The 144,179-nt window shown below is 35.6% G+C and overlaps 3 protein-coding genes across 12 annotated transcripts; 1 reads left to right on the top strand and 2 right to left on the bottom strand.

The window, feature by feature from the left end:
- The first annotated feature begins 8,460 nt into the window (after positions 1-8,460).
- On the top strand, positions 8,461-33,853 carry LOC100258393 (uncharacterized). Of its 5 annotated transcripts, none has more exons than XM_002264889.4 (13): positions 8,461-8,659; positions 9,046-9,241; positions 9,349-9,400; positions 13,676-14,205; positions 14,415-14,448; positions 26,867-26,939; positions 27,060-27,573; positions 27,670-27,718; positions 27,800-27,925; positions 28,962-29,066; positions 29,207-29,298; positions 29,432-29,585; positions 33,389-33,853. In XM_002264889.4, exons 2-13 carry the CDS (start codon positions 9,087-9,089, stop codon positions 33,614-33,616), a joined length of 2,112 nt encoding a protein of 703 aa, XP_002264925.1. In that variant the 5' UTR covers positions 8,461-8,659; positions 9,046-9,086; the 3' UTR covers positions 33,617-33,853. The 5 variants fall into 5 exon arrangements, with proteins under 5 accessions (XP_002264925.1, XP_019080759.1, XP_019080758.1 ...); XM_019225214.2 differs by having other exon boundaries at positions 8,497-8,659; positions 8,862-9,241; XM_019225213.2 differs by having other exon boundaries at positions 8,497-8,659; positions 8,855-9,241.
- An 11,835-nt stretch (positions 33,854-45,688) lies between these two features.
- Positions 45,689-137,335, bottom strand: LOC100263535 (uncharacterized). Of its 6 annotated transcripts, XR_787529.2 has the most exons (19): positions 137,090-137,332; positions 136,301-136,411; positions 131,266-131,456; positions 131,045-131,149; positions 115,062-115,162; positions 94,826-94,904; positions 83,002-83,013; positions 82,646-82,711; positions 71,498-71,566; positions 71,336-71,392; positions 66,902-66,979; positions 64,449-64,546; positions 64,323-64,368; positions 62,941-63,068; positions 58,368-58,473; positions 53,633-53,695; positions 52,552-52,617; positions 46,149-46,455; positions 45,689-46,051 (listed from the first exon to the last, which is right to left on the bottom strand). XR_787529.2 is itself a non-coding variant. In XM_010661987.2 (18 exons), the coding sequence occupies exons 1-18, from the start codon at positions 137,202-137,204 to the stop codon at positions 46,246-46,248; spliced, it is 1,686 nt and encodes a 561-aa protein (XP_010660289.1). In that variant the 5' UTR covers positions 137,205-137,333; the 3' UTR covers positions 45,689-46,245. The 6 variants fall into 6 exon arrangements, 4 of the variants coding, with proteins under 4 accessions (XP_010660289.1, XP_002264885.2, XP_010660287.1 ...); XM_010661987.2 differs by having other exon boundaries at positions 45,689-46,455; positions 71,498-71,551; positions 137,090-137,333; XM_002264849.3 differs by having other exon boundaries at positions 45,689-46,455; positions 136,301-136,399; positions 137,090-137,333.
- On the bottom strand, positions 85,548-92,108 carry LOC109123935 (uncharacterized). Its single transcript, XM_019225153.2, has 4 exons — positions 88,784-92,108; positions 86,403-88,215; positions 85,970-86,297; positions 85,548-85,880 (listed from the first exon to the last, which is right to left on the bottom strand). The coding sequence occupies exons 2-4, from the start codon at positions 88,212-88,214 to the stop codon at positions 85,720-85,722; spliced, it is 2,301 nt and encodes a 766-aa protein (XP_019080698.2). The 5' UTR covers position 88,215; positions 88,784-92,108; the 3' UTR covers positions 85,548-85,719.
- Positions 137,336-144,179: the final 6,844 nt, after the last annotated feature.

Below are 144,179 nucleotides of genomic sequence, written 5' to 3'. Positions count from 1 at the left end.
TTGGATTCATAAATTGTTAGTATTTTTTATAAAGTGGCTACCATTGTTTGCTTAACTGATCTCCATGATATTACAACACTCCTTCAAGTAAATACATAGTTTGTCAAAGATTGAGTTTTATGAGGAGCAGAAAGAGATTATGTATTTGCATACTCAATTTATTGCGATTTTGTTTCTTTTTAAATAATATCAACCCATGTCACCTATTTCATGAAGGTATCATACTATATGTTTAATCTCATTCCAATGTCTTCTAGTTAGGGCAAAATATATCTTGCTAGTAAATTGTCAAATAAGGCTATGTCTGACCTAGTACAATTTGCAAGATACATTAGTGCATTGGTTGCACTAAGTTATGGTACTTCTGGACCAAGTAATTTTTCATTTTCTTCTTTAAGATGAAACAAGTCTTTATTCACTTCAAGTGAATAAACAACCATGGGGGAATTAAGATGCAATTTGTCCATATAAAAACATTTCAAGACTTTCTCTACATATATTGACTGATAGACTAACACATCATTTGAACAATACTTGATCTGCTAGTTGAGACATTATATAGTTTTTCTCATATCTTTCATTTCAAATTCCTTCTTTAAAATAATTGGTTGTTTTTTTTTTTTTATCTTTTCAAGAGTTTTTATAAGATTTAAATCATTCATATATAATAAAATCTCAATTTCTTATTTCTTAATGAAAATGCATGGACGTATATGTTATTCACATACTCTTTTTTAGAAGATTTTCACCATGGAGATTGTACCACATAAACTTGAATTGTTTCAATCTATATGAGGATTTTTGTAGCTTGATTGAGTACATGTTATGAGGTTTTAAATAAATTACTTCAAGAATTTAAATTTTTTTAGGAATTTCACACATTTGAGATTTTAATTTATTTCCTTCAGACATTCAAAATCCTTTAGGGATTTTCATGTATATTTCATTATCTATGGATCCATGTAAATAAGTTGTACCTACATTTAGAAAATATGTATGAAGTCTTTCTGGGACTACTACATAAATGAGTTATTACAAGAGTTAATACATAGTTTCTTCTACAAACTTCAAGTTATAAGTAATGTTTAATGTCTCATGATCTCATTTTTTGTAACATTTTAATAAAAATACTCATCCAACAAGATTTAGACTTCAGGTTCTCTTTTTTTTTTTTACACCTTTAGGCATTAAACTTCATGTCCTAATATTTCTCTTTTTTTAAATGAGTTTAGATCTGTTTGGATTACTTCTTTCCACTTTGGCTAATGGTTTTGTACCTTTTTTTCTAGTTGAGATCCTTATCATTCTTAATGATGTTAATTACTTTAGAAAGAAGACATTATTCTAATCCTATTTTATATGACCTATGGAGTCTCGCTATTTTTAGGTACTATGTCTCTTTAAGGGCTATTGCCTTTTTAGGAACCATCTTCTTCTTTGAGGGATGTTGTATAGCTTGTTGGTTTTTCAAGGGCCATTTTATTGTCCTTCTTATGATTGTACCCTCTTTAATAAGATTAATTGTAATCTCTTCAAGAATAACCAATATTTCAATGTGGTTTTACTAATGCTAATCTTTTCTAGGGAATTATAACCCTTTGAATATACAGATTTATCATGTTTCAGGACTTTGAACATACAAATCTATCATACTTCATGCATTTCTTAGATTCGTTTGCCACTATAATGGTTGAATGTCTTACTAGAATATCACAAGTCAATGAGTTTTAGATTTATTTGTTGCAGTATTAGTTAATTATCCTTCATGAACAATAACTCGTATTCAAAATTTCCTGTTATTCTTTTAGAATCAACTTGTCTCCTCCTAATGGCAAAAAAAAAATTGTCTTATTAAATTAGAAATGTGCATAACATGTAATAATACCCTTTAAAGGTTCAAATATATCAGTCACTAGTTGAAGAAACTTTTGGTTCTTTAATGGATATCCATATAACATTGCAAGGAGTTGATCCATCATTATTCACCTCGAGGAACCAAGTTAGTCATGTTTGATTATTTTTTATTTGATAGAATGCAAAATGTCTTTCATATGAATTCACACGACACTGGTGACATGGTATGAGCGCTTTTGGAGTTTTCAATCAGGTTTACATAACTTAATATATAGGATAATAACATCAATTATTATCAATGTCATATACAATTAATGAGACAAACATTTTATAATATATTTATTAAGCAACTAATATTATGTATAAATAAAACATAAGCATGTATTAGCTAATATAACATATTCCATATTAAATAAAAAGACACAACATAAGAAACTAAATAGCCTACGTGAGAATTTAAAAATAAACATTTTTTGTCACCAATCAATCAATCAGGTTTACCATTAGGATTTTTAAAGAAAGTTATAATAATCTAAGTTAGATATGTTAACCTTCTATCCACTGATATTTTTCTTTTAATTTTGGTAAAAGTCAATGAAATGTTTGATTGTACAATTGGTACACATCAAGTGTCATTACATGTCATACCTTTAATAATAATTTTCTTATCACCTATGATAGGTTTATTCTACAAACTTTGCTTTTTTTTTTTCTTTTCAAGTTTACTACTTCTGTTGATAAGGCATCGACTTCATCTTAGGAAAATAAACAACCATCATATATTAAAATGTTGTTATATGCTAGATTCAAATTACACCCTAGTCTATGATCACATATAAGTCAAACAAGTATTATATTTTGATTACATAAAATAATTGACTAAACAAAGAATTAAAAATATTTAAGTAAATATATAAATATGAAACCTTTACAACTATACATTTTCATGAAACATGAATACTATTTTAGAAATAAATATTGTTTACATAGTGTTCGTTAATGCTTCATTTTGCAAAGTAATTTAATTTCTTCAAAACATTAAATTTATAATACTAGATATTTCAACTTTTACACCTAGAAGGGGAAAAAAATACTATTAATATATACAAATCTAAATCATAGAAAATTAAGGATTTCAATAATTCAGTTCTTAAAAATGAGAAAAATCTATATTTCGTAACTTCAGGCTATGAAAATATATAAAATTCTTATAGCTTTAGAAAGTAAGTAAAATAGTAATTTTATATCATAATACTTACATATTTTTTGTTGTGCAATATATATATGTACATATATTAAATTTTCTATATGACTTATAGCTATGAGAGATTATAAATTAATGGTTCTACATAGCTCCAACCTATGATAAATTATATAATATTAACCTTTTTACATAGCTTTTAGGCATAATAATATATAAAATAATAATCTCTATTGTTTCTATTTATAGGAAATATATATTTTCTTTCACAAAACTTCAGGCTATGAAAGTATTTTACATAATTTTTTTTGTATATAGCTTTGAACTATAAGAATATACAAAAAAAAAAAAAAAATTATATATAGCTTCAAACTATAAGAATATGTAAATTAATTATTTTATATAGCTTTAGGCCATGATGTATACAATTTTTTTTTTTATGTAGCTTCAGGCTACCAAAATAATTATTATATAACTTTTAATTATAAGAATATATAAAAATAGATACATTTCTTTTCTATGTAGCTAGAAGCTATGTAGTGTAACAAAATAGATTTTTTTTTCTACATAAGTTGATCATGAGAAACAATATTTTCATGTTATCATAAAGTAAAATAATTATTATAAACTTAAGAAACTAACACAATAATTAGACAACATTAAATAAATAATAAAAATGAAAGAATAAATTTGTCATAGCTTCTTGTTATGAATAATTTTATTACAATAAAACAAATATTTTGCATAACATGCGGCTATGGAATTTTCTCTATATATTTTATGGTTATAAAATTCTATAAAATTGTTGATTGATAATTTAGTTTTCTATAACTTTTGGTTATACCATAGTCACAAATTCTCTATATAGCTTTTGGCTATAAAATTATTGATTAACAAATTTGATTTGTATAACTAATAGTTAAACAATAAAATTTTAGAAATCTACATAGGTTATATTATGAAATAATTATTAATAAAAATTGTTTTCATAACTCCTGCTTATGAGAAATTTTCTATATAGTTTATAACTATATAAAATTAAAATATCAACATTTTCAAGTTTTTGACTTAATCATACAAAATATGGCTTACATAGCTTCTCATTATGAAAAAAAATTGCATAGGTTTTGGCTATACATTTTGTTTTATATATTTTATCGTAACAAAAATGTACGAATTTGCATATAGCTTCAGACATATGAAATATTCATTGTTTAAGTATAGTTTTTGGTCGTTTTCTACAACTTCCACTTATACAATATGATTAAAAGGAATAAAAAACTACATGCATAACTTTTGATTATGTGATTATAATTTCCCATATAACTTCAAGTTATAAGGATTTTACTTATTTTCCGCAACTTCTAATTATGAGTTTTTTTTTTCATAATTTATGGCTAAAATATTTTCTATATAATATTTGTACATGTTTTTGAATTTAACTAATATATCTAAAATAGAAAATAAAAAGTGTGATTTTATTACATATCTTTTATGTAAGACAAAAGAGATTTTTTGGTAATGAGTTTGTCTTTTCATTGTTTCAATATTTTATAATGCTTTTTTGTGGGACACTCATCGGCGTCGTCTAGTATGTTGGGTTTAAGGGTATGGAAACAAAATACTAGCCCAAAAGATACAAACAAAGAACAAAATGAATAAGAAGAAAAACTTATCGGTTGAGGCGTGACAAACACTATCCTTGAAATAAATCCACCTTCCTCGAAGACGAACTTGGTGCACTAGGGTATTAGTGGTCTATCTCCAAGATTGAACAGCCAGATCTCGCCTTGGGTGCACTCTGTAAGCGAGATGTGTACAACTCAGTTTTGAATAAAGTCCTCCAAATAGATGTATGAAAAGACTCTCTAAAAAACTCTCTGAAAAAATTCTCTAAAAAATTGGTATTCATATAGAGAAGGGTGACTTGCTTTTATAGGCCACTAACATAGTCCCAATGGGAATCTACTTGTAATTAGAATATGACTCAAAGTGGAAGGGGATTCTACTTATAAAGGGAATGAGACTTCACTAGCACAATCCCAACAAGACTTTTCCCAAAAATATAACACTAATAGAATAAAATAAAATAAAATAAAATAAAATAAAAAATAATTCTCAATAGAACTCTTCCCAAAAATATAACACTAATAGAATAAAATAAAATAAATTAAAAATAATTCCCAAAAATAAAAATAAAATTTATTTACACTTTTCCTACAATCCCCCACAAAGTGTAAACGTAATTTTTTTTTTTTTGGAAGAAAAAAGAATCCAATGCATGAGTATTGGTGCCCAAAGGCTATGAACCAATCTTATGACAAATAAGTATTGAATCACAAAACAGGGTGAAAATAAATTTCTATGAACCAATGTTTCTTTATGTAACTCAAGAGACTTTTATCCACATTGGTTTTCTCAACTACACTACGAGTTGTACAAAATGGGTTGGCACAAATAAACCATGTGCCCTACTTGGATATTCATGAGAGCTTTAGAGAACCTGCCTAAGTTCTCATAGGAAACAACCCCACCTCCACTCTCATATAGGTGAATCCATCAAGTATGTTTTGCATTATAACATACCAACCATAAGGAATATGGTATTCATTAAGAGTAAACACTCAACCTTATTCAATGCAGAATATGCTCTATCTACACCATAAGGATGGACTCTCATACAATTAGAGTTGATAGAACACCTCAAGTCAACAAGTAATCTGTTATTACCCATATGAACCTACTTCATGGATTTTACATTCTAATAGGTTGGGTTACTTCCACTCTTGACTTCTGTAATAGGCATAAGCCCCACCCCCCTCAATGTTTCTTATACCAGTTTCTTATTTAGTGGTTTGGTCAAAGGATCGGTCAAATTCAACTCTGACCTCACAAATTATAGGGATATAACCCCTGTTTCAAGTAGTTGCCACACAATATTGTGCCTTAGGCATATATGTCTGTTCTTCCCATTAAATATTTTACTTTTAGCCTTAGCAATTCCAGCTTGGCTATTGCAATGCATATACACAAACAGGGCTGGTCTCGTCCATAAAGGGATATCTGCTAAGAGGTTTCTAAGCCACTCGACTTCATAACTTGTCTTTTCTAAGGCAATAAACTCAGTCTCCATAGTAAACCGAGTAATGCAAGTTTGCTTGGCAAACTTCCAAGAAACTGCACTTCCACCAAGGATGAAAACATATCCACTAGTGGAATTCATCTCATCTGAATCTGAGATCCAATTTGCATAACTAAATCCTTCAAGGACACTTGGAAATCCATTAAAGCACAAACCATAGTTAATGGTGCCTCTCAAATACTTAAGAACTCTACAAACAATAGTTCAATGGTCCTAATTAGGACTTTGGGTGTACTGACTCAATCTACCTACTACATAAGCAATATCATGTCTGGTACAATTCATTAAGTACATTAGACTCCCTATGATTTGAGCATACTCTATTTGGGCAATACTATGTTCTCTATTTTTCTTCAGCTATGAGTTGGGATCATAAGGAGTTGACACTGGTTTACAATCAAAGTGTTCAAACTTTCTTAGGATCTTTTCAACATAGTGTTCTTGAGAAAGTTTAAGCTCATTAGGTGTTCTAGTTATTTTAATTCCTAGAATCACCTTTGTATTTCCTAGGTCTTTCATATCAAACTTAGAACCTAGGAATTTCTTGTAAGGTATTCTATTTTGCATATGACATGCGGATGGCATAACTCTTCCTCCCCCCCTCCCAAGTTCAAGGGTCCTCCTGAAAGGTTTTAGGTTAGTCAAAATGTGTCCCAAGTTCACTATATCAATTGCAGAGAAAACTCTTTCCTGACATCTCTTAAAGAATGTCCCGTTGAAGGGATCGATTTTAGAGGTGTCAGGACGGGTGTGAACTAGGGAAGCTTCCATTTGGATCTATTTCAAGATTGTTGGGTTTATGGGTATGGAAACAAAAGACTAGCCCAAAAGACACAAACAAATAACATAATGAATAAGAAGAAAAACTTATCGACCGAGGCATGACAAGCACTATCCTTGAAATAGATCCACCCTCCTCGAAGATGAACTCGGTGCACTAGGGTATCAGTGGTCTATCTCCAAGATTCAACAACCAGATCTCGCCTTGGGTGCACTCTGTAAACGAGATGTGTACAACTCGATTTTGAATAAATTCCTCCAAATAGATATATGAAAAGACTCTCTAAAAAAGTCTCTGAAAAATTTCTCTGAAAAATTTGTATTCATATAGAGAGGGGTGACCTGCTTTTATAAGCCACTAACACAGTTCCAATGGGAATATACTTGTAATTAGAATATGACTCAAAGTGGAAGAGGATTCTACTTATAAAAGGAATGAGACTCCACTAGCACAATCCCAATAGAACTTTTCCCAAAAATATAACACATATATAATAAAATAAAAAATAAATCTCAATAGGACTCTTCCCAAAAATATAACACTAATAGAATAAAATAAAATAAAAAATAATTCTCAATAGGATTTTTCCCAAAAATATAAGACTAATAGAATAAAAGAAAATAAATTAAGAATAATTCCCAAAAATAAAAATAAAAATTACTTACACTCTTCCTACATAGAATGATACCTACACACCATCCAAAGCAGCACATGTTAGCCATATAGCATTTTTGTCTACCCCAAGGCACCACACGAACATAAATCATTTGGGAACTTTGCAGACTCGCCTGCTAAGTATTAACTACAACATACATTAAGTGCATTGATTGACACAACCATTATGAGACTAAAATGCTAGACTTCAAAGCTCATCAAGGTACAATAATTGTTATAGGCTGACAATCATTGACATTAAAGACGATAACGCGCAATCAAAGATACAATTAAGACACCTAAGACGACATTATATTTGGGTAAGGAATAAATGGCCATGTTGGACCATAAGAAAGGTACATTGTCATTTTGTCCAAAAAAAACTTTTTCTTGCATAAGTCTTCCATCTCTTACTTAAGCTTTGGAGGGGTGTGTCCAAAAAACCCATTTGAACATTCCTTTGTACAAGTTTAATAGCCGTCCATATCACATGAAGGCTAACTGAATCCTTCTTTGTTGGTTGTGCACCAACATTTTCTATAAGAGTTTATATCTTTCAGAACACTTTTCTACAAAAGCTTATAAGAGTTTTCTTTTGTAAAGATTCTTCATACTAATAACATGTTAAAGAAATAGAGTTATGAAATACATCTAAGGTGTGGTTTTTTAACTTTTTATTGATTCGAGTCTCATATTCATAGGAGTTGAAAAAACTATAATTAAATATAATATTTAATTCTTTATCGAGAATAGCAAAAGTCTAGTTCACAGTTATCCTTAGATATTTATAGCAAAATGCAAATTATTTATGTAACCTCCTTTGATTCCATAACACATGTTACAAGTTTTATCTTTCCAAAATTTAAAAGATAGACCTCATTCTGTACGATCATAATGTTTTAAATAAGAATAAAGACCACCAAATATTAGCGCTTGAATCGTCCCCCTGGCGCCACACAGCGTGAGCTACAGAGAGCGGGAGTTCCAGTCCTTGAATTTGAGCAGAAAAACGTGATCGCTCCGACAGGTGCTCCCCGATTTCCCCGTTCAATAAGCTCGTCTTACATCTCTCATCCCACCTTCTTCCATTAATTTCTCTCTAATTTGCAAACAAACAACGAACCCTACCATTCTGTTTGTTTGCACGGAAAATATTTCCAGCAATTTTTTTTCCCGGAAATCAATATATTTTCTGCTGAAAAAGGAATCTTCTTCCCTTAAGTTAACAGACTGAGAAGACATGGCAGATTTCCCCCAGCTTCGTTTTGTAACACCCACTGACACCAACGGAGGCTTAGAAAGGAACTTTTTCTAGGAACCGCTTCTATCGAAACAACAGCCCTTGGTTTAGGAATTTTAAAATGTGCCTTTTAAGTGGTATGTTTATTTATTTATTTTAATGTATGTAGATAGAGAGGACTTTGTCATGGATAAGTGTAGATAGAGGCTTTGGAATGGCTCATATTTCTGGTAATGATGTAAAAAAGATTAAATCTGAGGGGGAAATTCATGAAAGTGGCTGGTCAAATGAGCATGACAGTGTTCCATTGCAAGTACGGATGAAAACGTTATTTGCAACTACGCTCCCTTTGCATTTGGGTGCATCAGTGTGAGTTTCAAATCCTACATTCTTGTTCTCTGTATGGTATTAAAATCGTAGGCTGTACTAGAAGTGCCCCCTTAATTTCACATATGTATATTTTGCATTATTTGCAGGTCCCACTCTGAGACAATTGTTAAAAAGAAAGATGATCACTGTGATTCTGAGGTAATTTAAGTATGGAATATTTTTTTATTTCCTTATTTCATTTCAATCTTTTGCACATTTGTTTGTGCTGAACAAACAAAATTTGTGACTTTGGGTGTAAACACAGGTGGCTTTTATTTTGATTCTTTGATTTATTATAACCTGTGGATATGTTCCATGTTGTTTAATTATTGGCCCTTATTTTTTGGAGAATTTCTTGTGTCTGATAAGTTGATGATGAATACATTTTTTTTATTAGGTGATTAGAACTTTGACTCAAAATTGAAGCTTAGAACATTTTATGGTTTGAGTTTATGTTTGATATTAAGGCATGCAAAGTTCCATCGGTTTGATTCCAATTTTGTACTGCTGACTTTAAATGCAGACTGAATTCTAGATTTTTATATTGATTTCTAAGTTTAGGATTAATTTCTTTTCTAATATTTCATTCTCTATTTTGGGTTACCTGATATTAGTGGCTTGTCGCTAGGCAATCATTTTTCTTATGAGGCTTAGAATTCTGACAACATTTTATGAAGCTTTTGTGCCTTGTTTTTGGAACCTTATTTAGTGAAGGATCTTCCTCTTATGTGCTTGATGTTTACAGTTAACACAAAATTTTTGTCTAACATGACTCTACTAGACTCTTACATTAAAGTGCCTATTAAGGTACAATTCCTAAAAAGGTTTCTTCAGAAAAAAAACAGCATTTCTTGCAGGAATGTTTTGACGGGGTTTGGGATAAGAATAGTGTCAACCATACAAATATAGGCACAAATTGATTTGAAATAGTTGCTTTAATATGTGAGATAATGATGGATGGGAGTTTTTCATTTTTCTAACATTGCTTCTCTCCCATGTTTGAGTTATGTTGGCATTGAACAAAAGGATGGGTCAAGATTAGTATCAGAATATGATTGAGATTTGCAAGGGAGATGATGATGGAATGAAGGTTTTTCCTTACCTTTCCTTTCCTTCTCTGTCCATGTATAATATGATGTTGGGGTTGGACAAAAGAATGCAGTTAGATTATAGTTATATGAAAGAATACAAATTAAGATGCCGATAAAAGTTGCATGTTCTTTTATGGTCTCTCTCTCTCTCTAGGTTATTTGCTTGAATAAAAAGATGTGGTTGGAATGTATTATATTAATGTATAGAGAACTAGAAAAGGAAGGTGGTTTTGCTAATGATGGAGCTGCTTATGTTGGTGGTGATGAGTTGTAGTTTTTTTTTTGGTTGCTTCTCTCTTCACAATATTTGAAGAAGAAGAAGATGGTGGCGGTGAATGGAAGTTGTCCTCTTGTAGTGTTGCTTCACTGTCCACATTCATGAGATGTTAGGGGTCAATAAAAGAATGGCTTATATATTGATATTGTATTATATATATAAAGCTATAATAAATCTAAGGGAAACAAAAACCTAGAGGAGGATGATGATGATGACATAAAGGATTGTAATATATTTGAAGAAGAAGATTGATGCTTTGTTAAATACGCTAATGATACAATGGAACAAAATTTGCTTGAGTTTGAGCCATGGGCTTGTGGAGGAGATGATTTTGGAAGCAAGTTCCTTGATGCTTTGCTACAATGTGTTTTGCAAAGATGAAAAGTCCATTGGAAGTTACAGATATCACTTTAAAAGGTTATTAGCCAAATGCCATATTATAAAGTTTCTCTGTTCATATTAAAATAAGTTATTTGACAAATGATTCTAATTTCTTAGGAGAACTTTTTGTTGGCATCTTAAATCTAAACAACGAAAGCGGTGCCGATTTGATAAAAAAAATGATCTTTTAGGTTTAAAGTGCTAACCTTAAGTTTGGATGTTCTCAAACCTTAAATTCCAAGTAATGAAAAATCAAATTAATGTCATCGGAAGTCTCGTAGACCCACAATCTTTCGCCCGATGGCTCTTCGTTGATCTTGGCACACTTTCGGTGAGGGGAAAGAGAGGGCGGAGGCTATGACTCTTTTTCTCTCTAGAGGTGGAAGACAACTCAATGGAAAAGTTATGAAAACCCTAATCCTAAGAGGGTATTTATGGGGTTTTCCAATGGGTTTAAGTGATTTAGTCCACTAAGGGCTTAATTCACTTAATCAACCCCAAAATGGGTCTTAATTGATTAATTAGCCCAATAGGGCCTACTAATTAATCAATTAACCAATCTAAAAACCTTGTTCACTTACCTTTATGTAACCTTGCGTAATTATCAAAACGCCTTTTTGCACAAAAGTGAACCTATAGCTAATCCAACCTTCACAAACTGTGCCAACAAGGTATATGAGCTTGAGTGGGGACCACTAGGACCCATAGGATAGTATTAGCTCCCTCAGAATCCAATTTTGAAGTTGATTTAACATCCCATTACAGAAAATCAAATGCATTATAGTACCCTATGTAAATAAAAACAAGACACCAAGTGCTCAAGTTTATGACTTGCTATCCATTGTGTTAAGCCTCCCCATGAATTGGTGTTTGTAGTCTAATAAGGTGAAAGCTATTAGTCTTTCAAGACTACCTTTACCATCTTTGAATTATAGATCCTCCTATTGTGTGTTCAATTGACATGCCTCAACTTTCAAAGAGCTTCTGTCAAGTTCCACTTAAGGAACTACTATAACCATAGTTTACATGAACACTTCTTTAGGATCACCCAATGGGACACTTTGTTTCAATCCTATGAGATATCATGATGCCTCTATTGATAATATCTATTGCTACTGACTTTCATTAACAGTGATCCAATCTATAAGAAATATATGATCAACTTACGATTTTACCGGTAGGTTAAAGCCACTGCTGACTTTAGCGCAAGTTCAGTATTCTCTCAAGTTGAGAGACAACACAATGAAACAATTTGGTGAAGTCATGACTACTTGATAACCTTAAGTCATGACTCACCGTAGGTCTTGTCCAATATGTAACCATGCATACTAGTGCACTCACCATAGGAAACCCATCCTTAGCCACTCTCCAATTAAGGGGTAGTGTACTACAATTTCAAATGGATTGCTTAAGTCCACAAACTAGCTGCGAACAACCAATCGAGTTTTTGGGCATTTTAGAAGGTCACTTGAAGTATTATTTTCCATCAAGGTTGATTAAATATGGTGAGTTGGAGGAGATGGTGTCCTTTATGGATTGGCTTTAAGTACGGAGTTTAAGGAAAGTATGCATCCAGTAGCGTGGAGCCTAGTGACTCATGAAAGTTTCTCCATTAAATCTTTGGTCATTGAACTATTTCAGAGAGAAAGGGAGAGATTTTCAGAAAAAGGACATATGTATGGGAGAGATTTCCTGGGAATAGCTTTCTTTGAGCTTGTTTTTAGTGTGTTTCCTTGCTTACAGAAGAAATCCTCTTATTAGTAATCATCTGTCTTTGTTACACTTGGCAAACCAGTGTAGGTGACTTTACCTCTTCTAGTACTGCATTAACCTATCTGGATGCATTCACTTCTTGATATGTCTTCTTGTATTTTAACTCGTCCATCACAATATCAATTTCTGCACTCATTTTAGTGACATGTCGGCTTTGCTTCCTAGCATTCTGTGTGATAAAAACATGGAAGGTCTTATTGCCATTGTGAAATTTTCACTCAGTAACATCACACAAGACTAAAATGCTTCTCCACTTGTATTAGCCATGGTCTCTTGAGTCTCCTTTCCCTTATGGATGATGTTTCCAAGTTGACCAAGATAATGGAAATAAGAGCCTTTTGTTATCCGTTTTTATTTATTTGTTTCTGATTACGCAAGCAAATTTACTGGAAAACACTGAAGTGACTTAGCCCAAATAGATGCCGGGCATAAAATTAAGAAAAGGTGCCTTGCGCTCAAGATCAAATCATATAACCTATAAAGTCTGAAAGTAGGTTGGATTTGATTGCCTAGAAACAAAGATAAAGGGAGATTGTTCTATGCCTTCATAAGTTCTTCTATTGCCCCCTTCTCATATGCACCATGCTAAAAGGGGGTTGTTCGTCTCACCTTTTTCTTGCTATCTCTTCCAAACTTTTTGTGTCAGCTTGATAGCACCTCAGGCACTGTGCTTGTAATAATCCACACTATCACAAGAGGCTCATCTAGTATTGACCATAAGGCCTTGGGCCAATGACCATTGTAGCAGAAGGTATATTTTATCCTTCCTGGTTGCACATGTATCATCAATTCTGCTCTTTTTTTTTTCTAAAAAAAACCACCCAATATTAGCTGAATTATTCCTATTAGATGTCATATGCATAGAATTCTTCACTCTCATTTTTTGGTAATGAAATTCCATGCTATATGCAGGGTGCCTTCTGTTTCCCTTCTGCTAGCTTTGGTGCAGAAAAGAAGGATGAGTGGTTGTCACAAGACCAAGGGCATGGCAGTCAAGTTCTTCAAGTAGTTACTTCTGAAATCCCAGAGTTCAAAATTTCAGTGGATTCTGGAGCAAGTGATTTGTGTTCACAAAATGTTACTTCAAACCAATGTGTGGGTATAGCTGAGGATTTCTACAATCAAGGGACTCAAATAAACACATCTTTTCACCCAAATCATATAATATCTACTGAAGTTAGTGCTAATATTCTTGGACCAGAGGAAGTTAATGCCAATGTTTGTACACTTTCTCAAGATCGAACACTCCCAAATCTTACTGTCAAGGTTAGGGTTGAGTATTCTGATGATGACCTAATGAGTCCATTGGGCTGTGATATAAATAGCTCTATTCAGACAGATATGCAAGGGGTCAAGGTAGAAGATGAGATCCCTCATGCCTTTGCAGCTGACGATCTTGATCACATTGTGCTGAAAGAGCGGCAGAAAATGCTGCTACCAAGGTGCCATTCTGATGATTATTAATTCTTTCATATTTTCTGGGCTTTTTGCTGAATTTTATGTGTTTATGTTCCTCATTTGTGTTAAAGCTGTTGCTATCAGTTCTCAGGTTAAGGAAATAATATTATTCGACATGTTATTTATTTATTTATTTTAAATATTACTAACTGATGGAAGTTAGTAAATCTTATTTCATTATGTTATTTTGCAGGGAATTAGTGGGATTGGCAAAACCAGTTCTGGAGGTAATTTATTGTCCTATTTGATTTAGGAGTATAATGTTAGTTATTGAGGCGTATAAGACATTGATGGGTAGAAATGAAGCATCATGTTATATTATGCATTCTTACTCTTCTATTTAGGAGTATGGTATTATGTTAGTTATTGAGGCATGTTGAACAACCAATAAATTGTGCATTCCTTGTACTTCTTTTAGAGAGTTCCTAGGTTGGGAGTTATATGAGGGGAGTCTAGCTGGACATTTTGGTAGTGATAAGACCATAGCTCTAGTTGAAGATAAGTTTTGTTACCCTTTATTGAAAAGGTATGTTGCTTGAATAGTGTCCTAGTTAGTTAGGTAAGCTTAAGAAACAAAACATAAGTTTGTACACTCCTACTTGTTCCACATAAACCTTGGTGGATCTTAGTGTGAAATTTGTCTTAGTATTGCCCAAGATTGCTAGAGATCATTCCATTTTGGTGGTTTTGGATGGATTCTCTAAGATGAACCATTTTATCCCATGTTCTAAGACCATCGATGCTTTTGATGTGGTGAAATTGTTTTTGAATTATAAGATTACATGGTTTACCTTCTACCCTAGTGTCAAATGTCAAGTTTGTTAACTATTTTTGGAAGACACTTTGGAAATTGCTTGGAATCACTTTGGAGTATTCCTTTACTTTCTATCCTCCTCAATTAGTCATACGTTATTAAGAATAGTTTAGGCAACTTGCTTAAGTGTCTGGTTGGTGAGAAACCTAGTAATTAGAGTCTTGTTTTATCTATGGTTGAGTTTGCTTGCAAATAAGTTGGCTAATCGGCCCATAGGGAAAAAAAATTGAAGTTGTTAATAGTCTTCAACCTTTGTTAGCCCATTAATCTTGTTTCTTTACCTACTAATTGTTGTCATTTTGGTTTTACCGAGGTCTTTGTTGACCACATTCATGACTTACATGCTGAGATACAATGGAAAATTGCTTTCAATAATGTGGATTATAATTTTTTTGCTAATGCACACTTTAGGTATAGATAGTTCAAGAAGATGATTATGTTGTGGTTCCAACTTGTCCCAAGCTTACCTTTAAAAATTCCATCAAGAAACTTCATGCATGCTTGATTGGCTCATTCTCTACCCAAGCTTACTTTGCCATTAGTGGTTTTTTTCCTTTTGTAAGTAAATTTTTATCCCCATTGGAATCAGAACCTAGAACTTCCCACAAATCCTCCCAACTCTACGATTTGAGCTAGGCCTCAAGGGCTACCATCTAGTGGTTAACACTTCTTTATTCAATGAATAGATCATCCATTTATTGATGACACTTGGATTACTAACAAGGCTTTTTGTTGACTTGACTATAATCTTTTGGAGCAATATCTACAACATAACTCATTAGAGTCAAGTTGTTTTTAGCTCAAGGAAAATGATGAAGATGTAGATGTTAAATTACACGCTTATATTAGGTGTAAATATAGGAAATGATAATGTTTTTTATTTTGTTATTTATTTTAGGCTTATTCTTTTAGAGTTTTCTTCGATTTAGGTTTGCCTATCTATAAATAGGCCTTTGATGTTAAATGCTTTGGACTTAATTAATAATATTCATAAGGGTTGATGACGGTTCTCTAGATAATCTGGGGCACTTACACATTGATGAAGTTTACCAAGATCATGAGGGAGGGACTGTTAGTGATTTTTCATGCCTTCTGGGTAGTTTTAAGTGGTAGACATTGTGGCACTAGCCTTGTTGGAAGGTTTGACCCAGATGCATAACTTGAGCTTCAGTCATTTGTTAGTGCAAGGTGACTTATCAGCATTCATTTCCTATGTTCAAGATAATGAGAGGCCCTTGGAAGTTGGATTCTTTGTTGCATGAGATTTTGGATTTGTTTGAAGCTGAGGTGTTTGTCTTAGTGGGTTTCTGGTCCCCCAACCATTGGGCTTAGGTGGTGCAATTAGCTTAGAGGTTTTTGTAGGGAATCACATCTTCTTGAGTCTTTTGTTTTTTTTCTTTGTTCTCTCTATGGTATGTGATATTTGACTTCATTTTGGCACTACACAGTTTTGCTTTAAAAAACATCTCATCTTTCTTGTACTTTTTTGATTCATGATTCAATGAACTTGTTTATGATAAATGATCTTTTAAATAATTCTGAAAAAATCTGAGGGAATATCAAAGTGATCTCTTCTAATGGATGATATGTTATACTATTTTACAAAGTTTATCATACTTGCAATCTTATGAAGGACATTACAATGTTGATGGTTTAGATCATCACAACAACATTTAGGAAGTAGTGGTCATGATTGATGTGGTACTCATTAAGGTCAAACAATAGGATGGACATGACACTAAACTGCCTCTTTTCTTTAGAGTTGTGGCAGAGACTTCTTTTCAGCAGCAGGCAATAGACTATAGCTCCTAGAGGTGTTTATAATATGATAATTTCTTTTGGAGGTTTTGGTAGGAGTCCCATAGGCAAGGCCCTATGGAGGAGGTCCATTGTGGCAACCTTGTGGGTTATTTGGTCAAAAAGAACTGGGAGGATCTTTGATGATAGGAAGACCAGTGTCTGAATTGTGAGAGAATATATGCCTTCTCACTTCCCTCTAATATCAGTTAAAAAGGAGTTATTGGGAGTTAATGTCGCTTGCCTCAAATTGGGGATTGTTGAAAGGTGCCTTCCCTCATACTCCTTATTGAATTTGGAAGAGAAACTGAATGATACTCTATTGAAAAAATTTGGTCTACATCGAAAACTTCAATAGACGAAGCAATCCCTTCCTGCAGAATATCATCCGATATTCTCTCTAATTCAAACTAGGGATAAAAGCAAATTTAAACACACTAGGACTTATCTAAACTAAACAGTCCAGAATAATAGGATTCAATCAAGTCTTATCTTCTGGTTTTATTTTAAATTCAAACTCCTAAAAATCTAGGACTTATCTAAACTAAACAATCCAAAATAATATGACTCAGTTAAGCCTTATCTTCTGGTTTTATTTTTAAATTCAAATTCCTAAAAATCAAACTTACAGTTTCAACAGTCCCCCTCAAACTGAGGAATAGATATTGACCATTCCCAGTTTGCTTATAAGAGAATCGAAATGCTGTCTTGGTGGAGCTTTTGTAAGAATGTCTGCAGTTTGAAGTTTGGTAGGCGTGTACTGCAGTAAAAACTCCCCATCCTCAACCTTCTCCTTGATAAAATGTCAGTCTATTTCCACATGTTTGGTTCTATCATGATGAATTGGATTATGGGAGATGTTGATGGCTGCTTGATTATCACAAAACATTTTCATTGGAAACTCACTTGAAATCTCAACTCCTCCATCACATGTTTTAGCCATAGTCCTTCACATGCACCAAGTGCAATAGCTTGAAACTCAGCTTCCGCACTACTCTGAGCCACTACGGACTGCTTCTTACAGAACCAAGTAACCAAATTACCCCATACGTAGGTACAGTAGCCTGAAGTGGGCCTTCTATCCTTCATGGAACCTGCCCAATCTGTGTCAGAATATATTTCGATTCCTCATTTGGTACTTTTACCAAAAAGTAACCCCTTTCCGAGTGTCATTTTCAAGTACTGGAGAATTCTGTGAACTGCACTGAGATGTTCTTCAGTGGGGGCTTGCATGAACTGACTAACCACACTAATAGGAAAGGCTATGTCTAGCCTAGTTTGGATAAATAGATCAACTTCCCAACAGGTCTTTGGTATTGACCTTTGTCAATTGGAGGGAACAATTGTGGTTTCAAGGCTTGACTTACTTGTTGTTACAGGGGCTGTTGAGGTGGCGGATTTGAAAATTGGGGCTGGAAGAGCAATATCAGCTAGAATAGCAATATCCCAAAATTGATATGAGCTGGAATTCCTTGAAATCTCCCCTTGAAGTTGCGTTTTAGGAAAATAGGCTTGATGCTCAAGGAATGTTACATCCATGGAAACATAGAACCTTTTTGTGATTGGAGAGTAACATTTATAACCTTTTTGGGTTGAAGAATATCTCAAGAAAAGACCCTAGGACGGAAAAGATGCAGGAGACGGAAAAGATGCAGGAGCTTCAATGGGCGCGAATCCTGATCAGAACAAACGGGGAAGACCTGCCAAGTAGGTTGGAGATCTCAGTGGAGGAGAAGGTGTACGCTCTTGCCCTCTGGTGGGAGCTGAAACCGTCTCTGAAAAAGGCTCAGGAGAATAGGAGCGAAGTGACCCAGAGTACCAGAGGAGAGGTTAGGGGTGATGGTGCCTCACGCGCTGTTACGCGAGTGGGGAAGGAGGTGGAAGGCACACAGCTCGAGGCGCTGCTGCTGCCAGAAAAAATGATGGGGATTCAGGAGGGAGAAGTGGGCCGGGTGATTGAAAAATGGGAACAAGGAGGATTGGGGGCCCGGTCAACCCAGGACGCTGTGGATTTTGGGCCTCAATCGGCAGGCCCAGATTTGGGACCAAAAGGAATGAAGAGGGTGGGTGGGCCTTACAATCAAGGGACAACGATGGGCTTAAACTTAAAGCTAAAAGGAGTGGTGGGAGTGCTAGCTGGGCAGGAGGCTGGGCCATCAAAAACATGGTGGACTACTGAGGAGGAAAGCCCATCGTGTGATGGAGGAATGGACCTGGAGGAAAGCCCAAGTAAGCCACTGCTTCAAGACACTAATAAAGATCAGCAACTGAAGGCGTGTTCGCCGGCCTCTCCATTGGTAAATAACGAGAGCAACATGGAGGAAGAAGTTCTAAAAAATTGGGAGACAGAGGATTTGAGAAAGAGAAATACGAAGTTCTTGCACTCGGCGACAGATTCGACGCTTATTGAGGAAGCTATGAGGTACGGGTCTGTCCTTTTGTTGAGGGGGGAAAGGGTGCCTGGGTCTTCTCATCTTATTTCTTTTTCTCTTGATCGGGCTCCGGAGGGGGGGCATTACGATCGTTCTGGAAATGCTGGGGTGGAGCCTCAGTTTGAGGTTCCCTTATGTGTAGTACCGAGTGAAGGGTCAGAGGAGAATGTAATTGGATGCTGGGCGTTGGTAGAGAATAATGGCGGCATCACTATGTATAGGGATGAGGAGTGGGGTCCAGGATTGAACGACCCTCAAGCTGAAAGGGGAGAGAAGGAGGAGAGATGGGAGGAAAGCAGCCTGGCAAAATTCAGTCACTTCTTGGGATTTTCGACTGAGGGTTTAGAAAAGGAAATCCTGGACTTTTTGATTAAAATCAGAAAAAGAAGGGAGAGAATACATGATAAGGTGCTGCTAGAAAAGTCCAAGTTTGAAAGGGAATTGAAGAGGTTGGAGTGCTCAGTGAATTATGAGAAGGGAAGGAAGCAGAAAGACCCACCAAAGGGTAAAGGGTGCCATCTTTCAGTGCTACAATGAAGCTAAAATTGCTGAGCTGGAATGTGAGGGGGGTGAATGAAAAGGAGAAAAGGAAAATCATTAAGACATTTATAAGGAATCAGAGGGTAGATCTAATGTGTATCCAGGAAACAAAAATCCAATCAATGTCGGAGGGGGTGGCAAGAAGTCTAGGGTCGGGAAGATTTTTGGATTGGAGGGCCTTGGATGCAAGCGGGACTGCGGGAGGAATTCTGATATGTTGGGACAAAAGGACATTGGAGATTATGGATTGGGAGGAGGGCCAATTCTCTTTATCCTGCAGATTCAAAAATGTGGATAATGGGATGGTTTGGGTGTTCACGGGAGTTTATGGACCTTTCACTAAAGAGGAAAGGGAGTGGCTGTGGGAAGAAATTGGGGCGATCAGAGGCCTCTGGGAAGACCCGTGGTGTGTAGGAGGTGACTTTAACATCACCTTGTTCCAAAGGGAAAGGAATAGACAGGGGAGAATATCTTCAGCTATGAGGAGATTTGCCCAGGTTGCTGATGAATTAGGGCTGAGGGATATTCCTATGCAAGGGGGAGTGTTTACTTGGAGTGGGGGACCTAACAATCAGTCTTGGGCTAGATTGGATAGGTTTTTGGTGAATACCAGCTGGCTGGATCAGTTTAGTAGCGTTTTACAGAGTAGACTGCCTCGGCCTTTATCTGATCACTTCCCGGTCTCACTAGAGGGAGGAGGTCTGAGAGGAGGCCCCTCTCCCTTTAGATTTGAGAATATGTGGCTTAAGGTGGAGGGATTCCAAGATATGATTCGAAGATGGTGGTGGGAGATTGAGGTGAGAGGCAGTGCTAGTTACAGATTGGCTACTAAGTTGAAGGAAATTAAACAGAAATTAAAAATTTGGAACAAGGAGGTGTTCGGGAATCTGGGATGTAATAAAGCGGCAGCCCTGCAACAAGTGGAATTTTGGGACCGTGTAGAAAGTGAAAGAATTCTGTCAATGGAGGAAACAGAATTAAAAAATGAAGCTAAGGTAAATTATCAAAAATGGGTGCTTTTGGAGGAAACACATTGGAGACAATTATCACGGGAGATCTGGCTAAGGGAAGGGGACAGAAATACGGGTTATTTTCACCGTATAGCAAATGCAAATCGTAGGAATAATTATCTGGACAGAATTAAAATTGATGGGGTGAGCCTTACGGAGGAGCAGGAAGTGAGGGATGGAGTGGCAAATGCATATCAGAAGCTGCTTTCAAAAGAAGCGGGGTGGCAGGCTGATATTGGGAGGCTGTGCTTAGACCAGATCAGTCAACAAGATGCAGAAAATTTGGAATCCCCTTTTTCTGAGGAGGAGGTTCATTCAGCATTGTTGGAGATGAATGGGGATAAAGCCCCGGGGCCGGATGGCTTTACAGTAGCTTTTTGGCAAAGTTGTTGGGGTTTTGTTAAAGAGGAGATCTTGGCAATGTTCAAGGAGTTCCATGAGCAGAAAACGTTTCTCAAGAGCCTAAATAATACATTCTTGGTCCTGATTCCTAAGAAAGGTGGGGCTGAAAATATTGGGGATTTTAGACCTATTAGTCTCTTGGGGGGGTTGTATAAATTGTTGGCTAAAGTACTGGCTAATAGGCTGAAAAAAGTGATTGGGAAATTGGTCTCCCCTGCTCAAAATGCCTTTGTGATGGGTAGACAGATTCTTGATGCCTCCCTAATTGCAAATGAGGTGATAGACTCGTGGCAAAAAAGAAAAGAGAAGGGGGTCATTTGCAAATTGGACATTGAGAAAGCCTATGACAGCTTGAATTGGCAGTTCTTAATGAAAGTTCTTCAAAAAATGGGCTTTGGGCAAAAATGGTTGGGTTGGATGTGGAGTTGTATATCTACAGCAAGATTCTCTGTCTTAGTGAATGGGGTTCCTGCTGGTTTCTTCCCGAGTACTAAGGGGCTCCGCCAAGGAGATCCTCTATCTCCTTACCTCTTCGTCATGGGCATGGAAGTGTTGGGTATCCTTCTGAGGAGAGCTGTGGAAGGGGGTTTCCTATCAGGGTGTAGCATTCGGGAAGGCGGAGAGAGTGCTTTGAACATTTCTCATTTATTTTTTGCTGATGATACAATTATTTTCTGTGAGGCCAACAAAGAGCACCTGAGTCACTTAAGTTGGGTTCTCTTCTGGTTTGAAGCTGCTTCGGGGTTAAAGATTAATTTGAGCAAAAGTGAAATCATCCCGGTGGGTGAGGTGGATGATATTGAGGAGCTGGCAGCGGAGGTAGGGTGTCGTGTGGGATCTTTGCCATCCCAGTACTTGGGCCTACCTTTAGGGGCTCCTAATAGGGCCTCTTCGATGTGGGACGGGGTGGAAGAAAGAGTGAGGAGAAGACTCGCGTTATGGAAAAGGCAATACATCTCCAAAGGTGGGAGAATCACTCTGATTAAAAGCACCATGGCCAGCATACCCATTTACCAAATGTCTCTATTCCGGATGCCCAATATAGTTGTTAGAAGGCTAGAAAAATTACAAAGAGACTTCCTATGGGGAGGGGGAAATATGGAGAGGAAAGCACACTTGGTGAAATGGGAGATAGTGTGTGGGGACAAAGGGAGGGGTGGGCTGGGTTTGAGAAGGCTGGGCCTTATGAACAAAGCTTTGCTTGGTAAATGGATATGGAGATACGCATGTGAAAGAGAGAACCTATGGAAGCAGGTGATTTGGGCAAAGTATGGGCAAGAAGAATACGGGTGGAGGTCTAAAAAACCTAATGGGGCGTTTGGAGTAGGGGTGTGGAAGGAGATTATGAAGGAAAATGAATGGTGCTGGGACAGCCTAGAGCTTAGGGTGGGGAAGGGCAATAAGATCAGATTCTGGACTGATGTGTGGTGTGCGGGTACAGCGTTGTCTCAATCTTTCCCGCACCTCTTTGCCTTGGCGGTTGACAGGAATGCTACGGTGGAGGAGATGTGGGACCAGAATTCTGATCAAGGAGGTTGGAATCTAAGATTCTTGAGGAATTTTAATGACTGGGAGGTGGGCATGGTAGGAGATCTGCTCCTTAAGTTGAGAGGGCTTAGGCCGGCTTTGGAGGAAGATTCAATCTCTTGGAAGGGAGGAAAAAGCGGTAGATATAAAGTCAAGATGGCGTACAGTGGTTTAGTCAATCCCAGTGACATTGTTTTCCCGGAAAAAAGCATTTGGGTGAATAGTGTTCCTACCAAAGTCGCTTTCTTTGCGTGGGAGGCATCGTGGGAGAAGGTGTTAACGCTTGATAGACTCCAAAGAAGAGGATGGCATCTCCCGAATTGCTGTTTTTTGTGTGGTTGTGCAGAAGAATCTGTAAATCATATCCTTATTCACTGTACAGTGGTTAGAGCCCTTTGGGAATTAGTCCTTGGGCTTGTAGGTGTAAAGTGGGTCTTTCCAGAAACTGTAAAGGAGGTCCTATTGAGCTGGAGAGGTTCTTTTGTGGGGAAAAAAAGGAAAAAAATTTGGAAATCCATCCCGTTATGTATTTTTTGGACGGTTTGGAAAGAAAGGAATAGATTAGCCTTTAAGGGGGGTGAGCTACATATTCAGAAGTTAAAGAATTTTTTTGTTTGTAACTTGTGGGGCTGGTCTAGATTGGATATTGGAGAGGATTCTATATCCCTTCTAGGTTTTTTAGAGTGGCTAGCATCCACCTAGGGGGGGTGAGGTCTTCTTGGTCTCTTTTGTTTTTTTGTTGAGAGGTTATAGTCGCCTTGTATATCTCCTGTATACTGTGTGGCTATTGGCCTTTTTTGCTTAATATATTTCGATTTACGTATCAAAAAAAAAAAAAAAATATCTCAAGAAAAGACATTTGAGGGCTCTTGGATCTAGTTTTGTTATGTTTTGAGCATGAGTGTTGACAAAAACGTTGCAACCAAAAATTTTTGGTGGAAGGGATGACACTAGTTGAGAAGGGATGACACTAGTTGAATGTTAGGGTAGCAATTTTTTAGGACTTCGATGGGAGTTTGGTACTATAATACTCTAGGGCATTCTGTTTATCAAGTATGATGCAGTGAGAACAGCTTCCCCTAAAAAATATTTAGGAACATTTGTCGTGAACATAAGGGATCAAGCACTTCCAATAGATGGCGGTTTTTTCTTTATGAAATTCCATTTTGTTGTGGTGTAGCAATGATGAATAATGCCATGTTCACGAAGATATGGTCCAAGAATTGAATTAAAGTATTTAGTACCACTGTTAGTGCGGAAAATTTGGATTTTGGTTTGGAATTGAGTGTTAATCATGACATTAAAATTTTTGAAAATCTCTTTTGCTTTAGATTTTTCTTTTAACAAATACACCCAACATATTCGTGTATGATCATCAATAAATGAAATGAACCACTTAGAGCATATTACGTAGCTAATATTGGAAGGTCCCCATAAATCACTATGTATGAGTGAAAAAAGATGAGATTTTTTATAAGGTCGTGAAACATAAGAATTTCGACAATGTTTAAATAATTGACAGAACTATGAAATGACTTAAGTTTTTATTTCCAAATAACGATGGAAGCAACTTTTTCAAATATGGAAAGCTTGGGTGGCCTAGCCTAAAGTGCTGAACCATTATTTCATGGTCACTGGAATTTGTAAAAGATGAAATAACATTGCAGCTTGCCTTTTGAGTGTGTCCTTTTGAAGCTTTATTGCCAAAGATATATAAACCCTCATGCTCCCAGGCACAACCAATCAACTTCCCCATCTCCATTTCTTGAAATTCACAATGATTAGGAAAAAATTTAGTAACAGTTCAAATCTTTAGTGACTTTGCTTATAGAGAGCAGGTTCCACGTAAGCTTGGGAACATGAAGAACAAAGAGCAATCTAAAGCTATTCGGAACAATGACACTCCCTTTACCGGCCATCGGTGAGTAAGAACCATCAACTATTTTAATTTTATAACTCTCAGAACAAGGTTGATAAGAGTGAAAAAGAGTTATATCACCGGTCATGTGATTGGATGACCCGGAGGCGATAATCCATGAGTTTGACTTTGAAAAAGCATTCAAGGCTTTGGAACATATACCTTTATGGGCAATGAAACCTGATCCTATAGTGGATGTACTCGAAGGATCACGTGTGAGGAGTTTCTGAAGTAGCTCCATCTGTTCTTGGCTGAAAGGTGTTTTGTTGGCTGAGTTATTGGATTGTGGTGGTTCATCATTGGTGGCATGATAATCTCGAGGTTCATTTTCCTGAGTTCTGTTACTTTTCCAATTGGAAGGCTTCCCATGAATTTTCCAACAAGTTTCTCAAGTGTGACCAACTCGATTACAATGATCACGCCATGACTTATTGGATCTCCTTCGTGAATCAAAGTGTTGAGAATTTAGTCCCTTGGTGGCCGAGGCTGATCCGTCGTTGCTTGAAAAGCGATGTGATGAGTTGTCATCATGACCTTCTTTCGGCTCTCTTCTTGTCGGACTTCAGAACACGCTTCTCGAAGTGATGGGAGTGGCTTAGTGCTAAGAATCCTTCCTAGGACTTCATCGAGATTTTTGTTGAGTTCCACCAAGAATGTGAAGATCCTTTCTTTTTCCACAATTTTCTGATATTTGATGATGTCACTAGCGCAATCCCATTCCAATTCTTCGTAAATGTCCAGTTTTTGCCAATATCGGGAGAGAATGCTGAAGTATTGGGTCACACTGAGGTCCCCTTGCTGTAACTAGAAGTTGACTTTTGATTTCAAACACCTCTACTGCATTTTCGTTGTCTGAAAACATCTCCTTGGCTGCATCCCAAATTTCTTTTGCTGTCTTATAGAATAGGAACGTCTGGCCTACGTCTGTCTCGATGGAATTAGTAAGCCAAGACATAATCATATTGTTCTTGGAAAACCAGGTTTTGTAAGATACATCATTCTTCGCAAGGGCTGTTTTCGATGTAGTTGTCTTTGCCTCTCCCACATATATACATCATTACCGATTGAGACTATTGGAGATAATTCTTGCCCTTTAATTTGTGGACAGTAATGTGGTGAATGGAATTTTCAGAACCACCATTACCATCGGAATCGTCAAGAGAAGAATTGGAGATGACATTTGAAGACCTTGCTGGAGACATTTGAAGACCTTGCTGGATGTTCGCCAGTCATTGCAGTTTTCACCATGTTTATGTTCGGATCTTGGTCTCTGATACCATATTGAATTTGGAAGAGAAACTGAATGATACTCTATTGAAAAAATTTGGTTTACATTGAGAACTTAAATAGACGAAGCAATCCCATTCTGCAGAATATCATCCGATATTCTCTCTAATTTAAACTAGAGATAAAAACAAATTTAAACACACTAGGACTTATCTAAACTGAACAGTCCATAATAATAGGATTCAATCAAACCTTATCTTCTGGTTTTATTTTAAATTCTAACTCCTAAAAATCTAGGACTTATCAAAACTAAACAACCCAAAATAATATGACTTAGTCAAGCCTTATCTTCTGGTTTTATTTTTAAATTCAAACTCCAAAAAATCAAACCTATGGTTTCAACACTCCTTTGGTTAAGTTATAATTTATTCGATTAACTTAAAATAAAGCTTTTTATTTTTATTTTTATTTTTTAATTTTTTTTTATAGAAGAGAACTTTTAAAGTTTTCTAGTAGTGATAGGATTCCCTATTGGAATGAACTCTTCAGATCTCTTCATAGTTGTTTGTGGAAGGTTTTAGAGAAAAAAATAAGATAGGAGTCAGTTCTGTAATTTTTCCATGTTGTTGATGGTGTATTTGTTTTCTCCTCTCCATGTTCTTGAGTTAGTTTTGCTTAAACATGTACCTCTTTTATGTGGTTTGTGGTTTATACTTTGCTGTGATTGGACAATAGACATTTCGTAGTTTTCATCAGCTACTGATTTTCTGTCATTTTTCTAATTCAATATAAGTTAGTATCTATCAATCATATTTTATAACTTGTGTACAATTATAATTGATTTCTTTTGCTTGATTTTCACAGGGTACTGCACAGCAGGGAAAGACAAACTTTATCTGTTAAATGTCCTAGTGTTATATTACATTATTATTTTTGATTTCTTTTGACTAGAGTGGCTGATTACTTTATTCTACACAGGGTGGGTCTAGAGGGTTGTCTAAACCAGTTATGGAAGACCTTATTCAAGACTCTGCTGGGAAGGGAAAGACAGGTAGTCATTCTGTTGATGAGTCTTCAGTGACTGGAAAGATGACTCACAATGTTCCTGAAAGAAATGCATTTAATGTTGGCCTGACTTCATTTTTTGGTTCATCAAATTATATTATATCAGGATTACCCCGACATTGTTTGCAATTAGCCAGTTCCTGGCAAGAGACTGAATCAACTAAGTCAAGTTGTTCTATGGAAATTCATGAAAATGACATGATATGCTCATCTGGGAAAATTTCCCCAGGGTGTAAATCATGTGGTATACTGGATGCTGTGCCTGCTAACTCTGATAGTATGACTAGTTCAACTTCATCAACCTTTCTCAAAGTTAAGGCTGAACCATCAGATATGGATGATTTGCATTGCCCAGATATGAATTCTGTGGATAACACACTGCCAGTGAAGAGTGAATTGCAAACTGATGATGAGTCCTGTGGAGATGAACTAGATCATATGTCACTGCGAGATCGGATTAAATTGCTGGTACCAGAAGAGGCTTCTGACTTGAGTATTTCCAGAAAGTGCAAATGCTTGAGAAAGATTGAGCATTCTTTTGTGGATTATTGCTCTATTGTTACAGAATGTTCTAAACCAATAAACATCAATCGTCCTAGGAAAAGGAAAAGAAGTGCCACGTAATTTCTGTTTCCACAGAATGAATTTTTGAACATTGTTTTTCTGGCCTTGTGTCTACTGTCTGAGTGTCTTCTGTTTTTTAAAATGAATTGCAGGGATTCAGTTCAAACAGCATTGGATGAAGATGCTCCTGGACTCCTACAGGTACTACACGCACGTTACTTCTTTTATGTTACTTTCCAATGATATTTGTGCTTGAGTTTTTAAAGAAACGTTAATTGGCAGGTGCTAATTGACAAAGGAGTATTGGTTGATGAAATTAGGCTTTATGGGGGAGTGGAGAGTGATGATGCCTTGGATGATTCCTTAAATGAAAATAACTTTTCAGAGCTTGAGGCTGTGATGTCAAAGGTTGGCAACTTTTTTTAGAATCTTTTATCTTTTTAGGCACCCATGTCTTTGTGTCACATTTCACACACACAAAAATTAGTTTTGTGATAGTATTATTTTTTCAAATTTTAATTTTAATTTTTTTTTAAAATTTTTTTTAATCCTTAGTAGTTGTTGAACCTTTCATATCCACCCTGACCTTTTACCACTTGCTCGTTTCTTGGACATAGGTGTGGTTGCATATTTAGGAAGTAGGTTCTTTTAACTACAAAATTTAGGATACATGGAATTGAATGAAAAGGATCTAAAGTTTAAATGGAAATACAAAGATACGACATAATAAAAGGAAAAAATATAAATAAAAACCAATTAGAAATGGATTAAAAGTAAAGATACCTTCGATAAAAACTTTCTGTCGTATTTATTTTATCTTTATCCTTTCTTACTTATCCCTAAATATGCTTAAATTCTCCATTTTGTATAATAATCTGGTAAGAAAGTTGAAAAGAAGACACAGAATGCTAGAATAGCTTTGATACCATGAGGAAATTCTGAATTATTTCCATTGACTTCTTGAATGGTGATTATTACACATATATGTAGTTACAAAGTCTAATCTGAACTAAGAAAGAAATTAAAGTGCAGCTGCACAATTGGATTCTGCCTAAGAAAGGGAAAGTCGACAGCTTAATTATGTACATAATTCTAGAGAAAGAAAAAAGGAGAGGAAAGTATCTAGAAAATAATATTCAGTAATTAGAAGATTGATTCATGCAATTTTGGTCCTTGACTTTTTCAACATTTAATATAAGCTACATTTTTCTTTCTTCTTTTCTTCTTTTCTTTTTTCCCTGGAGATGACACTTCACAATCAACTAGAGTGAATCTTAATAAAATGTTTGTAGATGTGTGCATTTATAATTTTCTGTTATTCTGGTTCTACAACTTTTTTGAGCCATGCACTGCATTCTGAATTGGGCATCAGTTAGGTTTCTAATTTTAGTGTATTATTATTATTATGATTATTATGATCATCATCATGGTTTTGTGGGGGCAGCTTTTCTCTCAACGCCAATCTGTGTTGAAGTTTGCTCCTATACGCTGCAAAAAGGGTTCAAAAGTTAGTTATTGCTTGCCTTGTTTACTGTCACTGGTGGAGCAGGTAAGAAGTTTCTTGCAACATAGTTCTCTAAGATTGTTAGCTATGGCATATTCTCAAGGACTTTTTCTCCATTCACATTTGATGATTAAATTTTCATCTCATTCTTGTTAAGATTCATTAATTACCCTCTTTTATTGTAGACACGGTATCTTCGCTTTCGAAAATGGCCTGTTGAATGGGGTTGGTGCCGGGATCTCCAAGCATTTATATTTGTTTTTGAAAGACATAACAGGTGCATTTTACCAACACAACTATGTTTCAGGGTGTTTTTTATTCTTTCTTTCTTTTCTTTTTTTCCCCCAAAATTTTTATTCCTTTTGTGTTTTACTGGATGGTGGAAATACTACTGATCCCTTTGACCACAGAATAGTGCTGGAACGTCCTGAATATGGCTATGCGACATATTTCTTTGAGCTAGTGGATTCATTACCCATTAACTGGCAGATCAAGCGTTTGGTGGTTGCCATGAAGCTTACTAGCTGTAGCAGAATTACTCTAATTGAGAATAAAGCATTACTGGTAATAATTTGAATAGACTTCTCTATCCATGATTTCTGTTATTGTGGTTTGAACTATTGTATTACATGGTGAATTCAGATCTTTTTACTGCTTTCTGTAGTCAACATTTTGATTAACCTATTATGCTACTGTATTTTAAGTATTCACAGCCTAACATGTTACATAAGGCAAGGTATGATCTTGAATCCTGAGGCATTTTTCCCTCGCTACTTATGAATTGATGTTTTCTGCTGAGTTGATCATAAGTTGATGCTTTTATTGATCAGAAAGTGGGTCTAAATATTTTCTGATTGATTCTTGCTTATTCCATTATTTGGGATTAAACAGCTGCTTAAACTTTTTATATATGCTTGTGCACCATATGGCTGTTTATTACAGAAATCTCGATGATGTGAGAGCCCTAGATATTTTTTGTTGCTTTTGGGGCTTCTAGTTGGGGATTTAAATCTGAAAGTGGATTAACCCTTTGAAGCAGGATGGGAGGAAAAAAATGGGCAAAAGGGAGTCAGATAAGACAGCAAAGGATAAAGTTGAGATGAGAAAATACAAGTAGGAGAGTAAGGAATAATACCTGCAAAAACTATCAAGGAGCCTAAAGAAAAAAAAAAAATACTAATGGATAGAATACTAGTAGAAACAGGAAAACTAAAGTGATAGGAATAAAACTCCTAATTTGGATAAGAATAGAGGAATCTTGATTTGAAGTGAATAGGAATCTTTGTCCCAAATGTTTATGCATTTAACAAACTTCAAATGGGTAGTGGGTTGTGTTTATGCATATGTTTATGCATTCATTGTGACGAATGTTTGGATCAAGCCATTGAGACTCATTATCTATAATCCATGTTACATAAAATACTATATGATCCTTCCATTTAACAAAATCTTGTTGATGCCTACCATTGAAAGATACAATAACCTTATCATCAAGGCAATTCTCTATCTGCTGCATGCATTGTTTTCTATAGAAAGCAAATCTCCTTACATTAGCTAAATATGCATTACATACTTATGCAGATAGCACTAGCAATTGCTATGCAATTCTCATCCACCTAGTCTGTAGTGAGGGTAGATTAGGCACCATATATCTTTGGTTTGGCACAAAAGGTTAGGACACATAAAGTGGAGAAATGAATAATTTCTCAATGTCTTAATTCCCAAAAGGGCTAGTGCAAATTATATACATACAAGGGTTGATTGGACTACAACTAATTTAGGACTAAATTAAGGAACCTAATTACTAGGCATACGTCTAAGGATTTCTAGGAAAGAAATAATGAAAGAAGTGAAATATACAACCATACAAAATCAATAACAATATTTACAAACCAATTATAGTCAATTAGATTTGGATATAATTTGTCAAATCTTCCAACACTGTCCTTAAGTAGGTGCAAAGATGTCTTGCATTCGTAGCTTGTCTAAGATTTGATGAAAAACAAGATTTGGTAAGCCTTTGATGAGGATGTTTGCCAACTGCCTAACCAAGGAGACATATGGTATTCAATTCTGTCTGGAATCCATTTTCTCTTTCATGACGTATTGATATACTTCTACATGTTTGGTGTGATCATGATGGACTGAGTTATAAACTATATTTATAGTTGCCTTGTTGTCATTCAACATTATTGGCTCTTTTATCTTAATCTTAAGATATATAAATATAATTTTCAGCCATAGTAGTTCTCATAAATACCCCGAGGCATAGCTCTAAACCTGGCTTTTGCACCAGATCTGTTCACAACAGGTTATTTTTGCTTCTCCAAGTAACTAAATTTCCTCTTAGATGTGTTGTATTGAACCTGCCCAATCCTCATTGGTATAGGTTTTCAAGTTGAAATCATCATTCTTTTAAAACATTATTCCCTTGCCCAGGGTTGTCTTTAGATACTTGATAATTTTATACATAGATTCCATATGAGACTTATATAGACAATGCATAAAACTAACTCATCACAATTCCAACATATGCTATGTAAGTTCTAACGTGATAAATAATCAGTTTTCCCTCCATTCTTTGGTAGATGCCTTTGTTAACCATAGATTCTTCATTCTTTTCCCTTAGCCTATGGTTTGACTTAATAGCGGCATCAACAAGTTTACACCCTAGCATGCTTGTTTCTTTGAGTAGATCTTGTGTAAACATTTGTTGGGAAATAAAAATTCTTTTTTTGACCTTGTAACTTTATCCCCAAAAAGTATCTTAGATTACCCAAGTCTTTGATCTCTAATTCTTTTGCTAGGTATGACTACAATTCTTTAGTCTATTCTAAGTTATTATGGATAACAAAATGATATCATCTACATAGACAATCAAAACAGTTAAGTTATTGAGAGAGGAGTGTTTGAAGAATACTGTGTGATAACCTTGGCTTTACCAATAGCCCCTCTTCACCATTGACTTAGTGAATCTTCCCTTTTCCACTTTCTTGAAACATTCATTTTACTGGCATTTGGGTCATGATTTCCAGTTTTGTATTACCAATTGGTTTATTTACCTCATTGAAACTTGTCTGCTGTTTTTATTTATATGTTATGCACATGAATCTAGTGGTATTAGCTTAAGGAAACAGGAAGAATTAGATGAATTGAAGATTGAGTACCTAAGTAGGTGTTTGGTAAAATTTAATACTTATTACTTAATAACTCAAATTGAGTTTAAGTTAATTTGTTCTTAAGTTGTTAACTTATAACTTACTATTCATTTTTTACTTTAAGTATCAAGGTTCTTTGGTAAAATTAACTTAAAAATTGATTTTAAGTTATCAAATTAACATATTTACCCTCATTAGTTGTAATTAATGTTTATTATTATTAATTTTAATTAATCTTAAGCAATACATTTATTTAATAAACATCCATACTTAAAGTATTGTAGATATATAAGATAACCTTATAAAAAATAAATCATGTATGTGGAGTCATGGGTGTTAAATATATTCTCATTAGATGTGGACAAATAAGGCAAAAAGATTTGAGGTTAAGAATAAGTTGATTATTATGACTTAAAATGTAAAATCATTTTTAACTTTAAGTTGTGATATTAAGTTATTTTACCAAATTTACTTAATCTACTTAACAACTTAAATTAAGTTATTAAATCACTTTAAGTTATTAAGTTGATTTACCAAATGACCTCTAAGTGGGTGTTTGGTAAAACTCAATACTTATTACTTAATGACTTTAAGTTAAATTGTTTTTAAGTTGTTAACTTAAAACTTATTATTTATTTATTACTTTATGTATTAAGGTTGTTTGGTAAAGTTAAATTAAAATTTATTCAAAGTCATCAAATTGACATATTTACCCTTATTAATTGTAATTAATGTTTATTATCATTAATTTTAATTAGTATTTATTTTCATTAATCTTAAATAATAATTTTTTATTAAATATTCATACTTAAAGTATTATAGATATATTAGATAACTTTAAAATATTTACTATAAAAATAAGTTATGGATATGGAGTTATGGTTGTTAAATATATTTTCATTATATATGGGTAAATAAGACAAAAATATTTGGAATTAAGAATAAATTAATTATTTTGATTTAATAATTAAAGTTATTTTTAATTTTAAGTTGTGATATTAACTTATTTTATCAAATATATTTAATCTACTTAATAACTTAAGTTATTAAGTGCCTTTAAAGTGAGTAAATTGATTTACCTAACACCTTTTAAGTCTGATACTTAAATTATTTGTTTATTGTTTCTTTTCTTGTATATTATTTCTGGTTGCTTTTATAAAGCAACTACTTTTAGTTTTCTATAATATGCCTGTTTATCCCTCTGGTTAGGTTGGAGAAGATTTGACTGAAGGTGAAGCGCGCGTGTTAACAGAGTACGGGTGGATACCAAATAGTGGCTTAGCAACAATGCTCAACTATTGCGACAGAGTTGTTCATGACAAGCAGAATGAGAGGGAAGTCTCAGAGTGGAGGTCTAAAATAGGGAAGCTGCTGATGGATGGTTATAATGGTGGCATAATTATATCAACCAATACTCCGAAAAGGGTTACAGAATAGATTAGTTACTTTAGTTTGAGGTTAGCGTTCTCCAAAATGTTTGTCAGTACTTCTTACAGATGGAACATTAAGCATGGGTTTGGCCAGTAGACAAGTCATCTTGTAGTACAAGCTCCATCTTCAAATCGTATTGTTATAGTTGTTGAAGTGAATGTGAAGGGATTTATTTACTTGGTTTTGTATTCTGTAAAAGCTTTAAAAGTTTGACCTAGGCAATCTTTATATTAACTTGTGTCATGGAGTAAATAATAAGGGGGTTTATTGTAAAAAAGATACAAGCCTAATCTCATATTTGGTTGGTTGGTTGGTTGGACATAGTCCAGCATGAGGTAGAATAAAAGAGAGAATAACTTTTCTATATTTGGTTTGTAATGAGATGAGACAAGTTATTTCATTTTATATATATATATATATATATCCTATCTTATTCGAGCAATAAGAAATAGCTTAAATATTTAGAGTGAGAGATTAAACTGAATGGAGGATTCTTGAATAGCTGATTGGTACAAATGGAATTTTTTCTGAACATGGTGGTCCTCAAGGGGTTTTACTAGACAGGTATGCTTTCAAATTCCTCAATACGGAAGCTGTTTTTCCAATGGCACTTATAATATTCTGGTATTGATTGATGAGTATAAAGGATTTTGAGTGCCTTCTTATGTATCCTAAACTTTTGAAGTGTTATGGTGCTAATGCCTGTCATTCATCTATAGACCATGAAATTTTTTGCACTTTCCTTGCAGAGACTCTAACAAATACAATTGGTATAGAATTTCTAAACCATCTTATTTAATCACTTGCCATGCTGCTTCACCCTTCTGATCAGGTTTTTCAATAACTCTATTTTCAAATACAATTGCCATGTTCCTAAAGAATTTGTAGCTCTTGGACCAAGGGAACCAAAGATGGTTCTGAGCAAGATGGATGCATGTGGTCTTATGATCAGGATCATCGCTCAATACCTAAAATTCTGTTCACATTTTAATTCTGTCAAATTTTTCCCATATGATAGCCGCTTAATGTAATGGACCATGTCATATATATATATATGTTCCGCCCAATAGCAGGGGTTGAAACGTCCATCTAAAGAGGCACAAAGCCACCAACATGGTATTTCCACTCCATTGATAGGTGCATGTGAATTGGGTGCTTCGCTATTGAGGCAGTTGACTCCTAGGTGGCAATCTATACTGGCAAAGAAGTGTAGAATCTATGTTGAGTTATTGAACAGGCTTTATTGTTTCATACATAAAAGGGGAGTGGCGATCTCCAGAGGAGTGATGATGATCTTGTTCTATTTCCACCAAAAAGTGGAGATAAGGAAAATCAAGGCATCAACTAATATTTGACCGCTAGCCATTAAAAGCCATTTTATTTGACATGGACAACACCTAGCGGGAAATGAATAGGTGTTTTAACTCTTAATTGTTGATAAGTTAATTCTTTTTAATCCCTTCAAAGTCTTAGAAAATACTAGGAAGATTAAAAAGTAACCAACACACAAGATAAAAGTTTTGTAACATAGAAAACCTCCACACAACATAAACAAATAAAAAACCACAAGGTCAGAGGCCTCAAATCTAAATTCACTCTATGAGAATGCAATATACAAGTTTACCTAACAGACACGACCCTTAGACTTACTCTCCAGTAACTACATTATATTCCACATCCGCAACGTAGCACGTTATGGAATCCTAGTTGGTCTCACTTCAACGCTTGAGGAGATATAAATATCTTTCATAACCTGGCAGAAGTGTATGAAAATCTTCTTTGCAAGCTTTGAGAATAGGAAGGAAACTAGGTTTTTCAAAATATTTGCATTTGACAAAACCCCCTATTAAGGTAGGGTATTTATATGATATAAATACCTAGTGGACTTAAATTAGGATTTCCAATATAAATCCAATTGCAATTGTAAAATAAATGCAATTACAATTGTAGAATTAATCCAATTGTTCAAAATTGGAATTCTATCAAGAACACTTGATAACCCTTACAAGTTTTTATAAAAACATTTTTGCTCAATTTTTAAAAAATTGTGTCCACTACAAGCCTTATATAAATCTTATTAGCCTTTCTTAGACTTTTCTATACTTACCTATGTAATTCCAGTTGATCACATAACAACCTTGAGTCTTTAGTGAAGAGTAAGATATATAATTTGGAAAAGTCCTATGCCAAAATGAATGAAACACAATTGAAAACTTAAATTACATAAACTAATGTACCAACACATATGACTAGGAAAAGATAAATGTCAGTAGAATCGAAATAACAAAAGATTTTCCAAGCTGTATTTGGGTTTGATTACATGAGAGAAATAAGAGAATATTAGATGATAAGGAATCTTCCAGAGTGTTAGTGACCATTCACACAGAGGAGTCAACAAGCTTCATTCTTTCTATTGATCTATCTAGTAGATAACTAAAGTTGGTGTTTCTAGTTCATTATCTTAGAGCATAGTTGCATCTTGTCCACTATGGACAAACTCCTTTTTCAAAAATGTCATGTGAACCTACTTATACTTCTATAGAAGTAGGAATTGATCCAATCCTTGTTTGCACCAGTTACTGAGAATCCACCAACCAATCAATTTCTTACTTACCATGCATAACTTAGTTGGATATTATCCCGGATATGATGAATCAACTCATGCGAAGACAACACACATTGTTAGCTCATGCCATGCATTTTGATGACTTTACTATAATTGTATAGTAGCTCCAATCCACTATTTCTAGTATTAAACCTTCCTTATCTCAATGTTGATAATTAAGATTACATAGAGGACATTCCCTCAATGGATCTGATTACATCTATGATTCTAGAGATAGTAGAGTTGCAGAGAGACGTTATCCCTGCTTTAAGAGTTCCATTTTCACCCTCTACGAATGCAAATATAGCAACTACCCCTATTGAGAGTGTGGGGGTGATCATGGAGACTTCTTCATAGTCATTAGGGCTTATTTTCATAGCATTCCAACGTTCTCATCGAGCTTTGTTGCAATAGCTGTGTAGATCCTTCATTTTGTCCTCATAACACATGTTATTCATCATACTTGTTATCCTTCACCTTACATTTTCATGTAGTACGCCCATATAATCCCCTATTGTTTAGTGGTTCATTGCACTCCTTGGTGGTTCACCTATTACTCAGTTTGACACTAACTCTTTGGCTAGTTTTGTAGACCTTTTGAAGGGAGTTTTTGGATCCATAGCGTAACCTTAGAGGTACATTAGGTCCCCTCAAAGTATTGATGTGATTGGAGCTTGCTTGAGCACTTTTCGATGGCTTGAAACTTTTTTTTTTATCTTGTTTTGGCTTGTATTGGAGGTTTGATCAGTTTCTCGACTGGTTGATACAACCCTTGATCGGTTGAGGCAAATAGTTGACTGGTTTATTGGGTTTTGCTTCTTTTGGATCTGTTTTAGCTCCTTTTTGAGCCCTATTTTTTTAATTGGGTTTTAGGAGTTCGTAAGGGTGTTTTAGGATTTTTTTTATAGTTTTTAATAGCGTTAACCATGTGTTAATGTGTCTCTGGGTTTAGGTTTTAGTTTAAGAAGATTCTAGATGTTTTGAGCTTTGGAGGAGATAAATGACAAGTGTCCGAATCTTCATCATCTCTTGTCTTATAAAAAGGAGCCTTAGGAGCTTGGTTTTGAGGGGATTTTATGAGTGTTTTGGAATAAGAAACTCTACTAATTTTTAGAGAGAGAGAGAGAGAGAGAGAGAGAAAGAAAGAAAGAGAGAGAGTTCGTGCTTGCTTGAAGGCTTAAATGGAAGGGAGATTTGGATAGTTAGAAGACAAGTGCTCACTTGTGTGGAGGATCATTGGTAAGTACATTTTGATTTCATTTTCCCTTTCTCATTCATGGTCATTTTTCACTTTCTATTGATTCTTAGGTTGATTTATATGTTGGGTATGGATATTAGAGGCCAACCATTTGATTGCTGATTGTATAATTCATGATCTATGGTTGTTCTTTTTTTCTACTCTTTATTCTCCTTAATTGCTTGAGAGATTGCTTAATCTTTGACTTACCTTACTGTACAGTGGTTTTGAAGTTTTCTTTGATTTGATTTTAATATTTTTTGGGTATTTTTTCCCATTTTCAAGCCTATTGATCACTGATGAGATGAGACTTTGTTGGGTTTTGAAATCATTGTTTTCTTTTAATTTTCCCTTTTGGGGATTTCAAATTTTCCTTTTTGAAAGCCTTTTTGATTGATTTTGGAATAAATTTTTAGAGCCACAAGTGTTTGAATATTTCCATAGGCTTTTAGCTCACTATTAAGCTTGATAAAATTGATAGTTGCTCTTATGATTTTTGAGATTTTTGAAAAGTTTCTTCAAGCTATTTTTTAATGGACCATTTTCAGTCCCTTTGAATCTCTTTTCATGGTTAATTGGGGTTAAATATTATGGTCATTTTGCAGTAATTAATGGTTGTCATGTTCATTGGTACATAATACATGGTTTCACATTAGAACATCCATATCTATTTCTTTGTACATTTCAACTCTCTTTCCATGTGTGAGTGTTAATTTGTTCTTCCATGCCTCTTTTGAGTTCAATTTCATACTCATTCGAGGGTTGAGAAGGATTGAATGATTTTTGGATTCGTCCATGACTCTTTCCTTTGGCATATATCACTCATTTTTCAAACTTATAATTTTGAGATTTTCTTAATTTTTGAAGATTGGTAAATCTCACAAATTTCAATTTAATTTGATTATCTTTAGACATCATGAGCCTTTTTCCACAATCATTTGAGGGTTGAGGAAGTAGATTAATTTGTGGAAATTAATTTGAGCATTGGTAAGACCCATATTCTTTGATTTTCAAAACTTGCTTACTTGCTCACTTGGGGTTAAAGAAAGTCATGACCCCCAACACGTTTTTCTAAGTTTGGACTTTTTGGCTTGTCCTAAATATTTTTTAGGCTTTGGTGATGTTGTAGACTTCCAAAATGTATCAAAGAATTTTTGTTTCATTGAAAAACCTTTTTCAAACTTATTAAATAAATTGGTTTTTCTAAGTGTCTAGATTTTGCCTTATTTTTGACACTTGAAATGTTTTTATAAATCAATTCTAGCTCATGAGGTTTTAATTACTTTTGATATTTTTCTCATATTATAAACTTCTTAAATAAGGTTATGGGCTTTGGTTTCATTTAAAAATAATTTTTCAAGCTTGATAATTAATATTGTCTTTCCTTGCTTGTTGTCTTGACTTGAATTTGAAGTTGTGATATGTTCTTTGAAATTTTGGATAATTGGTGCATGTTTGAGCTTGATAAAAACTTTTTATGTGATATAGAGCACTAGAGATGAATAACCTTTTACTAGGGTCTCTGGATTATTGTCTTATCCACCATCCCATCATTAGTGATATGACTTTCCTTTGTTGTATTGATATGGGTTGATCATCATTCTTTCTATTTTCTCTCCGCGTTTCTATGTTTTCCTATCACCTCTTTATAGATTTTTGTTCCATCTTTTATTCATTTCTCACATCAGTACACACTTTAGATTTGATTCCTATACTTGAGTAAGTGTTTAGGATTTGGTTGATATGTAGATGTCATCCTATTTCATTTTTTGGGAGATGCTTCTATGATGCTTGAAGGTGATTTAGTGATGAATGTGAATGATTCTTTTGGTTTTATAGTGGATGATTAAGGTTGTCTGATTTCCCATTCTACTTTGCATTAGTTGTCATACTAGGGCATATTCCTCCTTTGTTGAGATTGTCAGCTTGTCATTGGTTGAACATGATCATCTTGGCTTATGATGATAGATGATGATTTGACAATTTGACTTTTGCTCTGTTTCCTTAGTAGAGTCTTTCAAGCCATTGAGTCACACTTGTATTTTTTTTATATCATCACCATTTTTGATGGAATTACCTTAGTGAGACATGCTTTCATCCATAGTCTTAGTGGAGTAAATCAACATGATTATTTCTGATTCTCAATGGTGTTTGCTTTGAGCTATCATGACACATCATTGCACATGCACCTTTTGAGTTGTTGATTGTCTCATCCTTGGCCACGAAGATGATGAGTTAGAGTCATTTAGGTACACTTGTGACTATGCATCAATTGCCATATTAGGGCACATTCCTTTATTTATTTACTTATTTGAGATAAGTCCCTAATGGAGCACTTTCTTCAAGCTTGAGTATCTTTATTGATCAACTCAATAGAGCATTTTGAGATGACATCAATTCTAGTGGGATGTTTCTTCGATACATGATTAGTTTTGAGTAGATATGCTTTGTTGTCATCATGAATTTTCTAGTAGAGTGCTTTTGAGATAGATTAGTTTGATTGTCTTGCATTCTAATTTCTTAGTAGAGTACTTTGAGACATGGATAGTTTTCAGTGGGTATGCTTTGTAGTCATTATGAGTTCCCAATGGAGTGCCTTTGAGATAGATCAAATTGGTTGTTTTGTATCATGTTCCCTAGAGAAGTATTTTTTGAGATGCAAATACAGTTCTCAATAAGCCATTTTGAGATAGTGACAATTCCTCCATTAAAGTACTTTTGAGATGGATCAGTTACACGTTAGCCCAGTGGGTTGTTATTAAGATGGAGATAGTCCTCAATGGAGTAATTGTTTGGATTATTAATAGTTTTCATCATTTTAGGTTCTTCATGAGTACTTTTAAGATAGACTGGTGGATTATTATTGAGTTAGAGACAAATTTTAGTGTAGTGTGCAGATCCTATATACTGGGGCATATTTCCCCATTTCGAGTTTATCAACTTTACAACATATTTAGTTTGGGCTTCATCAAAGGCATGCTTCTATTCTTAAGATTATTAGACTTTTGGTCATTTTGGTTGTGTTTTTGAGATTTGTTTTAGAGTATCTTTTTTGAGACTTATAATAGATTTTCATTATGATTTCTTAGTGGTTTATTGTCAAGTTAGACACATTTTTTATTACCATAGTTCCTGAGGAGTATTTTGAGTTAGTCAGATAACTGGGGACATTTATGTCTTTACTTGAGTGGACTAGTTTAGTTTCTTCTCATCAACAAACCTTCTTAAGTAGTATCTTGGTATTTCATTCGTGTTTTTAGTTTGATGTCATCTTATTTAAAGTATTTGAACAAAATCTTATTTCTCAATTGATCATCTCATATGTCATGTTGGTAGTTGTAGTTCGAGTATTGGACAGAGTTTTGATACAAATCTTATTGTTACAATAGAGTTCTAGGTGATACAGTGATTTTTTGGTACTGGGTTATATTTTGGATTCGTTTTTAGGACACTTTTGGGACTTGTAGAGTTTAGCATCATTAATGATTGATTTTTAGCATTGTTGATGATTGACTTTTTTTCTTTCAAGACACTTTAGAGACATGTAGAGTTTAACCTCGTTGATGATTGATCATTATCCGATACTAAGCCATACCCCTTTATAATTTTACCTTGGTGGATGATTTGTTAACTTTAGTTGTCCCCCCTTACAGATTACCGGTTAGAGGATTTTATTGATCATTCTTGCATACTAAGGCATACTCCATTTTGTTAAGACATGGAGTCTTATCTATATGTTGACAATTTTGTTCCAATTTATGTTTGGTCATAGAAGTCTTTATAGTTAGTGACTTGCTCTCCATTGAAGATCAAGAGTTGTTGTTTGTCTAACCAAGAAGTCATGGCTATGTTTAAAAACTTTGACTTATGACATATTAGGTTTCTTTGAGGAATAAACGGGTTTGGTATCATTTTTGGACTTAAAATGTTTTACAAATGATTTTTCAAAAGAAGCAAGAGCTGCTCAAATGGTTAATCCCGCTTAAGCTCAAGCGATCATGACAGTCCTGCCGAGTTTAGAAACAAATTTTGGATGAATTTCACTCAAACTCTAATTTGGAAACTTAAGATTTCGAAACTCTTTAGACTTTTGCCTATAAGCACTTTCCTTATAACCCCTTGAGGGTTAGAGATTTGGGCTAAGAGATTTTGAAAATTAAAGATATATCATTAAGAGACTTTTCATTCCTTAGAAAGGATCTCTTTGAGAAAGCCTAGCATGCTACATCATTCCCGATCTCTCATTCAAGGATTTGAATCTTTGAATTGTGGGTTGAAGACCTTAATCCCTTCATAGTGGCCGAAGGATTTACTGGGGAGCAACAAGGAGTTGCTACGTCGCGGATGTGGATCAAGTTGTAGGTGTTGGAGAGTAGGTCTTTAGGGCAAAATGGCCATGTAAATTTATGTAACTTGATTTCAAATAGGGAATTTAGATTGGTAGGTCTTAGACCTCGTGGTTTTTATCTCCACAGTTTGTGGGGTTTTTCATGTAAAAATCTTATACCTCATTGCATATTTTTTTATTACTACGTATATTTTGATTGATGATATTGACAAGCTTATGATTGATTGGTTAGTTGATTATTGAGGTTGTTAGGTTGGTTATACCTATAACCAAGTATTGTTTTCTTAACTCCTCTTTGAATATATTTTGTTTGATTTGTTGAGATTTTTATTGAGTTTGTTATGATAGTTATTCTAGTGATTATTATTATCCCTAGAAAATCTTAATATATATTTCAAATAGTATAATTATATTACTTTTTCCCTAAAAAATCACATGGTATCTATTAAACATAAAAATCAAGTTTTTATCAATTAAGATTTAGGGTGAACTTTTTTTTGGATATCTTGAATATCCTTGTAATATCTTGGGATATGAAAAATTGAGTATAACATATAAACCTTTATTTAAATTTTTGAATCGCCCATTCACCATACCACTCTTCTGGGCGTTCTTTATTGAATTTTGGTAGTCTTTCAAGTGGTATCAAGTACTTTACCATTTTTCAATTGGTATCAGAGCTTTGCAAGTAGATGAGTTGTCCATAACTGGTTCATAGACTTAGACAATCAATTTGAGGGTGTAGTGCACTACCTCCTAATTTGAGGGATAATTTATCTTGATCATCAAGATGAGTTTCCCATGATGAGTGCACTAGTGTGTATGGTTACACATTGGACTTAATATACATTGGCTATCGGGTAGCCATGATCTTACTAAGTTACTATATTATATAGGTTTTCAACCTTAAGAGGATATTGAGCTCGTGGTAAAGTCATAACTGACTTTGACCTACGAGTGAGGACTTAAGGTAGTCATGTATCCTTATAGATTATTAGGTCATAGTTGATGGAGGTTGATGGTAACAAATATACTCAAGATGGGCACCATGATATCTCATTGATTTGAGATAGTGTGTCCTTTTAGGTGATTGTAAGGATATGTGATTGATAAATTTATAGATGTATTAATTCTTTAACTGGAATTAGACATATGCTCATAGTAATTTCTAAATTGGAATTAGACATATGCTCTTAGAGAGCTAAAGTATATTAGTGATCACATAATAGGAGGATATGAGACTCAGGCATTGTAAAGGTAATCTTGAGAGCTTGATAACATCCACTTCATTAGATTATGGACACTACTTCATGGGGAGCATGGACATAATGGATAATAAGTTATAGACTCGAGATTAGTATCTTGTTATAATATTATAAGATATTGGAGTGTAATTGACTCTCTATAATGGGATGTTTAGTCAACTTCGGAATTAGATTTTGAAGGAGCCGGTATTTTCTTACGGGTCTTAGTGGTCTTTGCTTAAGCTCGTATTCCTTGATCACACACTTATTGAGGGATATTTAAGTTCTTTATTCACATGTGTACCTAAAAGTGTTTTGATAAATATACAAGATTATATAAGAGCTTGTGAATGGTCTCTCTAAACTAGGATAATTAATTAATTGAACCCTAATAAGGCTAATTAATCAATTAAGACCCAAGTGAGTTAGATTAAGTGACCCAAGCCTATGAGGGCTCAAGTCACTTAAGCCTACTAGAAGACTATATAAACCACCTTAGGGGTTTAGGGCTTCACTCTTGACATACATCTATTCACTCTAAGAGAGAAGAGAGCCTAAGCCACCATCCCTCTGTGAGGCTTCCACCACTTTAAGTACCAAGAGCTAAGGAACGAAAGTGATTGTGCAGAAGATCTCTCATTCTACTATATCTATGTTCATTGTTGATTAGTAGGAAACGATTTGGGAACATCTAAATCTAAGATAAAGCACTTTGAACCTCAAGATGTAACTATTCTAGGGTGTGCTAAGTTAGTTTTGCAAGGTGTTTCATTTCCATCCCATGGGCCATGGATGAATGTATGAATTTAATATCATGAGATTGAATGAGTTTGTTTGACTTTCTTGTTTTCTTAGAAGGGTTATACACTTTGTAAGGACTATAAGATATTTTTTTTTTTGGGTGTTTGTTAAAATCCATTTTTAATTCTTAGATGAGGTTATAAGCTTCATTTTGGAGGAGCATATGGAATTTTCAATATTGTAAAAATTCAGTTTTTTATCCATTTTTTAACCTAAGAGAAGCAAGGAAGCAATCCAGGCATTCAGTGACATCCATGATGGAGAAGCTTGGCTAAAAAAGTGAGTTTTCTAATGGAAAAAGGTTGGAGAAGGAGAAGAAATTTCCTCAGATTTGAGGTTATGGTAGTAGGACTCAAGTGCCTAGATTAATGCTCAAGTGGTCATCAATGCTCAAGCGCTCTATTGAATGCTCAAGCGTTCTTACAACACTTAAGTGCTCCTAGTGCTGCAAGGGGCAAAGGAACAATGCAAGCTTGTTTAGAGTGTTTTTAGGGTCTTTTTAGTCTCCATCCTAATTTGTGTTGTAGGGACATTTTGGTAAGTTGGAAATTTTGAAAAATTTAGAAATTTGGATCTACCAAATTTGCAACAATATCCCTAAGGTCATGAGAGCATATTTTATATTTCCATGTTTTATATTTTTCCTTACATATGCATATTTGGGATATGACATGAAATTTTTTAAAAATATGGTTAAAATAACTAAAAGAGTAAATTTGGTATTTTTTTATGAAAAGTAAATTTTCATGAGAACATATTTCCAAATAATAATTATTCATTTAAGATTGGAATATGATTGTTAACAACAAAATTTTTATAGAAAGATTTTTTGAAAAAGTTTAAGAGAATTTACTTTCCTTTTCAAAAATATCCTTAAAGATCCTTTTCCAAAATATTTTCAAATTTGAGAGATCATTAAGGATAAATTTTTTTATTTAAGGAAGGTTCTTTTATTTTCTAAATCTTAATAAAGATGTATTTTTCTTATACCACAAGGTTTCAATTTTAAAAAGTGAATATTAATTTGGAAATCCTCATAATAGAAAATCCATTTCAAGAAGGTTACCAAATTTTATTTTATTTATTTATTTTATTTTATTTTATTAAGAAAACTCCTTTTCAAAATATCAAGTGGAAAAAGGGCCTTGGCAAGCCTGGAGCCTCTATTATGATCAAGCCCACCTTGATTTTGACCCATTACCATCCTAAAGATGGGTTAGGCTAAGGAATCACAAGATATGAATTTTCTTTTTTAGACTAGACCATACATGTTAATAGTTGAAACAACCAATCCTAAAGATAGAACTCCTTATTTTGTAATAATAACATCAAAGATTTTAGTTATATGATTAACTTAGATATTAAGTGGTTTTAATTTTAATTTAAAAATGATGACTTGCTCAAATCTTCATTACACTAATAGCACTTTAGACTTACTAAAAAAAAAAAAACACATAAAAATTCCAATGCCCCTAGTGTTTTCAATATTTTAAAATCCTTGATTTTTTATTTTTTATTTTTTAAAGGATTAGCTAATTTTTAAGGGTGGTGTTAAATAAATTGATCTTCCCTCCGTCTAGGTCCTCATTCTAAAACACAAAGAAAAATGCAGGTGGAGGGAAAGAAAAGGTCGGTATTTAACATCATCCATTTGTATGTCCTAAAATGAAATTATAGAAGATGAAGCACTAAAATTTAAACATGATACCTAGTTTTCAATGATATTAAACTTTCTTATAATAGTAGTGATCTCGCAATTTTCCCCTCTTCTCTTAGAAAAAGAAAAACAACATAACCTGTCAATACTTCAAATGAAATTACAGAGATGGCAGAAACAAAAACATAACCAATGGCCTTTCTTTTAAAAAATGTAAAACCAAAATAACAACAATATTCAATGTCACAGAACAATGATAACAAATTAAACCACATCATAAGCTATACATTTTTTCCCTTTCCCATTGTTAACAGTCTATGGAAAAGAAAACTTTTCCTTATTTGAATGAAACAAACGTATAGCAACAATTCCGGATGAGTTCATCTAGTATTTGCCATTATTACTGGATTTAAAACAAATGATTGCAGTAAAATATCTCATCTTACATGCATACACACACACTATATTGCTCTTTTCCATTGTAAGAAATCCTGCAAAGCCTTGAAATCGAAGTCCTAATTCTCAGTGAAAGGGAATTTGGTATTTGACCTATCAGAGAAGAGTTTTGAGACCAAAGGGAAAATAAATTAACAAAAAGAATAACCAGCACTATGCAGAGGATCTTTGATCATATATAAATCCTCACTTGTGAAAACAGAAAGTGCATTGACATCTGGAGCTCGCAACTTCAGGGATACTAAGAACACCACCCTATTGGGACTCAAATGATGGCCATTCTAAAATCAACTGCTGGATTGGTTTTTACTCTTCCGACTTTGTGAGAGTTCGATTTTGACCCGCTTGATTTCCTCATTCAGTTCTTGCAAAGTGGTTGTGGTAGATTGTTGCATCCTGTTACTGCTATCACTTATCAGGCTAGAGAGATGCTTTAAACATGAAAGATACTCCACCTTTACTGCAGCAGATTTAGATATGGAACCCTCGGGTGGAAGCTACAAAGCATAATATCCCAATCCTTGATTAATTGCCAACTTCAACATTCAATGGTGTAATGTTTCAATTTACTAATGAGAAAAAATATAAACATATTGTAATAAGTGAAAACAGAATAAACATCATATTCTTGTTGAGATTATATTTACTAAAAGCAATTTATTTGACAAATTTTCATGATCTAGTTTCCTTTATTTCACATTTAGGGCATTATAGTAATGGGATCATTTGGAGTCACAAGCTAAATTGAAAGTGAATTAGGTCTACGGAGTATGACTCATGTAGGGAATCTAAATCACTGACACTGTATAGCTCGACTAATCCATATTTGGTTACATAATGGGTGCTTTATCGGATAGAGTCAACCTCTATGTTACAAGATGCTGTATCTAGATCATTGGAGAGGTTGACTTGAATTAGCATGTCACTGTATTTGAATCAATAGGATGGTAAATGATAACCCATCTAGAAAAAAGAAAAACAAAATCCTACACTATAGAATCTCATCAATGCTAAAGGCAAAATGCCCTTCAATATCAGAAACAATGGATTTAAGTTTCTGACTTTGAACACTTTGACTAATCAGCAAGTGAGATATAGCATGATCAAAATCTTAGGTGATCAAGGGACCTTGGGAACATATACTATCAAGATGTAATTCACATTCACCTAAAAAGAGTGATATTGTCCTGAATTGACTTAATTTATAGCATTTGATCACTAAATTTGAGATCTGATTGTTTTACTAAGGGGTACGCTAAAATAAAATTTTCATTTTTTATGCATAAACTCATATCTATTTGGAAACATTTTAATTGGTGAAAAGAATCGTATTAAATTAGGTAGGCGCTCAAAGAGTATAAGGCCTCATTTGAGATACCTTGTATTTGACTTCAACTGGAATTTGAAGCCAGAGTTGAAATCGTAACTCAAAGGAACAACTTTGTTATAATGAAAGTTTATTTAAATACATAACAACTTCCTGCATAAGCTAAAAACTGCCCTCTCTACAAGAAATAACTTCGTCCTGGCCCATTTCATAAATTATTTTGATTCCACTTCTACCCTCAAACCCTTTTTTCTTCCTCCAATTTTCATTACAGCAAGAACCATTTTCACCAATAAATTCCATTTCATATTCTTCCCTTTCCTTTTCTTCTAATTTTTATAACCCCAAAAGTTTGTTTACACTATTGTATACCGTTTTCTTCACAACCCACTTTTCTTCCTTTTTTTTAATGCCCCAAGAATTATTTCCCCTTTGTTCTTTAATTTTTGTAACCCCAGGTATTCTTTCACCCTTACCATTTTCTTCAGCTGCCCATTTCTTCTCCTTTCTTTTCTTTTCTTTCTGCTGCTTGTTTTTTTGGTACCACCCTTACCAACTTTTTATTCTCAATGATTCAGTTATTAGCTGCCTTTTACTTCTTCATCCCTAAGAAGTCATATCCTCATTAGTCTTCCTGATAGAGCATTGTGATGTTTTTTTGGGTATTAAGCTATTAATTAATATCTGTGGAAGTCCATTAATATCGGGTACTAGAAATTACAAAGTATTGTTCATTTATTTATTTTTTAGTGAGTATGGTTTCAAATGTTGTAACCACATTGTAAGCTAGGTCAACTGATGGCTTTGATGTATCCTTGACCCAATGTTCATATGTATGCAGTACAAAGCACATCTTAAAGTTACCAAGCACTAGCAACAGAATGATTAGTTATCCCAAATTGAATTTACTTACTTGAAGTGAAATCAGAGGGTAGAACTTCTAGGTAGTTATCTGTCTTTTATTCGTCGTTTCATCCATCATGGGCATTACTTTGTCATACAGTTGAATGTAAAAATATTCATACATTTCCATAGGCTTGGATATGTGCTGAAATTTCATGACAATTGAAATTTGGACAACCATCATGGACATTACTCTGTCATATTTAGTCTATTGTTAAAAATAATTCACATGTTTCCACAGGCTTGGATAGATGCTGAAGTTTCATGACAATTGAAAATTTAAAGATAAAATGACCCTATCCAAAGGAAATTACATGCTAAGTTGGATGATAGAAAAAGAGAAGCTGTCAAAAGTATTTAGAAATCAACCATATCTGCTCATTCATGAATTACTAGCAAGCTGGGTAGAACACATACTCCTAAAGAGGTTATATGTTGTGTTTTGGGACACTAAAAGATACAATACTCCAACACTCTTGGACTCAAACCGGAAACTTGAGAATTTGCAATTTTAAATTAAATTTATCATACATCAAGACAACATGCAGATGTCAGATGAAAATTGTAACGGCCCAAAATTTTAGTAAAAACAATATCCAATAATTTCTATCTCAATTAAAGGGTAAATTAAATTTTTATAAAATCAACTTGAACTACATATAGACACATGGTTATCAAAATGCGTATTGTAATGCGTATCATTTTGTCAAAAAAGAGTATCATGTAATGTAAGATACAGTCCTAAATTATAATATTATACATATCTATACACACACACATATGTAGTGTTCCTAGAGGAAAAAAAGAAAAAAGAAAAAGAAAACTCTATTCCATTCTTTAGTATGATATAAATCTAAGATCTAAAAGATGACAATAAATATCAAGTATTAAAAAAAAAGCTATCTAAGTTCCAAATTTCCAAAAACTCCCTAAACATTCAAAATTTTCCTATCTCAATTCTCAATCATCAATTTCATTAATAGCATCACTATCATCATCCTTAGAAGCCAACAATTCTTTGCTTCATCTCTCTTCTTTAACTTATTATAATTTTCCATCTCCATCTTCATCATTACTTTCTAATACTTTTTCCCATTTTTTTTTTAGCTCTTTTGTCCAATGTAAGATATCTAGGTCCTACAAATAAGTAATATAACCATTATGATTAAAAGAAAGCATGAAATATTAATAAAATAAACTTCATGCTTATATTATAAACTAATTTTTCAACTACTAATTTATTACCTCTCTTCCTTTATCAACTACTTTTTCTTATTGCATCTTCTCTTTTGGTAATCCACTCATCATTGAATCCCACATCTGATAATGAAATTTGATTGTAAGTTTCACCCTCTATTATTCTTCTTTGATGTCTTGCCTTTAATCATCGATTGTGATTGATAAATACACGTGCATTTTGTACAATGCAACTATTTAAGGATTCAATTATTCAAAAACCTACCAATTTTATTTTGGTAGTTCTTATTGACAATAAAATAAATTTGCATCATATTTCGTACGTGATCAAATGTATTCCAATTTCTTTTACATCATGTGGCACTACAAGTCATCTTTCAAAGGATTCCCACCATAATATTACCAAAATTCAAAATCATAACATCAATTACTAGTATTATTTAAGTAACACATTTTGTCATATCTTATGGTTTGTATATTTTACTACAACTAAATTTACGTAGTTGCTTTTTATTCCTCATTTGGATTGTTATGTCCATCCCGAACATCTTCTTAGCATTATGGAATAAATCTAACTGTTTTATCAACTCTCTCTCATCATAGGAAAAGAGCATATTCTTTGAATAGTTTTGAAGAATCTCATTTTGATCTTATAGTCTGTATTAAATTCAAGAGAATAATAAAATCTATATTATATGCCAAAAAAATTATTTGATTAAAGGCTAAAGCAACTATAAAAGGGATAAATACATTTAGAAAGAAAATTATATAGAATGTTTACCTTGGATTGAGATAATATGCAATTGCATGAACACGCATGTGCAAGCATATCCTATCTTCTGTCAACAATATCTTAAATAGGTTGATAATTTTTTTTTTCACTCCATGATTTATTTATTATTTTATTTTTTGTACCTTTAGCTTATCCATTGCTTCATAAAATATCCCATAGCAAGTTTTACATCCACATACACAAGTATTAAAACTTTCACTAATGATATTACACACTTCAAGTAATGTTTGATGGATGACTAGATTGTTTGGTCAGCTAGAGTATTATCCCCAACTTTTATGTCATCTGCCTTCGTTGCTACTCTTCAAAAGAAAACATTGCCCTCATCCTGATTTTAATGTCATGCAAGCACCTTAAAGTTAAGTATGATGTTGGAAATCTACTAACACTAACTTTCACTAATTCCCTTTTCTTAGTGTACTTCTTGATGATATTTAGCACCTAAAATGCATGTAGATGAAGACTGTAATTTTTCTTTCCTTGGACATTGTATCATTATGAATGGGAAGATCTCCAATATATGTTAGAATAAGGTCCAAGCAATGGGAAGCACATGGAGTCCAAAACAATTGCTTTCTCTTTGTCATTAAAATCTTTCCAGCTTTCACATATGTTAAAGCATTATCCATTACTACTTTGACAACATTTTCATCATTTTTTGCGAATTTTGAAGTATCAATACTTTTTAGATAAATAGTCCTTAAACCGTTTACAAAAAAAATTGGTAATGGATCCATTCTTCCTATCAGTCCATCCATCATACATTAGAGTGCAACTAGTTTTCTTCCATTCTATTTTGCAACTTTCCAACAAAACCCTATTTATTAATTCCATTTCTTTTTTTTTTTTTTCAAAATTGTGACTCATGATATGGAGGAGGCTTCAATGCCTTACCAAATGAAACAATAGATTCCAACATTATTTTGAAATAAAGGTCCTTCACTGAATTGAAAGGAAGAGCAGTTGCATATAGACATCTACAAATATCTGGACACATTGTTATTAGTATCGTACTATAATAGACAAGACACATTCTTAGAATTTTCAGCATACCAAGCACTAAACAAGTAGTCAATGGGTTTAGGTTCCTTAACAGCTCTTGTTAGATATCCCATTTTCCCTTTACTTCTAAAGAAACAATTTGACAAACTAACACCAGTCAAGAGAATTCTGCCCATTTATTTTCTCTATAGTAATCTGACAAATTTGACTATCACTCTTACTTATCTCTTTTTCTTTCTGATGCATGGAATCTCCTGCACACTCATCTTGAGTTTTCTTACATTCCATAGGAAGAAAGAATAGCAGAAGATTTGAGTCCTACAGATTTAGAGGTTATAAATAAAGACAAAGAGGTTGGAGGACTGAAAAAACCTAAGGTGTTCAAGCAACAAAGGGCCATATAACAAAGGTGTTTATAGCTCTAATACCATATTGGAGAATAAAAAATTGTATTATTTTTCTTTTAGAATTGATGCAGATAATAATACATCACATTGAGATTTGAATACTAAAACAAAACACACACACAAAAACAAAACAAAAGTCTAAGAAAGGAAACTAATTAGAATAGTTGACTGACTCCTAAGAATCCTCTTAACAATTATCACATTCCTAATTCACAAAAGTCAACTAAATAATTTACTACATAAAATCAAGAAACAATTCTGATATTATGGGAAGTCAACTAATAGAATATGTGGGATTCCTATAGCTTACCCTTTGTGAAGGTCTTTTGTACATGTTTTTCCTTGTAATCTTGTGAGGAGAGAGAGAGAGGTGAGAGGATACGCATAGAAGTTGTAAAGGTCCATTAGAACATAAGTAATCCAAGTGTAAAGAAGGATAATCAGAGTCTTGGTTGAGAAGAAGGCTTTTGTAAGGAAGTTAAGAGGGTGTAGACAGAGTGGGTTTATTGACCAGAATCACAAAAGCTTTTTTTCCTTTTATATTCCCTTACTCTCTTCAATTTCAACACTTTATTTTTCATCATTTGCATCCATATTTTACTTGTGTTGAAATTTGGTTTGACAGCTGAAAAGAGGTCATCATCCAATTCAACACCCTCACATCCCTCCTCCTGAAACCCTCTTTCTTGGGTGATTACTTAGGTTAGCTTAAATGGAATTCACACCAACTAAGACAACAATGAGCAAGAATGTCTTCTACTTTAATGTAGTTAGTCTTCTAAGACTGGTTTTTAGGCAATTTTCTTCATTGTTTATTAATGGATATCACATTTATTATTTCAGTTTATTTCATAGTTCTAGAGAAAATTATTATCTGTAACTAGAACAGAAAAATTGGCTTCAGGTATTCATATTTCATGAATCCTATATAACACATGCATGATGAATCTTCCAGGAATTTTACCTCTTTGAAAGCAGAAATGCATTGGCGAAGTACATTTTCAGCCTCAAGGAATGGTTGATGCTCCCCCTGTTTTATGAAAACATAGAAATAATTTAAAAAGCTGCATGACTATTACAATGGGAAAAAAAAATGTCCTCATACACACAAGAGTAACTAGGTAAATTTTGAGCATTACTAAATATACTCTTCTTCCAAAGGTTGATCTAGAAACCAGATGTTTACTGAATTATTAAAAGCCAATGTCAAAATACATCTCTATTTGGTGGCCCAAGGAAAACAAAAGATTTAGTTTGTTGAAGACTGTGCTGGGTAAGAAGGATTTCTAGAATAAAACAAAGGGAGGTGATTCCATTCAGATCCATATTTCTGTTGTTCTTTGGATAAGGAAAGTTACAGAAATTCTTTATGGGGAGATGTTACAAAACATTCAGAGATTCCAAAATTCTAAATCATTACAAGATGCATGAACCTAGATTCAAAGGCTTTGTCTTGTCATTTCATGATACTGAACACCCTACCTTTCCTTGCCAGAAATTGTCGAAGTGGTTTTAAGTCAGGAGAAGCAATATCATGGAGGTGCAAACCAGAAAATGTGACCTGGGGTAGTGGTAGTGGGGCTTGATGTTTAATTTTTTTTAGTTATTATCTAGGTGATTACACATTCAATTATTAGGAAGTAGTAAGCAAGGTCAATCCTAAGCCTTATTTGTATGTTCAAATGCTACATACATAACAAAGCTGGGAAGATACAATTCCAATATGAAGGTAGAAATGCTATCTAAAAGTTATTGCCAATTCTTTCAAATTGCAACCGGAAAAGACTATACAAATACCAAATTACTCTTAAAAATTAGAAGGGGTTGCCTTGTAGAAGAAAGTTTACTGCCATGGAGAAACAAAGTTGCTCAGGGAGAAACTTGTCAACATTCTACATAACTAAATACTGCCGGAGATAATCATGTTAATGTCCAAAGGCTATGAAAAGTTGTCTAACATGGGCAAAAGGGACATAGAATCCATATGTAATTACAAATGAATAAGCAGAACAAACCATGAGGATAAAAGAGTACTTAACACTTACCCTTGACTCGAGTAATTCATGCTTGGTAATCTCCAAAAGCCCAAGAGTATCAAGGGACTGCAACTGCAGGCACAACTATAAGTTATCAATTCTGCATCACCAAATCTCTTGCTACGATATATGACAATATGAGACATTAGTATGTACATATATTCAGCATCAGATACCTATGTACTCCTAGGACTGTAGCAAAGGTCTGAGACCAAGTGATAAACACATTTCTCCCCAGAGGCTAAAAAATAAATGAAATGGCTCCTTAATTTATTTGAATGAACAACCAACATATTTATAAATACAAACCTAACAACCAAACAGAATCTAGGCTAAACTAAATTCCTTGAAAATAGAGATGAAACTTCAAAGAGATAAAGCTTACTAATCACCTATGATAGTTATATTTTAAATTTAAAAAATAGAATATTAATAAAACTAGCATAGCAAACTTGATCCTAATCAATATTCTCTGCACTCCAACCCAAGTTGGAAAAAAATGTCTAACATTCCCATCTTATATGTCATATCCTCAAAATTTTGTCTCGACAAGCCTTTTATTAAGATGTCTACAGTCTATTGTTTCATAGGAATGTAGGTGATGCATATTAGCCATTCTTTTATCTTCTCTTTGTTGAAATGATGGTCGATTTCCACGTGCCTTGTTCTATTGTGATGGACCGGGTGTGAGCTATACTTATGGTAGCTTTCTTGTCACAACACAGTTTCATAGGACTGTGTGAGGGCATCTTAAACTCCTTTAGCAATAGCTTCAACCAGATCATTTCACAAATCCCTTGAGCCATAGACCTAAACTCGGCCTCAGTGCTGTGTCTAGAAATTATACTAGACTTTTTTACTTTGCTGTGTCACCAAATTTCCCCATACAAAGGTGCAATATCCCGAGGTAGACCTCCTATCTTCTTTTGACCCAACCCAATTAGCATTAGGGAAAGCTTCAATCTTCTTCTCTACTCTCTTCCCAAAAAACAATCCCTTTCTTGGAGTCATTTTCAAGTACCTCAATATTCTATTGCCTATAAATGTTTCTCACATGGTGCATGCATATATTGACTTACCACACTTACAATGAAAGAAGTTTGGTCCTATATGACACAAATGTTAGATTTTTTATGAAGACTATATGATAAGGAATATGGCAAAGACTTGTATACATTTGAGGATATATTAGAAGATAGTCCTACATTACATAGGATACTATGGATTCAGAGGGTTAAAGGCGTACCATTCATATAATTTCTAGAATGTCAGTGTCTCATCGTAGTGGGAGATTTATATTTTACAGATTATCATGAAATGGTGAGCAGTGTTTGTGCTCACTTAAGGCAAGGAGCTATGAAGTAGTTGGAATCTTTGTATTCTAACGTAGTTTGGGTTCCTGTAGAAGCTAGCCTTTGGTACCTACCCTTATCCATGGGTGTCCCTCCATTTCATCTACACTTGTAGTTTAGCTCCAAGGGTGTTCTACTAGATTACACCCAAACATTCCCAATTTCCTTCAAGAGGTCAAGGGTGTACTTTCTTTGTGAGACCGAAACTCCTTGTTTGCTCCTAGCAACCTCCATTCCAAGAAATTATTTCATTTTTCCTAGATCCTTGATCTGATTCTTAGACAAAAATTCACTTCAACCTTTCCATCTCACTCATATTGTCTCATGTAAGTATGATATCATCAATGTAGACTATCAAGATTGTGATCTTATCATCTTGAGAATGTTTGAAGAATAAGGTATGATTTGCCTAGGCTTGGGGAAAAAAATTTGTGGTTGTTGATTGCTTTCCCAAATTTGTCAAACAATGCTCATGGTGATTGTTTAAAACCATTGAGCGACTTTCTGAGTCTACATACAATTAGAACTCCCTATCTCCTCAAACCCTAATAGTAGGCCCATCTACAACTCTTCATCGAATTTTCCATTCCAAAAAGCATTCCTTACATCTAATTAGTGTAGTGGCCAATCTAGATTTGTTGCAAGAGATAGGAGAACCCTTATAGTATTGAGTTTTGCAACAGGAGCAAAGGTTTCTTGAAAATCCACTCCATAAATCTGAGTAAATCCCTTCACCACCAATCTAACTTTGTATTGCTCAATTGTGCCATTTGAAATGTATTTAACAGTGAATACCCACTTGCAGCCCACTGTGCTTTTCCTTCTAGGCAAACTCATCAATTCCCAAGTGTCATTCTTCTCTAATGCACTCATTTCCTCTTGAACAACCTTCTTTCACTCCGAAACAACTAGAGCCTCATATATAGAAGGAAGATGATAGTTTTTCATAGGACACAAACTGAGAGATGGGATGATGTATATATGACCTGACTCCTATCCTAAAAGTAGTGGGCAAATCTAAGTTTCTAAGATCATTTTCAATAGATGAAGTTGAGATGGGAATGGAATTGAGATTACTTGAATCATTCTAGCTTGCCACTTCCGATTGAAAGTCCTGACCATGAGGAGACATGAGGTGCCATCCACTTTAAGGGTTGGATCTCCTTGAATAAACATAAAGCCCTAGTCGGTTTAGCTTTTGAAAATCTCCCCCATCTTCTAAGTTTTCTTGATTTGTTGATGACATAGTAGGTTTGGCTATGACACAAGGACAAGAAACAGAAGGGACTAAAGCAGGATTGTGTAATGATAATTCCTAGAAACAATCGTCACATGGTTGTGTCCACCCTTAAAGAAAGATGATTGGGAAATAGGATTGAGACCCAAAGAAAGTGACATCTTTGGATGCCAAGACTTTTTTTCGTAACTATACAACAACATTTCTAACCCTTTTGAGTGGGAGAATAACCAAGAAAGACACATTTAATGGCTTGAGGTTCAAGCTTACATTGGTTAGGTGAATGATTATAAGCAAATGCTGTAAAACCAAAGATTTTGAGGGTAGAGAGTGAATAAACCTGAAATGAGGATAGGATTTCATGAGGCTCAAAATTGGAGTTTGGTAGTTCAGGAACCTAGATGACATTCTATTCATCAGGTAAGAGGCGGTAAGGACCTCTCCCCATAGGTACTTAGGAACATGCATTGTGAACATTAAAGTCCTTGCAACCTTTAGGAAAAGCCTATTTTTCCTTTTAGAAACCCCATTCTATTGTAGAGTGTCTACACATGAACTCTAGTGAATCATTCCTTGTTTGGCTAGGTACTTTCCTAAAGATAGAATGGAAGTATTCTCTACCATTATCCATTCTTAGAACATGAATTTGTGCTTGGAACTGATTTTGGACCATGGAATGGAAGTTTGGAAGTTTGGAAGATTTGGCAAGTTTCAATTTTTTTTTTTTTTTTCAAGAGATAAACCCAACATACTCATGTATGGGTCATATGTAAATGCTAAAATCCATTTTTTACTAGAGATGCTTGTTACTCTAGAAGGCCCCCAAATCTCACTATGAATTACATAAAATGCTTTGAAGATTTATAAAGTTGAGAAGGAAATATTACACCATTGTGTTTGGCAAGTTGGCATCCTTCATATTGGAACAAGTATGGATTTTTGCCATTCAACTTGTGGGCAGTAATTTGGAGAGAAATGTTCTCTCTTCCCTGCAATATGCTAGTCCCAACCATGGCTGTTTTAGCTGTTAAACCCTAGGACCAAAGGTACAACTCTGATACCATGTAAACAGAGGCTAGAAAATAAATGAAATAGTGCTCTTAATTTATTAGAATGAACAACCAGTACATTTAAAGTGAAAAACCTAACAACCAGATAGGAATTGAGACGTCAGAGAAAGCTTCCTAATCACCTACAACAATTATATTTTAAATTTAAAAACAGAACATAACAAACTTGATCCTAATCAATATTCTCCACTCACATTATAGAAATGAGTCAATTGCTTAGATGCCAATTCATATTTAAATTTCACTCTTAGTTCTCAAATTTTTACCAGATTTCTCACATTATTATTATTATTATTTTTTGATCAGAAATGAAGAAAAATGTATTAATAGAAGAAAAGATACAAGAGAAGGATGAGATACAAGAAAAGAAAAAGATACAAGAGAAGGATGAGAGGCCTTCCCACAAAAACAGAAACCGATCAAAAGAGAAAACACCCAACTTTAAAAAACTATATACAAAGAAAAACCATAACTATCTCAAACTTTTGAATCACAAACCGCAGTCCAATTGAGTTGTAAAACACTAAGAGGAACTCCTCTAAAAGCAGTAGTACAAGAGGCTCAAAGAGAGGAATAGAAATGAAGTAAATCCCATAACATCTCTTTTGATCTCCCCTTATCCTCAAAAATCCTAGCATTTCTCTCTTGCCACACCATACACAACAAAGTGAGGCAAACGATTTGCCAAAGTGACCAGATTTCTCACATTATAGCAGCAAGTCGGTTCCTTAGATGCCAATTCATATTTAAAATTTTCCTTCTAGTTCTCAATTTTTACCAGATTTATTATAATTCACCTAACTGAAGTATTTTACATGACATTCAGTCCTCTGCTATGATATGGAATGTGACAAGATAAAATCTGAACCTCCTGTTACACAATGGTCAACAACAGATGAGTAAAACATAATTTATGAATTCCAAAGTACATTTTATAAAGAGGCTTCCCTAGTTGGAAAAGTAAGGCCCCATACAGTCTTGAAGTAGAGAAAGACAAAGAAGGATTGTGCATAGATGACAGTATTGACTAGCAAAATCCTATGGGCTGATAAATTGTCCACATTCTACAGAAAGAGAGAACTGACCAGTATGACCAATGCTGCATGCCTTTCCTTTTCAGTTTCTCCAGATGCTCTATGGTTTTTCAAGATGCCTTTTTCTTTTAACTTATCCACAACATGCTGTGCTATCCTATCATGGAAAGAGATATGTGAAGAATTATATATATACACATTAAATTAATAATAGATGGGAAATGCAAATGTTGAGGTGGGTCTAAAGCAACCATATACTGCAATTGGAAATATAGTTATATTTAGAAATCATTGTATTGCTCATTTTTTACTATTAATCTATTATTGCAATAAAATCTTTCATAGCATAATTGGAATTAGAAAAGTTGAATTGAGAAAAAAAAAAAAAAATACGAATGTACACATCTATATTCTCTTGTTTGCCAACAAAAATTTCAGTTAAACTTTAATATTCTTTAAATTGCAAAAATAGTCCATATACAAAGGCAAAGCAGAATAGCTGCATATTGCCACAAGCCAGGCTTAGCACCACAAGTAGATTCAAATCAATGTATCATTAGGAACATTTTCTTGAATTTGGCTATCCTGTTGATGTATTGGGTAAAAACCTAAAGATACAGAAATTAGCAATGCCACTGTAGTCTCTAATGGTACTCCTTTGAGGTTAATCTTGCTAGATTCAAGCAATATTTGTTCTTCCAGAGGAGTGTGGCAGAGGTGCAAGAGAGGAGACCCTCTTGAATAGGTGGCCTCAAGCTAAAATTTGAAAAGGCTACAACAAGATACCTTGGGATTGAAGGAGTAATTAAAGACTGATGGTCGTGTATTTAGAGCTTCCTCCTACATACTGGTATGCAGCTTTGAAGGAGGTATTCAGGCACTCTAACCTTTTAGTTGAAGGAGTTCTGCTACTGTTATTTCTTGGATGTTAAGTAAATGTGATGACCATGAAAGCATAATGTTTGGTTATATCAACTTATTGACCTACCTAGAGTCTTGTAACACTCATACTCTTGGATTCATCACTCAACTAACCAGCTAAAAAACTTTCAAGCCAAGTAGCTACAACTTTTGTCTAGATTGTTCATGAGGAATTTATACATTCTAGAGCAGTAACTTTTTGGTTCAATCTTTTTTCTGCTGTCTTTTGGTTGTTGTACTTGTTTACTTTCTCTACTTTTGTCTTTGTTTTTGTGAAACACAGCTCCTTCTTCTTTAAATGTTCTTTTACAATTCAGAATGTACAAAGAAAAAGACACAATTACAGCTCTTAGGAATGTCACATACCACTCTTCAATTTAATATATTCACATAAATCCCTCACCCTTATTTATGGATCTTAGGTACAGTTTTAAGCTTTTTCAGGAGGTCACTGATATTCTAATTTCAAAATTTGCTGAGTCATCATGAAACAAGTGAGAGTTGCTCAAATGTTATACAACTTATCATGATTATACTAGTCAACATAGGTAAAAAAAGGGTTTAAATTCCAACATCTAAACTCAATCAATAATAATCTCTATAATAAATCCTTTAGCAGCAATGCACTGTTCTACATTTCATGTTTTAGATATGTGTAAATGTAGTTTAAATATTTTATTGAAGGTGGAACATTTGGATCCTATTGTATTCCACTCCACTTGAACATGACCGATCACAATTTATGACTTAGCATTACAAGAACATATCAAATCCCATGTGATAACTAGAACAGAAAATTTCTCACGTCCTAAGCAGTTTAGAGGAATTTGAAATCCTGCAAACTCTGTGTAAAATTCTTAGGGATTAGAGAATGTGAGAATAATTTCTCATTTTTTTAATATATTGATATAAAAAAAGTGTACAGTATGTAGGTATCAACCTCTTTACAAACATATAAAATTAGAAAGCTACTCTATCACATCCTATAAATCAGTGCCAAACAAAGAAATATAGAATTGACTCATCTTTTAGCTCCTACAAAAGCAAGGATTACTCAACCTATCCAACTATTCGTAAATTTAAAAGATAAAAAATCCTAACACTTCTAAAGCTAGTTCAAAGAAATCCACAAGCCCCATCTTGCATGGGATACTTTTGAATATAGAACCGTTAACACCTTTGGTGAATATGCCTACAACTTACCCCCAAAAGGTACAAATGACATGTAAATCTAACTAATGCCAATCTTTTCACTATGAAGGGTCTATCTATCTCCTTGTGCTTGGATTAGTCAAGATGTACCAGATTATGAGCTATAATGATATCTACATTATTGTCACAATACAATCTCAAATGCTGTGCTACATTGACATGTAATTCTTTGAGTAGAATTTTTAACCATAGGAGTTCAACATATACCTTGAGCTAGAGCCCGAAACTCAGCTTCCACACTTGACCTAGCCACCATGAATTGCTTTTTACTCCTCTATGGAACCAAATTGCCTCCAACAAAGGTGCAATGCCTAGTTGATCGTCAATTTGTCAGTGAATCTACTTCAAATGACCAATATTGGAAAAAATTAAACCATAGCGAAGCGCAAACTTTAAATATTTCAATATTCTCCATAGGGCTTCCATGAGCCATTCTTGTGGTTCCAGGTATGAAATAGATAAACTACCTTCCCCACTAGGTTCTAATATCTTCCTTTATGAACTGGTTCTCTTTTTTCTTGTTCTAGCCTATGATTTTGGTCTATGGGAGTGCCAACTGGCTTAAAACCAAGCATCACAATTTCGTTAACAAGTCCAAGACATATTTTCTTTGACAAACATAAATTCCCTTGGCTGATCTTACAACTTTGATTCCATATAAATACCTTATCTACACTAGGCCTTTGATTTCAACCTCTTTCACCAATTGATCCCTTTTATCGTTGTCATCATCAATAACTATTAGGTCATCCACATAGACCCTATATGTTGTGATTTTTTTTTTTTGTTGCCATGCATGCTTGATGAAGAGAGAGTGACCCCCTTTGTTTTGAATGTACTCGAACCCATATAGAGACATAGCAAACCTCTCAAACCAAGCTCTTGGAGTTTAATTCAACCTATACAAAGACTTCTTTAGCCTGCAAACTTTTCCCTTGATGTCATTGGTGCTAAAGTCTGATGGCAAGTCTGTTCAGACTTCCTCTTCCAAGTTCTTATGTAAAAAGGTATTCTTGATGTCAAATTGTTGCAGTGGCAAGGTTAGATTCATTGCCAATGTTAAGAGGACTCTTATGGTATTCATATACGAAATAGGAGCAAACATTTTGTAATAATAGTGGAAATTTGGTTTTAATGACCAGATTTGGTTGACCTATTATCCTATTTAATTGGAGATATTTAGTTTAATTTGGTAAATATATGACCTCTGGGATCTGACTGTAATTTTTGTTTACTTAATTTAGCCATGTAAATCCCTAATTTTGTTCTATAAACATCAAAGAATAATTTTCAAAACTTGTTCTCAAAAGCTATTTTTCAAAATTGTTTTCAAAAACACTTCCCAAATAGAGCCCAAATTTCTACCTCTTGATCCTTGCAACTCCCTGTGTCATAAACTTGCATAGAACTCTTCACCTTAGGTTCTAGGTGGTAAAGTCTCTTTCTCCCTTTAGCGCTGCCAATGAAACTAGTAAAGCATATTAAGGATCTTCCATGGAGACTGCCTTAGAGGAAAAACCAGCTTTTAAACAAAGAACACTCAAAACTAAAATAGGGATAACCAAACAACCAATAAGAAAGATCCAAGGCTTAGCAATGAAGGTCAATGAGAACTTAGAATATAAGAGTGAAAAAATTTCAAGCTCTAATACCATGTTAAAGAGAACAAAAAATTGGAATAATGCTTAATGATTAATCTCAGGGATTACATGAGTATTACACACACTTAATTAAACCAGAAAAGAAAGAAAAAATAACTAAATAATTAGTTAATATATTAATCTTGTAGGTGACAATATAAAATTTAAAAGGACTCCACAAGTAGAACTGAAAAAATTATGTTTGACAACAGCTTAAGCAAAATATGGGTTGTTCATGAAATTTCAACAGACCAGTATTCTCATTCTTAGAACAGTTTTTCTGAAAGAGCAGAGCAGCAGAGCATTCTATTCTTCCCTTTAACAGTGTAATCTGGAGTTTATACTAAGCATTCCCTTTCTATGCCCTCATCAATAAAGCTTTCTGTTAATAGTCAAACGCAAATTCCCCTAGCAATAAAAGCAACTGTAAAATGCATACATGTAACAATGGATTCTCAAATCCTATAAGTTTAAACTTTTAGGAAAATCAATCATTCAACATGGTATCAAAGCCTTGTTTGGTGAGAGGTCAAGTGTTCGAACCTTACCACTGTATGTTTATTTATCCAATTTATTAAGTCTATGTGTAAGCTCAAAAATGGAGGCTACATGTGAGGGAGGATGTTGGAGAGCATAATATTCATTTTGAGCCCAAATCCTACAACCTTTAAGCTTTTAGGAAAATTGGTTGCTCAACATTAGACAAGAAAAAGGGCAAAAGAAAAATGTTGAAAAGATAAATAAATAAAGAGGAATTAGATTACATGCTGAAACAAAAAGAAATATTTCAATTATTTATCTATTTTGGATTTTGATTCAAAAATCAACAAATGTGATCAAATAACACGAACCTGATTGAATTGCCTAAAAGATCTTTTGCTTTATCAAGCTCAGAAATTGCTTCATAAGCATCCTTCTTCTTTAGTTGGCCAGAACTGAGCAATGTCACCCTGGCCATGTGAAGCAAGTTGGCACTGATCTGTTAAAGGAGAGAAAGAATGGCTTTATATGTATATATACAAAAGTATTATGTAATTATTATACATATATACATATAAATACACACACACACACACACACACACACATATGTATAGATAGTGAAACATAATTACCAAAGTTCACAATTTTATGTAAATATTGGAACTTTTTCCAGTACAAGAACAAAATTGATTGAAATACAGAAATTATAAAACTTAATACCATTAAGGCTGAAGCAAAATGTTGAAACATACAAAACAAATGCAGCTTCTTCAACAAGTTGAAATAGTTAATGCAAAACTAACCCATATGACAAACTATTGAGAATAATGAAAGACAGAGGGGCATTCTGATAAAATAAAAAAAATATAGAGTGGCATTATGGTAGGCCATCTTAATATCAGTAGGGTTATCAAGGGTCCAGATTCAAAGTGAGATGCAAGAAAATATTGACCAAACTGGCAGGATCAGGCAGATATCAGGAAGATTTAAGAGTATAAAAGCTGGAGGAGTTTCCCCCCTTTTTCATCTTGGCCCTCACAAAGAAGTGAAATCATGAGAGAGACCTCACCTATCTTGGAGAGAATATTGTCCCCAATTTCTGAAAGGTCCATTTAACTTGAGCAGGAACTTAACTCATAAAAATTGCTCACAAGAAACAAAATGCTCTCTTAAGTCCTAATAGAGCTGCAAGCTTCTAAAACTATGTTGCAGCTCTTTTAGTGAAACTCACTAGATGAAAAGGGGGAAACTACCAAAATAATGATCTTTGAGGCATCAGAGGCCTGAAACAAATCCAACATATACATGTTTATGAGTGTCAAGTGTGCATCTTGTAAGTTACAAAGTATGCATTTCCATATAAGTTTAGGTAGATATTTTCTATTTGTTCATGAGCATAATGAGATTATGAAAATGTTTATCAGGCTAAGCTGCTAGCATGACAGAGCAGAGAATAATGATATATTCGCCCCATTCACACTAAAGTATGAACATTGAATTGCCAAGTCTCAAGATGATGTGCCAAATGGTTCAAAAGATTAAGAGATAACCTCTCATAATCATTTTTCATACAGAACATAGACTGAGAAAAAAATTAGGAGTAATTCACAGTTTCTTTTAACTTATGCTTACTTAGCTGTGGTCACTTAAGTCACAGACTAACACACAAAATAAAAACAAAGGATAGAAGTAACACAAGATGAGAAAATAAACTCATGCATTTTGGGACTTATCATGTGAAAACAAAACACCTGAATATGGTCTTCTGGAAGTAAGGATTTTCGGACATCAAGACACCTGCAATGAAAAATAGATTCATATATTTCTTGTGGAATCATGTATAATTACAGTTACTCGTTAGTTAATTAACTATTCACCTTTGGAGAAGCTCTTGTGCTTCCCTTAATCTCCCAACTGACTGCAGAGTCAAGGCCAGATCTTCAGCTGCAATTACAGTGTCCAAAGAATTCCATCCCTGTGTTGCAACATATGTACTAAGGTAATTATTGTAATAATAGAGCACTGATACAGTAGTAATAACACCTTGTGACTCTATAAACAGATAATTCCGACTGTCACCATGAGTACCATTGTATGAATGCCATGATACATTAAATAATAAACTAATATTGACAGAATTTGGAACTATCATAACATGATATGAAAATTTGGTTCCAACCTGGAATTCAACTTGTATGCTCATTAGTTAAGGTTTGCATATTGTTCATTGATGTCTTTCTTCCTCTTCATCATGGGTCATGGGTCGTGGTTATTAAAAAGCTTTTTCTTTTGAAGACAAGCTCTGATTTTTCAGAAATCTTTTAGGTTTAGATCTTGTCTATTGTTGATTTGCTGTGATTTGAAAATGAAAAAAAGGATTTCCTTTGGTAACTCGGATATTTCAACTGATGCAACTCGGAATCTTGATTGAGTCAACCAAGTTTAAATGATTCCTGATTGAGTTTGACTTTGACTTTGAGATGGTATCGGGTATCAGACTCAATGCGGAAAGGGCCGAGGCAGATACGACTCAACTGAGTTGTACTGGAATTGGCCGATACTTTGGACCATAAGAGAGAGAGAAGGGGGTAGAGCACCCTAAGTATTCATGAAGTACACACAAAAAAGAAAACAAAGAATACCAACAGGTATCAACAAAAAACTATCTCAAAACAAAACTATCCACCACTAAGACTATCTATTTCTAACCAAACTTTAGTTCAACCAAAGAGGGAATTAATGAAACTCTCCTTTAACCTCTGATCTGCAAGTTTTTATCCATTAAAGATTCTACAGTTTCGCTCTTCCCAAATACACCAAAACAAGCAAGGGGGAGGGGGGCAGCAAAAAGGGACATAAAATAGATTGGTAAGCTTGAGAAAGTACTCTTTAAAAGAAGTAATCTTCCTCCATTTGACAAATACTGCTTCTTCCAAGAAGCCAATCTTCTATTGATCCTTTCCTCCATAACATTCCACACAATATAAGACTAATAAGGCACTCCTATGGGTAAATTAAGATAAGAAGTGGAAAACCTCCAAACCTTACACCCAAGCAAAGATGCTAGTCTACCTTCTTCCATATTTAACATCATTAGCATTATATTTCGATTCATTCAAAATATTGACAGAAAATACAAATAATTAAAATAAATATGGTCTCTTTGGGAAAAAAAAAAAAGTGAACAATAAGTCATTTAGCATCTAAGGTTACATGAAAACAGCTAGGTTAAAAGAGATGTAAAGCTAGATCTATGGAATGATGAGTAACACGATTGTCTTTAGGATGGCTGAAACATGATATGAAGTCAATAAGGTAAAAATAATAGTGAAAATTTGAACAATCATCATGCATTTCTTTGATTTATCCATGCCCCATGAAGAGTGAAACAATATTGGCATTACTAGTTTGACTTGGTCCATTTTGACTAAGAAATTCATTTAACCCTACCTACAGCAATAATAATTATATTATGACCATCATTAATACATGCTGCTAAGGCACATTTATTTCATACCAAGTTAACTTCCTTAGACATGACAATGTTGGGCCACCTTTGAGAGGAGCCTAGCTGTCTTTTCAGGAGAGGTTCCTCTGGTACATTTTTTTGTGATCTATCTTTTTGTACCAATCTCCTTGTATAGCAGAGGTTTTTTGTGGTTTAAATCAGGTTTGTATATTTCTGAGAAGGATTCCTCATCCCTCTCATGAAATCTTTATGTGATAGTAATACAATTCTTGTTTCCAATCCAAAAAAAAAAAGAAAAAATGTTACATGACCAAAGTTCATGATTGATCCCCATTAGACTGTTTAAGGGAGCAGCAGAAGCACAAAGTTCATGCTATTCACGTGTATCAAGTTAGTTTACCCCAGTTGTCATGTTTTCATAGGGCATCAGAAAAATGGTGTAGTTGAACAAAAGGAGCAACAACACTAAGAGGAGCTCCACCTACAAATGTTACAACTCTTTCAAGTTTCTATAGCATGTGGATGCCCATTCTGCCCTTTGAGCTAGCTGTTCAACAGAGAGAGGAAACAATATAGCCTCTATGATAAACTGGTAAATAGACTCAAAATTTATACCTAAAGAAGGATTAATATGCACATGATAAAACATTGATCCATAAGGTTGTGCTCCCATACAAGAGGGATGATTCCAATACATTTGACAAGTAAAATCTAAGTGTGCAGCAGAATTTATGCAAAAAAAGAGAAAAAAAAATGCAGTCATAAAATTCAAATATCACGTATGCTAAATAAGGGTTAAACAGGCAAATCTCCAAGTTTTCTGGAAAAGGAAAAGGGAAAGAAAGAAAAAGAGAACTAGACCTTTGAAAATTCCATGACGTGTAGAATCTTTCTGTGTGCATTCTCAGCCTCTGCAGGTTGATTTGACTTTAAATATATCTAGAGGGAGCAGCAACATAAGTAATTTAAAATTAATTACACATGATACAAACCTGAAGCAGGGCATTCTAACAAGGAAAATAAAATTCCTATAACATTGATTATGACAAACAATAAAAATAAAATTCCTATACATTTCCAGTGGGTTCCTTATTCACAATCATAATTGGAAATAGGCAAATAATTTGCTTGATCCTTGCCACTTTAGCAATATGACCTAAACTTGGTCATAGGGGGGGGATGGACTCACAAGTAGTATTGTTAGCATTTGTATATTGAACGAAGTCTCTTGCTAGATGCTTTAGTAACTGATTTTCATAAGAGCTAAAGCATGATTAGCATGGTAAACAGCAAGTAACTCTTAATCCTAAAAAGATTGGCTTGTCCAAGACTCTTACATTGCATACTTTAATTTGCTCATGTGCATGATCTAAAATGTGCAATCAAAGTATGTTGCATGCATAGTGTACGGAGTTTGTAAGTTTGTCAATTTAAGTATGGAATCCATATAGCAAATATGCTCTCAACTGGTTGTATTTTATTACAGAAAATCTGAGCTTAGTGTTATCATCCAAAATGAAGTTTGTGAAATTTGTATCTGTATAGTAAAAAGGGTATTTTTCATCTTTTAAATGTAAACAAATCATAGAGAACAAAAAGAGCACAGATGGGTGATCAAGATAGATAATCTTCTTAAGTTAATCCTATTATATCCTTATATTGAAAATTATCATGGAGTAGTATGCTTGAAGACATCTAGTAGTCGTTTGGGTCATAGTTTTAAAAGGTGCAGGGCACACTTGAGGAACAAAAGTCTCCTAAGACTTAGGTGTACACTTGAGGAAAGTAAAATGTAACATAAGATGCATATCAATTTTATAAAGCATGATGCAAAATTCAATTTAAGTAACAAAAAAATTTTAAGATCCCAAGGATTTAAAAGAAGAATTCAACAAAAGAAGTAATAAAATTACATGAATTTCAATATACAGTTAGAAATATCAAGAATAAAAGTGTTAATTAAAGAAAAGTAAAGTAGATGAGGTGTGCCTCTCCATCAAGGCACATGATTGGTAAGTGAGGTGCTATAAACTAGGGAGTGGTCGACCTTGGGCCTAGGTGTGCTTTAAGTGCACCTTTAACAACTATGGCATATGTTGGCTTCAAATTTCCTTTATCTTGGAGAGCAACCACGATTTTGTAGTAGTGATATCCTCATCAAGTCCAAGTACATGAATGATGGAAGTTGAGTTATCATCTAGAGAGTAATATGGAGGCATGATATATCATCTTGCCTAACCTGCAGTAGTGGAAAAGATTGTTGAATGATTGACAATGGAAACCTAGAGCCAAACTGAGACAAGTTTTCTTCCAACCAGAAGAAGAAATTGTTTTAAAATAGAGTTGCTGAAGCAATTAGCAGCCATAGGTATCGCAAAAGAAAAAAGAAAGCCCAGATTAGGGCTTTGCCTCTGCAACTTGTTGGTGCTTTGTGGAGGAAGAAGAATAGAAGAAGAAGAAGAAGAAGAAGAAGAAGAAAAGGAGAAGGAAGAAGAAAAAGCACACCTTTTTAGGGCTTCACACCTGGCCAAAGGTGAGCACCTTGTGCGCCTAAGCAGCGCCTGCTTCAACGGGCAGCACTTGGAGTCAGGAAAGGCGTCAGAGCTTCACATTGCACTGCCTTGTGCCTAGGCACACCTAAAACGTGCCTTTCACAACTATGAGCTAAATGTACAGGATCAAGTACTAATAGGAGGTCAACATCTAGCTACTGTACTTTCTTGGGAGGGAATTTGGTAATTACAGTAACAAATAGTATGTGGTTGGTAGGTCAAGTGTTGAAATAGAATTTCAAGTCATGGTGCATGGGCTATGTGAGCTTCTCTGGATAAAAATTATTATTAGTAATCTTAGAGTAAATTATCCTATGAAGCTCTACTATGGCAACAAGTCGGCTACCAATATAACCCACAATCCACACTACCAGTATAGCCCACAATCCAGTTCAACAGGACTGAACTACGCACTTAGAAGTTGATCCTCATTTCATTGAGGAGAAACTGGATAGTGGATAAATATACACCTCTTATATATCCTAGAAAGACAATTGACTGACATAATGCCCAAGGGAATTGCAACTCAACCATTCTAATCTATCATAAACAAGCTAAGAATAAAAAATATTAATTCACCAGCTTCATGGGGAGTGTTGGATAGTTAGTGCAGTAATAGTGGATTATACAGCCTATAGAAGCTAGGATTCAATTTAAGTTTGTTTCTTTTTCTATATAGCTAAATTGATTAATTTCCAAATTTATTTACTAGGAAGATGATACTTGAGGTTTATGCAAATGCTGAATGGGCAAGATTAGTTACTGATAGGAGGTCAACATCTAGTTATTGTACTTTCTTGGGAGGTAATTTGGTGATTAGAGGTGTAACAAACAGTATGTGGTTGCTAGGTTGAGTTTTGAAATCGAATTTCGAGTCATAGTGTATGGGCTATGTGAGCTTCTTTGGATAAACATTATTATCAGTAATCTTAAGAGTCATGGTGCATGGGCTATAAGTGTTTTAGAAGGTTAAAGGTGGTTTTGAGGTATTTTTCCCAAGTGAAGCAAAGCGTAAGCCTTAAGGAGAAACAAGGCGTAAGCCTCAAATTAAAGAAATAAATAAATAATGAAAAAGAAGAGAAAAAATCTCAAAAAATAAAAATAAAAATAAAAAAATCACATGAAAATTGAACAATAAGAAAACCATACAATTCATAATAATCAAATTAATTGTTTGTCATCATCAATAGTTTTTAATTTAGTTCCTCTTTCTTTCTTTTATAATCCAACCGTCTCTCATGGCTTTATCAAATTTTCCTTAACACTAGCATCATTATCACGAGTAAGGATAATCCATGGAATCATAATCATATCCAATTGATTTATTATCCTCTACACCAATGTTAATGTACAAGCATTCTTCTTCATCATCCATCAGTTATAGTGGCCTTTCTTCTTCCTAATCCCTTTATTCCCTCTCCATTTAAAGCATTAAAACTAAGCCCTTACTTAATAAAACATTTAATCCTAGTCTTTTTTTTCCTTTTAAGGCAAAATTAGACATATATTAACAACACTTGAGAAAAAAGAGTGCACTAGAGTCTACACGATGTATACAATAGGTACTAGTAGGCAGGTAAAACAAAAGCAAAAACAAAAAAACAAGCTCCTTCTTACTTAGAGCTTAGTCAATCAATAAATCTTATCATGATCATTGAATGATAATCTATGTACACATTAAGCCTAGTCTTTAACTCAAGAAAAACCATATAAATGTATACTAAAAGCTAGCAAAAGCACTATTCATTAAATATGTTGAATATTAAGGCTTGAACATCTTATAAAATATGTAAAAAAACCCTGAACCTATTGGAACCCTTTGAATATTTGAGGCTTAAGCCTCATTAGCTTCGAGGCTATAGCCTTAAGGTTATAAGCCTCAACTAGGTGAGGCTGAACCTTGATTAACAATAGCCTTTTAAAACACTGTGTAAATGTATACATATTTTGACCCTTCCAAGGTTGAGAATTAGATGGGGCATCGCAATTTTTGGAGCTTATGTTGGTGAAAGTGCAAGATGAAGGGGATGATTTCTTAATCAGGAAGGACGAAAGGAAGGGAGTCTTTAGTGTAAAGTCATTCTATAGTTCTTTGTGCAATGATTCTAAAGATCTTGTTTTTTCACTTAGGAAGCGGCTTGAGGGAAAATCTCTAGACTTCTTAATGCAAAAAGGGGTGGACGATGGCTAATAGATGTAGCGTTTGCAAAGAGACTAAGAGTTTGTTGATCACATTTTGATTCACTGTGCAGAGACAAAGGTGTTAAGGACGTTCTTTTCATCATTTTTTTTTTGTCAAAATTGGGTGTTTTCAGCTATAGTGAGGAATTTGCTTCTTGAGCGGTAGTTCAAGGGATTGGATGATTCGTGGTGCTTGGAAGATGGCACCGCTTTCCTTGTTTGGTGCATTTGGAAAGAGCAAAATCACAGAATCTTAAATGGAGAAGAACTAGCAGATTAAAGGTTAAAGGAGAGTTTCATTATTTCCCTCTTTGATTGGTCCAAAGCTTCATTAGATATGGGAAATTTCTCATTGTTGGCCTTCATAGATAGCCTTGGCTGCGGATAGTTTGGTTTTGAGGCTGATTTTTTGTAGATACCTATTGGTATTCTTTCTTTTGTTTTGGTTTTTTTTTTTTTTTTTTTTTGTGTGTACAGTATGCTTAGGTGCACCTTTTATTTTATTCTAAGCATGTTTAAAATGACAGAAACTTCAAGAAGCTCAAAGTGAATGAGGGAATACCTGAGCAAGATATCTTAGTCTCCGAATGTATATAGTTGATTCCCCAAGACCACCATCCTGCATAGTCAACCAATATTTGGTGGTAAGAAAAAATAAACATAATAAATGTAGAACAATATAAATCAGTAATCAGCATTAACTTTAAATAACATAGTCACGAACCTCTAGGATTCTAACAGAATCTTGAATAAGGGCCTCAGAGTCCTTAATTTTTCCCTGGAGATAGAGCACCTGTAAGTCAAATTATGTTGCATTCTTGAGTAAATCAAATGGAAACAAAAATTATGTTGCATTTCTAAGTCAAACGAACTGAAATAATTAACAAGTAATGAAATGAATAAAAGGACAAAATTACTGAAAACAGAAGCAAGAAGACATGATATGATTGGACTCCACATGCCAAAAAAGAATAGTAAAGAAAAAGGAACCATTCTTTTGGTTTAAAATTTTCCAAACCATAAATACCCTCCCAAATCAATCATTACATTAAGAGAGGGAGAGAGAGAGAGAGAGTCCTCAACAAAAGATGCCTCACTACAAGCAATGCCAATTCACAAGAGTTAAACCTTCCACCTCAACTGATCTATTGTGAGAATCTTTCCCTAGAAATCTCATAGCACAAGGAAATCAACCTTAGATAACTTAGAACAAAACCACAAAGCAGAGATAGAAAATCTCAATGGAATACAGAAAGAGAGCCATAAAGTATGAAGAAACCAAGAAGCCCTTCTTCCAAGGATTTGAAACATACATGTTAGTGTTCACCATGATAAACTGCTTCAAGTAAATCTAAGCAAGAAAACTGCCCGCTTCTTCTAACTTCCAATCATGGAATGTACTGATAAAATTTAGATTCCAAATTTCAAGACTGCCAGCTTGTACCAATAATCAGCTACCTACACTTTCCTAGTAATATCTGAGGCATAGAGGACCATAAATTAAGTCTTCAAACTCAATTCCACACACTTCACATCAAGTTAGAATCTAATCCTCTACTCATCCCCAAGAGTGAAAGAAATGAAACCCTAAAAAAGGCTGAACCCATCATGATAGTAAAATTGATAGCTATAGACCAAAAGGGAGAACATCAGCTTGATGGGAAGAACTAAAATTTTTTTGCTAGGTAAGTGAAAAGATTTTATAAACAAGCATCAAACAAACAAAGCACAAACGTGCATTAAAAGGTATGACCAAAATAGAGACGACACAAAAACAACTCCCTCTTTTAGCAAAAACTCAATCATTCAACAAAATCAATTCAAGACATAACACCTATATCTACATACAACTCCAACTACAAAAACAGATTTCTAAGGAAAGAACTTTTCAAGGTTTGATTGGATTTTTTCTTTGCACATGGTCCAAAAGCAATGGTGCAACTTGAAACCTTCTTACGTCTTTTGCTCATAAAGGATCCATACCATCTTAAAAAAGTTCCCCTACCATGCCAGATTGCACCCAATAAATAGTAAAAAGCAATTGTTAGAGGACCCTTTTCTTGGCACAATGAAGAAGGATGTGATCAATCGATTCTTCTTCAATTTACAATCCATTTTCGAAAAGCTACTCTTTCAGTAGTGTATCACCAACTCCACGTACACCAAAGAGCCTTATTAAGCAATGAAAGTCATTTAATGCCCAACCCCTTTTCTCCTTACAAACAATCAACCACTTCACAAAACGCAACTTTTTCTCCAAAAGCCCTGCCTCCCTAAAAGAAATCCCTTTGAATCTTCTCAAGCCTTAACTTAACTTTCCTCGAAATATTGAACAAAGATATGAAAAGTATATGGGTAGACTAGATAATATACTCCCGATTAACATAAGCCTCCTTCCTTGAGAGATGTATTGCTTTTTCCACATTGATAGCCTTTTCTAAAACCACTCTTCCACCTCCTCCTAGGTTGCCATTAATCTAAATGATGCTCCTAAGGCTAAACCCAGGTAAGTAGATAGAAGCTCTCCTACTTCACAACCTAGTTCAAAGGCCAAGTCCTTTGCATTCTCCACCTAACTAATTGGAATAAACTTGTTTTTTTCTAAGATGATTTTCAAGCTTGCTATAGTTTCAAATCACATGAGCAACCAACTTAAACAAACCATTTAATCTTGGAAAGCCTCACAAAAGATTAAAGTATCATCTACAAACAACAAAAGGGATACCTCCTCCTCCTCACCACATCTTCCTCTCACCCTAACTCTCAAGAACAAACCTCCCTTCCTACCCTTCTAAGGAGGCAACTCTGTGCCTCCATTGCAACTACAAATAAATAAGGAGTCAGAGGGTCTCCTTGCCTCATACTTATGGAGCTTTGGAAGAAACCATAATGGTTGACATTAACAATCACTAAAAACTTTATAGATGCACCATTTAATCCATCATTTTTTACCAAAATTCATCTTTTTGAGAACTCAAAGCAATAAACTCCAATTGACATGATCATATGCCTTTTCAATGTTTAGCTTACACATGACTCCATAAGCATTGCTCTTTCTATGGCTTCATTAGCTATTAGAACTGCATGAAGGATACATCTACCCTCTATAAAAGCATTCTGAATTTTGGAGATCACTTTGTCCACCACCTTATTTAGTCTCTTTGCCAAAACTTAGCTAGGAGCTTATACAAACTACCTACCAAACTAATAGGCGTAAAGTCTTTCAGATCCTATGCACCTCCTTTCTTTAGGATTAACACTAAAAACATAGCACCGAGACTTTTTTTCAAACTTCCCTCAATCATAAAACTCCTTGGAAAACCCCATCACTTCATTATCCACAAAATCCCAACCTAATTGCTAAAATTTCATTAAAAACCTATCCAGTGTTGGAGCCATGTCCTCATTCAACCCCATCAAACCAACAAAACACCTCATCATCTAAAAACGGCTCCTCCAATTATTATGATTACTACCCCTCTAAAATTTCAAAATCCAAGTTGTTGATGCTAGATCTCCACTCTTTTGTATCAAATAAAGAATTGTGAAAAGCCAATTCCACACACTTCTTTAACTTGCTCTCCCGAAGGAAAGCCCCATTAATTTTAATCCTAGCTAAAAAAATTTCTTTCTTCTATGAGCATTAGCCATTTTATGGAAGAACTTAGTGTGAGAACCATGGAGAAAGCTAAGGGTTACTAATTTGGGAAGGTGAACAAGAGGCTGATAGAGAACTTCCTCCCATTTGATTATGTTCATACGATGTACATATAGCATAACTTACAACAAAGAAACAAATCATTACATGGATACATAGAAGAGGTTCATGAATTGGTGGATAGAAATGAAATTTTTGAATCAAGATCTAGTAGCATGGTTTGTTGGAGTTCTAAAACAAATCATTCGAAAGTTTAAGCTTGTACCCATTTTGGACCATTTCAAATGCTTTCCAAAGGACTTTGATTGTTGAAAGTAAAAAATAAGAAATAATAAAAAAATGTTTTAGAAGAAACACAACCATTGTGAGGGCTAGAAATGTTTCCAGGTGAGATAACTTTAATATGGTGTCATCATGGGGCATTTAGTGTTCAATGTAATACACAAGATATTCGGTAAATGATCTAATGTTGAACTTGGAGAGGATCCATTGTTGGAGTTGGGAAGAAGTTCTAAATTTCTAATATGTTTAGAACTGTTGAAATAATGCCAAAGTTAGGATTTTAATTTAGGAAAGTATTTTAGGAATAAAAAAGGAGAGATCATTTAGGATATTTCCTTATGATTCAGTTTCCTAATTTTAGGAGAAAATTAAGCTAGATTGATTTTTTCTTATTCAGTCATTTGTGTATATATATGTGTATGGTGTGTACCGAATATAATATAAAGGAGTTCAGAAATTCATCATGGTATCAGAGCCAGTTTTCTGAAACCCTAATCCCTTCTGGCCACCTCTTATTCAGGCCATCACTCATTCCGGCCAAATCTCTCTGGCCATCTCTCAATCCGACCATCTCTCTCTCTGGCCATCTCTCATTCCGGTCATCAGTCCCTATTCTCAGAGTCAAGGGAGAAAACGTTTTTCGGTCGGTCGAATCGTCGTCAAAAAACATTCACACCCGGCAACTTTTCCGGCGAACTTTCCGGCGACGGTTTTTTCTACACCGCAAGGAGCGCCTGGAGGAGATCTCCAATTTGTCCCAAAAGCACCGGAACCAGAAACCCATCCACGCGCGTTTTTCCGGCCGGCGACTGCATCTCATGCGCCGGCGCGTGAGGGCGCGTGAGCCACTTTCCGGCGACGCGCTTCCTCCTCCAAGCTCGCCTGACGCCGACCAGCCACCCTTCTTACCTGTTTTTGCCATCCGAGCCCTGCACGTGCCTCTTTTGGGGTTCTTTTGCTTCCGTGGACCCTTCGATCAGTTTTTTCCGGCGTCCTCCGGCTATTTTTTCTCAACTCCAATCCCTGCACGTGCCTTGGGAAGTGTTCTTCTACCTTTCCGGTCCATGACAAAATACGGAATGACATCATCACAAGTATCCAGCGTCACGTCACCAGAATCAGGGGGCAGATCTGAAATTCCAAACCTTGGTGGCAATGATTCCTTTCCTATTCTCATCACAGGACACAAATTAAATGGCCATAACTATTTACAGTGGTCACAATCTGTGTTGCTGTTCATTTGCAGTAAAGGAAAGGATGAGTACCTCACTGGAGAAGCAGCCATGCCAGAAACTACAGAACCAGGTTTCAGGAAGTGGAAGATTGAAAACAACATGATCATGTCATGGCTTATCAATTCCATGAACAATGACATAGGAGAAAATTTCTTGCTGTTTGGGACTGCAAAGGACATATGGGATGCAGCCAAAGAAACTTACTCAAGTTCTGAAAATATTTCAGAACTTTTTCAGGTTGAATCAGCCCTACATGACTTCCGCCAAGGAGAGCAGTCAGTTACTCAGTATTATAACACACTCACAAGGTATTGGCAGCAACTTGACTTATTCGAGACCCACTCATGGAAATGTTCGGATGATGCAGCAACATACAGGCAAATTGTGGAACAAAAGAGACTGTTCAAGTTCTTCCTAGGACTAAACAGGGAATTGGATGATGTTAGAGGCCGAATCATGGGCATTAAACCCCTTCCAAGTCTCAGGGAGGCTTTTTCAGAGGTTAGGCATGAAGAAAGTAGAAAGAAAGTGATGATGGGATCCAAAGAGCAACCTGCCCCAACATTGGATGGCTCTGTCCTTGCTGCTCGGTCATTTAATAGTAGTGGTGGAGATCGTCAGAAACGAGATAGGCCTTGGTGTGATTATTGTAAGAAACCAGGCCATTATAAGGAGGCTTGCTGGAAGCTTCATGGCAAACCGGCTGATTGGAAACCAAAGCCACGGTCTGACAGAGATGGCAGAGCACACGTGGCTGCCAACTCTGAGAGCACATCTGTTCCCGAGCCGAGTCCATTCAACAAAGAGCAGATGGAGATGCTACAGAAACTATTAAGCCAAGTTGGCAGTGGCAGTACTACCGGGATAGCCCTCACTGCTAGTCGAGGAGGAATGAAGCCGTGGATAGTGGACACAGGTGCTTCTGATCACATGACAGGAGATGCTGCCATTCTTCAAAATTACAAGCCAAGTAATGGTCATTCATCCGTCCATATTGCTGATGGTTCAAAGTCAAAAATTGTCGGGACAGGTTCTATAAAACTTACTAAAGACTTATATCTTGACTCTGTCCTCCATGTTCCAAACTTGGATTGTAATCTTTTGTCCATTAGCAAATTGGCTCGTGATCTCCAATGTGTTACTAAATTCTATCCAAACTCGTGTGTTTTTCAGGACTTGAAATCGGGGAAGATGATTGGCAGTGCTGAACTGTGTTCCGGGCTCTACCTCCTCTCATGTGGCCAATTCTCAAACCAAGTCTCTCAAGCAAGTTGCGTACAGTCTCAGAGTATGTTAGAGTCTTTCAATTCTGTGTCAAATTCTAAGGTCAATAAAGATAGTGAGATTATAATGTTACACTATCGCCTTGGTCATCCTAGCTTTGTTTACCTTGCAAAATTGTTTCCCAAATTATTTATCAATAAAAATCCAGCATCTTATTACTGTGAAATTTGTCAGTTTGCAAAGCATACTCGAACAGTATATCCTCAAATCCTATACAAACCTTCGACTGTTTTCTCTCTAGTTCATAGTGATGTGTGGGGTCCCTCCCGGATAAAAAATATTTCTGGCACTCGATGGTTTGTGACATTCGTTGATGATCATACTCGGGTAACATGGGTTTTCCTTATGAAAGAAAAGTCAGAGGTCGGGCACATTTTTCAAACCTTCAATCTTATGGTTCAAAACCAATTCAATTCCAAAATTCAAGTCCTCAAGTCAGATAATGCAAAGGAATACTTTACTAGTAGTCTCAGTACTTATCTTCAAAATCACGACATTATCCACATAAGTTCTTGCGTTGACACCCCACAACAAAATGGGGTGGCTGAACGCAAGAATAGACATCTCTTGGAGGTTGCCCGGTGCCTTATGTTTTCCTCTAATGTTCTAAACTATTTTTGGGGGGAAGCTATTCTCACAGCTACCTATTTGATTAACCGTATGCCATCCAGAGTGCTTACCTTTCAATCCCCACGTCAACTTTTCTTAAAACAATTTCCTCACACCTGTGCCGCCTCTTCTGATTTACCACTCAAAGTATTTGGTTGCACGGCATTCGTTCATGTGTATCCTCAAAATCGTAGCAAATTTGCTCCTCGAGCAAATAAGTGCATTTTCCTAGGGTATTCTCCAACCCAAAAAGGGTACAAATGCTATTCTCCAACCAACAAAAGATTTTACACCACCATGGACGTCTCTTTCTTTGAACATGTCTTCTTCTATCCCAAATTTCATGTTCAGGGGGAGAGCATGAATGAACATCAAGTTTGGGAGTCTCGTCTTGAGGGTGTACCTTCTTTTCACTCAGAGTCACCAAATCCTTCCCAATTCGCGCCCACTGAGTTGTCCACACCCATGTCGTCATCAGTCCAGCCAGCCCAGCACACAAATGTTCCTTCTCCCGTGACCATCCAGTCTCCCATGCCTATTCAACCTATAGCCCCACAACTTGCTAATGAGAACTTACAAGTTTACATCAGGAGGAGGAAAAGACAGGAATTAGAGCACGGATCACAGTCAACATGTGGCCAATATATTGACTCCAATTCAAGTCTTCCTGAAGAGAACATAGGTGAGGATAGGGCTGGAGAGGTGTTAATTCCCAGCATTGATGATTCTACTCTGCCGATTGCATTGAGGAAGGGTGTTAGGAGATGTACAGATCATCCAATTGGGAATTATGTTACGTATGAAGGGCTATCACCATCTTACAGAGCATTTGCTACTTCTCTTGATAATACTCAGGTTCCCAACACAATACAAGAGGCATTAAAAATTTCAGAATAGAAGAAGGCAGTACAAGATGAGATTGATGCACTTGAGAAGAATGGGACGTGGACTATCACAGATTTGCCGGTTGGGAAGAGACCTGTGGGGTGCAAGTGGATTTTCACCATAAAATACAAAGCAGATGGATCAGTCGAGAGATTCAAGGCTCGTTTGGTAGCTAGAGGGTTTACACAATCCTATGGGATAGACTATCAGGAGACTTTTGCTCCTGTTGCAAAACTAAACACTATCAGGATTCATCTCTCATTGGCTGTCAATCAAGATTAATGCTTGCAACAACTGGACATAAAAAATGCGTTTCTAAATGGTGACCTAGAAGAGGAAGTCTACATGGAAATACCACCTGGTTTCGAAGAAAGTATGGCAAAGAATCAGGTTTGCAAACTCCAAAAATCCTTGTACGGCCTTAAACAATCTCCCCGAGCCTGGTTTGATAGATTCACAAAAGCAGTCCTGAAGCTGGGCTACAAACAAGGTCAGGCTGATCATACTCTATTTGTCAAGAAGTCTCATGCCGGGAAAATGGTCATATTGATAGTCTATGTCGATGATATTATTCTATCTGGGAATGATATGGAGGAATTACAGAATTTGAAGAAGCATTTGTCAGAAGAGTTTGAAGTTAAAGACCTTGGAAACTTGAAATATTTCCTTGGTATGGAAGTGGCTAGATCAAGGAAGGGAATTGTAGTCTCTCAAAGAAAATACATACTCGATCTTCTTAAGGAGACCGGTATGCTTGGATGCAAACCAATTGATACTCCTATGGATAGTCAGAAGAAACTTGGTATCGAGAAAGAAAGAACACCGGTAGACAAGGGGAGATATCAGCGGCTTGTCGGGCGCTTGATTTATCTCTCACATACTCGGCCAGATATTGGCTTTGCAGTGAGTGCTGTAAGTCAATTCATGCACAGCCCCACTGAGGAACACATGGAAGCAGTCTACAGAATTCTTAGATATTTAAAAATGACACCAGGGAAAGGTCTATTCTTCAGAAAGACAGAGAACCGTGACACTGAAGTATACTTAGATGCGGATTGGGCAGGAAACATCATTGACAGGCGGTGCACTTCTGGATATTGTTCTTTTGTCTGGGGAAATCTTGTTACCTAGAGGAGTAAGAAGCAATCAGTTGTAGCCAGAAGTAGTGCAGAAGCTGAGTACAGAGCTCTTGCACAGGGAATCTGTGAAGGGATTTGGATAAAAAGGGTTCTTAGTGAACTGGGACAAATGAGTTCATCTCCAATTCTGATGATGTGTGATAATCAGGCAGCTATAAGCATAACAAAGAACCCCGTGCATCATGACAGGACCAAGCATGTTGAGATTGACAGACACTTCATCACAGAGAAGGTGACTAGTGAGACGGTTAAATTGAACTATGTTCCTACCAAGCACCAAACCGCAGACATCCTCACCAAAGCTTTACCTAGGCCTAACTTCGAAGACTTAACTTGCAAGCTGGGATTATATGATATATATTCTCCAGCTTGAGGGGGAGTGTTGAAATAATGCCAAAGTTAGGATTTTAATTTAGGAAAGTATTTTAGGAATAAAAAAGGAGAGATCATTTAGGATATTTCCTTATGATTCAGTTTCCTAATTTTAGGAGAAAATTAAGCTAGATTGATTTTTTCTTATTCAGTCATTTGTGTATATATATGTGTATGGTGTGTACCGAATATAATATAAAGGAGTTCAGAAATTCTGCAAGAACAACAACTCAGAATCCCAAGAATGTTGGCTTTGGCTATTTTAAATGTGGTGAGGAAGGAGATAGGTCTATGAGACTCTTAGAAAGCATCTGTTAGACATTAGGGTAAGGGAAGACAAATTTTGAAAGAGAACCACTCTATGGTGATGTTTTGGGAAGGACCACAATGATGAAATCCAATATGATGACAAGACTAAGGCTCTAGTCATTGTGAAATAGGGTGGGGCGAACTGCAAAAATGATTAAACCAAAGAAAACTTTTGAACAGATAATAAAAAAAAAATACAATAAACAATAACGTTTGTTGAATCAAATAATGAAGCACTTCTAAACACAGTTATGTGAAGGGAGAAACAAACAGTTCAAATCATATTTCGAATTAAGTAATCCCAATGAATTGTAGTTACAAATTATAAAAAATCAAAATACCAAATAGTTTAGTTAGTAAACACAAGCTTTGAATTTTGTGAAATTTTATTTCATTTAAAAAAATTTACCAAAAAAAAAAAGCAATGTTTAAAAAAGAAAATATCAATAATTAAGGTTGAGAAGCTTTTTGTTTACAAATTTGGAGTTTGCCTTCAGTATAAAAACCTTCCTAATCCTTAAGTAGTTCACAACACATTAGTGCCTTATGATCCAAGTTTTTTATGAAGACACTATTTTTTTATTTAAAAAATAGAATAGAATAGAACCCTAACTCCCTTATTGTTAACAATTAAATAAAGATAGAACTAAGAAAAATTGACAATCTTCTTAAAAATATCCATGTTATTATTATATGAAATACCAATTACAATGTTAATTGCAACATACAACTGAAAGTGGAATCAAAACCAAGGGGAACCCACCATTAAAAAACTAGCCAACAAAATATTTAGAAAATTATTAAAAATAAATAAATCTATTAAGAAAAAGATATAATAGAGTATGAATTTGATATAAACTAATGAGAGGTTGAAAAAACGAAAGAAAGTAGGAAAATAGTTTCATAAAATCCCCCTGAGCTAGACCATCAAAATGAAAAGATTAGCTAAGAACTATGATTTTCCATAGTACATGTACAATTGGTGGAAAGGTGTGTAAACCATAAAATAATCATCATAGCAGGATTAGTGAAAACATGCTGTCTCAAGAAGTCGCAGACAAGCTCAAGTAAAAACTGAGCATACAAGGTTATACTCGTTATCATGGTTCTAGAAGGGTAAAGAGGTAACATTCACTCAATGTTATCTTGTTTCAATTTCGATTGCCATAATATACCATGAAAAAATAAGTACAACATTATGGCGATGGACACATGCCATACATCATTTGGGCAATCATGGCAATATGATAGAGAAATCGACCATGGAAGGACCTCTTTTTACACAAATAATATGAAAATAATTTTGAGACCTATGTGACAGAAGTCTAGTTCAATCGTAATCTAAGGTGTGGATATCAATTTTCTTTCCAAGGCCAAGTTTGTTTTGGGACCCTAAGGTTTGAAAATTTTATACCATAGTGGCTAAAGAAAGATCACAACCCCTTCTTCCAAAGGGCATAGAGACATTGATGAGAGACAAAGTAGAGGTCTTCCCTACTGATCTCCCTGAGGTTTCCTCCAACAAGGTATATTCAACACTGCATTGGCTTTACTTTGGCATTTACTTTACCTAATAAGGTGGCTTATAGATTGAGCCCTAAGGAGCATAAGTGTTGAACTGCTAAGTTATTGAGTTAATGGAGAAAGCATTGATTAAAGAAAGCATGAATTTGTGCACTCTAACAGCCCCATTTGCACCAGAAAAGCATTCTAAAAGTCCAAATGTAACCAAAAGAAAAAAGGCCAAAAAAAAGGAAAAAAGAAAAAAGAAAAAAAAAAGTATAATAGATAAAGGAAGACACCATATCTATCTATATATGTAAGCTCCTAATAAATTATTTGTAGTCATTGGGTGAATATTTTTTCACAAGTGCAGGGTACATTTCTAGCTAGTGGCTTAAAACAGTACGATGTGAGCCTTTATGTGGGTGTTAGCTATTAGTGAGGTATCAGACTTTACTTATCCTTGCCTCTAGGCTGTGCCTTGAGGCTGTCTTATTGAGCATAGTCAAAGGCCACCTTCAATGTGGAAGATTCAATACCACAGTAAATATAACAGAAGGATGTATTACAAATAAAAGATTTAGCAGAGATGATACCATTCCAAGATGATACATTGTATCTGCATAGTCTGTATGGCCATCTCCCAGAACACGCCTCTTTATCTGCATGATCACAAGGTGATACAGAGATTAGAAATTCGTATTTGAATCAAATAGAACAAAAAAACCATATACATAGGCAGTATAAGGATCAGAATTTAAGGTTTAAAGTTTATTTGTGCTGAAACTAAGGAAAAGAAACTATCATCTCAGTCAGAAACAGAAATAAAATAATAATAACAATAAGTAATACTTTGCTTCACTGGGAATGAATTTTCATCTTTTTTCCATAAAACATATATATTTGAAATAAAAATAAAAATAAAACGGCACAGGTAGCATTGCAGATATACCTTTAAAGCACGCTGTCCAAGGAATTGTTGAGCAGAGAAACAATAACGTCAGAATACAATCAGTACATAAACTATCAAAGCTGCAAAAGGACTAAAATCTCTTAAAACAGAGACTAAAATTTATCCTTAACCAAGAGCATGAGATCATAAAGCAATCAACTGAAGAACTGTATCCAAAATTATTCCTAGGCATAGTTGAAATCTTTAAAATAAACCAGTGTGGATGAATATGAGAAAGGCAGAAAGGATGAACAGAAACTGAAACTGCCAATAGCACAACGATTATATATTATCACAACAAACAAAATGGAAGGAATGCAGCAAGTAAAGAAAGTATTTGTAAGCATAGCAACAATGCTAGAAAGGAGAGAATGCTGATGTACATGAGAAAGCCTGAAAGGATACAAGAAAATTGGAAAAGTACACAGGTCACAATGCTTCCATATATTATCAGAATAAACAAGAAGGAAGGAATGCAATGAGTCATGAAACAGTTCATCCTATAACGTACCTGCTAGTCTGAGTAGGCAAAAATATAGCTATTTCATGAATCCCCCAACAATCTATGTTAAAATAAAGTAGGAATGTTCAAAGGATAATGCATAAAAACAACATAACCTCAAACCAGAACTTAAAGCCTTACATAAACCACTTGGGTTCACCTAAACAAATCATTTTCACCACTCTACACAATAAGAATCATAGCAAACTCTATCTTAAGTCATAATGTTGCTTCTTCAAACTTCAACCTTCCCTACTTGTAGCCTTCGTCTTGCTCTTGCAATGCCTTCAACTTGAACAAAGTCAACATCTTTTCAGCATGGTTAATAATCTTAATTATAAGTGAACAAATAATCTGAACCTACCAGTCCCATCTTATCCTTAATGGTGCTACCTCAAGCTTTTCATAAATGCATCCAAAATCCTTTCATGCATTACAATCATTCATGATCCATTTCAATTACCTAATTTTATGGAATAATTGTTCTTGACCACTATTCTACACAAAGCTTGCCCAGCCTAATATCACCAAAAATTTTTGCCTTTCATTGATAATTAATTATAATTGCACAAAACTTGTTATGCACAATGTACTTCATCCATACATCTCTAATTATATAGGAAACATCCATCTCAATATTGTTGGAGCTGGTAATGTGTTGCCTCCAATTGATCACTAAAAGAAGTGTACCTGAAAAAACAAAGTCAATCCTGAAGTGGTTCCCTAAGATAGATCCTTCAATGTGCAAGTTTTTCACAAAAGAATATTTCCCATTTATAATAAGTGAGTCATAGTAGTTAAATACCTTCTTCTTGATAAGCATTGATGGACGATAAAAGATGGTTACATCTCACATTTCTGGCTATTGATATGGCATTGGTTTTCTTGCACTTTGTTTCATTTTGCCACTTAAGTGTTTGCGTTGATTAATGTGCATGAGGACATTTTAGGAGAAGATTTATTGCCTCTAGGGTTTCTTCTATCATCTATTTGATTTCCTTTCCCATTGAAAGGGCTCTCAATGCTCACAGAGGCTATATTTTTTAGAATATTTTTTTCTTCTCTTTCAAGTCCTCGAAAGAAACCTTATTCCATTCTTTTAATTTTGATTTGACATATTGCAATCTTTTCATGAATTTATGACCTTCCCATCCTTCATCCTAAAACTCTTTACATCACAGATTGAATCTTTCCTTCAACTCTAGGTGTAGCATATGTTTTCAAACTTAAAAAGAGTTGGACCTCACTTAAAATGATTGGTATTTAAGGGAATAGAGGCATTGAGGGAAATTTTGCTCCCACTCATTTGAAAATAAAAATCTATTTGATCCCTTACAAACAAGGGATTCTTGCAAATTTTGGACCAGGTGAAGAAAGCACTCCTAAGAGGAAGGCCAACTAACTTACTTGCTCTAATGAAATCATTAAAGTCTCTCATGCTAAGGGAAAATCAAGAACAATCTGTTGGAAAATCTGCCAGTTGGAAATTCTGGTAGATTGTGTTGACTATTTTTCCAGCCCATATGAGTTGTAATAATTGTATAGTTGTACATAGAATCTTCTAGGATTTTTTCCTTTCTTAGCATTCTTCACTTATCTTATTTATCTTTGATAGCATGATCGTAGGCATTATTTCCAAGGCTATTTTTATACAATTATTCTGTATATATTCATATGTAATCCTATACAAAAAAGGAAGCAGAAAGCATTTCAAAAAAGGGTTCTAGATCTGAATGAAAACATGGTATCAGAGCTAGAATTTTCTTTGCCTAATCACTAGCATTCCAATGTCCCATACCTTGATTGCCAGGAGGAATTTTTTCCAAAGTTTTTAAAGGCGAAAGCGTAAGGCGAGGCGTTTTTGTGTTTGTGAGGCGAGGCATAAGCCTCGAGGCGTTGAGGCGTAAGCTTTTTGAGCCTCACATTATATAATTAATTAATATTTTAAAATATATAAAATAAAATAGCATAAATAAAAACATGAAAACAATTCATTAGAATCATAAAAAAAAACATACTAGTTCCCTACTTTCACAAAAAACCATAACAAATTCATAAAATAGATTATAGATTCAACTATACTAATAGTTTCAAACTTTAACAAAAAGCCATAACTAAGTCATGAAATAGAAAATAGAGTCAACCATAATAATAGTTCTAAACTTTTACAAAAAATCCATAACTAAGTCATGAAATAACAACTAGAGTAAATTTTTTCAACTTAAATCCTCCTCTCCAAGGTCATCATCATCCTCATCCAATGTATCAATAGTAGGAAAATGTCCACTATCATGTATCCCCATTTCATCTAAATCTTCATCTTCATCAATTGGTGTCAAATTCAATTCCTTCTCTTTGCCTTTGCCTCCACTTGTACCTAGCACAAAGTATTAATTATGTGTAAATATTAAAAGTTTTTTTTATTAAATTTAATCAAATTTATGATTTCAATTTTTGAGTACTTACTTGGTACTTCATTATGTTTCCTTTTGTAGGAATGTGAAGAAACCATATGATCCGATGATGCTTGCATCTCTTGGGAGTTGGATGACACAACTCTAATGGCATCAACATTGAATAATTCATTATCTTGAAGCCAACAAAGATCAAGGGGGAGGAGGGGATCTTCTTTCTCCGCAATCCATTCATCATCGGAATCAATCTCCTCTACCAAGATTGGATCAACATTTTGTTTCCTTTGTAGACTTCGCTCTCTCAATCTAGTGTTGTACCTTACATACACTAGAGCATTCAACCTTTGATGTTCAAGTCTATTTCTTTTTTTTGTATGGATCTACAAATAATAAAAGAAACAATTTTATGTGTTAAAATGAAATAAAGTTCTCTAACATTGAAATAGAAATATATGTATAAAAATTTACAAAAATAGAAGTATTACCGATTCAAATGTGCTCCAATTTCTTTCACATCCTGAAGCACTACAAGTAAGGCTAAGGACTCGAATAGCAAAATTTTGCAACTCCGGTGTTGAACCCCCAAAACGCATCCACCAACTTGTAGGACTTCTTAATGTTCGAGAATCAATTGCAATACGACTCCCAAATTCACCCATTGCTTGGTCATATGAGTCCAATTGAATGTTAGCTTTTAAACGTTCTTGATAATCCAACATCCTATCCATGCATTCAAATAATCCCTTCCTCACCTCATCAACATTAGAGAACTTATCTCCATACCGCAATTGAGGATTAAGATAATAGCCTGCTGCATGTAAAGGTCGATGAAGTTGCGGAGTCCATCTTGCATCAATTTTTCTCCAAATTGGGCCATATTTTCTCTCCATGCCCAAACAATTAAATGCAATCTTCTCCTTAGTTGAATCCATCAACTCATAAATATAACTCATGGCTGGTCTTTCCTCTGAATCAACCTCTCTCAAGACACTAACTAATGGAACAGTGGTCTTTATGCAAAAAGCAACATGAGGCCAAAAATTTGGATCAAACAACACTGTACTTCGAGTTTTCACACCTTCTACCTTTTTAGCCCATGTGCTTGAACACCATTTTTCTGAGGAGAACATTGCTATAAGAGCTTGCTTTTGCTTATAAAGACTTTGGAGAGTAAGAAATGCAGTAGCAAACCATGTAATTGTTGGACGAATAAGTTCATGATTTTTTGTAAATGTTCTCATCAAGCTAAGAACCCAAGTATGCCCATATATAAACTTCACAACTTGCCTAGCTCGAGAAAGTATAGTAGCATGAACATTTAGCTTTCCAATATCCTCCAACATCAAATCAATGCAATGAGCAGCATAAGGAGTCCACCATAATCTACTCCTTTTTTCCATAAGCCTCCTTCCAGCATTCACATAATTAGAGGCATTATCAGTGATGACTTGCACAACATTCTCTTCTCCAATTTCTTCAACCACCTCATCAAGATATTTGAACATATTTTCCCCATTTTTTATTGTATCAGAAGCATCAATTGATTTCATAAACCAAGTGCCAGCAAGACTATTCACCAAAAAATTGATAAGACACCTACTTTTTCCATCTATCCAACCATCTGACATAATTGAACATCCATATTGTTTCCAAGCTTTTTTGTGATCTTCCATAATGATACTTAGGTCATTCACCTCTTCTTTAAGAATCCATGTCCTCAATTCGTGCATAGATGGAGGCTTAAACCTGGGCCCAAAGTTTGCAACAGCATCTATCATAGGAAACCAATAAGGATCATTCACAGTGTTGAATGGGAGACCTTTTGAATATATAAATCTACCAATTTTTCTACACACTTCCTTCCTTTCTTCTTGCTTCCACTTTGAATTCAAAGTACTTTGTCTAGGTTGTGAAGTAGTAAATTTATCCATGGGTCCCCTAGGAATAGGTTCCCCACTCCCACTCCCACTCCCTAATGTCCCTATTGTTTTAGACAAGGCACTCTCATGCATTGAAGTTGGACCCATACCAATTTCTTGGAGCAATTCATTTCTCTTTGTTTTTTGATCCTTAAAATTGGCCAATGCCTCTTTGCATTCCAATCTAGCATCTTCACTAACTTTGCTGCATGGTTTCATACCATGATGAGTTCCGGCTAAGTGATGTTTTAATCTATTCACCCCTCCCGTACATCTTTGATTGCAAAATTTACATCTTAAATATTGCTCTCCAAAAACTTCAATCATATACTTCCACACAAAATCTTTTCTTGAATTTTTCGAATCGGAGGAACTCATTCTAAAAAAAAATCAACAATAATAATATTCAAATTTCCATATAACAATATAATTGACTAAAAAATAATAACAAAGCATAATTGAAATGAATTTAAAAATGAAATACAAAATTTAATTGGTTTAAATTAAAAAAAACCAATTTTTTTTAAAGGAATTTAAAAATGAAATACAAAATTTAATTGGTTTAAATTAAAAAAAAACCAATTTTTTTTAAAGGAATTTAAAAATTATACACAGAAAATCGAGGTGAAAATTAAAATTAAACCACAAATAAAAAATTCAAAATTAACAAATAATTATCTTTATTAAAAAAAAAAAAAAAAAAAAAAAAAAAAAGATGAAAAGCCTATTGTGAGAGAGAAAAATGTGGACTACCGGAAGTGTGGACTGCCCGAAGAGAGAGAAAAGGGGGGGGGGTTTAAAATTTAAATAGGAGATAGATATATATATATAACTGATTTGATAAAATAAAGAAATAAAAAAAAAATTGGATGAAAACCCGACGAAGCCCGTGTGGATTGCGGAGAGGGAAACGAAGAGGGAGAAACCAAAGGGAGTTCGCAACATACCTGGAGATGTACGAGAGTGATCGCCACCGGAGAAGACGCACTGCGATTGGTCGCCGCCGAGGGGTGAGCACTCCGTCGCCGCTTGAGTCGTTGGAGGTAGGGTTTCATTTTGGGCTTGTTTTCAGTCGAGAGTCGGGTTTTAGGGATTACTTAGGGCTTTTTTTAAATCTCTGTTCATTGCCACATCAGATCCGACAAAGCGTACGCCTTCTTCTTGAAGCGTGAAAGGCGCGATCAAAGCGCGCCTCAATCACGCCTCACCGGAAAAGCGTACGCCTTTCAAGCATTTCGTTTTATTTTTAACGCCTCAGGGCGTTTTCGCCGCGCCTCGCCTCAGGGCGCGCCTCACAAACGCCTTTAAAAACTTTGATTTTTTCAGATCATATCCCATTAGTTTCTGACCTTCTGTTAGAAACGTTGCTTCATATTAGGCCTTTATTGCCCCTATTTTTTTTACCTTCATATCCCTTCTTCCCCTCATGATGTCAAACACTTCAGAAGTTGATTCTTCAATATCAAGCGAAACCACAATCCAACAATCAACACCACTTGCTGAATTCCAGAATATAGTAGGATCCTTCAAACTCAATGGGGGAAATTATTTAGAGTGGTCACAATTGGTAAAGACTTATATTAAGGGCAAAGGGAAGTTAAACCATCCCATTGGACCTGTTGTGAGTAAGGATGATCCAAGGTTTGTCATGTGGGATGAAGAAGACTCTCAAATCATGTCATGGCTTTGGAACTCTATGCAATCGGATATAAGTCGTACATGCATGTTTCTCTCAACAGCCAAGGAAATTTGGGAGTCCGTGTGTCATACCTATTCTAAGGTAAGGGATGCAGCCCAAATGTATGAACTAAAGACAAGGATTCACAACACCAAACAAGGTATTCTTTCCGTAACTAAGTACTACAATGTTATTAAAAGTCTTTGGCTTGAACTTGATCAATATCAGAATTTAAGAATGAAGTGCAACATAGATGCAACAATGCATCAAGAGTTCATTGAACGAGAGAGGGTGTATGATTTCTTGGCGGGTTTGAATGTGGAATTGGATCAAGTACGAGTCCAAATTTTTGGGAAAGAGCCACTGCCATCTCTAAACAAAGCCTTTGCAATAGTTAGAGGAGAAGAACGAAGGAGAAATATAATGTTAGAAAAGGGAAACACCATGGACAGATCTGTTTTAGCCATCTCAAAACCAAGTGGAAATGAAGTGTTGCGGCTAATGCTGCAAACTCTGGTAGAAATGAAGGGAAGAAAACAAGTGAGAAAGACTCCTTATGGTGCAGCTATTGCAAGAAAAATAGGCACACAAGGGAGACATGCTGGAAGCTCCATGGCAAGCCCCTAAATTTCTTCAAGGGGAATGGGGGTTAAGGGGTTAATTCTGGCTATAAATCACAAGCCAATCTTGCTGAAATTGGAGGAAAACAACAGGAAGAAAACTTTGACCAAGAAATGGAGCTCAACAAGGAGGAAATTGACAAACTTAAAAGATTCATTTCCAAGCTAGAAAAACCTGAGGGGCATAGTCATTTTGCTCAAACAGGTAAGTATTCTTTCTCTTTGAGTGCCTCTAAAATTCAGTTTTCCAGCCCTTGGATCATTGATTCAGGGGCTTCAGACCATATGGCCAATTCTTCAAAAGCCTTTTCTAATTACATTCCTTGCCCGGGAAATCAAAAGATCAAAATTGCTGATGGTACCTTAGTGACTGTGGCTGGTCAAGGAGATGTCTTCTTAACATCTTCTCTGACATTAAGAAATGTCTTACATGTTCCAAAACTATTAGTAAATTTGTTGTCTATTCCTCAAATTACTAAGGACCTAAATTGCTCAGTCAACTTTACACAATCTGAATGTTCTTTTCAGGACCTTCTTACTGGGAAAGTGATTGAGCATGCTAGAGAAGAAGGGGGACTGTTTCTCCTTGAAGCTGAAAGTGGCACAACATGTCCTGCTCCTCATACGTACTTATCAAAACATCATACTCCAGCTGAGGAACAAGTTTGGTTATCCCATTTTCGCCTTGGTCATCCACCTTTTTTATTGTTGAAAAAAATATTTCCTAATATGTTTGAAAAACTAAATGTTCAAAACTTCCATTGTGATGTTTGCGAGGGTGCTAAACATCACTGTGTGTCTTTTCCTTTAAGTAATAAGAAAAGTTTTGTTCCATTTAGTTTGATTCATACGGATGTTTGGGGACCTACTAAAGTTTATAGCATTTCTGAAGTAAGCTGGTTTGTTTTGTTTGTTGATGATTGTCCTCGATTTACTTGAGTATATCTCATGAAACAAAAATCCGAGGTTAGCACAATTTTCCCCATTTTTCATGACATGCTAAAAAATCAGTTTGATGCCAAGGTCTCAGGAATAAGGTCAAACAATGGAAAAGAGTATTTTAATCAATACCTTACACCTTATCTCCAAAAAGAAGGAATCATACATTATTCATCCTATAATGATACTCCCCAACAAAATGGGATAGCCGAACATAAAAATAGGCATCTATTGGAGATCACTAGAGCGTTGATTTTTCAAATGAATGTTCCAAAGTCATTTTGGGGAGAGGTTGTCCTAACTGCTACATACCTCATAAATAGCCTACCCTCTCAGATTCTTAACTATTCTAGCCCTATTGAAACACTGTCTAGATTTTTTCCAAAATTTGATGGTTTCAACCACCTTTCCCCAAGGATTTTTGGGTGTGTGGCCTTTGTACATATATATGCTCATCAAAGAACTAAACTTGACCCAAGAGCCCTTAAATGTATCTTTGTTGGTTATTCTCCTACAAAAAAGGGTTATAAGTGCTATCACCCAGCTTCTAAAAGGTTTTTTGTCACTATGGATGTATCATTCAATGAAAAACAACCTTTTTTTTCTAGTCCTTATCTTCAGGGGGAGCCTTTTGCAGAAGATAAGGAATTCTTTCCTAGCCTACCTACTCTTCCTATCCTAGAGAACTCCACCAAAACTGTCCAAACTAAGGGATCAGATTTTTCCATAGCAGTCACTCCAGAAAATACCAAAAACACAGCCCCAGAAAATGCCTCAAACACTGAACCAGTAATGCCAGATTTTTCTATAGCTGTTACTTCAGAAAATACCCAAGCAATTGCCCCAAAGAATGCCTAAGAAACTGCACCAGAAGCTGTCCCTGAGTTACCCAGATTTGAATCCTATATGCAAAGTTCAGAGGGGGAGGATCTTCAAGTGCCACTCAAGGTCTATTCAAGGAGGAAGCAACTGGCCCCAGAAACTCCACATGTCCCAGTCATTCAACCAGAAAAAGGTACTAATTCTATTGATCTTGAAAAAAGACAATATACTCAACACCCCTTGAGCCATTTTGTTTCCCTTGAAAAACTATCACCTTCTTACAAAGCCTTTGTCTCAAAACTAAATTCCATAGAGACACCAAAAACTGTCCAAGAGGCACTTAGAAATGACAATTGGAGGAAAGCAATGATGGAAGAAATGAGTGCACTAATAAAAAATAACACATGGGAGGTTGTTGGTCTTCCCATAGGAAAAAGGAAGGTGGGTTGCAAATGGGTGTTCCCCACAAAGTTTAGGGCTGATGGCACACTAGAAAGATACAAAGCAAGACTAGTGGCAAAGGGGTACACTCAAACTCATGGAATTGATTACCATGAAAGCTTTGCACCTGTGGTAAAGATGAATACTATTCGGATTTTATTGTCCTTAGCTACTAATCTTGATTGGTCATTGCAGCAACTAGATGTCAAGAATGCCTTTTTACATGGAGACATAGAAGAGGAAGTCTATATGGAAGTGCCAATGGGGTTGGAAGAAAAATTTGAACAAGGCAAAGTATGCAAGCTCAAGAAGGCTCTTTATGGACTTAAACAGTCACCTAGAGCCTGGTTTGGAAGATTTACAAAGACAATGAACAGTATGGGATACAACCAGAGTCAAGGGGATCATACCTTATTCTTCAAACAAACAGAAATGAACAAGGTAATAGCCCTTATTGTATATGTTGATGACATAGCCTTGATAGGAAATGACCCTGCAGAAATGGAGAAATTAAAAAGGCAACTAGCTAAGGAATTTGAAATCAAAGACCTAGGGAAGCTCAAATACTTCCCAAGGATTGAAGTTGCACACTCCATTGAAGGAATCGTAATCTCACAACAGAAATACACTCTAGATCTACTAAAGGAGATAGGAATGAGTGGTTGCAAACCAGCAGAGACCCCAATAGAACAATCTCACAAGCTAAATGAAGGAAAAGGAAGGACTCCAATAAATAAAGAAAGATATCAACACCTAGTGGGGAAATTGATATACTTAGCTCACACAAGACCTGACATAGCCTATGCAATGAGTGTGGTAAGTCAATTCATGCATGATCCTAGAGAAGTGCACATGGAAGCACTATTTAAAGTGCTAAAGTACCTAAAGTCTTCACTTGGCCAAGGCATTCATTTTAAAAGGGGAGGGAGTTTGATCTTAGAAGCATACACAGATGCTGATTAGGCTGGGTCAATAATAGACTGAAGATCAACATCAGGGTATTGCACGTTTTTAGGAGGAAACATAGTGACCTGGAGAAGTAAGAAGCAATCAGTGGTAGCAAGGTCTAGTGCAGAAGCGGAATTCAGGGCTATGGCACATGGAATCTGTGAGCTTCTTTGGATCAAGATAATACTAAGTGACCTTGGAATCAAATGGAAAGAACCTATGAAACTCTATTGTGACATCAAGTCAGCCATCAGCATTGCACACAATCCAGTGCAACATGATCGAACTAAACACGTGGAAGTGGACCGACATTTTATAAAAGAGAAACTTAAAAATGGGCTGATTTGAACTCCTTATATTCCTACAAAGGGGCAGTTGGCTGATATTCTAACAAAGGGGCTTCCTACTTGGCAGTTTCAAACTATCTTAAGCAAGCTAGGAATGAGAAATATTTATTCCTCAGCTTGAGGGGGAGTGTTGGAAAATCTGCCAGTTGGAAATTCTGGCAGATTGTGTTGACCATTTTTCTAGCCCATATGAGTTGTAATAATTGTATAGTTGTACATAGAATCTCCTAGGATTTTTTCCTTTCTTAGCATTCTTCAGATAACTTATTTATCTTTGATAGCATGATCGTAGTCATTATTTCCTAGGCTATTTTTATACAATTATTCTGTATATATTCATATGTAATCCTATACAAAAAAGGGAGCAGAAAGCATTTCAAAAAAGGGTTCTAGATCTGAATGAAAACACAATCCATCTTCTCCAAAATTCTCCTTATGACATTAAAATCCATTCCTCCCTCCACACCGTTTCAAAAAAGTTAAACCAAAAAATTATGTTAGCTCCATTGAAAAATCCTCTCTTAGAGAGTTATTGATGGGACCATACACAAAGGTAAGCTAGAAGACCCTTTCTTCATCTAAGACTATCTTTGTTGTGACTAAGAAAGAACAAATAACCAATTTTGAGCAATTGTACTTGCTAGAGTATTTTTAAATCCATGCTTGGGCATTATTTCTTATGTGATACTACCCTTCATCTATGATCTCTATGTCTCAAACATCTTCTTTTAATTTCCTTTTCTTTTTAAAATAAAATAAATATAAGTAAAAGAACTTTCTTAAATATTAAAATTGAGTTGACAAAATGAAAAATATAATTATATAAAAAGATAATAGAAAAAAAGAAAAAAGTAAAAATAACAAAAACAAAACTTCTCTAATGTAACTAGTAATTTCAAGACACTCATAAGGCATTTCTTCCCTTTTCCACTTCACTGAAGGCATCATAGTGAAATGGAAATAAACTTCATGGATGCATATTATATGATTCCATAGAAGATCATTGCCAATAGTTGAAGTTTAAATATAATCATATTTTTTTGCTCTACTAATCATGAATTTTTAATTAATATTGACATATTAGTCAACCAAACATTTGATTATGTAAGCTAGAATCACAAGTTAATCCACAAGTAGCCAAAATGAGTACATCTCAAGACATGTAATAAAACTCGAAAATAGATACTCCATTACCTCATAGCATATTCGAGCATCTTCCAATTTTTTACGCATGACATAAAATTGCCCAAGATTGTGCAATGTGGCCCCCACCCTGCATAATATGTTAAAAGCTCTTAGATGAGTAACATCATAATTTCATCAATGGTACAACAAAATATGGATATTGGAACCTAGTTAGCCAATAAAGTAGTATAGTAAGAGTAAGGTTAGGGTGGGTTTATGGGAGGTTTCAAGTTCAAGTCCCAATAGGCATTAGTTGTCAACTTGTAAAACACATTGTATATCGTTTTCCTATTTTTCTGTATCATGTATCATATTGTATCGTGTATCATAAGTCTGTTTGTATAGTGAAAAATAAATAAGACTATAAAAATCCCCAATATTCATTGTAAAAATAAACTTACTTGACTTCTAATATAACATCTGACAACAAGAATGTAGCTTTTCATATAAGATTATTTTACCCATTTGTCCTTTTATGATCAATTTTTAATCTTTTAGTATATTTTAAACAAGTAATATAATAAATTCTTTTAACAAAAAAAAAAAAAAAATCATTTTTAAAAAAAATTATAGAAGATAGTTAAAGATGCATGTATCATTATATCATAATATCACATACCATATCTGTATCGTATATATATTGTAAGATACACTTTAAAATAAAAAACGGATTGTCATATGTATTGATTTCTATAAAAAAAATATATATTGTATCAAGTATCGTAAGTTTTTAACTATTATGCCAATAAGGATAAAAAGAAAAAAAAAAAAGATAGTCAAATCATATAGAAATTTTTATTTTAAACCAAAAAAAAGTATTTATTTACATGGCTTACATACAAGTGAAGGATGAAAAGTCCTTCCAAAATACAAAGGATGATAAAAAATAAAAATAAAAAAAGGAAAAACCTAACCCAAAAAAAAAAAAAAGCAAGGTAGATAAATCAATCAAGAATGAAACAAGAAGATTTACAAAATATACAACAATGTAAAATTCAAGGAGGTAAAAAAAAAATCACTTGCAAAAAAAAATAATAAAAAAAATAAAAATTTGCTTAGCTCCATGTTTAGCCAATCAATGTGCAACCTCATTAGCTAAATGAGGAGACCAAGAAAAGGGGACAACCTAAACTCTTAACTAGATCTAGGATTTGATGGAGCCATATGAATACTTCTAAGGACATTTATCCGACTTATATCCCCCATGAGATAACTAAAGCAAAGTCTCCCTCTTCAAAAAAAAAAAAAAATCTAGAGCCTTAACTTAAAATAAACCATCCAAAAGAGTTAAAACCTCTACCTTAATAATCAAACCTTCCCCTTCTAATTTAGAGATGATTCTCAACATTGTACCATACTAATCCCCAATCACACCTCTAGTTTCCAACTAGCTTGGTTTACCTACAGCACACCATTCAAAGATTAATTTTTTTTTATAAATAAGCACGGATTGTATAACAAAAGGCAAAAAAGCCACAAAGCATACAGGGGGTATATTAGGCAGTTAAGGCCTCACAACCAAAAAAGAAAAACAAAAAAACTCACCAACCCTTAACTGGAGGCTAACCACTCCAAGAAGCTAGGGAGAGCGACTCCTCTCCAATATACAATTTAGCCCAACCCCATAAATTACAAACAAAAGAATTTTTGAGCTTCTGAATTGCTAACACCATCCCCCCTCCCCCCTCCCTCCCTTTCTCCCTAAAAGCTAGTCTATTTCTCTCCTTCCAAACCGTCTAAAAAGTGTACAGCGGAATAGATTTCCAAATCTTTTTCCTTTTTTTCCCACAAAAGAGCCCCTCCAGCTAAATAAGACCTCCTTTACAGTTTCTGGAAAGACCCACTGAACACCAAACAAATCAAGAACAATATCCCACAGCACTTTGACCACTGTACAGTGTATGAGAATATGATTTACAGTTTCCTCTTCACAGCCACACAAGAAACAACAATTAAGGAGCTGCCACCCTCTTTTCTGGAGCCTATCTAGGGTAAGCACCTTCCCCCAAGTGGCCTCCCAAGCAAAGAACACAATTTTGGTTGGAACTCTATCCACCCAAATGCCACGTTTCGGAAAAACGGAGACAATGGGGCTGACCAACGAGCTGTACGCTTTCTTGACTCTGAACTGCCCGTTTCTTCCTCCCTTCCAACAGACCAAGTCTTCCTCCAAAGTAATCCTGTGACCCCTCAAAACATGAAGCAAATTACCTACCATATCCAATTCCAAATCATTAAAGTCCCTAAGAAACCTTAAATTCCAGCCTCCTTGGCCGAAATTCTGGTCCCACATGTCTTCCACTATGGCATTCCTATGAATAGCCATAGCATAAAGATGAGGGAATCTTTGGGACAGCATTGTACACCCGCACCAAAGATCAGTCCAAAATCTGATTTTGGTGCCTTTTCCCACATTAAACGCCAAATTTTCCCAGCACCAATCCGATTCCCTCAAGATCTCCTTCCAAACGCCCCATTTGCCTTCTTTGTCCTCCAACCAAAATCCTCTTGCCCATGCTTCGCCACAAGCACCTGCTTCCAAAGATCATCCTTAACACAAGCAAATCTCCATATCCATTTGCCAAGCAAGGCTTTGTTCAAAAGAGCTAGTTTCCTTAAGTCAAGCCCCCCCTTTTCCTTATCCGCACAAACCACCTCCCAGTTAACTAAGTGGGCTTTCCTTTCCAGATTTCCTCTTCCCCACAGAAAATCTCTTTGCAACTTTTCTAACCTCCTTGCCATTGTCTTGGGCATACGGAAAAAGGGACATTTGATACAAGGGCATACTAGCCGTCTTGCTCTTTATAAGAGTGATTCTCCCACCTTTGGAAATATACTGACGTTTCCAAAGCGCAAGTCTCCTCCTCACTCTCTTCCACCCCATCCCACATAGAATAAGCTTTATTAGGCGCCCCCAAGGGCAGCCCCAAATAGACTGAAGGCAAAAGCCTCACCCTACATCCTAACTCCACTACCATCTCGTCAACCTCTTCCACCTCACCAACTGGGATAATTTCACTTTTAGCCAAATTAATCCTTAACCCTGAAGCAGCTTCACACCAAAAAAGAATCCAGCTCAAATGCGTTAAGTGCTCCTTCTTTGCCTCACAAAAAACAAATGTATCATCAGCAAAGAGTAAGTGTGATATGTTGACAGTCGGTCTTCTACCACCCCGGATGCTACACCTAGAAAGAAAACCCCCTTCAACAGCCCTCCTAATTAGAACACTCAGCAATTCCATTCCCATGACAAAGAGGTAGGGGGAAAGAGGGTCTCCTTGGCGCAGCCCCTTTGAACTTGGGAAGAAACCGACTGACACTCTATTCACCAAAACTGAAAACTTGGCTATAGAAATACAACTCCACATCCAACCCAACCACTTTGGCCCAAACCCTATTTTTTGCAAAACCTTCAGCAAAAACTGCCAGTTAATGCTGTCATACGCCTTCTCGATATCCAATTTGCAAATTAGGCCTTTCTCTCCCCTTTTTTGCCATGAGTCAATGGCATCTAGAATCTGCCTACCCATGACAAAAGCATTCTGATCAGGGGAGACCACTTTTCCTATCACTTTCTTGAGTCTATTAGCCAGCACCTTAGCCAACAATTTATACAGCCCCCCCAAGAGACTAATAGGTCTAAAATCCCCAAGGTCCTCATCCCCCCCTCTCTTAGGTAACAAGACCAGAAACGTGTTGTTAAGGCTTTTGAGGAAAGAATTTTGCTCATGGAACTCCTTAAACATTTCCAATATCTCATCTTTTACAAAATCCCAGCAGCTTTGCCAAAAAGCCACAGTGAAACCATCTGGTCCTGGGGCTTTGTCTCCATTCATATCCATCAAAGCAGAATGGACCTCAACCTTAGAAAAAGGGAGCTCCAGAAACTCCGCTTCTTGCTGACTTATTTGCTTTAACTACAGTCTCCCCATATTCGCCTTCCACTCCGAATTTTCTGAGAGCAACTGTTGAAAGGCATTCGCTACCCCATCCCTCACTTCTTGCTCCTCTGACAACCACACCCCATTTATCTTTATTCTATCCAGGGAATTACTTTTCGATGGGCAGTTGCCATATAATGGAAGTAACCTGTATTTCTATCCCCTTCCCTTAACCATAACTCCCTTGATAACTGTCTCCAATGAATTTCTTCCAAGGACACCCACTTAATGTACCACTCCTTGGCTTCCTTTTTAAAAACTGTTTCCTCCTCTGTCAAACTTCTCTCGCTTTCCACCAGATCCCAGTATTCCACTTGTTGGAGAGCTGAAGCTTTATTGCACTTCAGTCTCCCGAACACATCCCTATTCCAAACTTTTAAATTTTGTTTAAGCTCCTTCATCTTTACAGCCAATCTATAGCTAGCACTGCCTCTGACCTCTATCCCCTACCACCAACTACGAATAAGATCTTTAAACCCCTCAACTTTAAGCCACATATTTTCAAACCTAAAAGGAAAGGGTCCTCTTCTTAGGCCATCACCCTCTAGTAAAATGGGGAAATGATCCGAGGTAAGCCGAGGCAACCTTCTCTGAAGAACACTACTGAATTGATCAAGCCAGCTAGGAGTCACAATAAATCTGTCCAGTCTAGCCCAGGACTAATTATTCAAACCCCCACTCCAGGTAAATAATCCCCCTTGCAACGGAAGATCAACAAGCTCTAAGTCATCAATAATCTGAGCAAATCTCCTCATTGCTGAGGTTATTCTCCCTTGTCTACTCCTTTCCCTTTGAGAGACAATAATATTAAAGTCACCCCCTAAACACCAAGGCTCTTCCCAAATTCCTCTAATCGCCCCAATCTCTTCCCATAAACACTCCTTTTCTTCTTTGGAAAAAGAACCATAGACTCCCGTAAACACCCAGACAACACCATTTTCCCCATTCCTGAATCTACAGGAAATTGAGAACTGACCCTCCTCCCAATCCAAAATTTCTAGAGACCTTTTGTCCCAGCAAATCAAAATACCTCCTGTCGATTCAATAGCATTCAAAGTCCTCCAGTCTAAGAATCTCCCCGAACCTAAACTTCTTACCACCTCTTCAAACATTGATTGGATTTTTGTCTCTTGGATACACAGCAAATCCATCTTCTGACTTTTTACAAAAGACTTGATTATTTTCCTTTTAGAGCTGTCATTCGCTCCCCTCACATTCCAACTCAATAATTTGAGATTCATTGGACTTCCGCTAGCTGGCACCCTCTGCCCTGAAGAGGACATTTCTTATTTTTTTTCCCCCTCATAGTTAATTGAACACTCAAGCCTCTTTAGCTCCCTCTCAAATTTTGATTTCTCCAATAGACCTTTGCTATGTATCCTCTCCCGCCTTTTTCTGATTTTGACTAAAAAACTCATGATTTCCTTTTCCAGGCCTTCTGTCGAGAATCCCAAAAAATGACTGAATTTGGCCAAACTACTTTCCTCCCATCTAATCTCTTTCTCGCCCTTGACTTCTTGGGGCACAAACTGAGCTAAACCCCACTCCATATTCCTTGCCTTGTTATCGACACAATTAACCTCAACCAAGTCCCAGCATCCATTGCCATTCTCAGCGGAGCCGTCTGCATCTAACATTCTCAATGTATTTCCCTCCTGGATATCCTCCCTTAGCATCCCAGAATGGTCGTAATACTCCCCCTCCGGAGTTCGACCAAGAGAAAAAGAATTAGAAGGAGAAGACCCTGAGACCCTTAAGCCCCACGAATTTAAAACAGTCTCATACCTCGAAGCTTCTTCCACTAGTGCACGGTCTATCGTTGAATGTTGGGTTTCCAATTGCTGCTTCCTCTAGGCTTCCTTCTCCTGGAGCTTAAGAAACTCAATCTCCAAGTTGCACCCATTGTAGGTACCAGGGCGAACTAAGGAACAAACCTTCACCGAGAGCCCACTGTCAAGAAGTAGGGTCTGGGACGGGCCAGGACTGTCCCCTATCAAGACAGATGGCCCAATAGGCGAAGAAAACACCTCGACGACAACCCACCCCTTATCCTTAGAAAGCGACGGCCCAATCACTGGCCCAGCGCCAACAGCCGCAGCCCCCTTTAAATTTTCTCCCACTGATGGGCCTTGCGAAGAAGACCCACCAGCCCTATTCGAACCCAAAATACCCATGGCAAGGCCTGATGAGGAAGGCCTAGCCTTCGGTGGGTCAATAAAAAGCCGGGTCACCGACCCAACTTGAGCCCGATTTTCAATCACTTCACAACCCGCCCTGCTCGCCTATCCACCGGTCCCATCTGCTAACCGGAGCGGCGCCTTGAGCCTCGCGTTTGCCAGCTCTTCCACTTGCGGGCCAGCGCATGCAACATCATCACCCTTAACCTCTCCACTCGTTCAACCATTCGAATCTCGACTGTCCACCGAGGCTTTCTTCAGCGACGGCTTGATCTCCCACCAAAGGGAGAGGGAATAAACCGCCTCCTCAACCCCGATCTCCAACTTGCTCAACAAGTCTTCGCCGTTCGATTTAACTAATATCCGAGCCCACTGAAGTTCCTCCATACTCTTCGTCTGTGGGTCAATGGCAATGAAACCACCACACACTTCCCCCACTCTTCTCAAAATGGACGGGACCCACAATGAAATTGGGAGTCCTAGAATCTTTACCCTAGCTTCATTTCTTGTTTCACCTTCTTCCAAACACCCAGTCCTTGGACTCCAACGCTCCAAGCCCACCTGAAGCCCTCCCACAGATCTTTTCCCAGAGGTTAGGACACATTTGGCTTCTTCCACAAATTCAAACTCCAAAAGAGCCCTTCCCTTTTCCAACCCTAGCTTTCCTTTCAACCCCCAAGAACTTACCATTAACCACCCTAATCTCTCCAAGTCCTCTCCTCTTGCGGAACTAAGGTTCCAGCTTCCGACCAGACAATGTTCCAATCTACTCAAATTTCGGCTTATTTCCTCCCATTTTACCTCCACTTTGACCGTTTTACTGTCCCTGCTCCTCGGCCTCTTCGCCATTTCCGCATACGACCTTCCCGTGGCTCTCTCTTCCTGTTTGTTCTCCTTTCTGCCGAAAATTACACCCAGGTTTCGTAACATCTCCGCCATAGAGATCCATCCCCCCCTTTCCTCTCTGCCTTTCGGGATGCATATGTCGTATCTCTTCTTCTCCAGGTCGACAACCCCTAACCGGAGAAAGCATCCCGCACGGTTGGCGTCTCGCACCAGGGAGTAACTTCTCCCCTTTTCCTTCCATCCCCTTTCCCATTTTCCTTCTTTCCCGTCCTTGATGCACTAGTTCAGACCCTCCAGAAAAAACCCTACACTCGCCGGCCCTAGATGGACCCATGACAAAACCCCTCTCTTGCTTTCCACGATGATAACTTGGGGTTTGCCTTTTCTCTCCTCAACTCCAATTTCGAACACCTTCGACTCCACCCCAAAGCTACTTCCCTTCCGTTTTCTCCGATTCTCTGCTCGACTTTCTCCCTCGTCGCCCTCGCTCTCGCTCACTCCCTCTCATGTTGCTACATATGGAGTTGAAAGATTATTCTAATCAAACCAAATGGAGTTGAACACAATACCGAGAACATCTTACGACATTCTCTCTTTGACCTTCATATTGTGTTCCAATCAAGCTATAGAATGTCTAATGGAGTACCCTAAAAAATTGTGGAGGAAGAAGCTCAAAGGGAAATGTAAAAATGTATCAAATCCCAAATAGATTCTATAGTCTTCCATTTATTCTAAAAAATTATCACATTCCTCTTTCCCTAAACTATTCGTTAGGACCATAACAATGCAAGGCAAGTCACACATATCCTCCATACCTCATCCTTTTTTAAAGTAAAGCAAGAACAACACAACGACTCGTGGTCTCTCATGTCACAACCTGTTTTCCCTTTTTTTTTTTTTTTTTTTTTTTTTGATAACCACCATGTCACAACCTTTACCACATCTACAAATTAGCACAAACATAATTCCTATTTTCCTACTCTCATCTTCAAAAATTTTCAAGTCAAAGACCCTTTTGATGTGGTTGTTTCGGTTGTATCAATGTCTTCTTTCTTAAGAGGTTTCAATGTTAACTTTTTTTTTTTTTTTTTGATTGGAAACGACACAAAGATATATTGATAAAAAAAAAGAAGTACAATAATAAGGATGAGAAATCCTCCCGCCAAAGAAAACTAAATTATAGGAAATTACACTGAAAACAAGCAAACTCTCTATAAAGGATCATTCCTTATGGAGTATTAACTTTATACTATCTGTTTTAAATGAATATGTGTTAGGCTTAGTGTAATAGACCAGGTCATTGTCATACAACCATGTCTTTGCAATAGAATGTCACAGCATCCATAGCTCCCATTGCAACAAGCCTCACCATTAATTGCATCCCCTTTAATGATCTTCATTATATAATAGGAGGTAACTAGCACTTTTTTCATCTTTCAAAATCATGAAATTTTGTAATGGGTAGATAATGTTGTTATTAGTAGAGAATTGACAACAAGTTTGAATAGTCAAAGGTTTGCATGGGAAAAGTTTGTTATTAAATGAGAAGTTAAAAGGTTAAGTCTTTTTTTTTACTAGAACTATAGTAAAAAAAATATATAAAGGATACTGATTGTATCTTGGAAACCATCAAAAAGTAGTTGAGGTTGGCATTACAAAGGGGAAAAACCTACTTATTGTAAGAATTTGATGATTTTCACAAAGAAATATACTAAAGTGATAATCTAGAACTTTCTGGTTTCATCTTATGCAAAGGTTCCTATATTTTTTTCTTAAGAAATCTTAGCTCCAATAGCATTTTTCCTTTTTTTCTTTTTTTTGATAGATTTGGCTCCAACAGTGTTTGGAGTAACTTAGTTGTAGTCTACTTAAATAGTAGATATAATAGTTTTTCAATTTTCATCAATTGGTATCATAGCCTATGTTCTAGATTCATGATTGTTTAGAATCAATGGTAAGGTTTGGGGATCATTTGAATGCTACATCATCACAACCAACAGGAAATGATCCAACCAGAGAAGAGTTGGCAAAATTGCAACAACAACTTAATTAGTTATGTGCTAGGTTGGAGCAAGCTAGTAATTTTGGTGATCTGAATTTTATCATTGGTGGCTAAACAAAGCAGAACTTCCAGACTTACCAGTGGAGGAATTTGAGAAATCAGTCTACTATTGAGGAGTTCCATCAAATAGTAGAAGACTTTTCCAATGAAGAAGGTGGAGTTTTACCTTTGGAGAGGCAACCAATATTTCATTGTACTATTCATGATCAAAATTTAAGTATTAAGGTAGATATTACACATTGTATTGGAGAGGAGCAATCAAAGGTCTTAGATTCATTGAATGAAGTTGAAAGAATTTTTGAGTTTCTAAATCTTCCTGAAAACAAAAGGGTGAAGTTAGTGGATATAAAATTGAAGAGGTATGCTTCCTCTTGGTGTCAACAAGTGCAAATCACAAGAGTCCAATCTAGAAGGAGAAAATCCAGTGGACTAAACTGCAATAGCAAATTTGAAGTCAATTCCCCCCATTGATATGAACGAATTATTTTTCGGCAATACCAAGCACTTTAGCAAGGCCAACATTATGTGCGAAAATACACTAATGAGTTTTACAAATGCGGACTAGAGTACAACTAACTAAAACAGGCTTGCAAGTCATTCCATGTTATTTGATGGGATTGAGGCCAAATGTTAGAAATTTGGTGGAGCTACAACCTCATTGAACACTAGCTAGTGCTGTTCAGTTGGTAATGAAGGGGCAATGAAGGTTGAAGGTCAACAAAGATGGTCCAACAACCACCCGATTAAAAGTGCAAGGGGGCCTAATCAATTAGAGGATAGTGAGCAGCAAGTAGATGTCAAGCAAATATCAGTGGCAACGATTGATGATTTGCAGAATTCTAGATCAAACACTCACTTCCAAGCTCGCAACTAAGGCCAAGGGCGTGCAACAATGAGAAATAATATTCTCGGAAATAGTAGCATCTCAACAACCAAAAAAAGTTAAACAAGAGGCATCCCATTGGGTCTTTTACATGCAATGATTTACATTTGTGATGAAGCATAAGTCTGGAGCAAGTAATAAAGTTGCAAATGCACTTAGTCAAAGAAGTTTGTTGTTGACTAGTATGACTATTATTGCTAAGGGTTTTGATTCCTTCAATGATCTTTATCTTGGTGACCATTTCTTTGGTTCAATTTGAAAAGATCTTATTAATGGACAGTTAGGAAAGTATTTGTTGCATGATGACTTCCTATTCAAAGGAAACAAACTTAGTGTTCCAAATTGCTCATTGAGAGAAAAGATCCTCCAAGACATGCATGGTGGAGGCTTAGGTGGATATTTTAGGCAAGGTAAGACATATACTATGATTAAACAGAAGTTCTTTTGGCCGAAAATGAGGAGGGATGTTTATAAATTAACTAAAAGGTGTTAAACATGCCAAGAATCAAAAGGAAAAGTTCAAAATACAAGTTGGCACACTCCACTACTAGTTTTCACGGCTCCTTAGGAAGATGCAAGCATGGACTTTGTGGTGGGATGGCCTAGAAGTTAACATGTAATCCATCTTTGTGGTGGTTTATGGATTTTCAAAAATAACTTATTTCATTTGTTGCAAGAAGATTATAGATGCTTCAAATATAGCAAATCTCTACTTTCAAGAGATTGTGTGATTGCATGGAGTTCCTAAAATCAATCACATCAGATCGAGACTCCAAGTTTCTCTCATTTTTGGAGAACTTTATGGAAGAAGCTTGGAACTAGGTTGTAGTACAATACTCTTCCTATCACCAACAAATGGGTGGACAAACTGAGGTTGTCAATAGAAGTTTAGGAGATTATTGAGGTGTTAGGTTGGAGAAAATACTAAGCCATGGGAAGTTGTGGTTGCATAAGCAGAATTTGCCTATAACTATTCCAAGAATCAAACTATATGCAAAAGTCCTTTTGAAGTCGTTTATAGGCAGCAGTCAATGCATCTTTATGATTTAGCTCCTTTACCATAAATGGGAAGAAATAGCTTAAAGGGTGAAAACATGGCTGACTTAATGAAAAAACTGCATAAAGAAATCAGATTGAAGATAGAGGAGTCGAATGCAAAAGGTGATGGGTAAATTAGTGTCCAAGTCCCAAAATGCTTTTGTGGAGGGAAGGCAAATCCTGGATGCCTCGTTGATTGCGAATGAGGCGATTCATTCAATGCAGAAAAGTGGGGGAGGGGGCATCCTTTGCAAGCTAGATATTGAAAAAGCATACGACCATGTGAATTGGAGTTTTCTCTTTTGGTTAATGGAAATGATGGGCTTTGGAGCTAAGTGGATCAGCTGGATTCAGTGGTGTATTGGGACTGTCAGTTTCTCTGTCCTTATTAATGGAACTTCCTCAGGCTTTTTCAAAAGTTCTAGGGGTTTGAGACAGGGGGATCCCCTTTCCCTCTACTTGTTCGTGACTGTCATGGAGGCACTTAGTTGCTTGTTGAAGAGAGCAAAGGAGGGGGGGGGGGGTTTGTCGGGGTAGCAACTCAGTGGTAGAGGAGGGGGGGGGAGTGGAGATCACTCATTTGTTGTTTGCGGATGACACCTTAGTTTTTTGTGAGCCTTCCATTGATCAGGTGTCCTATTTGAGTTGGCTTCTTATGTGGTTTGAAGCAATGTCAGGGTTGAAGGTGAACATAGACAAAAGTGAGATCATCGCGGTGGGAAGAGTGGAGAATGTAGAGGAGGTGGCCCTTGAGTTTGGATGCAAGGTCAGCAAGCTTCCTTCTACTTATTTGGGTCTTCCTTTGGGGGCTCGCTTCAAGGAGGTGGCTACTTGGGACGGAGTTGAGGAAAGGTTGAGGAAGAGGCTTTCTATTTGGAAAAGGCAGTATATCTCCAAGGGGGGCAGAACGACCTTGATCCGGAGCACTCTGTCCAGCATGCCTATCTATTGTATGTCCCTGTTTCAGATGCCAAGAAGCGTGAGTTCGAGATTGGAGCGAATCCAAAGGGATTTTCTTTGGGGTGGTGGGGCCTTGGAAAGGAAACCTCATTTAGTGGAATGGTCTATTATTTGCTCAGATAAACGAAAGGGCGGTTTGGGTGTGAGGAGCTTGGCGTTGCTAAATAAGGCTCTCCTATGTAAGTGGAGTTAGCGTTTTGCGGTGGAAAGGGAAGCTTTATGGAGGCAAGTCATAAGTGCAAAGTACAGGGAAGAAGAGGGTGGTTGGAGGTCCTGTGTTGTGAGAGGAAGTTATGGGGTTGGATTGTGGAAAGCGATTAGGAGAGGGTGGGAAGCGGTAGGTAACAATTTGGTTTATTCTATGGGAAATGGTAGGAGGATTAGATTCTGGGAGGAGAAGTGGTGTGGAGATGATAAGTTGTGTTCTCTTTTTCCTTCTTTATATGCTATATCCTTGGATAAGGAGGCTTGGGTAGCGGATGTATGGAGTCATTCTGGAGGGGGAGTGTGGGCTCCTAGGTTCTCTAAGCGAATTAATGATTGGGAGGTGATCGAGGTGGAACGCCTTCTCTTGAGGTTGCAAGGGAGGAGGGTTTACAGTGATGTGGAAGATGAAGTAATTTGGACTAAGGCAAAGGACGGAAGATTCTCAGTTAAGTCTCTTTACAAGGATTTGGATCCGGAAAGACGTGAAGAATTTCCTGCAAACATCATTTGGAATTCTTTGGTACCTCCGAGGGTAAGTTTTTTTGCTTGGGAGGCCACGTGGAAAAAGTCCGTAACATTGGACCGTCTTCAGAAAATAGGGTTCTCCTTGGCTAATAGATGCTATTTGTGTTTGGTAGAGGAAGAATCTATTGATCACATCCTCTTGCATTGTGGGTTAGCCAGAAGTTTATGGAGCTTACTTTTCTCTCTCTTTGGAGTTTCGTGGGTGCTCCCCTCTTCAATAAGAGAGGCGTTATTGGGGTGGTTAGGGCCTTGTGTGGGAAAGGAAAGGAGGAAAGTGTGGCGTTCAGCACCCTTGTGCCTTTTTTGGATTGTTTGGAAAGAAAGAAACAGTAGGGCTTTTGAAAATGTAGAGCATTCGATTCAGGGGTGTAAATAGGTTTTACTTTGTAATCTGTGAGTGTGGACCAAGGGTTTTTTTGGTTCTGGTCCCACTTCCGTTGTAGATTTTGTTGATTGGTTAGGCCATGGGTAAAGGTTTTTTCTTTTTCTTTGTATACTTCCTATATACGTTGGGGTGCTTCCTTGAAGTGCCTCTTTTTATTAATATATTTCTCTTTATTCATCAAAAAGAAAAAGAGCAGCCAAACTTTCAAGAAGGCAACATGGTGATGGTGTACCTACACAAGGAAAGATTTCTAGTTGGCTCTTATTCTTATTTTAAGTTAAGCAAAGGAAAGATAGGACCTTATAGAATCATCAGTGAGATTGCGGAGAAAATTAAAATTCTAAGAAGGCAATAGGAAAACAATCTTAACCATAAGTAAATTAGCTCAGGGAAACATAAACTAGAAGCCCCAATAAAGTAGAAAACTATAATAAAAGTCAAATGAGAATATAATAGAAGTTTAATCAAAGTAGAAAACTTAAATACATGGAAACCTACTATAAGTGAATTCCTAATTGTAAACTAATTATATTTTATTACAGTATGGTGGTTTGGCCATACTTCTTGAATGCTCCTGCATCAGTTTTGCACAGTAAACAACATTCTTTCTCTTTAGCTTCCATGTCAATACCCACCCTACCAATAACACATCCTTTAGATAATAACATTTCCAAAGCATTCCTGTTTGAAACCATAAAATCTACTTTCAAAGCTTTCAACTTTATCGTGAAATGAGAACTCAAATACTTAACAATATGCCCCCATTGGTTTTCACTAAAGCTCCAAAGTCATCTGCCTTAAACCAAATATTCTTGATTTGAAAGGACATTTTCCTTTTCCTAAACCCCCGCATCTAACAGAATTCGCAAATAATCAAAAAGTAGCATAGGCACTAGGATCCATTTATCTTCAATATACTCCATTTTTTGGGGTTAGATATATCCCACAGTATCCATTTCTGAATCTGTGGCCAAATCCATATAATTAAATCGGTGTCTTGATAACCATTGTTAGTCTCTATACATCATGGGAATATATCCTAACAATTTAAGCTTTTAAGAAAATTAGTAACTTAACCTGGTCTTAGAGTTGTGGCTAACTAAAGGTCTTGAGTTTGAATCTCTCCTACTGTTTATTTCCCCATCTATATATTCAGAACTACTGGTGTACTGCTTAGTTTGTCTCTGCATATAAGTATGAGGTCACATGTGAAGAAGGGTGTTAGCCTAGTATATACTATGGGCCCATATCCTATCAACTAAATTGTTAAGAACATTGTAACAACCATAATGATGTCAAGCAAAGCAAACATCTATACATTTGTACACCTTAGTAGATGACAAGTGACAAGTCCATCAAATGGCATAGAAAAATCTATTTATGTCTGAAGAATTTCTGAACTCCTTTATTGATTATATTCGGTACACACCATACACATATATATACACAAATGACTGAATAAGAAAAAATCAATCTAGCTTAATTCTCTCCTAAAATTAGGAAACTGAATCATAAGGAAATATCCTAAATGATCTCTCCTTTGTTATTCCTAAAATACTTTCCTAAATTAAAATCCTAACTTTGGCATTATTTCAACACTCCCCCTCAAGCTGGAGAATATATATCATATAATCTCAGCTTGCAAGTTAAGTCTTCGAAGTTAGGCCTAAGTAAAGCTTTGGTGAGGATGTCTGCGGTTTGGTGCTTGGTAGGAACATAGTTCAATTTAACCGTCTCACTAGTCACCTTCTCTGTGATGAAGTGTCTGTCAATCTCAACATGCTTGGTCCTGTCATGATGCACGGGGTTCTTTGCTATGCTTATAGTTGCCTGATTATCACACATCATCAGAATTGGAGATGAACTCGTTTGTCCCAGTTCACTAAGAACCCTTTTTATCCAAATCCCTTCACAGATTCCCTGTGCAAGAGCTCTGTACTCAGCTTCTGCACTACTTCTGGCTACAACTGATTGCTTCTTACTCCTCCAGGTAACAAGATTTCCCCAGACAAAAGAACAATATCAAGAAGTGCACCGCCTGTCAATGATGTTTCCTGCCCAATCCGCATCTGAGTATACTTCAGTGTCACGGTTCTCTGTCTTTCTGAAGAATAGACCTTTCCCTGGTGTCATTTTTAAATATCTAAGAATTCTGTAGACTGCTTCCATGTGTTCCTCAGTGGGGCTGTGCATGAATTGACTTACAGCACTCACTGCAAAGCCAATATCTGGCCGAGTATGTGAGAGATAAATCAAGCGCCCGACAAGCCGCTGATATCTCCCCTTGTCTACCGGTGTACTTTCTTTCTCGATACCAAGTTTCTTCTGACTATCCATAGGAGTATCAATTGGTTTGCATCCAAGCATACCGGTCTCCTTAAGAAGATCGAGTATGTATTTTCTTTGAGAGACTACGATTCCCTTCCTTGATCTAGCCACTTCCATACCAAGGAAATATTTCAAATTTCCAAGGTCTTTAACTTCAAACTCTTCTGACAAATACTTCTTCAAATTCTGTAACTCCCCCATATCATTTCCAGATAGAATAATATCATCAACATAGACTATCAATATGGCCAATTTCCCGGCATGAGACTTCTTGACAAATAGAGTATGATCAGCCTGACCTTGTTTGTAGCCCAGCTTCAGGACTGCTTTTGTGAATCTATCAAACCAGGCTCGAGGAGATTGTTTAAGGCCGTACAAGGATTTTTGGAGTTTGCAAACCTGATTCTTTGCCATACTTTCTTCGAAACCAGGTGGTATTTCCATGTAGACTCCCTCTTCTAGGTCACCATTTAGAAACGCATTTTTTATGTCCAGTTGTTGCAAGCACCAATCTTGATTGACAGCCAATGAGAAAAGAATCCTGATAGTGTTCAGTTTTGCAACAGGAGCAAAAGTCTCCTGATAGTCTATCCCATAGGATTGTGTAAACCCTCTAGCTACCAAACGAGCCTTGAATCTCTCGACTGATCCATCTGCTTTGTATTTTATGGTGAAAATCCACTTGCACCCCACAGGCCTCTTCCCAACCGGCAAATCTGTCATAGTCCACGTCCCATTCTTCTCAAGTGCATCAATCTCATCTTGTACTGCCTTCTTCCATTCTGAAATTTTTAATGCCTCTTGTATTGTGTTGGGAACCTGAGTATCATCAAGAGAAGTAGCAAATGCTCTGTAAGATGGTGATAGCCCTTCATACGTAACATAATTCCCAATTGGATGATCTGTACATCTCCTAACACCCTTCCTCAATGCAATCGGCAGAGTAGAATCATCAATGCTGGGAATTAACACCTCTCCAGCCCTATCCTCACCTATGTTCTCTTCAGGAAGACTTGAATTGGAGTCAATATATTGGCCACATGTTGACTGTGATCCGTGCTCTAATTCCTGTCTTTTCCTCCTCCTGATGTAAACTTGTAAGTTCTCATTAGCAGTTGTGGGGCAATAGGTTGAATAGGCATGGGAGACTGGATGGTCACGGGAGAAGGAACATTTGTGTGCTGGGCTGGCTGGACTGATGACGGCATGGGTGTGGACAACTCAGTGGGCGCGAATTGGGAAGGATTTGGTGACTCTGAGTGAAAAGAAGGTACACCCTCAAGATGAGACTCCCAAACTTGATGTTCATTAATGCTCTCCCCCTGAACATGAAATTTGGGATAGAAGAAGACATGTTCAAAGAAAGAGACGTCCATGGTGGTGTAAAATCTTTTGTTGGTTGGAGAATAGCATTTGTACCCTTTTTGGGTTGGAGAATACCCTAGGAAAATGCACTTATTTGCTCGAGGAGCAAATTTGCTACGATTTTGAGGATACACATGAACGAATGCCGTACAACTAAATACTTTGAGTGGTAAATCAGAAGAGGCGGCATGGGTGTGAGGAAACTGTTTTAAGAAAAGTTGACGTGGGGATTGAAAGGTAAGCACTCTGGATGGCATACGGTTAATCAAATAGGTAGCTGTGAGAATAGCTTCCCCCCAGAAATAGTTTGGAACATTAGAGGAAAACATAAGGCACCGGGCAACCTCCAAGAGATGTCTATTCTTGCATTCGGCCACCCCATTTTGTTGTGGGGTGTCAACGCAAGAACTTATGTGGATAATGCCATGATTTTGAAGATAAGTACTTAGACTACTAGTAAAGTATTCCTTTGCATTATCTGACTTGAGGACTTGTATTTTGGAATTGAATTGATTTTGAACCATAAGATTGAAGGTTTGAAAAATGTGCCCGACCTCTGACTTTTCTTTCATAAGGAAAACCCATGTTACCCGAGTATGATCATCAACGAAAGTCACAAACCATCGAGTGCCAGAAATATTTTTTATCCGGGAGGGACCCCACACATCACTATGTACTAGAGAGAAAACAGTCGAAGGTTTGTATGGGATTTGAGGATATACTGTTCGAGTATGCTTTGCAAACTGACAAATTTCACAGTGATAAGATGCTGGATTTTTATTGATAAATAATCTGGGAAACAATTTTGCAAGGTAAACAAAGCTAGGATGACCAAGGCGATAGTGTAACATTATAATCTCACTATCTTTATTGACCTTAGAATTTGACACAGAATTGAAAGACTCTGACATACTCTGAGACTGTACGCAACTTGCTTGAGAGACTTGGTTTGAGAATTGGCCACATGAAAGGAGGTAGAGCCCGGAACACACAAGTTTGGATAGAATTTAGTAACACATTGGAGATCATGAGCCAATTTGCTAATGGACAAAAGATTACAATCCAAGTTTGGAACATGGAGGACAGAGTCAAGATATAAGTCTTTAGTAAGTTTTATAGAACCTGTCCCGGCAATTTTTGACTTTGAACCATCAGCAATATGGACGGATGAATGACCATTACTTGGCTTGTAATTTTGAAGAATGGCAGCATCTCCTGTCATGTGATCAGAAGCACCTGTGTCTACTATCCACGGCCTCATTCCTCCTCGATTAGCAGTGAAGGCTACACCGGTAGTACTGCCACTGCCAACTTGGCTTAATAATTTCTGTAGCATCTCCATCTGCTCTTTGTTGAATGGACTCGGCTCGGGAACAGATGTGCTCTCAGAGTTGGCAGCCACGTGTGCTCTGCCATCTCTGTCAAACCGTGGCTTTGGTTTCCAATCAGCAGGTTTGCCATGAAGCTTCCAGCAAGTCTCCTTATAATGGCCTGGTTTCTTACAATAATCACACCAAGGCCTATCCCGTTTCTGACGATCTCCACCACTACTATTAAATGACCGAGCAGCAAGGGCAGAGGCATCCAATGTTGGGGCAGGTTGCTCTTTTGATCCCATCATCACTTTCTTTCTACTTTCTTCACGCCTAACCTCTGAAAAAGCCTCCCTGAGACTTGGCAGGGGTTTAATGCCCATGATTCGGCCTCTAACATCATCCAATTCCCTGTTTAGTCCTAGGAAGAACTTGAAAAGTCTCTTTTGTTCCACAATTTGCCTGTATGTTGCTGCATCATCCGAACATTTCCATGAGTGAGTCTCAAATAAGTCAAGTTGCTGCCAATACCTTGTGAGTGTGTTGTAATACTGAGTAACTGACTGCTCTCCTTGGCGGAAGTCATGTAGAGCTGATTCAACCTGAAACAGTTCTGAAGTATTTTCAGAACTTGAGTAAGTTTCTTTGGCTGCATCCCATATGTCCTTTGCAGTCCCAAACAGCAAGAAATTTTCGCCTATGTCATTGTTCATGGAATTGATAAGCCATGACATGATCATGCTGTTTTCAATCTTCCACTTCCTGAAACCCGGTTCTGTAGTTTCTGGCATGACTGCTTCTCCAGTGAGGTACTCATCCTTTCCTTTACCGCAAATGAACAGCAACACAGATTGTGACCACTGTAAATAGTTATGGCCATTTAATTTGTGTCCTGTGATGAGAATAGGAGAGGAATCATTGCCACCAAGGTTTGGAATTTCAGATCTGCCCCCTGATTCTGGTGACGTGACGCTGGATACTTGTGATGATGCCATTCCGTATTTTGTCATGGACCGGAAAGGTAGAAGAACACTTTTCAAGGCACGTGCAGGGACTGGAGTTGAGAAAAAATAGCCGGAGGACGCCGGAAAATCTGATCAGAGGGCCCGCGGAAGCAAAAGAACCCCAAAAGAGGCACGTGCAGGGCTCGGATTGCACAAACAGGTAGGAAGGGTGGCTGGTCGGCGTCAGGCGAGCCTGGAGGAGGAAGCGCGTCGCCGGAAAGTGGCTCACGCGCCCTCACGGGCCGGCGCGTGAGATGCAGTCGCCGGCCGGAAAAACGCGCGTGGGCGGCGCGTGGATGGGAGTTCGCCGGAAAAGTTCGCCGGAAAAGTTGCCGGCGGTGAGTGTTTTCTGACGACGATTCGACTGTCCGGAAAGCGTTTTCTCCCTTGGCTCTGAGAACAGGGACTGATGACCAGAATGAGAGAGAGAGAGAGAGAGAGATGATCGGATTGAGATATGGCCAGAGAGATTTGGCCGGAATGAGTGATGGCCTAAATAAGAGGTGGCCAGAAGGGATTAGGGTTTCAGAAAACTGGCTCTGATACCATGAAGAATTTCTGAACTCCTTTATTGATATTAATCGGTACACACCATACACATATATATACACAAATGACTGAATAAGAAAAAATCAATCTAGCTTAATTCTCTCCTAAAATTAGGAAACTAAATCATAAGGAAATATCCTAAATGATCTCTCCTTTTTTTTTTTATTCCTAAATTAAAGTCCTAACTTTGGCATTATTTCAACAACATATATATACACAAATGACTGAATATGAAAAAATCAATCTAGCTTAATTCTCTCCTAAAATTAGGAAACTGAATCATAAGGAAATATCCTAAATGATCTCTCCTTTTTTATTCCTAAAATACTTTCCTAAATTAAAATCCTAACTTTGGCATTATTTCAACAATGTCAATCAACATATAATTCAAAAACTAAACAGAGGATTATATATAGATACATAATTATGTATGTATGTATGAATGTATGTGTGTGTGTTTGTATGTGTGTACGCATACATACAAATATACATGTGCACATACACAAACACCCCTACACACCTACACATGTACATGTCCATACGTGTAGACTCAACAATAATGTAAAATAGTTAAATGTTAGAAGCCTATTATAGTTTACTTTTTCTGATAGGTAAAAATAAATTGTATAGAAGCCTATTATAGTTTACATGAGATGCTATACCGTATATCTTCAGGTCCAAATGATTCCTGCAGTATGTTGATGGCCTCCAAATACAACGGTTCTGCTTTATCAAATAACTTTTTAACTCTATATAGTTCTGCCTGAAATGTTAAGAACAAAAAACAATGTGATGGAGATGAGTCATCCTTCAAGGTGCATTCAAGAAAAAGAAGGAAAGGGAAGAAAAAAGGCAAAATTTTCTTGTCCTACAACACAATGACTTCTTAAAGACATTAAAGAGTTAACAATCAACATACATTCTATTAAATAAAAAGTTACCCTTTTTTTCATGTTTACTTCTTCAGTAGTTTATAAGATTCACAGTATTAATTCCTTTAGTATGGTGTAGGTTAGACAAGCAATACAAGATGCTTCCTGGGAATAATATGGATCTCTAAGCATGCTCCTCAATCATCAAGTAGAGGTTTTAAGGCATTAATATACAATTAGTAAGGATCATTTTCAAATTGAGACAGCAAAGACAATATGCATATCTTTCTAATAAAAAAAATAAAAAAATAAAAAAAAGACAATACGCATACCTTTGAGTGCATACAAAGAAAGTTCAAGGCTATCAAAGATAAAAATTATACACCATAACATTAAATAGCAGCAACCAGGTTGTATGGTAATAAATTTTGACCTAATCCCCTTAATATGAAACATAGATGCTAAATCCAAAGAAAGACAATGGTTGCAGACTGCATGTCTACCAGGGAGTATCAGCACTCTTATCCTCATCTTTAGCGTTCAGAAATGTGAGAATTTCATGAACTACATGCAGATAAATATCACAGGTCATCATAAAATGTATTCAAGAATGGGACTGGTTCCAATTTTGCACAATTCTGAAACTTCAATATTTTTATCAATTAAAAAAATTATGAATGACATTAAAACTATGGAAACAGTCACAAACGACAAACTTTATCAAATTGTCGAACAGGAAGAAAAGAAAAATGACAGCTACATTTCTTTCATATTCTTTCTTTCTCTTAGTCTCTTTTTGTTTCATATTTTTTTTTTTTTCTTTCACAGACAAATAAAGACTTACAAAAAGTGCCTAGAAGAAATTGGGGGCCACAAATGCAAGAAGTATACATAAACCACCAAATGTTTGCAAAGAAAGAACCATAAGGTAAACCTTCCAAAACAATCAATGGAATCAAGTAAAAGCCCATAATCAAGGGCCAAATAGAGAGTAGACCAAGAATGCATAGTAATAATAAAATGAACTTTTCACTCACTTCTGTACCCTCACATCCTCAAAAAAAATCAACTACCCTGCTCTAACTAAATGTACCAAATCAAGTGAAGAGGGACAAGCCTCCAAAAACTCTTTTAACTCCCAACGAAAACTCCCATGCCAAGCCAACAGCAACTACTTCAATGACCAAGGAAGCACCCAAGCAATGTGAAATACCAAGAGTACATGGCCCACAAACTCCACACCAAGTCATAGTGAATAAGAATATGATTAGCCAACTCCCTAACCTGCTTGTGAAGGCAATTCAAATGGGCAAAAGACTATTTTTCATAAGCTGATTCATAGTGAGGACTTTCTTCCATACCACCCCCCAAACAAAAGTGCTGACTCCTATTGGATCCAAGGGAGCTTGCCTCCTTAGCAGGAAAAGAATCTGACATCCTCAAACTTAGACAAACACAATTTGACAGAGAAAGTACTGTTTGCCACTTACCTTAACATCAATTTCTTCAAGCAGCCTTCTTTTGAGCCACTGGCTGAATAGACTAAAGGAAAGCCTGCACTGCCCCAAGCTCCCTATACTGGAAATTCTCCTAAAAAATGCAGAGACAGCGACCCTAACATCCCACCCCAGCCACACCCAACCACTCCTCAAAAAAAGCAATTGCAAGCAAATCTAGGAGAGATATGCATAAAGATGGCTCCCTACACTTTCATCAAGCTAGAGCTTAGTACCACTAGCATCTCCCACAATGACATTCATGGAAGCCTGAAAAGTTTCTCACTCTTTTCTGACTGCTCAACAAAAACTGACTCCACAAACCTCCCCAAATTTATCCCAAATCACTCTCTACATATTCTTTTTTTTTATAGGAAACGACAAAGGAATATATTGATAAAAAGGAAGTACAAGAGAAGGATAAGGAATCCTCCCACCAAAGAAAAACAAAACTACAAGGAAACAAATGCGAGAAAATACAAAGTAGAAACAAACAACTGCTCTAGGTTAGGCCAACCCATTGGAGTTACACACCGCTAACCAATCAAGATGTATCACATTAAGGGGAATCCTCTTAAAAACCTTAGAACAAAAAGCCCAAAGAGAAGCAAGGAAATGAATCATGTCCCAAAGGTTCTCTGAATTCCTTGCTTTATCCTAAAAAATCCTTACATTTCTTTCCCGCCACACCACCCATATTAAAGCGATGCACGCAGCTTGCCATAAAACAATCCCTCTCTTAGAAGATCCAAAACCATTAAAATTGGTAGATAGCATGTCAAAGATGCTCCTAGGAGGGACCCAATCTATCTTTGTTAATTGAAATAATTTGTGCCACAACCCCATCGTCAAAGAGCAATGAAGAAAAAGATGATCTACTGTTTCTCCATGCTTCATGCACATCATGCAAATGTCGGGACTAAGTGCTTTGTAGGGTCTTCTCAACTGTAGCATGTCGTTAGTATTTACCTTCTTGTGAGCCACTAACCAGACAAAGGACTTGATTTTGAAAGGGACTTAAGAATTCCAGACTAACTTGGTAAGGAAAACTGAAGGCAAACCAGAAAATTGGGATAAGGCAAGAAAAAAAGATTTGACTGTGAAAACTCTTGAAGGAGATAAAGACCCTCATATCTAGAACCAAAGGTGATAAATGTAGAAGATCAAGAGACCGCATGAGACTTTCTAAATCTTCTATCTCGGAATCAGAAAGGTTACGGCGGAAGTTAAAGTTCCAAGAGAAGGGGCGAGTGGATCCAAGAATTGAAGAAATAGGAATGTTTTTATCCGTGACTACTCTAAGTAGTCTTGGATAACGGACCCCCAGAGGTTGATCCCCCCACCACAAGTCTTCCCAGAACTGAATTCTTTCCCCATCTCCTACCATGAACCGAGTAAACTTCAAAGCTTCAAAGCCTCTTTCCAAGCAAGGCCCTATTGAGAACTGAGATATTCTGATTCCCAACCCCATTACCCTTTTGTAGTAAAAAAAGAAAAGCGCACACACAAAAAAGAAAAATAAAATAAAACAGGAAATTTCTCTCAATCTTGATCCTCCCTGCCCATGAAATACAACAAATCATTAAACATTCTTAAAGTAAAGCTCAATTCCTCAATCACAGAGGAGATCTTACATTACTTTGAGAAGCTTTACACAAATCCGACAGGAGAGTCTTGGGGTGTTGAAGGATTAGATTGGTCCCCTATTTCGGAAGAGAGTGCGTTAAGGTTAGACTCCCCTTTCACCGAAGAAGAGATTTCTAAGGCCATTTTCCAGTTGGATAGGGACAAGGCTCCGGGGCCAGATGGCTTTACTATTGCCGTATTCCAAGAGTGTTGGGATGTGATTAAGGAGGATTTGGTGAGAGTGTTCGCTGAATTTCACAGGAGCGGAATTATCAACCAAAGCACTAATGCCTCTTTCATTGTTCTAATACCCAAAAAGAGTTTGTCAAAGAGAATATCAGATTTTAGACCCATTAGTTTGATCACTAGTCTCTACAAGATAATAGCCAAAGTGCTCTCTGGGCGTCTAAGAGGGGTTCTACATGAGACCATCCACTATACTCAAGGCGCTTTTGTTCAAGGGAGACAAATATTGGATGCGGTTCTTATGGCGAATGAGATAGTGGACGAGAGAAGAAGGTCAGGGGAGGAAGGCGTCGTATTCAAAATAGACTTTGAAAAGGCATACGATCACGTGAAGTGGGATTTTTTGGATCATGTGTTAGAAAAGAAGGGGTTCAGTCCTAGATGGAGGAAATGGAAGAGTGGATGTTTATCTTCAGTATCTTATGCAATCTTGGTGAATGGTAGTGCTAAAGGGTGGGTTAAGGCATTAAGGGGATTAAGACAAGGTGACCCTTTATCCCCTTTTTTGTTTACTTTAGTCGCAGACGTACTGAGCAGGATGATTATGAGAGCTAAGGAAAGAAATATGATGGAGGGTTTCAGGGTGGGGAGAAATAGAACTAGGGTGTCCCATTTGCAATTTGCGGATGACACCATATTCTTTTCTAACTCAAGGGAGGAAGAGTTGCAGACTCTGAAGAGTCTTTTGCTAGTGTTTGGGCACATTTCTGGGCTCAAGGTCAATCTTAACAAGAGTAGTATTTATGGCATCAATCTTGATCAGGCTCTTCTTTCAAGATTGGCTGAGATGCTTGATTGTAAGGCGTCTGGATGGCCTATTCTCTATCTGGGTCTCCCTTTGGGCGGGAATCCTAAGGCGTGTGGATTTTGGGACCCAGTGGTTGAGAGAATCTCAAGTAGATTAGATGGGTGGCAAAAGGCCTACTTATCCTTCGGGGGGAGGATAACTCTTATCCAATCTTGTCTTACCCATTTGCCAAGTTACTTCTTATCCTTATTTAAAATTCCCGCTTCAGTGGCTGCAAAAATAGAGAGGTTGCAAAGGGATTTTTTATGGTCAGGGGTTGGGGAAGGCAAAAGGGATCATTTAGTGAGGTGGGATGTTGTGTGCAAACCGAAGACAATAGGGGGTTTGGGTTTGGGGAATATTTCTTGGAGGAATCTCGCTCTTCTAGGGAAATGGTTATGGAGGTATCCTAGAGAGGGATCAGCTCTTTGGTATCAGGTCATCTTAAGCATTTATGGTTCACACTCTAATGGTTGGGATGCTAACACTTTAGTAAGATGGTCACATCGCTGTCCTTGGAAGGCTATTGCTCAAGTCTTTCAGGGGTTTTCTTTGATTACTCGGTATGTGGTAGGAAACGGGGAAAGAATTCGGTTCTGGGAAGATTTGTGGTGGGGGGACCAACCTTTGGGAATCCAATATCCAAGACTATTTAGAGTAGTAGTGGATAAAAACATTTCTATTTCTTCAGTTCTTGGTCCTTCTCGGCCTTTCTTGTGGAATTTGAATTTCCGCCGTAACCTGACAGATTCTGAGATTGAGGACTTAGAAGGCCTCATGCGGTCTATCGATGATTTGTATCTCTCTCCTTCGGTCCCAGATGCCAGATTATGGCCATTATCCTCTTCAGGGCTCTTCTCAGTCAAATCCTTTTTTCTAGCATTATCTCAATCTTCTGGATCTCCTCAGAACTTTCCTTCAAAGTTCGTGTGGAATTCTCAAGTTCCTTTCAAAGTGAAGTCCTTTGTCTGGTTAGTGGCACACAAGAAGGTGAATACTAATGATATGTTACAAGTGAGAAGACCCTACAAAGCCCTTAGTCCTGATATTTGTATCCTGTGCATGAAGCACGGGGAATCAGCAGATCATCTTTTTCTTCATTGCTCCTTGACGATTGGGTTGTGGCACAGGTTATTTCAGTTAGCTGAGATGGATTGGGTTCCCCCAAGGAGCATATATGACATGATGTTCATCAAATTTAAAGGCTTCAGTAATTCTAAGAGAGGGATAGTTTTGTGACAAGCTGCGAGCATAGCTCTAATTCGGGTTGTGTGGTGGGAAAGAAACGCAAGGATTTTTTAGGATAAAGCAAGGAATTCAGGGTTCCTTTGGGACTCTATTGTTTTCCTTGCTTCCCTTTGGGCTTTTTGTTCCAAGGCATTTAAGGGGATTCCCCTTAATGTGATTCAACTGGATTGGAAAGCGGTGTGTTCTCCATAGGGATTGGTCCTTAGTGGGAGGTCGTTTGTTTTAAGTGTATTTTCTTGTATTTTAGTTGTCTTTGGGGGGAGGATTTCTCATCCTTCTTCTTGTACTTCTTATTATATTAATATATCTTTGTGGCGTTTCCTATCAAAAAAAAAAAAATTCCTCAATAATCTTTTACCAAATTTCTGATCAGTACAAACCAGTTTATAACAAAATCTAACCCAAACTCCCAACCAAAATGTTGTGTGGAGCGATCCTGTTGCACTACTATTTGAGAGGAGCCTACTCACCTCTCCTTGATGCTAGATTTTTATCTGATTCTTGATTCTAATTTGCCTTGAGAATTACATGATTTATTCAACAGCCACCAAATTATAATCCAAACTTGAAGCTCACAATCATCAAACAAAGATGACAATGACAAAACAAAAAGATTGACATGGACTTAAGTAGTTAAACTATTGTAGGACAAACAACTTAATATTTTGAAACCATATGAATAATGTCATATCAGAAGATAGCAGGAACCTAGTCACCATTCACAATGAAGAGCACTTACAAAAAACTTTCTCCCAGCATCATGCAACATGAATGAAAGAAGAAACTATTAACTACTTGACACTGCAACATAACCTCCTATCATGCTGGAGAATTATTCTAAATTTTCCTCAAACCAAGTATTTAGTCATGGAGATTAAGCTCTGTGGAGATGACTTTTAACAGAACTGCAATAGGTTTCTCCACCATTTGGTTTGAATAGACCAGAGACTAAACAGCCAAATATGAAAGTTTTCCTGCCCATCATAATGAAAAAATTTAACCTAAATTATATGAACAAGATCATACCAAAAGATACCAGAAACCTAGTCACTACTCTCAATATGAAGCACTTCAACAGAAAATTTCTCCCTGCAACCTACAATATGAAATTAGAAACGAAAGCATAATCTAAATATTAGTTGACATTATACCAACAACTTCATTCATACTAGAGAACAATTATAAGATTTGCTCAACCATATGCTTCAGCCCAAGCAATTCAATCTGGACTTTAAGCTCTATTGAGGTGATTTTAACAAATCTAGAATAAGGTTTTTCCATAACTTAGTCTGAACACACCAGCAATTAAATAGATCAAAAAACGAAGGTTTTCCTCTTCAAAAAAATTTGATCAATATTCTATATGATGCTCTGATTGAATGAATTCCTTTATTTTGAAGGAAAAAAACAAAGTTAAATCACTCATACAACCTATTTTATTCTTTCTATTACATATCTCATGAATCCCTTTTATCTTTGGCTCTACAATACAATGGCATACTTATTTATCAAATGAAAAATGCTTCCCAGGTTAACCAAGTCGCTCAAATCATTCTAGTCACAACTTCCCACAAGAAATATTCTAAAGAAAGGAGGAAATGAAGGTAAATTCATTTCTATTTATCAAATGAAAAATGCTTCCCAGGTTCATCAAATCACTCAAATCATTCTTCTCACAACCTCCCATAAGAAATATTAACAAAAGGAGAAAATTAAGGTGAATTCAAGCATATCTAAGAAAAGAAAAGGCATATAGATATAAGATATTTCAACCGGGTGCTATTCATGAGGTGGCAGTGCAGTTAGAAAGTCATTTTGGATTTAATTTCAGGAGGTGGAAAGATGTTTGGCTTCCAACGAGAAGGGGTGTGGCCCATTTGGGTAAGCATGCAATGATGCTTACACATATCTGGGTGGCTTACCTATAAGCAAGGGTCAGTGATTAGGGTCGTTCAAACTCAGTTTTTCGAAGAAGATTCCATGAAAAGGAGCTATGATGGTGCAATAATTCCTTTGTTGTGCACAATCAATTGTCCTGACAACCAGGCGTGGGGGTTAGAAAAAAAAAAAAGGCTGGTTCTATATTAAATCATTCTGGAATTCCTTGAACCCAAGGATGTCCTACTCATTTCCTAATAAGGAGGCTTGGCGTACAAAAACTCTATTTAACATCAGTTTCTTTCCTTGAAAAGAACTTTGGAGAAAACCTTTAGAACTAATTAGTTCACAAAGTGGGGTTGGATTTTTGTATGGAAACATATTGAAGAGCCAATAAACATATCTTTTTTTTTAAAACAACAATGAGAAATATTGAATTAGGAATTAAGAAGTACAATAGAAGGATGGAGAATCCTCCCACAAACAAAAGCTAAACATACGAAATACAAAAAGCAATAAGCCATAAGGTAATTACAAAAGGCAACCTCTCCTTACTAACCCACCCTTGGAACTATACACCACTAAACATTAAGGGAAATGCCCTTAAAAGATGTGGTGCAAGAGGCCCAAAAAGAATTAAGGAAGTAAATAGTATCCCAAAGAACCTCTAAAGTCCTTGCTTTGTCCTCGAAAATCCTAGCATTTCTTTCCCACCACACAACCCAAATTAAAGCAACGCAAGCAATTTGCCACAATACTAGGCCTCTCCTAGGGCTTCCTAATCCCTTATAAGTAATAGTCATCATGTCACAAATGCTCCTCAAGGGAACCCAATCCATCTTGGTCATTCTAAATAATTTGTGCCACAGCCCCATCGTCTAAGGGCAATATAAGAAGAAATGATCTACTGATTATCCATGCTCCATACACAACTTACAAATATCAAGACTAAAGGCTTTGTAGGGTCTCAACTATAGAATGTGATTAGTGTTTACCATCTTGTGTGTCACTAACCAAGCAAAGGACTTGACCTTAAAAGGGACTTGAGACTTCCAAACAAAATTAGTAGAGAAGGAAGGAATTGAATCAGAAAGGTGGGACAAGACTAAAAAGAAAAACTTGACTATAAATAACCCTAAAGAAGATAAAGACCATGCTCTTGCATTTGAAACGGATGGAGTTAAAGCAAGAGAGAACATGGGTTTTTCTAGTTCTTCTATCTCAAAATCAGAAAGATTACGGAGGAAATTAAAGTTCCAAGAAAAGGGAAAAGTAAACCCAAGAATAAAAGAAATGGGAAGATTTTTAACTATGACTATTTTGAATAGTCTTAGAAATTGAGAACCCAAAGGTTGGTCCTCCCACCACAAGTCTTCCCATAAACGAATTCTCTCCTCATCTCCCACCACAAATCGAGTGTACCTGGTAAAGTCTTGAAAAACCTGTGCAATAGCCTTCCAAGGGCAATGATGTGACCACTTGACTATAGTGTTGGCATCTCATCCATTAGTATGTGTCTCATGTATGCTTAGAATGACCTAATGCCACAGAGCAAAACTCTCCCTAGGAAACCTTCATAGCCACAAAACATATCAATAAACATATCATTTCATTATACCTTATTTATGGTTTTTTGGGTGTTTCCTCGTTTTGGAATGGATAAATAGTCAGGTTGGTATGGGGGTTAGTAGGAAGGAATCATAAGAAAATCTGGAAGCTAGCCTATCTCTACCTGATTTGGTGCATTGCAGAATCAAAAATTCTATGGATTTGGAAAGTTTGGAGGTGCTAAAGAAAAATATTTTCGTCAAATCTTTGTTTACCTAGTCTCATGATTCTTCAAGAAGTGATATTGGTTCTCTTTTTTTTTTTTTTTTATTAGAGATATTGGTTCTCTTTTAGACTTCATTAATAGATTTGTTGGCGGTTAAGGTGATAAAATGCCTTTTTATTTACCTTTGTTGTGTATTTGACCTTTGGCAGTTTTTCCAAACATCTTGCATAGTTGGGTTGCATTCAATTTTTTCTAGACTCCTATATATTTTGCCAACCAAAAGAATTAGTGGATGAGGATTTAGAAGTAAAATTAGGGGTTTTGGTTGTTTCAATAATTAAATAACCTATTTGTCTTAAAACAGAAAAATAGTGTATAATAACAAAGCAATTACAAGAAAAGAACTAGAGAAGAAGAGTGCATTAGCCCTAGGCATTGTAGCTTGGTTTAGGGTCAATTAGAAACTAATAAGAGAGTACTTGGGAGTAGAATATCATGATTATATGGCCATCTTCTTATGATAGATTTGTTTGAAACAAAATTGACAGTCAGAAGAAAGAGAGGGATGGACAGATGGAGAGAGAGAGAGAGAGAGAGAGAGAAAGTCAAGGAGAGGGAGAGAGGGATGGGGAGTTAGGGGAGAGGTAGGGATGGGCAGAAGGGGGGCGAGAGCTAGAAAGTGAGCAAGCAAAAGAGAAAGAGAGAGAGAGAGAGGGAAGGGGGGGGAGAGGTGGGTAATGCCTAAAGTTGCAATTTGATTAGTCATTTACTATTTAGAAGAGATTGTTACAACTGATTTTGTAGCCTACAGATCTGAATAACAATTTGTGGAAAAATATGGGCAACCTATACGAAGACTTTCCACCTAGGAAATATTTTTGAATTTAGTTTTTCCTTATTAGTTTAATTGACTAATTCTTTTTTGTAAATAGCGATATCCTAGGCTAGAAATAAGCTCCTTTTTTTTTCATTTTTTGACCTCTTACAATTTGTATATATTAGGTGTAATTCTATTGAAATAGTACAAGAGAGAAATTCTCAAAAATCCCAAAGTCAACATAGTATCAAAGCAGGAAAACTCTCTCTGCCAAGATACATCTTCCCAACATCGGGCCCTCATTGCTCAACCATAAGCCTGCTCAGTCTTCATTATTAAGCAGAAACCCATTTAATTCCAAACCAGCCTTTTTTTACTATTATTTGTTGTTTCTCCAAACCAGCCTTAATTGTTGGTAACTCAACTTTCTTTCATACTAATATGCTTCCAAACAAACTGTTTTTCTTCTCCACATTTCTGAAATTAGTACTAATATAACCAGCCAATTCACAACCCAGAGCACAACTCCCAATGACTATCAGAATGTCTCTACTTCCTTCAAACTTAATGGTGGAAATTATTTGCACTAGTCTCAATTGGTGAAAACGTATACTAAAGGAAAGGGGAAGCTAAGTCATCTTCTTGGTCCTACAATAAACAAGGATGATCCAAATTTTGTCTCTTGGGATGAAGAAGATTCTCAAATTATGTCTTGGTTATGGAACTCCATGCAGGTAAAAATAAGTCATACTTGCATGTTTCTCTCCATGGCGAAGGAAATTTGGGATGCAATTCATCAAACCTACTCCAAGGTGTGGGATGCTGCTCAGATTTATGAACTCAATACAAAAATCCATGATGCCAAACAAGGTACCCTATCTATAACTGAGTATTACAGTGTTATAAAGGGATTATGCCTTGAGTTGTATCATTATCAAAGTTTTAAGATGGAATGCAGTAAAGATGCAACAATATACCAAGAGTTTCTTGAGAAAGAGACTCTTTGATTTTTTGGCTGGTTTGAATGGTGAATTTGATCAAGTTAGGGTCCAGATTCTTGGGAGAGATCCATTGCCTTCATTGAATGAAGCATTTGCTATTGTAAGAGGAGAAGAGGGACAAAGAAATGTAATGCTGAAAACTTTTTGATTCTGTGGATGGTTCTGCATTGTCTACCTTTAAGTCAAGTGTTAATGACAGAGTCATGACTACCACTATTGTTGCTACCAATGCTGCAAATTCAGGAAAGATGGAGGGAGGAAAACCAAGTGAAAAGGACTCACTTTGGTGTAGCTACTACCGCAAGAATCATCACACCAGGGAAAACTGCTAGAAGTTACATGGCAAGCCTTCAAATTTCTTTGGAAAAAATAATGGCAGCAGGGGAGGAAATTCAGGTTACAAGCCCCAAAGTTATGTTGCTGATGTAGAAGCAAAACAACTGGAAAATACTGCTACTAAAGAAATTTTCAACAAAGAGGAGATCAATAAGCTGAAGCAGTCTATTTCACAGCTTGAAAAATCAGAGGGTTCTAGTCATTTTGCCAAACAGGTAAGTATTCCCAAGCCCTAAGTGCCTCTAGAAATCAGTATACAAGCACTTGTATCATAAATTCAAGGGCTTCAAACCATATGACCAGTTTCTCCAAGTCCTTCTCCACTTATTGTCCATGTCCTAGAAACCAAAAAATAAAGATTGTTGATGGAACTTTAGTCAGTATAGTTGGTCAAGGAAATATTTCCATTTCACCATCCTTAACCTTGAAAAATGTCCTACATGTTCCCAAGGCATATTGAGGGGAGGACTTTTTAACTACTACTCATCTTATCAATAGATTGCCTTCCAAGGTGTTTGATTTTAAAGAAACTGTAAATCTTCTCACTCAATTCTACTCACACTTTGATGGTTTTAGTAGAATAGCCCTAAAAATATTCAGGTGTGGTGGTGTTTGTTCACATTCAGACACATCATAGAACTAAATTGGATCCCCAAGCTCTTAAATGTATATTCATTGGTTATTCTCCAACAAAAAGGGGATATAAGTGTTATCATCCTAATTACCAAAGGTTTTTTGTAACTATGGATATCACCTTTAATGAACAACTACCTTTCTTCTCCCAATCTTATCTTCAAGGGGGCCCTTTGTAGAAGATCAGGAATTTTTTCCTGATCTAACCCTTCCACATTCTAAAACCAATTCTTCACTTGAATCTTTACCTCACGATACTCTAGAATCTGTTCCTCTTGAATCCATAGAAAAGCTTGAGTCTATCATTTAAAGGAAAGAGGGGGAGAATCATTCAATGCCACTCAAAGTCTATTCAAGGAGGATACAGCCAGCTCTAAGATCTCTACATGCTCCAACCATTCACCCTGATAAAGATACTGAAAATCAAACTACCTCTACCTCTAATGACATTAGTGACTTTGATTTGCCTATTGCCCTTAGAAAAGAAAAAAGACAATGCACCCAATATCCACTAAGCAACTTTGTTTCTTTTGACAACTAGTCATCCTCATATCAAGCATTTGTTTCCAAACTTAGCTCTATAAAAATACCTAAACCTGTTCGAAAGGCACTTAGGAATGAGAATTGGAAGAAAGCTATATTGGAAGAAATGAGAGCATTGAAGAAAAATAATACTTGGGAACTTGTTAATCTTCCCAAGGGCAAGACAAAGGTGGGGTGTAAATGGGTGTTCACTACCAAGCATAGAGCAAATGGGACATTAGAAAGATATAAGGTGAGATTGGTGGCTAAGGGTTATACACAGACTCATGAGATAGATTACCAGGAAACTTTTGCTCTAGTGGCAAAGATGAATATTGTTCGTATTTTGTTATCTCTAGCTACTAATTTTGATTGGCCTTTGCAGCAATTCGATGTAAAGAATGCTTTCTTGCATGGAGATTTGGGGGAAGAGCTCTATATGGAACTACCACCAGGATTTATAAAAGACTCTATGAGAAAGAAAGTTTGTAGACTAAACAAAGCTCTTTACGGTCTCAAACAATCACTTAGAGCTTGGTTTGGGAGATTTGCTAAAGCAATGAAAAATATGGGTTATAGTCAAAGCCAAGGGATCACACTCTCTTCATTAGACATTCAAAGAAGGGAAGGATAACAACTCTCATGGTATATGTTTATGACATCGCAGTAACAAGAGATGATTTGGAGGAAATGGAGAAACTAAAGAAGAAACTTGCAAATGCATTTGAAATTAAGGATCTTGGAAGGTTAAAATATTTCCTAGGAATCGAGGTTGCACATTCAAAGGAAGGAATAGTTATTTCACAACAGAAGTATACACTTGACCTTCTCAAAGAAATAGGAATGTTGGGATGAAGACCAACAGACACCCGATTTAGCCAAATCACAAACTTGATGAAGATAAAGAATATGTGTCAATAGATCGAGAGAAATATCAATGATTAGTGGGGAAATTGATCTACTCATTGCATACTAGACTAGACATAGCTTATGCGGTGACTGTAGTGAGTAAATTCATGCATAATCTCAAGGAGATACATATAGAAGCAGTATTCAAAATTCTTCATTATTTAAAATCAACACCAGGCAAAGGCATTCAATTTTGAAAGGTAGAAGGAATCAAACTTGAAGCACATACAAATGCCAATTAGGCTAGATCAGTTACAGATCGAAGATTAACCTCTAGTTATTACACTTTCTTAAGAGGTAAATTGGTAACTTTAAGGAGTAAGAAGCAATCAGTGGTAGCAAGATCAAGTGCAGAAGTAGAATTTCAATCCATGGCACATGGAATATGTGAACTTCTTTGGATAAAAATCATACTTACCGACTTAGGTGGGAGGGGTCAATGAGACTTTAGTGTGATAACAAGTCAGCCATTAGCATAGTTCACAATCCAGTTCAGCATGACCGTACTAAACACATAGAGGTGGATCGACATTTCATCAAAGAAAAATTGGATAGTAAGCTAGTTTGCATCCCTTATATTTCCACAAAAAAGACCAATTAGATGATATATTGACTAAGGGACTTACAAAACATTTATTCTGTAACATCACAAGCAAGCTAGGGATGAAGAACATTTATTCACCAGCTTGTGGGGGAGTAATGGAAAATATAGACAACCTATATGAAGACTTTCTAGTTAGGAAATATTTTTGAATTTAGTTTTTCCTTATTAATTTAGTTGACCAATTCTTTTTTGCAAATAGAGATATCCTAGGCTAGAAATAAGCTCCTTCCTTTTTTTCATTTTGACCTCTTACAATTTGTATATATTTGGTGTAATTCTATTGAAATAATACAAGAGAGAAATTCTCAAAAATCCCAAAGTCAACACAATTAATTTTAGTCTATAAACTAAAACTATTTCTAAACATCAACTAAACCTAACCAAAAGAGAATAAAAATAATAAAAAATAAAAAAATAAAAAAACCTTGAGAGAGAGAAATGAAGGCAATCATTATTTTAAGACATCACTTAAAGCTGCAATTCTTGATTAGTCATTCACTAATTAGTAGAGGTGGTTACAACCTGTTTTGTAGACTAAAGATCCATGTAACAATTAATTTTAGCCCATAAAACTAAACTATTTCTAAACATGAACTAAACTTAATCAAAAAAGAATCAGAAAAACCTTTATTAATTTACTGCTACAGTTGCATAAACCGTATCATGGTATAGAAATCTGAACATTAATGTGCTGCTACATTGATATTACTAAAAATTTTCAATATTGCCTATCCAATCGAATACTAAGTAAATTAAGTAAACCCCATTCCTACTTAAAGATATCTCAAACAATGATGTCAAAGTAAAAGGCGATAAGACTCCTTTTAACCTAAGGTGAAAGGCGAAAAACAAGGCGATATTCTGACTATAGTAAGGTGATAATATATTTAACTACTCGATATTTAACCAATATAAGCATCATCTTCAACAATCAACACTATTAATTTTTCATTCCTCATGGTGTCTTATAAAATTAACAAAATAATAATAATTATTCAACGTGTTAAATAACATACTGTCATCATAAGAAACATCATATTGTTTAAAGAAATTCATCTAATCTAGTCCAAATGCATATTCTAATTTTCCAAACATCTAAAAATTGAAATAAAAAACAAAATAAGAGAATGAACATCCAAAAGAAGTTTTGGGCATAATCATCATTGAAATTAAAATTATCATAACTTCCATTGAGGCTAGATTGATAGCCCTCTCTCTCATTATCACTATGATTGATAATATAATATTTCATCGTATACTTTGTTTAATCCAATGTTAGATTGAATTAAATTACAATCTAAGTATGTTTAATTTTAACCCATGGTCAAAGGCGGTCTCTATGCCTTGCACCTTGTCCCAAGGCAACAGCCTAGGCTTTGCCTCTTTTAAGCCTCCTTGCTTGAGTCTTTAAGAGAGAACTTTTAACTGCCCTACTTGGCCTAGTGGCCTAGGCGACCTAGGCGATGATCGCCTTTGATAACACTAATCCCAAAGAAACTCATTTTTTTCCTCTCATGCTAACATGCTCATAAGCTTTCATGCCCCAAAAAAAAATAAATAAATAAATAAAAATTAAAAAAATAAATAAATAAACAAAAAACAAAAGCAAGGGAAAGAAACTACTACTACTCAAAAAATGACAGATATAACTATGCTTCTATAATTTTTTACAGTACATAAGCTAAAATTTTATGCATCAGGTCTCAACAGTGTGTATTTTAACTTCACACGTGCCAAATGAATTGCAAAGTATAATATTATTATATGCCCACTAAGAAGCTTATATCTCAAGGTGCAGGATAAAAGTCCAGTGCAAATCTGTTGGATTGGGAATCAGGAACAAGATAACCAATGTTAACAACCAGCACTGTATTATTGAAAGCTTCTAATACCCACCAGATTATTGCATGAAGATGCAACATGTGGATCCTTCGCCCCAAAACCTTCTTTAGCTTCTTGTAAAGCAGAGAGGAAGAAGTTTTCAGCTTCCTCTAGTTTCCCCTGCAGAGAAAGGATCAGAAATAAAGCTGCAAGTGGAAAGAAATCTACATAAAGAAAACAGGAGGAAATAAAAATAGTAATATGAGGTAAAAAAAAAAAAAAAAAAAAAATCATGCCTGCAGGAATAACTCCCTTCCTTGATCTGTAAAAATTCTCCACTTAGATGTATGCATATTTGATATCACAGACCCATCCTCAATTCTGCGTAAGCCAGTTGCGTTAGCCCCTCCAATGTCATTTTCAGAACTCAATTCAATTGAAACATCTTCTGCTAACACAGGTTGGCCATTTAGCCCAAGAACTAATGCTGCAACCAGACAGGATAAATAAAATATTAGCAATTTAAAGTTCTTGACACAAGCATCATTATTATTCTACAGTAATGCAGGAAGGTATGCAGATCCCTTGCTCATTACTAATATACAGAAAACAATTAACTAGAATGTGCTCTTTTTAACACTAGTGGTAAGGCATATGCACATGCCCCACATGGAAACCTCTTCACAAATCAACTCCAAAAAGTCTTAAATCTCAACTATTTGAAATTAGAAACACAAACTGAACTTATATCTGTCATCTCCTTCAAGTTGTATGGGAATTCCTGAGTAAGCATCACTGTTAAGGATATATGTACAATTGAACCATAATAAAATCCAGGAAATATGATTATTTAAGATTTAGGTCCCTCCATACTCGAAAAGGCAAATTGAACAGTTTCCTCCAACAATAACTTCCTCTAAACAATCCTAAAATGAACTTATATTAAGGGCCAGCTTGCCACAACTGAAGAGCTTCAGCAAGGATTTGGCCCATTTTTCAATTGTGAAATATCCAGAAGTGGAATAAGTTATCTTTAAGACTCTCCTTACTCCTGCCATGCATCCCAAAGTGTGGCTTGATGCCAGAAACAAGATCCTGGTTACTCAGATGATGATTGCAATGAGGCCTCAAGTTCAACTCGCCTTCATCAAAGGTCAGCACAGCCCCAACATGATTTGTCTCTTCTTCTCCATCTCTCACCATGGTGATTGGACTGTGAAAGCAAAATTCAAAATATCAATCAAGTCCGGTACAACTCAGCCAAGTCGTATCCAATTCCGCCTCGGCCCTCTCTGCGCTAAGTTAGATACCCAATACCATCTTAAACATAGACTTGGTCAGCAATCAGATAAACTTGTTTGACTCAGTCGAGATTCTGAATTGGCACGGTTGAATCATCTGAGTTGGCACGGTTGAATCATCTGAGTTGACATGGTTGAATCATCCCAGTTGACTCGATTGAATCATCAAAGTTACCATAATATTCCTGAGTTAAACCTAGCAATCATTTTTTTTTCCTTCCAAATCACAACAAAAAAAAACAAACAACAACCAAAACTAAGAAATTTTTGAAAAATCAAAGATTCTCTTCAAAAGGAAAAGTTTTTCAACAATTGTGACTCTACCCATGAAGAAAAAGAAGAAAGTAGGCATCAATCCATCCCTTGACCAAGTCTTGGAGGTGTATAAGAAAAGGAGGTTGAGGGCATTTCACTATGGTGATTTGAAAGGGGAAAGAAAGAGTTTTGGTTTAACTAGAGAAGAATTCAATAACTCAAACAATTCAACCAAGTCAACTCAGAATTTCAACTGAGTCAATTGAGTTTAACTAATTCTTGGTCAAGTTTGTGTTTAAGATCGTATCAAATATCCGACTCTACTCGGAAAGGTCCGAAGCGGATACGACTTAGTCAAGTTGTATCAAACTCGGTCGATACTTTGAACCTTGCCATGGCAACACCTCATTTATTTCTTGGAACTTAAATTTTTGTTGCAACTCCACTGATTTGGAGATTAAGGACCTTGAAAGACTCATGTCCTCTCTTTCTCACACACAATTATCTCCATCCGTCTCAAATACAAGAGCTTGGGCACTATCCTCTTCAAACTTATTCTCGATAAAATCTTTCTTCTTCGCTTCATTCAATACATCAAATCCAATTCCTTTTCAACCACCCAAATTTTTATAGAAATCGAAAGTCTCATCTATGTTCAAAGCATTTGCTTGGTTAGTGGCACATAAAAAGATAAATACCAATGACATGGTACAGTTGAGAAGACCTTTCAAAGCACTCACTCCTAATTTATTTTTATTTTTTTCTTTTTTGATAGGTAAAAAAGATGTATATTAGAAGGGAAAAAAAATACACAGTGAGTATAATAAGAGTGCCAACAACGCCATCAAAAAGAAAGAGGGCCTAACAAAAAATGACACCCCTCAACGAGCCCTTATCCAATCCAAAAAAATTTACAACAGAGGAAGAGCCGGAACTATAAACAATTTGGACCAAGCCCACAAATTACAAAGAAAAGCAAGCTTAATTCCCTTATTAGAAAGCTCTTTATTATCAAACACCCTATCATTCCTTTCTTTCCAAACCGTCTAGAAAAGACACAAAGGAGCAGCCCACCAAGCCTTTTCTTTTTCCTACCCACAAAAGACCCATGTCAACTTCTGAGTAACTCCCTCACTGAAAAAGGCAACACCCAAGACACACCGAACAAAAAAAACAGTAGGTTCCAAACAACATAAATCTTGTCACAGTGGATGAGAATGTGATCAACCGATTTTTCCTCTTCATGACAAGGAAAACATTTGTTTGTCACTAACCACCCTCTCCTCTTTAGAAGATCCGATGTTAAAACTTTACCCCAAACAACCTCCTAAGCAAAGAAACTCACTTTAGGCTACACCATAAATTCCAAATAACCATAATTGGGAAATTAGAAGGACTCCCCGGCTCCAAAACCTTGTATAGAGCTTTAATAGAAAATTTTCCACTCTTCTCCACTAGCCACACCAATCTATCCTCCTCATCGTTGCTCACCCTCCACCTTTGCAATCTCAAGAAAAAACTTTCAACCAAATCCACCTCCCAATCAGGAAGCCCAACAACCCCCATTAGAAGAAGGGCTCCAAACATTCACCACCCAAGCCTCCTTGAAAATGGCTAAAGCAAAAAGAGAAGGGAAAGAAGATCTTAGCGGTTCATCTCCACCTTCCTCACATTATCCATAGAAAAAGCCACCTTGCTTCCCACAAGGTCCCAATCCTTCCTTATGGCTTTCCAGAGACCAACCTCATACCCATTTCTCACTTCGTAGTACCTCCACCTGCCCTCCTCTTCCCCGTATTTTTCGTTGACGACTTTTTGTCAGAAAGCTCCCCTATCCACCACAAAACACCAACTCCACTTACACAACAACGCTCTATTAAGGGACGCCAAGTGCCTCACCCCTAGCCCTCCCTTGCTTTTACCTGAGCAAATAATAGTCCACCAAACCAAATAGGGTTTCCACTCCAATGCCCCTCCTTCCCAAAGAAAGTCCTTTTAGATTTGCTCTAACCTCAACTTGACTATCATCGGGATACAAAAAAGGAACATAAAATAAATAGGCATGCTGGAGAGGGTGCTATGAATTAAAGTGAGTCTCCTGCCCTTGGACAAGTATCGCCTCTTCTACAAAGCCAATCTTCTACGCAACCTCTCCTCCACACCATCCTAAACTACAACAAACTCAAAAGGTAACAAGAGACCCAAATAAGTAAAGGGAATGGCACCAACCTTACACTCAAACTCTTGAGCCAACTCATCAACATTCTCCACACTCCCCACTAGAATTAGGTCACTCTTTTTCAAGTTAACCTTTAGCCCATAAATGGCCTCAAAACACATAAGCAACCAACACAAGTAGGTCAACTGATCATGAGAAGGCTCACAGAAAACTAAGGTGTCATTAGCAAACAACAGATGCAAGACCTTCACCCCCTCTCCACCTCTACCACTTACCCGCCAACCCAACAAAAAACCACCACTCTTAGCCTTCTTGAGCAGACAATTGAGAGCCACCATGACAATCACAAATAAGTAGAGCGAGAGAGGGTCCCCTTGTCTCAAACCCCGTGAACTACAAAAGAAATGTAAATGAGACCCATTAATAAGGACCGAAAAGCTCACGGTTGAGATACACCACCTGATCCACTTAGTCTTAATTAGTGCATCTTATGCATAGAGAGTAGAGAGACGATAATTATGTCTTTCTACATTGTCCAATAACTTTGGGGCTATGGTACAAGCTTATTCAGATAGGTCAAGATGGATTGAGTTCAACCTAGGAATTTAAGTGACATGATAATCGTTTCATATATGGGTTTAGGGAGCTCTATTAGATGCAAGACCCTTTGGAGGATTGCTTGTCTCACTTTACTTTGGATTGTGTGGCAAGAGAGAAATGGCAGGATCTTTAAAGATAAATGGAGGACATTAGAGATGTTGTGGGATCTACTTTACTTTTATTCCTCCTCTTTTAAGGCCTCTTTTATCAACAATTTTAAAGACATGCCTCTCAACATCATTCAGCTCAATTAGCACTCGATGTGTAGACCAAAAGGCAAATCAACAATGAGAGGAGCCTAGCCTAAGTTTGAGTAGATGATAACTTTGTACATACTTTTGTGGCCTATCCCATTTTTCCCAAACGTCCTTGCATAGAGGAGTTCACTATGTGTTGATCAGTTTTTTGTGTTTCTAGGGAGAATTCCTCAACCTTCTCATGGACTCTTTATTCACTCTTGTTTCTATTCAAAAAAAAAAAAAAAAGAAAGAAAAATCACCTACAAATCATTTCTTTCATAATTTTCTTTTTGGAAACTTTCTCAATATTGAGGTTGTTGGTCTTTTTGTATATCCAAAAGGTTGATCTTTTCATCCATATTAATGCTTTGATCCTTAAATGCGATAAATCGATACACTCAATAATTGATATAAAAAGGGGGCATTTCCAATAGTCCAATTGGCTTGTATAATAGGCCATATTGTATGTTTCTCTGGGATAAGGACCTCTTCTAAAACTTAGCCCAAAATAATAGGGTTTGCACAAATTAGTTGTAGACCCCACTTGGACCCAGATGGAACTAAAACCCTTAGTTGTTACAGCAAGCCCAATATTTCTAGGTTTGCAAGCAAATAAAAACAACTCTAAGATCACTAGGTACAGAAGTGAAATGTTCCAACAATTGTTATCAATTCAGAATTTAACACCATATATGAACCACTAAAGTGGAGTCACTACGAATTCAGAGTAGGAAAAATATAGAAGAACAGGGTATACCAGCATGTCCAGAGATAAAAATCCATAGCCAAATATCCTTGTGATGTCCCCTCCAAGTATAACCTTCAGAACCATATTGATTCAAGTGTTCCATTTTACCTGAAAGCAACACTGATTTGCGGATGGGAAAAGTGGGTTTTTTTTCAATTAAAGAAAAAAGGCAATAAAGTAAACAAATGAAGAGAATGATAAGAAAACCTGGCCAATTAAAAAGCCATATCTCTAGTAAATGATACGTACATAAGGTTAACAAACATGTAATGACAGGGAGCCAAGACCATGTATGTTACAAATACATTGTTGATATAAATTAAGAAATTAAATTGGGTTCCAAATTTCAGAGTAATTTCTAACTGGATCAATTGAGTAAGAAAGTTAATAAAGGTGATATCAGCACTTAATAAGAACAATGGAACAACAATAGTGGGTAATAAGCTAAGTCCTACTATAGATTATGTCTGGTAACAGAGAAAAACATGAAAGCCCAGACAGCAAAATGAATATCATTCAGATTAATAATTCAAGAGTGAATAGCAACATAAGAAACTGGCTATACAGATCAAGAGTAAAAATTTAGTATTCCTTGCCACGTGAACGGAGAAAAGGCGCGACCACCATGATTAAATTAGGGGTGGAGTATAGTCCTACAATTCCATTTAACAAGCCTTTCTGTCATAAAATCTAGTAGCTTTGATAATTGGAAAGGACATGAGGAATATGCATCAGGGAGATAGATTTACAAGAACCAAAGAGAGAATTAAACGAGAGAGAGAGTGAGAATTAAAGTACTTGAGAGCGAAGCGGAGGACGCATTGGCGATTTTTGCATAGCGAGAAGCAGCGACAGTTTGGGAAGTAAAAGGGATTCTCCTGTGCAAAGCAGCCGCAGCTCGTCTCAGAAACATTTTCTCAGCAGCCAGATAGTGTTAAGGACCTAAGAGGAATATTAGAAGTAGGAAGAAGATGTAAACTTCAAAGCCTGAGTTGAGATGACAAAACTTTGAAGGTTCTTGGTTTAAAAGGCTCAACCAAAACCTAATTTTAAAAATTTATCCCGGAACTCATTATTTTAAAATCTATATATAAATATTTGGAATGATAAAAGTCATTAGTGTTATAAAATATGATATTTTTTACCATTATGGTAACTTGTGATCATCCATAAATATCTTTTGTAACTCCCTATAAAAGGGAGAGACCCCTGATGAAATTTAATAGAGTTTTTCCCGTTCATTTTATTCTCTTCCTACATTCTAATTTATATTTCTTGTTTTCTTCTCCTTTCACTTTATAATTTTACAAAAGAAATAAGAAAGATGTTCTTCTCTTCAGAGAAATAGAAAGATATTTTTCCCTTCAGATAAATAGAAAGACTTTCTCTTTTCTTTCTCACAAAAAGGTATGCGATAAACTTATATCATGATTTTCTATTTTATTACCTTTTGATCTTTATTTTCATATATTTTATTTGAATACATAAATATGTATAATCCCTATAACCAAAAGTTATGAGTTAAATTATAAATTATAGGGTACATTCATAACCAGAAATTATGAAAAATATGTACAATCCCTATAATCATAACGTATAAATTATAGGGTAAATTCATAACTAGAAGTTATGAAAAATATGTACAATCCATATAATCATAAATTATAAATAATAGGGTAAATTTATAACCAGAAGTTATGAAAAATATATACAATCCCTATAATCATAAATTATAAATTATAGGGTAAATTCATAACCAGAATTTATGAAAAATATGGGCAATCCTTATAACCAAAAGTTATATGGAAAATTATAAAATTACAAATACATGACCAGAAGTTATGTATATGATCCTTAATTATTTATTTTTAATTATACGGTAACTAGAAGTTATACCAAACAATATTATAGTCAAAAGCTATAAAATAAATAAATAAATAAATGTTAATAGCCTAAAGTTATGTACAAATCTACATAATGAAAATTCATAGCCCGAAGCTATGCACAAATCTACCCAATGAATAGTTCATAGCCTGAAGCTATATACAAATTTATATAAAAAACAGTTCATAGCCTGAAGTTATGTACAAATTTAAATATTTTTTTGTTCTGACAAAATAATCATGGCCTGAAGCTATGAAAGATATTAACTTTTAATTTCTTTAATTTATTTTAATTATATTGTGTAACTAGAACTTATACATAAATAGTTCATAGCATGAAGCTATATACAAATTTGAATATTTTCTTGTTTTGAAAAAATAATCATAATTCAAAGTTACAAAAAATATTGACTTTTAATTTTTATTTTGTACTCATTTTTCACAACAGAAATTATGGAAAACAATTTTTATTAACAATAATTTCATAACTAGAAGCTATGCATACAATTTATAATTCTCTTGTATAACTAGAAGTTATTCAAGACAAAATTGTCAATGAATCTTGGAGCTATGATCAAAGAAGGAAATCAAGCATCCCTATAGAATCACACAAAAACACTGATTTTCCTTCGTTATCATCTCCATGAAGGTTTAACAAAAAATGAGTTTTTGATGAGAAATCACCAGTCTCGTCCAACTATATCTGAATCATTCCTTGAAGTGAATGCAATATTGTCCCAAACTCATGGACGATGACGAGGACATGGTCGTGGTCGTAGTCGTGGAAGAAATCCCCAATACCATGGTTCTTATATAAATAATTTACCAAATTCTCAGAAAATGAAAGCCTTATTGCACCACCAGAAGTGGAATAATATTGAGGTAAAACAAGAAAATGGGAAGTGTTTACAAGACAGACCTCCTAAGAACCATGAGAATAAATGTTATAGATGTGGTATGAAGGGGCATTGGTCGCATACCTGTCGTACGCCCAAACATTTGGTTGACCTTTACCAAACATCAATAAAAGAAAAGGAAGTTTAAATGAACAACTATGTACCTAGAAGATACATTTTTTTTTTAAATTTTGTTATATAACCAGAAGTTATATAAATATTATTATTCATAACCCGAAGTTATGAAAATAAGAAAATTAATATTTTTTGTGTTAATCAAAGGTTATCCCAAGGTTGTTAATATGTACTTTTTTATAGCTAGAAGCTATAGAGAACAAAATTGTTAACTAACAATTTTGTACAACTTTATGAAATTTATATAACCAAAAGTTATAATAAAATATATTATAGCCTGAAACTATGATAACAAGCATATAGATAATATTTACATATTATCAAAAGATTAATATTTTTGTATATCAAATTATACAAATAGGTAAGTGTTTGATAGTTTTTATAAATTTCTACTATTAGAAGTTATATTGTCATTAGTAGACAATAAGATGCTTTAAATCATGATATGTTCTCTTGAAATTTTGATTTATGAATTAATTTTTGCACATTGATTTAGATCATAATAATATTTTGAATAAAATTATTGATCTATCACTACAATTAGTTTGATTATTGAAATACTTAGTTATTTCATGTATAAATTGCTCCACACTTATAAAATCAAATGTGTGAGATTTTTAAGAAATATATAATTTTAAATTATCTTTTCATATTTGTTTTATTGTGTTATATATGCTCTCATTGCTTTTACACAACTTATTAAGTTAAGTTATCATCGATGACTAATATTTTTCCATTGATTTTAACTCTTTCTCTATGATAATATTTCTTCAACTCCATAAAGACGAAGTCTTTATGACAATGTTTTATGACTTGATACTTTGATGAAACTCTTGTCTCATTCATTGCACAACATTGAAGACAAACAATGTTAATACTATATTAGGTGATAGAAACCTAATTAAAGGCTTCAAAAGAGCTTATACTATGTCACTAGTAGTATTTGATTCCATGTGAATGACACTTTATACGATGATAGATCTAGAAGAATCTTTTAAGACCAACTTGGTCCCCCAGGGTAAAACATCATATGGATGTACATTATAAAACCAGAAGTTTTTATTTAGTGACTAGTTTACCTATACACTTAAAAGGTAGAATGACTTGTTGTGCAAATTGTCATTTTAATGAGACAATTATCTCGCCGTTAGGAGGAGAAGAGCCAATTCCAGAAGAACGACGTGAAATTATTTGGAATGCACTAACTTTGACTCATCTTGATCCTCATACAAATCAATGTGAACTAGAAGTTCAAAGGATCATTCATTTGCAAAATCTTGCAAATCAATTACAAGATGCATTCATTGATACAAAGAAAGTGACAAAGTCATATATCCTGGTTGCAAATATTCCAGTACGGATTGATATCCCTGTAGGACAAATAACAAATGAATCTAAGATACGCTTGAAATTTGGTAGACTTGTCGGCTCAAAGGACAGTTAACAAATGAATCTAAGATACACCTAAAGCGAGATAGACCTGTCGGCTCAAATGATGTAACTCCCTGGAATAGGAGAACTCAAAAAAAACTTGGCACTTTGGAAGAGGCCATCAAAATGACTGATCAGTTTTAAATTGATAAATTTATAGCCCCAAAAGAGGCACAAATAATGTAGAAGCCCTTGAAGAGGCACATATTGAACAAAAAGCCCCTAAAAAGGCACATATTGAGCAAGAAGCCCCTGAAGAGGCACATATTAAACAAAAAGCACATGAAGAGGCATAGGTACTTGAAAATTGTGAGATCTCAGTAAATTATGTATACACAGGAGAAAAATGGGATCAAAATAATATTATTTTCACTTTCCAAGTGGTCTCCATAAGAAATGATGAAGATCTTGAACCACGAAATGTGGAAGAATGCCGACATAGAAATGATTGGCCAAAATGGAAAGAAGTTATACAAGCAAAGTTAAACTCATTAACAAAATGAGAAGTTTTTGGACCTATAGTCAAAACACTTGAAGATATAAAGCCTGTTGAGTACAAATAGGTATTTGTACGAAAACGCAATGAGAATAATGAGATCATAAGATATAAAGTGCGATTAGTAGCATAAGGTTTATCGCAGAAACCTAGTATTGACTATGAGGAAACATTCTTTCCCATCATGGGTGCAATCACATATAATTTCTTAATTAGTTTGGCAATCCTTGAAGGACTAGATATGCGTCTCATGAATATTATTACATTATATTTATATGGATCTATGGATAATGATATATACATGAAAATCCCTTAAGGATTTAAATTACCTGAAGTAAATAGTACAAAGCCTCGTAGCATGTACTCAATCAAATTACAACGATCCTTGTATGGATTAAAGCAATCTGGACGCATGTGTTACAATCACCTTAGCAAATACTTGATAATAGAAGCGTATATGAATAATCTTATATGCCCATACATCTTCATTAAGAAATCAGAAAGCGAATTTGCAATTATTGCAGTGTATGTTGATGACTTAAATCTTGTTGGAACTCCTGAAGAGCTCACAAGAACAATAAATTACTTGAAAAGGGGAATTTGAGATGAAAGATCTTGGAAAAACAAAATTTTGTCTCGACTTGCAGATTGAGCATTTTCCAAATGGAGTTTTAGTACATCAATCAACATGCATTTAGAAAGTTTTGAAGCTTTTTTATATGGATAAAACGCATCATTTAAGTTCTCCAATGGTTGTTCGATCACTTGATGTGAAGAATGACTCATTTCGTCCTTGCAAAAAAAAGGATGAGGAATTACTTGGTCTTGAAGTACCATATCTTAGTGCTATTGGTGCACTTATATATCTTGTCAATTATATACGTCCAAACATTGCTTTTTCTGTCAATTTATTAGCAATATATAGTTCCGCTCCAACTCGAAGACATTGGAATGGTATCAAACATATATTGCGTTATCTTTGTGGAATTACTAGTATGGGTCTATTTTACTCAAGGGAATCAAAGCAACAATTGCTTGGATATGCAGATGCAGAATATCTTTCATATCCATATAAAGAAATTCTTGAAATTCATGAAGCAAGTCGTGAATGTGTATGACTAAGGTCAATGATCCAACATATTCAAGAAACATGTGGAATACCTTCCATCAGAGGCAATGCAATTGTGTTACATGAAGATAATGTTGCTTGTATTGCACAAATTAAAAGAGGATTCATAAAAGGTGACAGAACTAAGCATATCTCCCCTAAATTCTTCTATACTCATGAGCTCCAAAAGAAATGCGAGATAGATGTTCAACATATTCGGTCATGCAATAATCTAGTAGATCTATTCACAAAGGCATTACTTTCGACCGCATTGAAAAAGTTAAGGTATGACTTTGGAATGTGAAGATTGAGATATCTACCATTTGAAATGTTGAAGAAATCATAATCATGTTTACATGAGGGGGAGTAATATGGATATACTGCACTCTTTTTTCCTTCATCCAGGTTTTGTCCCATTGGGTTTTACTGGCAAGGTTTTTAACGAGACAGTTATAGTAATTCAAAAGAATATTGTACTCTTTTTCCTACACTAGGGTTTTTCCTAGTAAGGTTTTAATGAGGCATATTCTTATAATAATCCAAGGGGGAGTGTTATAAAATCTGAGATTCTGTACCACTATGGTAACTTGGGGATGATCATCCATAAATATCTTTTGTAACTCCCTATAAAAGGGATAGACCCCTAATGAAATTTAATAAAGTTTTTCCCGTGCATTCTATTTTCTTCCTACATTCTAATTTCTCTTCCTTGTTTTCTTCTCCTTTCACTTTATAATTTTACAACAAAAAGTTATTTATATAAAAAAATTAATTACTTTTCCACACAAAATAACCCATTATTTTAAAATCTACTAGGCTTATTGCACGTGCAAAGTACGTAAACGGCTAGCTAATAACGGATTTTTTAATATTTAAATTTAAAGTTAATTATTTAATTAATTTTTTTTAAAAATAATGTTCATATATTTTATAATTGTATGAATATATTTTATTTTAAAATATTTATATTTATTAAATGATTACATTAATAGGTCAAATTATATATATTTTTTAAGAGTAGATAAGATTAAATTTTATTTATTGTTTTTTTTAAAAAAACAATAATATTTTAAACTATAATTCAATTATGTACCATTTATATTAAAATTGAAATTCAGTTTTATAATAAATTAATAAAATCTTTATTTATTTTCTATATATTTTTATTATTTTTGAAAAGAAAATTTCAATATTAAATAAAAATAATTAATTATTTTTTATTAAATTAATTAATTATAATGAAAAAAATATAGTTTATTTATTTTATTTTTATTATTTAACAAACAAATATATTTTATTATTTATTGAAATTTAAAAACTAAAATAATAATCTTATTCAAATAAGATATATAACTCTTATCAAACTAAAAGAATTTGTTGTTCTCTCATACAATTTTTGTTTATAGTTTGATATTTGTATAAAAGTGAGGATAATTATAAATATTGAAAAAAAAAAATAGGCCTTAATAATGTGACACCTATTATAATTAGAAAATTAGTATGTTTTAAATTAAAATTTTTTTTTTGGTAAGTATCAATTTTACCATCATTATTATTTGTGTGTGATGAATATTTTAAACTTTTATTTTAATTAAAAATAAAAATGAAAAAAATGATGTGATTGGAATTTCCTTTTTGTAAAAATATATTATTTTATTCAAATAAGTGTAATTATTTTATACTATATAATTTCTAATTTTGTAAAAATATATTATTTTCCAATGTGAGAAAATTCCAATTTTGAGAAAAAAAATTATTTTTTTAATATAAATTTTATAATCATTTACAATCATTAAAAAATAATTATCTAGGAATGGTTTTTATTTCATATAAATAAAGAAATTATTTATAAGAAAACAAAAGGTGAAAAAAGTGTAAAGAATGCATATAATGAGTGTATACATGGTGAAAATCAATATACACAAAAATAATGATGAAA

The sequence above is a fragment of the Vitis vinifera genome, chromosome 14, assembly GCF_030704535.1.
Source record: "Vitis vinifera cultivar Pinot Noir 40024 chromosome 14, ASM3070453v1".
Classification (NCBI taxonomy): domain Eukaryota; kingdom Viridiplantae; phylum Streptophyta; class Magnoliopsida; order Vitales; family Vitaceae; genus Vitis; species Vitis vinifera.
Note: the sequence above shows the minus strand (reverse complement) of the source record. Positions and strands in the feature narration are given on the sequence as shown.

Coding starts and splice junctions, on each gene's coding strand:
- LOC109123935 (XM_019225153.2), bottom strand. CDS start 88,214: ATGAGTTCCTCCGATTCGAAAAATTCAAGAAAAGATTTTGTGTGGAAG. Junction 86,298..86,402: donor ATTGGAGCACATTTGAATCG/GTAATACTTCTA, acceptor TATTATTTGTAG/ATCCATACAAAAAAAAGAAA. Junction 85,881..85,969: donor GAAACATAATGAAGTACCAA/GTAAGTACTCAA, acceptor ACTTTGTGCTAG/GTACAAGTGGAGGCAAAGGC.
- LOC100258393 (XM_002264889.4), top strand. CDS start 9,087: ATGGCTCATATTTCTGGTAATGATGTAAAAAAGATTAAATCTGAGGGG. Junction 27,719..27,799: donor ATGCTCCTGGACTCCTACAG/GTACTACACGCA, acceptor GTTAATTGGCAG/GTGCTAATTGACAAAGGAGT. Junction 29,299..29,431: donor GTTTTTGAAAGACATAACAG/GTGCATTTTACC, acceptor CTTTGACCACAG/AATAGTGCTGGAACGTCCTG.
- LOC100263535 (XM_010661985.2), bottom strand. CDS start 137,204: ATGTTTCTGAGACGAGCTGCGGCTGCTTTGCACAGGAGAATCCCTTTT. Junction 131,150..131,265: donor GAAGGGAGTTATTCCTGCAG/GCATGATTTTTT, acceptor CTTTCTCTGCAG/GGGAAACTAGAGGAAGCTGA. Junction 66,980..71,335: donor GACTAAGATATCTTGCTCAG/GTATTCCCTCAT, acceptor TGCTCCCTCTAG/ATATATTTAAAGTCAAATCA.